The 125000-nt window shown below is 42.5% G+C and overlaps 5 protein-coding genes and 1 long non-coding RNA gene across 7 annotated transcripts; 3 read left to right on the top strand and 3 right to left on the bottom strand.

Annotated features, from left to right (window-relative positions):
* Window positions 1-22227: 22227 nt before the first annotated feature.
* Window positions 22228-36492, top strand: sh3bp2 (SH3-domain binding protein 2; the record flags this gene model as incomplete). The annotated part of the gene is made up of 13 exons (XM_080834832.1): window positions 22228-22406; window positions 30061-30200; window positions 30498-30600; window positions 31557-31674; window positions 31855-31922; window positions 32450-32535; window positions 32815-32883; window positions 33030-33672; window positions 34017-34140; window positions 34629-34684; window positions 35218-35293; window positions 35521-35580; window positions 35794-36492. The coding sequence occupies 13 exons, from the start codon at window positions 22228-22230 to the stop codon at window positions 35929-35931; spliced, it is 1860 nt and encodes a 619-aa protein (XP_080690958.1). The 3' UTR covers window positions 35932-36492.
* A 2440-nt stretch (window positions 36493-38932) lies between these two features.
* Window positions 38933-58150, top strand: vldlr (very low density lipoprotein receptor). Of its 2 annotated transcripts, XM_080834134.1 has the most exons (20): window positions 38933-39164; window positions 41839-41958; window positions 44580-44702; window positions 46256-46378; window positions 46833-47201; window positions 48136-48258; window positions 48874-48996; window positions 50089-50208; window positions 50604-50729; window positions 51374-51545; window positions 52040-52258; window positions 52661-52779; window positions 53063-53202; window positions 53500-53641; window positions 54319-54468; window positions 55756-55818; window positions 55992-56078; window positions 56542-56622; window positions 57031-57200; window positions 57348-58150. In XM_080834134.1, exons 1-20 carry the CDS (start codon window positions 39104-39106, stop codon window positions 57381-57383), a joined length of 2667 nt encoding a protein of 888 aa, XP_080690260.1. In that variant the 5' UTR covers window positions 38933-39103; the 3' UTR covers window positions 57384-58150. The 2 variants fall into 2 exon arrangements, with proteins under 2 accessions (XP_080690260.1, XP_080690259.1); XM_080834133.1 differs by lacking the exon at window positions 55992-56078.
* Window positions 58151-60183: 2033 nt separating this feature from the next.
* On the top strand, window positions 60184-63505 carry kcnv2a (potassium channel, subfamily V, member 2a; the record flags this gene model as incomplete). The annotated part of the gene is made up of 2 exons (XM_080835010.1): window positions 60184-61494; window positions 63167-63505. The coding sequence occupies 2 exons, from the start codon at window positions 60184-60186 to the stop codon at window positions 63503-63505; spliced, it is 1650 nt and encodes a 549-aa protein (XP_080691136.1).
* Window positions 63506-64820: 1315 nt separating this feature from the next.
* On the bottom strand, window positions 64821-77119 carry pum3 (pumilio RNA-binding family member 3). The gene is made up of 18 exons (XM_080835908.1): window positions 77089-77119; window positions 76547-76587; window positions 75997-76395; window positions 75753-75891; window positions 75422-75497; window positions 75077-75170; window positions 74582-74648; window positions 74224-74398; window positions 73301-73404; window positions 73118-73196; window positions 72018-72116; window positions 71627-71680; window positions 71425-71505; window positions 71048-71190; window positions 69540-69762; window positions 69148-69235; window positions 67056-67146; window positions 64821-65265 (listed from the first exon to the last, which is right to left on the bottom strand). The coding sequence occupies exons 1-18, from the start codon at window positions 77094-77096 to the stop codon at window positions 65139-65141; spliced, it is 2088 nt and encodes a 695-aa protein (XP_080692034.1). The 5' UTR covers window positions 77097-77119; the 3' UTR covers window positions 64821-65138.
* A 1551-nt stretch (window positions 77120-78670) lies between these two features.
* On the bottom strand, window positions 78671-87557 carry carm1l (coactivator-associated arginine methyltransferase 1, like; the record flags this gene model as incomplete). Its single annotated transcript, XM_080835916.1, has 12 exons — window positions 78671-78764; window positions 78852-78989; window positions 79502-79591; window positions 79741-79826; window positions 80075-80156; window positions 81539-81629; window positions 82719-82896; window positions 84007-84117; window positions 84386-84490; window positions 84780-84889; window positions 86127-86252; window positions 87395-87557. The coding sequence occupies 12 exons, from the start codon at window positions 87555-87557 to the stop codon at window positions 78671-78673; spliced, it is 1374 nt and encodes a 457-aa protein (XP_080692042.1).
* Window positions 87558-89297: 1740 nt separating this feature from the next.
* LOC308361950 lies at window positions 89298-90167 on the bottom strand. The gene is made up of 3 exons (XR_013968564.1): window positions 89997-90167; window positions 89644-89695; window positions 89298-89399 (listed from the first exon to the last, which is right to left on the bottom strand). It is a non-coding gene; the product is annotated as an uncharacterized lncRNA (long non-coding RNA).
* Between the last annotated feature and the right edge of the window lie 34833 nt (window positions 90168-125000).

Below are 125000 nucleotides of genomic sequence, written 5' to 3'. Positions count from 1 at the left end.
GTATGCTCCTGGATGCCAGTGAAGTGACTGTGGACTTTGATGCTGCCTTGGAGGATGCTGCTAGTTGGCTTATAAACCCTGCAGCCTCCAGTGTCAGCCAATGGTAGAGCAGCCCGTGATGTCATGAGGTTTACCACGGCTGTCCCACCTCCAATCTCCCACTCTTCCTGTGGTTTCTGCGGACAGCCAATGCAAACATACACCAATGGGCATGATATGTCGGGCACAACAAAAACTGTCATATCTTGTATTATTCTTGTGAATAATCTTTCCAAAGGCGAGAAACATAAGGAAGGTGGACCGGTTGCATGTCCATAGACAATTTTAACATTTTCACACAAAAAAAAAGGATGTGAGGATATCATATCTTTTATAACATTTGTCTCGAGCTGCCAGTGTCCAAAAATGAAAAAGGCACTGAAACATTCCAAAACAACTAAGCAAGAATGCAGTCTGAAAGCAGAATTTGTTGATAAGGACTTTAGAGCAGAACTAGACTGTTTTTTAGTCTAAATCGGGTTAAATTCTCTATATTTTCATAGTGTTTCCACTTAAAGTAAATATAGAAACAGATGCACTGCTTTATTTTTTAAATTTGCATTTACCTTGTGTTTTGTTGATTCATCCGTCATATGAATAGTATGTTAATGGATTAAGAAATAACAAAAACAAATATGGTGAAGGAAAAAAATAACATGGTTATTACTCATGGTGGTCTAGCACGTGGATTTCTCAAGTTTGTGTGAACGACTTTGATTGATTAGCCTTGTTCAAAAGTTTACAGAATGCAACTGTTTGAAGTGATTGAGAAGATGGCGGTTGGTCAACACTAGAGGTCCCTACCAAGAGGACAGAGTGAGTGAGTTTAAAGCTATGTCTGAGACTTACCTTTGTTGGCTGTAGCGGGACAGAAACAAGGCAACTAGTGACTTCATTCTGTAAGTCATCTGTGTTGAGGATATCTGATTTCAGTGCAAGATGAATAACTGCAAAAGACATTTGATGGAGATTATTTGCAAACACTGTTAATGACTTAAGAAAATAATAATCAAGTGCCTTGTATTAATATATTCCTTGTATGAATCATGTGCTTATGAAAGCAGGAACATGGCTTTTCTGTATGTGTGTGTCTCTTAGAATATTAGGTGCCACTTAGTCTGCATATGTACAAGAGCATGTTTAAACCAGAGGAGATAAGAAGGGACTTCTTCTGACCTTGTGCAAAACTGCCATCCTTGCAAGACAGGGTCAGTACAGTAACAGTAACACTGCATACTGTACGTTTTGAAGGGGACATGCTGATTATCTGCTACTCAGAATGTGCCTCTGTGGAGCAAATGGCAAACTCAAGGCAACAGAGACAGATGGAGCTCAATCACTTACATAAGGAAGTTATATAAAGGCTCAGCCTTTATTCAGCAAGATAAGTTGTGATCTACTTTAAGAAGAATGGCTTAGGAATACAGATTTGGCCCCGGTCTAGGGGAGGGTTGGGCCATCACTCTTCTTCATGGGTGTAAAGACTGTCTGCTTTGTGCTACCATTCCCTGACACATCCAGACTACTGTGCATTCCCTGAATTCTACAATATGATTATTTGCTATAAAGTTGGGCGCACATTATAGCAAACAATCCACCCTAAGTGGTAGTTAGAGACAAACTCTCTGATGATTTGCCTCTTTGTCACAGACTCCACCTCGGGCTTGCAATTAACTAGTCTGGATCTGGGGAACTCATTTGACAGGAGTCTGTCCTTTCCCATTTTACTCACTTGATCTCTACACCTCCATGTGCTCGGCCACCTCCACTCAGGAGTCGAGAACCTGTGTTTTTTTTAAAAAGTGATTTACACACCCGGGGGTGTGAAGCACTCCATTAAGGTTAAGAATGTGCCTGAATTCCAGACTTCTGTCTGACAAGCTTGGATTGAATGCGCCAGGACATGTCACATCCGACACAGACCGAGAGGTTTGAGGACAGCAAAAGCTGTATGTTTTTGCCTCAGAGTGTTCTATCTTGAGTGTTTCCGCAACTGTAAGTTTCCCCAACGTTCTTTGTCTGGACGTTTTCGAGAGCATCCAAACGAGCGTCCTGTTTTCCACCGTGCCAAGCAATCTGCGGTTCCCCGGCAAGATCGACACAAGAGACACCACCACCACGACTGCCACAGGATGATTTTCCCCACGCCATTCTGAAGTAATCATAGACTCCACCAAAGTCTGCGCTGCCTCTGGATCAAAGAGCCTCTTCGAATGTATCTGTCCCTTTATTTGCCCTTAATCACTTGAACAGATATTGATAGTCTGAAAATATCATTAAATGTAATGGAATTATATTTTACCATGAAGAGGCAGTATGTCATTACAATATTTAAAAACTGGCCTATAGATCATGTCAAATAAATAGTGTAGTCAGCAGTACAAAACAGCTGGAAAATGTCATGGTGAGTAGGAAGATGACGCTTGATAGGCTACTTTGACCTCAACTCAGATCTTAATTACGAGAGGGATATTGCATTTTCTTATTTAGATAAGATTATTAAGATCTATTTTGATGTATACATAATGCTTTACGTATGTTTTATGAGATATTAAAGAATTGAATAAACATGTACGGTATTGTCTCCAAATGCATACAATAGGTTATTAAATGGGTTTGGTGGCTACCTTATGGATGGAGTCTTTGTGTAAAACCAAATTGACACCAACTTAGGGGCAAGAGGTCCTAACTAATGCCTCGGCAATCTGAGGCACAATGTGATACTGAATGGCTCTCCATCTTCTCCACAGAGTGTGTTAAATATCTTAATCACAGCCGGGTCAGTTTGGTGCTGTGGTTTGGCTGTGTGTAAGACCTTAAAAAATACATGTGGCACCAATTGAGACGGATCCACAGCATAAGTTTACAATGCTGATGTCATTCCCTGAGACACTTAACCCATGTACAATACAACTCCATTGTGGTCAAGTTGATACCAGGCCATCATTGTGGTCCATTTTTGTTTGGAAACAACCCATAAATTCCATATTACAGTATGTGGATTTGCTATTAATATCCATATTTCCGTCTTGGAATGTGGATTTCAGCCATGAGCTTTTGTCCGGTAAAAGATGTATATGAACACTGGAACACACCGAGAATGATGTGGCCCTTTACTGGTTCAATTTATGTCGGCTGAATGACTTGTTTAAGACCCAGGGGTCATAAAGTGTGGTGTAGCACTAACTATTACACCATCCCAGCTAAAAACTGTCAAGGCACTGTGATGCACTGCCCTGTGTGCACTGTGAAGCCTATATAGTATGCCAGTGCTATAGTCAGGGATCTTGTAGCTAGGAGACCATTGTCAGTATTCTGCAAATAACTGGTTAGAGTGTTTTTTCCATTATTTGTATGTAGTATGTTTTGTGTCTTAAAGGTTTCAGCCATGTTAATGTGACCAAGGCTCACTGGAAAGGGAGGAGAGTCGTTTAATGTTAAAGAGGAATTAAGCGTCTGCTACTGAGTGATGTCTCTGTACAACCAGTTGTTAAAGCCTTTTGAAGGTTACAGTAAAAAAGAGATTATGCCAAACGTATACAGCACAGAGGCTAGGGAGCTGGTCCTTAAAGCAGCAGTAAGGAGTTTTGGTCAAAAACTAGAAATCTACTGAAAAGGCTTGCGATAACCTTATAAACACCAACAACAGCACAGCTGGCACTGGTGAAAGGCTAGGATGCTATGTCATGTTTATGGTTGGAGAGGTCGTGCTGTGTAAGCTTTTTTTTCTGGCCCCAACAACAGAACTGCATAGTGCATGGCCTAGTGGCAACTAGTGGCTAGTTGGAATGCTGGGGGTGTTTTTTCCATCACAGGACCATATACCAGGACGATTTAAAGAAGATAACAGAACTAGTTGCATTCAAAAAGTGGCAAATTGTTGCACGCTGTCTCTTTAAGACAAAACAAGGGTAGATTTCTATTGCTCTGCACAAGCCTATATATGCTTAGACAGTAGGCCGTTCAGTGTACTTTTCTTTTTGTGTTTTTATTCCTTTGTTTTGAAAAGACAGTTTGGCAGACTTGAGAGACAGAGAGAGAGGGAGAGAGAGAGGGAGACGGGGGGAGAGGGGGTGAGGGAGGGAAAGAGAGAGGGAGAGAGAAAGGGAGAAAGAAGGGGAGAGGGAGGGAGAGAGAGGGCGAGAGCAGTGGGGAAGGGTGTGGAAAGGGACCAAAGTGGGGAACCCCAGAGAAACATCTTAACCACTAAGTAGCCTACATGCATCGTAGACACCAACAGTAATACATATGTCGAAATGATAGGTGATTCACACAACAACTAGACAGATCTACTCATCCTACACCTTTCAGGTAATTAAGACATCAGACAGATAAACATTGCAGACTTGCAGACCCAGTTTGTTGGGAAATGTCAGCTGCCTCTCTCAAACACACATCCGGTCTTGCTAAATTGAATAGTCAGTGGTTGACATTTCCATCATACTTTAAATAAACAAACAAATAGATACACATTAAATTGGAGTCTACTTGATCATCACTGATCAAAGCTGCCCGAATCCATCATCCACTGAAACCATGTGTAACCTACATTGTGTTCACAAACACAGTCCCACACCTGAGGCATGGGAGGCGGGCGTGCTCAAGGAGGGTAAAACCCATGGGTGGGGGGTAGCGTCTGTCGCTAGCACGTTTCTTAGGTGTCGGGGTGTGAGGTTTACTCACTGTACACGCTGGCATCCATTACACTCACCTCCCTCATCCTCACTCCCTATTCAGGTCACGGCACCAATGTAACCTGCAGGGTGTAGACAAGCACAGTCCTGTGCCTGACTCAACCTGCAACCTCAGACATGGGAGGCAGGTGTGCTAAGAAGGAGGCTGAAACCCATGGGCACTAGAATCTGTCGCTAGCTCTCCCCTTTGGGGGAAACTTATTTGGCCACATTTTTGCTAGGGACGAAAACGATCTAAATCAGTCTAGTATTGAGGTAAACGCTATAACCAGCAACCTCAAAACAGCTATAGTCCTATGGGGAAAGCATCTGTGTCAAAGTAAACCTGTGTCTGTTTGCCTTAAAAGCTGTGACGAAAATCTCGAAAATACCTGTTTCTTCAGTTTCTGTAGTTTAAGTAAAAACAGTAATTTTACAGTTATTGAAGAAAATAGACACAGGTCTATCTCTGCAGGGATTCTTTCCATATAGTCAGACACGTATAATTCCATTATGAGCTTGTCAGTGGCAGAAAAAAACTAGTTGATGCGGGTGCATGCCCCATATGATTACATCTTATAGCCATTTTGTGGTTGCCAGTTATAGCGTTCTCACTCAATATTAGACTAGTTTGTCCATTTCTGTCCCTGGTAAAAAATTGGACCCGAAAAGATCGAAAAACGGGGCCCAAGTTCAAAAGGTTAAAAATCCTGAAGTTCCCTTTAAGGTGTCGGAGTGTGGTTTACTTGCTGCACAGCACTGTAGTCTCTGGCATGCTCAAGACACAAGCATGATCAAGGCTGGATCCATTCCAGGGTCTGCTTTTATCAGTCAGCACCAGAAGACAAGGTCTGATAGGAGTGTGCTTCCATGTCCCTGGCTCTGCCTGATTTACAGAGAATGGCTCTGATCAAACTGAGACTATTCATGTCTTAGAAAGGGTTTAATGTGACCTGAAATAACATCTGTGGAGATGAGAAATGTCTCTTGTGATGTATTTCCTATTTACCTATGCAATACAGAATACATGAATCAATGTTATGGCAGTCTGTGCCTTGAGCCTTTTCTGAACACGGCTATGTTAAGCAATGTAAGGCTATTGTGTGTCCGCATAAGTGGAAAAATATTTTTTGTTGGGTTTTATGACTTGTGTTCCTGCTTCAGATACAGAGAGGGGAAAGAACATATTTTTTTGTTCAAATACAAATAGTGACCCAATAACAATCATAAAACTAATCTTTTCGACACGTCTTAAAACAATGGGATTGGCCCACTGTTAAGAAACAACAGAGTTCAAGAGGACTGGAAACCATGGAATTCCTCTTTATTATTCGTTTTGTTAAACCACCATCTGCAACTAAATGCAGAAAAGAATATGAGAACTACATATAAAAGAGTGGCAGTGAATAAAATCAAACATTGTGGAATCCATTGATAGACTGTTCCAAGCCCATCCCTGTTGTTGTGCTAGAGCGATGTGCAGTATAGTACGTTACTCAGGCACAGTTTCAATAAGCCAGCCACTTCCAAGCCCAGATCAACAGCCATCAATACAATTTACAACTCAGAACTGCATCCCTGCTTGAAACAGTGGCTTCCACTGATTCTTACATTGTGTATTGACTTTCTTTTGTTGTATCATGTATCTTGATGGTCATAGTCATCACTAGCTGTAAATTGGCATGTCTACTGTATGTATTCTTGAGCTCATAGCAGGAGAGTGATTTATCACTTTAAGTTATATGTTTTCATAAGACATGATTTGGAAGAGTATGTGGGCTGTGCATCCTTTTACATTCAACCAGTGGTGGTCCGTCAGGGCCTTCAAGGCCTTCTCTTCTGGCCTAAACATCATCAGAAAATAAATGTAATAAAATCAATTTAATTTTAATATTTTCTTTTCATAAAAATGAATTAAATTATTCCCCATAGTCCATTGTCTTCATTTCATAGCTTCCAGCGTTGTTAATTTATGTTAGAGCTTTCATCCAATCATATTTCAGCTATCATGTGTTGCCACGCTCCAAGAGATCTTCCCCGAGAACAGAAATCTTCCCTGAGGCCTTCGGAATTCACATTGAAGGCCCGTGTACATCTGATTGGTTATCACAACTGGCTGTTTCAGTTCATTTAAGTTGAATGAACTGAAACAGACAGTTGTGACAACCAATCAGATTTCGAGTTGGCGACATTGGGCCTTCGAGAAGGCCCGGAAGATTTCTTTACCTCGCGTTGAACGTGACACGTAAACGTCCTTTGATTGGATACTGAGGCAGACCGGTGCAGCGCTTCAGTGCTCAGTTTAGCTGGCTAATGCGAAAACGACGTACATCGGTTTCAATGCTTATTATGCTAGTTGTTTCAATTGGTAAGACTAAATATAATTACATTAACCAGCTCAAATAAACTAGTTTACACCAACTTGATAATTCCAGTTTTTGATACAATTACAACGCCATTTTCAAGACGGAACTTTCAAGAAAAACTGGATATCGTGAGGATGGGAAGTTTATTGAAACTGCTTTGCAGGTGGGACAATGCAATGTTTAGTGGACAAACTTGTTAAAGCTCACATAGGCTACTTTCGGTGGACTTAATAAAACTTTGTAGACTAATCCCTGAAAATCGCCTTTTATTTTTAAGTTGTGACAGTAATGTCCAAGCGATCATATAACTGAGAGTTTACTACTCTTAATGTATTGTTAATACGGGTGTATTGATTTTAAATGCTCCGGAAATATTAATAAAGTCTGTTGTACTCGACTATGTTAAGGTGATGCAATGCTCACTTATACTGCCTTTCTGTATAAATATAATGGTTCGAGAGCCATGGCGTCGTAATGATGGTATTAGGAGGTGGATTCACTCAGTTTAACATCGTGTAGGACATCGCTGAAGGCCTAGTCGTGAAATGCACGGACCGCCACTGCATTCAACACATAATGAGGACCTGATATGATGGAAGTTCTTGTCATGTTCAGCGTGGAGAATGGAATTAGAGAGGGGTAAAAAAAAAAAAAGGGCAAATAAAACAAGATTTCACACCTAAGAAGAGAGAAAAGCTGTTTCAGGGCAGCTCACCAGTATCACCAATCACTAGATCAGGTTTCTCAAGCACAGAAAAGACTTCCTGAGCGGCCTAAACTTAACTTTCCATGAATTTGACGTGGTTTGTGATTTCAAGCGGTTTTACGTATTTCTTTTTCAATTTTTAACCTACCAGTCTTTTTAGCCCTGTCTTCCTCACTTCTCGACAATCCTTCAATGAGTTAAGGTCATTGAGACATTGCATTACAAAATGTCTACACCAGCTGTTTTCTCTGGTTTTGTGTATTATACTGTGTAATGTGGCGCGGGTGGGGGGGGGGGGGGGGGGGGGGGGTGTTGTAATGGTTTGTGGGGGGTGGGGGAGTGAGTGTTCATGTCTGTAAGTATTCTTGGTTTCCACCTCCACAGTTTCCACCATGACAAGGTCCACAGACTTCCTGTCCCTCAGACTAGTGTTCAGTTCCTCACTCTCAGGTCTCATCCTGGGCCAGGTCAGAAGGGGTTGTCAGGATCTAATGGCACTAACGTAATGAAGGTAATTAAGAAGTTAAAGGAACTGTAATTAGTTCTGTAAATAGAACTTATATAAAGAATGATAAGTCAGTGGATGAAATATGTAATACAGTGGTAAGCCAACGCATGCAGCGTGCCAGGAAATCAACGCATGCAGACAGACAGACAGCCACACACACATACACATACACACATACATCAAAACATTATAACACACACGGAAGGGGACAGATCCACCAACTAGACACTAATTACGGACATGCATGATTCAGTCTAAAACAGGATCCTGCCGTTTCCTGCCTCACCATCAGCAACGTACAAAGGACTTGATCCACGGGCCTCCTGTCCCTCAGACTAGTCCTCAGTTTCTCAGGTCTAAGGCTCAGGTCTCAGGCTCAGGCTCAGGCTCAGGCTCAGGTCTCAGGTTCAGGTCTCAGGTCTCAGGCTCAGGCTCAGGCTCAGGCTCAGGCTCAGGCTCAGGCTCAGGCTCAGTCTCAGGCTCAGGCTCAGGTTCAGGGCTCAGGTCTCAGGTCTCAGGGTCTCAGGCTCAGGTTCAGGGCTCAGGGCTCAGGCTCAGGTATCAGGGTCTCAGGCTCAGGTTCAGGGCTCAGGCTCAGGTATCAGGTCTCAGGTCTCACTGTCCTGGGCCAGGTCAGAGTGGGTCAGGCTCTACTGGCACATATCAGATACATCTGACCATGCACCCCCCCAACCCCCCCTTCCTGCTTACACATGCACATTCATCCGCCTTGTTTTAACCTGAAAAAACAAAACACAACCAAAGCCACATTCCCGCCTTGTCAACTGACCTCAACACAGACCACACACACAGTAATGCAGTTAACATTGAACGGCACCCAAAAGAGTACAGACTCAATGTTGCAAAGATATAAACGTGAAGCAGCCATCTTATCTCGCCAGAAGTGGCAGAGGTGGCCATGAGGCAAAGCTGGCCATGAGGCATAACCAAGGGGCGAACTTGAACATTAGCAGCATGAATATTTTCTTTGGGAGACAAGATAAAATCCGTTTTGATGCCTTTTGAAAATATAAGAATGGAGTAATGGAGTTAAAAATCATTTGAGAAGAGGTTCAGTATAGAAATGATACCTTTTTTTTCAAAAGAAACCCTGAGGAGGGGGGGGGGGGGGGGCGTACAAACGGGAAACAAGCAAAAGATCTTTTTCATTCAAATAATGTGCGTGTCACTAAACTTCTTCTTGTCACTTGGGTTGCAGTAGTTTACACCAAGAAAACTGTCAGTCTTCTCATCCCAAAAACAAACAAATGTGTGTTAAAAGCAACCTCTGTTTACTCAGGGCCTCTGACTGCTGCTTTTTCAAATGGTAGAGTCGTCATAGTAAATAAAAATACGACAAAGGATTACCCCTTTTCTGTACGTTGGACCTCCTGAAGCGAAATACCACAGAACAGCACATCCCAGCCATCTCTTACCCAGTGTGGCCAACCATGTGATTAGTGGTGTGCTGAGGGGAGGGGTGCTTAACCTCTCCACCAGGGCTCATGTGGATCTGTGTCATGTCCCTAACATGCTACTGGAAAGGTTAGTTGATATACAGCCGGTCTTTCCCACATCATAAAGCTTATTGACACTGGCAGAGAGTACAGTGGAGCGTAGATGAAAAGGTTTGGTAGTCAACTCCTTGTGACCCCATTTGACACCGGTAGATTTTTTTCACCACAACATTAATGCGCCATAGTCAAGTCTAGAGAAATATTCTGTTTTTTTTTTTTAAATGGTAAGAAATTGGTATTGCATTTACAGATGATTCCATTTCAAATGATGACAGTTACAAAGTGTTAACAAAAACCCTCTCCACAGGGTCCCATTAGTGTGTTCAAATTAGGGGCAGGCTCAAATCTGGCCAGTCTTCAAGTGTTGTGCCAATGCATGCGGGCAGAATGAATGCCAACATTAAGTCAACAACTATCATTAAAAACAAACTCATTAACTGTGCCACCACAAAAAAAATGAAGAATAACAAGTGTGAGGAGTGAAGGCACTCGAGCAAAATCGAGTCATCTGTCAGCACTTGACCGCACTGGATTTCGGTCAACTGATACACCAGAGACTCGGGATATTAAAAATGCATTGCTCACAAACAAAGGGCTCATCGTTCTATATGCAGTTTGTTGTATGTTCAATTTCACAATTAAGCTTCATTGAACTTTAACATGAGACCCTTTGGAAATATCCCATCAGTGCTCTCTTGTTTTCCATCCTAAAGAGGGAAACTCATTCTGTTGTGCACAGTGGAGTAAATGGGTGTGATATCCAAGGGTATTTCAATATTATTTTAACAAGCTCTCTGTTAAATGCGCCTATAAACTAACTTTGACCATTTTTAAGCAGGGAAGAGACTCAGTAAGTTTATGGTTGCACTAAAAAAAAATACTGGGTTTCTTATATAATGCTATTGTTGCATTGTTGTGTAGGCAGAAATGAATGTTCTGACCATCATATTAGGAGAGAAAAAAATATACACTGATAACATACACATATCAACCCACAGGTATGTGACTTCACACATCTCAGATCAAAGACCCTTTACTGTGATAAAACGAGCCGTTATACATGCTATTGTAAAGTCATTATCTAAAACAGTATAGTTTCAGAGTGTTTATTTCCATATGTATTATGGAAAAACAACGCACATTCACTCATAAAATAACGGATATCATTGCTCAGAAAGATTAACAGCTTATGAAATCAGAGGAGGCTGTGCAGACACAGAAATCACCGTGGCACATTTTAGATTTATGCTGGTACAAACCCACTTCGGTTTGTGGAGCAGAATTAAGACGATAGCCTGCTGAAAGTGATATAAATTGCTGCTCGGCTATGCTTTCTGCACATCGGGGCATAAACGCTGAGCATGTGATGTTTACTTTATGACGTCTAGACATCAGAGCTGCTGTATGTTTGTGTGCAGCTTCATTTACTCCTTTCCATCCAGACAATAAACTGTAAAATCTGTTATGATTACAAACAAGCCTCCCAAAACCAACGGCGTTTACCCATAAGACTGTCTGAGCAGCCAGACAGGCAAGGCTGTCAGACACACAGAGACGGACAGAGGGACTGTCAGACCAACCGACAGACTCAAGGAGGAGGCTGAGAGGCAGAGGAAAGGAGGTGAGGCAGAAGCGGAGAACAAGACGAGGCAAGTCTCTGCAGTCTGTTATGTCTGAGGCAGACATTTATATGGTGCAATAATGTACACTTCACCAGACACTTCCAGGTTGATACTGTTGAGGTTTGTATATCTAGGAAAAAAACAGAATAGACTGATAATCTCCATATAAATGTATAAACAATGCTAATAAGAAACTGTATGTGTTTGGTCATGGTCTTTGTTTTTTGCCATGGTCTGTGTTTGTGTGTATCTTTTCTACCAATAACCTGCCACCTACTGATGAAAAAATCAGCGGGACATTAGGGAAGGGCATGGATTTGGTTTGCAACAGACGGAAATTCCATTCTTGTGGCGTTATCACCTATTGACAAATTCTGGGAATGACAAGGAAAAGCAAAAGGAATGATGCCAAGAATGATGTCTGAGCGAACGCTGGCCGAGTTTTATGTCTTTTTGCCCTCTTTATGTAAACATGCACTGCTGCAGAATTGGAAGGATACATTTAAAAGATTACCACAGCAGGCCTATGCATTTCAACATGAAACTTTAAAAGAGGAAAATCCATGTTGTCATTTTAACACAGCAATTAAAATTTGTGTTCACAAAATAAAGATTACCACAGTATGTTTTATAAATATTTGAATTTGACACGGGTCCCCTATTAAAACGTGTGGACAAAAATTATGATGGATGTGGTTCATATCAGGGCTGAAAAAGGCATAACAATCTCAATTAGACGAATTGTAAAAAGTGAAACAGGATGATGGATGGAAACCCAGAATAATGTGGTGGCCACCCGATAGGAGCAGGGCAGGGAGCCCAACACAGAACTCCCCATTGCTGGACCAGGGCTACACATGACAGCATGCCAGTGAAAAAAATTAGATCTGCACTTAAGATATGACGCTGTAGCTTGGCGGGATGGATCCAATACAAATACGTATACTGTTAATGGAATCGAAATTATGATATTAACAAATCTATTAATGTAAAAGAATTTTAAAATATTGAAAAATGATCAGCTTTGACTTTGGTTGCAAAGTAACATTGTGGTAACGATAGTGAGTGGTGACGACTGTTTAGTGCCTTTCTCCCAAGCCACAGAGGGGGCAAACCCCTGACGCACGGGTCAGAAACATCAGTGTCCATGTAAGATGGAGAATGGACTTGGGTTATTAATGTAGGCAAAACATTTGTTCTTTGAAAGGAGCAGCAGATCACAAACGCGGAGGCAGCAGGACAACATGGGGACCCATTCACCTTAGTGACTTGCCGTTGCTGGGGACTACATCCCTGGAGGGAAATTTTGCTTTTTGTTGTTGTTGTCAATATGCCTTTAAAGCTCGTAAAAAGAACACCCCCAGAAACCTTTAATCTTCTACATATATGCCACTTGTGCATCAAAGTTTTGAGTTAGAGGAAATATCAAAAAACATTAAGGCATATCAGACTACTCAGAAAAGTCAAACAGGCCTCAGTCCTCAGACCATAATCTGAATTGAGCGTCGGGAAAACTGTGTGACATATGATGGTGAAATGTAGTAATGGAGTCTCAGAAACATAATGCCTCTGCCATTATTCTTTTTTGTCGGTATCTGAGGAAAAGGCTCTTGATGGATATGGAGCACACAACATATGAAGTCACTGCCATGGTAATACTACTCCCCTTAACACCAAACAGTTCACCTCATCAATAAACTATTCTTTCTTCTGGAGAGGATACTGCCTCCACTTATGAACAGAAAGTAACAGAAAACCTTACAGGCTTCTTTAAAAAGTCCCTGTGAGGTTAAAGGGGTCTATAAATCAGGCTTGTCCAAAGGTTTAATCATTTCATCAGTTTTACACTTCATGTTTCCCCCACTTCTTCTCCTCCGCCTACATTTCTCTGTGTGTCATTAACATGAGTTTCACTCTGCTATTAATAGCCTTCTGTAACTTCTTCATCCATGATAGAGTAGGCTGTTACCCAGACTCATCTCTTCATTGTATTTCAGATAATTAATTAATCAGAAACATTATCTTTCATCTATTAATCTAAATCATATGTTTGTGCTAAATATTGTGCTGTCATCCTGAGCTTTGCAAAAAAAGAAAAGAGAAAAAGTTTAATTTGACAGAGCTGATCTAAACTCAACTTTTACATAATTATATTTTTGTCATTGCACTTGTGCCTTCAAAGTGCCAGTGCACCAGTGGGGTGGTGTGCCATGGCTCCTTAAAGGTCACCCATGTGATGTCTGACCACTGAGCTCACTTATTCTTTCCATGTTAAACAATCAAACACTTTTAACAGGGAAACCGCAAGCGTTTCCTGTGCCCCTGCCCCCCTGCTGCATATGAAGAGCATCAGTCTATGCTTTCACTGCACGGTACATTTTCACATGTAGCGACATGCTTTGAGTGCTCTTCTCCGCTCTGCTTACTTTCTTTAGACATTTTCATCTTTTTACAGTAATATTTTCTGTTATTGGGACCCAGTCTGATGCGAAACACATGAGGGAATGTATAAAACTGACAGTTGTGTGACGATCATCTTTTTCAGGCATCCAGGAACAGATGTCAACAAGCTCTCCCACCGCATGTCTTTTATGGCCACGAACACAAGCTGTCCAAGTCCCAAAGTGAACCCCAAGCCTGTTATGTCCTGCACGGATGGCGTGCATGTCGCAGGTCATGACAGAGGAGGAGATAGAGATCCTTCCACTTGGCAAAAACACGCAAGGAACATGAGCCACGGGTATGAACCATGGGTCAGTGGAGTCGGCCATGTTAGCTTGCGAGTGTTCTAGGTGGACTTTAACAGGTGCCCCAGGTGCAGTTTAGTGAGTGCAAACTAAACTGCCACCTGTTATAGGTCAGAAGGCCTTCGCTGAGGATTAAAGAAATTGCATAACCTTCTTAGCAGGCTCCTATTTCACTCCTGATCCAATAAATACTTGGACATGGACCAAGAGGTAGGCTGCATGAGGTGGCATTCTTGCCCCAGCGAAATAAGCAACACAATAGCCATGGGAATGGCTCCTCATGAGGCCATTTTCTCCCAGGCCTTAGTGCCTTCCTGCCTATATGTCCACCATGGGTAGATGTTTTGTATTTTGAGTCTATTCTTACATCGCAGCAATAACACTAGGTGGTTAGGCCATCTTTTCGAAGAAATACCACTCTCGCCTCTGACAGTAACGTAGTGCGAGGCTTGGTGTGTGGGCCAAACATGTCATCAAATTGCCAGTGTGGTTAGGGAGCCTATGATCAAACCCAGGTGAGGGTGTGAGGGCTTGCTTTCCCGTATTACTAAATACTGGCAGACGGGTGATCAGCTCCAAAAACAAAGTTGAGCGCCGTCTGACCTCTGGTGTTTTCTAAAAGGAGGAGTTGTGTCCCACCCTTTACGGGTGTTTTTACTGTTGTGTGTCTGTGTGATGCTCAATAGAAAGCCCTCTATTTGTGTGTGTGTGTGTGTGTACGTGTGTGTGTGTGTATGTGTGTGCCTGAGGGTGAATGTGTGATGTATGTCTCCATAATGTGTTTGTACAGCTGTACACATGGTGTTGTGCGTCTGAGTTTATCCTTGCATGACTATGTGTCTCTCAGTGAATATTTCCAAAAATATGTGTGTGCGTGTGTGCAGTATGTGTTTGTAGTACAGACTTGTGCAAGCATGTGTGTGTGTGTGTGCTTGTGCTTCCCTCCACACAGACTATGTATACTACATACACAGTACATGTGTGCTCTTTTGTGTTAGTATTCATGTATAATTTGTAAGTGTGTGTACGTGTATCTGTGTTTCTCTGTGTGTGTGTGAGTGTGTGTTATTAGGATGTCTGTCGTCAAAAATAGTTTGCGGTCGAGGCCGTGGGCAGTTGTTAGGCCGTGTAGCCAGGGCTCAGTGTGTGGGAGGCGGGTGGCAGGGCAGGGGAAGTCTGTCGCGGGCTGCAGTAAAACATAACCACATCATGCTGCTGGAAGCCCACTCTGCACAGACATCACCACCAGCTCTTCACAGCCTAAGGCTCCAAGCATTTTTATGGCAAAGGAAAAACTGTGTGTGTGTGTGTGTGTGTGTGTGTGTACTTGTCTGTGTGTTCATATGGATGTGTGTATGACACAGACAGACACGGATAGCATGCTCAGTCTCGTGTATCTTTGTTTCTATGTGATTGAGTGTGTGTGAGAGAGGGTGTACATGTGGAAAGTATGTTTGTGTGTTTGCTCAAACACGCAAATTGTTTTTATTTCAGTGCATGTAAGAGAAATGGTGAGCGCAGACTAAGCCTTGACTTTCACATATTTGCATGTGAGTTGTTGTTTGTGACAGTGTACATGTGTGTTTGTGACTATGTGTGAGTGGAGAATGCATGCTGTGTATGTGTCTCTTTGCGTGGGTGTGTGCGTGTGTAAACTGCTGCAGTGAAACAGAGATTATACACATGGAGATTACAACTCTTCAAAAAGAATATTTGAGGTTCCGTCTGAAGTGTATATTTACTAAGCTACACATTTACCGTCAGGGTTATACGCTGAATGACAACCCACCGCTGCATGTTGAAGTTCCAAACCCTGACAGACTCGGCCTGTAATGCCCTCTGTGAGCAAAATGAACTGACAAAAACACTTCTGCCTATGTTGTGGAGGGAGTGGACCACATCAGGGCGCAGAGAGCGAGAGCATGACAAACATGTAATAACTAGTCTTTGTCAATTAAGTCCACACCCACGTCATGTCAAAATCGATCTGTTGTTAGTACAGAGACCAGGCTTCCTGCCTTCATTTACGCACCCTGTTTCCCAACACAGTCTGGACTGCTTCCGGTGTGAAAGTTGATGGCCACTGGTGAAAGTCAACAGAGACACTTCAGGTGCGGTCAGGGGATGTGACAAGTTTTAAAAATAAACATTGGTGAGCTGTGTGAAGACAAACCTGAGGCCCTGCACTCTGCTCTAGAATGTGTGAAATGATGACAGCCAGCCAGTATTGTCCAGGAGAGCGTGTCTTATGGGTTGCATGTAAAAATGATTTTGTGAAAAACAACACACATTTTGTGCCAGGAAACGCAGAGGCTTGCTCCCAATGCTCAGAGGTCTCCTACCCGATTGCTCTGTTCTTTTTGATGGGTCTTTTGCTTGTCCGTGTAGAGAAACCCTTGGAGGTACTTGGAGCCCTATGTTGTCCAAGACCACTGGGCATCTCTGTTTTGGTTTACAAAGAAGTTTGTTTTGGATCTCAAGTCGGATGAGGGTGTTGTAGGATGCTGGACATCCAATGCATAAACATGCACAGCGAGCAGGGAAACTCCTACCATTCTGAAATAAGATTTCTCTGAAAACAAACAGACAATGAAAAATCACTGTTTACTTTGAAACAAACCCTTAAACCTAAACATGCACCTATTTTAAACCCGTCTGATTGGGTAATCTGGCCTCTTCCACGGTCAGTAAGAGCCAGGCACCATCGAATGGCAAAGAAAATATGTGTGTACAGAAATTGGCCTTTAAAGCGGGGGGATGTGGAAATGTTGTTTAATTGTTATTTTCTTGTGTGCCAGATTTGTCCCTGGCATGTGTGTAAGTAGCTCAGCCCAGAAGGACCCACTTTCAGGAAGGGCTTCATCAAGACACCCGGTTAAGCAACACAGACTATTCATGCATCCATTTTTGAACAAAACATCTCCAGACTCAACCATGAAATAAGTGCATGGATGCATATCATCACTATGATATATGTGGCATGTTTGGAGCACCACTCTATTTTCAGGAATTCAGACCTTGCCCTTCTCTTTATCCCTATCACTGTGGCGCTAGAGTATCAGCAAGCTCTGTTGTGCAGACCATACGATTTGGCTGCTATGGCAACGGTATTCCCAGGGAGGCCCGGAAGGACGGAGCCTCCATTCACAAGCACTCACACTGTGACCTTAAAAGGTGGGTCACAAACTTCCTACAGTATGTTTAAGGACAAGAGGGTAAAAATGCCAACGAAAGTGCCAGGAAGCTCCATGTGGCATTGGTTTTGGTGCCGCCAACGCTCCATGACTGAGCCTCCTCTTGTGTAATTACAGGCTCCCCTTCTGGGTAGGACAAGCAGGACAGCCCTTATTTGGGCAAACGGTACACAAGCACATGTCCTGTGTTGGTGCTGACCTGTCCAAACCAGAGAATGTGATACAAACATGAAAAGCAAGTGTACCCTAAAAAACCCCACTCAACTCACAACAATACACTAACATAAAATGTTCTTCATTCTCTCCCTCATATGCATGTCTTGAACCTCTGCCACTCTGGAGTAATTATAGCCATATCTCCATGTCCCTCCCAACAGAATACAAAAAAGAGTGTGTGGAGAAATGCCATAAGAGCTGTCACTCATTTCAACACTAATGAGAAAAGGGACCCGTTTAGTACAAAATTGAATTCTGCTGTAAGTAATTGATGCTAATTCTCTCCTTCATGGATTTGAATGACTACAGATGGATGTAGGAACTAGGGCTGAGTGTGCAGAGATGCCTAGGCAGAATGAGCTGATGGTGTTGAGAATGGTCATCAAGGCCTGGCCTGGGGAAAATGTCTCCACCTGCTGGACAGACAATGTAAATGTACCCACCTGAGCAGTGAAACTGCGCACCACACTAGAAACTCAGCTTGGTCAGTCAGAGGGTTGTGGTGTATAAACCACATCATGCATTATGGTATTCCTGTAGCAGTAAGAGCACCACCACCTAAATATGACACATCGAGCTTCAAGCCTATAGAAACAGGAAACCCTCGCTGCTCTGCACTAATGGAGCTCTACAGGTGACCAAATGCATGCCGAAAGTGAAAAGTATTTGTGACCTGCGCTTCAGACATTCGTTTTCTCTTTAGTATGGTTGTCTTGCACCGTGGTAGATTGAAAAGAAAACGTTGTAATTGTTAGGTTATAATTGATTACATGGACCCATGATGTAATGCTGAGGGATTCACTATCTTTCTCTAATGGTAGATTTCAGATCATAAAGATTATAGAAAAATATGAACCATTTCCCAGTCCTCTCCAACCTCATGTCTAACAGTTAGTCAGGATTTCCAAGGTATTGTTGTTATGTTTGGGTAAACATTACACAGACTTTAGTCTAATGCTGATAACACGTTTAGCACAAATGAACATTTGCAAAAAATTTCCAAGTTTAGATACCATACATCTGTTTTTGTCTAGGCCTTGGGTACTACACAGTTCTTCCATGATATGGTTCACATTGTCCTCCCTACTGGATTTTGATATAACTGTATTTTTTATATGGTGCTATACTTGTCTTGTTAAGTACCTATTTTTGGGGACAGACTTCTGGTTGTACTTGTTCTCCATTTCCATGCAAAGTTGAGTCTCATAAACAGTTTCAGAGCATTTACAATTGCGAGAATGAGGAGAAAACAGTGCAATGCACAAAGCAGAGGCATCTTAGTTGGTTTATTTGTTTCACGCCATTTACGATTCTTTTTCCAATTACACTTAAGACGAGAGACATTTGTAAGGACCTTCATACCTAATTGACTTAATGAATATGTACTGAGTATGTGCCCCTTCAATTCTGAAGTCCAAATAAACCAGTGCCCTTTTCCTTAGTCTGTTTTCGATGTGAGCTGATTTAACGTCCCCCACATTCAAAACAGAGGAAAGGGGCTTCTGTCCAGACCGATTCCATTAAAAGTTAAACGAAATTCAGGAACTGGAAAGTGTCCTGTTCTAATTTTGCCATCTCCACAAGCTAACATAAAATGGAGTGACGATATAATGGAATTGTCTGACTTTACAGTGTAGTAAAGTTTCTCCATTGGTGTGATTTTATTCCTATCCCTTTTAAAACTAGTGGGAGACTAGGCAGTCTCACATAATTCTGGCTACACATCTTGGCAAACCTTGTTTCTGAAAAATATTCAATCAGCTCTATGACCAAGTACAAATGGCTACAAAATGCTGTCTTTGAGAAATGCATTTATTCAAAAGCGTTTTCAGTGAATGCTCGTGGAGTTTTGATCACCACTGGATAGCCTACCGCTAGAGAGCGCTGTTTGCTAATGTTCTCGCTAGACTCATTGAGGATGTCCACTCCGCTGTGCTTTAGCGTGGCAACCTGCAGGAGCCTCTGACAGTTGTGTGTCTGGACTGTCACAAGATTTTCTGAGCTGGCAGTGTAATAGACAGCCTAATTACTTCTTAATAATCTTCATGAAGACCATTTGGGCTTGTAGTCTCAACTGAGTTCTGACAGTTTTGTGACAAATCGACCATGCCTTTGATGTGGTGTTAGTAAGCAACTTCTCAGCTTTATTTATTGCACGCCCTCTAATGCGAGAAACTGCTCAGGCCTACATGGCAAAAAGGTGAAAAGGAAGGAACTTGAACCACGCTATTAAGGTTTCACGTCCCCCGCTGTTATTGCAAGAGTCATGTTCCAGAGAATGTAAGAGAAGAGAAACGGTTTGTTCCATGCGTGCTTTATGTGGTTATCTTGTCTTTGAGACAGTAACAGGAAGTGGAGGCTGCCCACAGTGTCAAAAATGGCCCTTGCAGTGCAAATATTGTGGGATGTCGATTTGTGAGAAAATCGTCAATATTTCCGCTCGAAGCGTGTTTAATGATAGCCTCTTCAGGATGAGTGGGAGTGAGCAGATGTTGTTTTGGGGATCTGTTGTAGTTTTTTTTCTCTCTCTCTCTTCAAGACCGCGTGTTTGTTCTGTAGACTTCCAGCAACAGAAATGAAATGTAATGTTCCATTCCGTGCAGTAGCCAAATGGGTGGTGAATATAGCCCATGAAGATGACGCATTTGAAATTGGCGTTCACGGGATTGTTTTGAATTATGTTTCTTTGTTGGGGTCGAGCTTGCCCAGAGGCATGGAGGCGGACTCCGAGATCACAGGCTAAAGGCAAGTCCCGTGCCCCATACCACACGTTACCTGGGCTGACAAAAAACACACAGAACCACAGCACAGTAGTTAGGCCTTAAACTGTGACTGATACGCTAACATAAGTGGGGGTAGACTAACGCATCAAACATCAATGAAACACTGACAAAATAGTAACAAAATAATCCCCCCATCACTCTCATCCCCAGCAAGTAGCTATGGCTTCCAACATATAATATTGTTTAACATATTTCTTAAATAAAGTTGGGTTAAGCTCACTCATATTTTGAGATCTAAAAATGAATGCTAACTTTACTCAGCCCACCTCCATGCCCTTCCTCCAACCACAGTGTAGAAGCATTTCAAAAAGGATCAAGAGAAATGTCAGGCACTTGAGTAATATGTAAACATTCAAGTGTCGTAGCAAAGGATCTGGATCTGGCGGCTATATTTTTGGATGTTTCTGTGGTCAACTGGGCAGACAGTTTTGCAGATAAATAAAACTAACAATTGTGTATCATGTAGGCTACTGACACGTCCATCAGTGTTTTAACCTTTAATATTGCTGAGATGCTAACACTACAGATAATCACCCTAAACCATACATCATTTTGAAATGAAATGGTAAACCCAGTGTTGATGGACTGTTAACTACTTTTCAGTATATAAGCCAAGAAAAAAGTTAGTATAGCCTTGTGAATACAATTTAACATAACTTTATTACCTGATGTACATTTTCTCTTTGTGTTCTGGTGGTGCGTCTGATAAAAGCCTTTAAAGGTGGAGTATAGAGGGTTTAGGACGATTTATTCACAGAAATGGAATATAGTATTCATACTGATGTTTTCATTAGTGAATTTCATTTTCACCTGTAACTACAATTCATTATGTTGTTGGTGGCATAGAATGAGCCTTTCGTATCTACATAGGGAGCAGGTCCTCTTCCACAAAGTAGGCCATGTTGTGCCCCCATGTTTCTACAGCGGACAAACCAAAAACATTGGCATTACAGAGGGCCTTTCACATTTTAATGGCACCTGACGGCCACCATAGCTTCTCCTACACGTTTGGAAAGGAAGAGGTATTAGTTGTTTGCAATCTGCAGCCTCACCACTAGATGCCACTATATCTCACATAATGCACCTTTAATATCCCTTGACTGTTGGTGCTGAAATAGCATGTTTTCTCCCATGAAACTGAAGCTAGCTGGTGGCCATAGAGAATGAGGAACCCACTTTTACACTGTGGTTGATCTTGCTTTCATGTGTGCCTTAAAACTAGAGGTAAAAGGAAGGAACTGCAGAACCAACATTATTGAGTTCTGGTGTACATCATGTAATCTAATCATGTAATTTCCACTGGGAACCATAGGTGGAAAGCACAGCTGTCCTTTATAAAACAGACATTAAGCATACCCAAGAATAATACAACTACAACATTTAGTTGGTGATTTATATTCAAATCAAGTCCTTTCCATGTTTCATTTTGTGTCTGACTGTGAGAGGTATATTTCATGGACTTGCTTTATGAATGTTCCTCCAACACTTGGTACACCCTGTGGTGACACTAAATGTAGATGCTTGATACCTTTTACAGATACGTAATATGCTGTAGTTTATCTAGTGCAACATCTATATCTTTTGTAAAAAAAAAAGTCTCTTCATTTATTTAGCAGTTAACTGCACCTAATTATATCCCCACAGATAACATTTCCTGAGTGTGCATTTAAACCTACATTAAAAGTCCCCTTTGAATAGGAAACTATGACATTCAGATGCATACGTTTGAGGTTACGTGTACTTTTAAGGGCATGCTCTCTACAACCTGCTGTTAAACTTTATTATGTGTTCCTCAAAATGGCCACTAAAGAATACCACAGTAGAGCATTTCCAAAGCAGAGGTTGGTCAGCGAGCAATGCAAGTGCGTGCCTGCGCTCAATCGCAGACCCAGTCTTGTAATTTGTGGCCTCTGCAGTCAGCAAGGTTTAGGCATCAGATGGGAGGGTCTGAGCTAGAGCCGTCACATAGAGAGGAAGCGGCCTTGTTCTCCACCGACATGAGACAAGAGCAGTCACAATCAACCCTTCTCAATGGGTGAGTTTGTTTTTTATGTTTCTAAATGGGTCACTTGGTGTTTCAAACAGGTTATGTAAATGTGTAAATGTTGTGTAACTGTTGAGTACCAGCTGCAATCCGTCTGATTTGAGTTGAGCGTGTGTTGTGTGTGACCATATCTAGGGCAGTCCGGAGTGCATCTAGGGCAGTCCGGAAGGGCATCTAGGGCATATCGGACGGCATCTAGGGCATTTGCAGCTGGACAGGAAACAGTTAGCGATCAGTAACCAAGGTGGTGTAGGTGGCACTTTTATCTAGTATGGCAAGATGCTTCAGATTAAAGCAAGTATTTTGAAAATATCTTTAAAGACAATCCAAATATAAGATCTAAATTCAATTTTAGTGTTCACTGCTATACATAGGAACATTTGTAACGTGAAAAGACTTTTTCTTTCACTCGACGGGAGGTACATATCACACCAGCAAGAAAATCTTGAACATAAATAATACAGTTAATTTAAATTTAAAATGGGCAGCTATTTAATGTAATTAAATACTTAAGTACTTACTTAAATATACGGAAGGGAATTCTATTTTACATTTTACATGATATAGCAATTCAAGTTTACTAGTTAAAAGACAACCATGCGTGCTGTAAAAACATGATTTTACCGTGTACTAGTTAAGCCTGTTAAGCTGACTGGTAAGAGTTTCATTAAATAATACAAATAAAGACAAAAAGGTCTCTTCAATGGTGGAAACACTGAATTCTAAGATAATATGGCTTGCCAGACTTCTGTATTAACAGTGATCGTCAGGTCATGCCATTGATCAGTGATAATACTGAGATGATGACTCTGAACAGAGCAGAAAACCATCCAAATCCAAAACCTGACGCGTATTAACAGGTGAATTTCAACAGTGGGTCTTAACCCCATTTTCCTTTGCTTCAGTCACTCAGTGTGGACATGTTTCAACTAGTGCGCTGGAAAGTCCCACACTTATGCCACCCAGCCCCCAAAACCTACAAGGAAGTGAACAGGAAACGGCAGCTGTGACACAATGGTACCTGTGCAGTATTGGTTAGCGTGAGAAGAGGGGGCTGGCCGGAAGTGACAAGCCTTACTGGGCCCCCAGACAGCCCACAGTAACCTCAGGCACCAGCCATCTGCATTTAGCGCCCAAACTGTCATTAGCGTCCGTCGGGCCACACCATTTTTGCTCGGCAGTAACATGATTCAGTGGATGTGTGAGATCCTATGGCTTTGTTGGTGAAAAAGAAAGGGTTCGCCAGCGCTCCAGCTCACTCCAGTGTGAAGATGTGTCTTGAGCGCTCTAAGTAAGTAGATATTTAGTTGGGTGTTTTTTTCTCATACCAATTTGCAGTTCAAAGTGTGTAGTCCAAGCTATCAGGGACAGGATGGGCGGAAGACTCTAACCCTGGCTGTACACGCTCACTCTTTGTGTCGTTTACTCCTCCAGTAACTCAACCCTGATTGATCAGTAGGCGAGAAGTAGAGAGTAAAGGGGTTCCTGTGCTGGGTTTATGGGAGGTGAATGTGTGTTTTTTCAAGTAATAGTATACAGCTTGGATTGTATCACAGTTGCGGTTTCTCTGAACAGTACTGTCAGTTTTTTGGTTTGATGATAAGATTAAATCAATGTTGGAGGTGCGGCTCGCTTGTGCTTCTTGGTTTTAAAAATGGCTTTGCATTCAACAGAGAAGCACCGAAATAGCGACATAAAAATATGCCTTCAGTTTTCTCCTGACTTCAGTTTTAGGCAAGGGTTTCGTTTTATTTTCTCAGAAAGGCTGTAATTATTGTTAAGTGAGGGCTTCCCTTTTTTAAGGGGAAAGCACATATATGGAGACAGGAAGTGATGCAGTGGAGCAGCAGAAAGACTACACACGGACCTGGTGAACCAAAGTCAAAGTGAAAACTGAAATTGAAATGCACAAGTTTGAGGAATAGGATGTACTCTAACCAGAGATTCCTCTTTGGGACGTGCTAGAGTGAATGCTTGTGCCCAACTGACCGCACATGTTTTTTATATGCCACTCAAATTGTAGAAACTAACCCTGCCATATACGCACAGTGCACAGAACAGTTATGGCTTAGTCCCCCACCGCAGAATGTGGTAAACATAGAGCTGTCAGACTGTCTAGTGGAAGATACTGGCCTTCCTTTCAGCCTCAGAAAAATGGGAACCTAAGTAACTTGCTGCCTATCAGAGAAGGGGGGGCCCCTCAGTTCAAGAGCCAGGAAGACTTTTGCACAACAGTGTAGGGTTGGCTGGCCTTCCCATGTTAACAATCTGAACACCTCTCAGACCCTGTAGTCTCAATGGACCGTATATGGGACGGTTGTATTGTTTTTACGCTATAGAAATTAAATTGAATTGAATTGAATTGAATTGAAATGAATGGAATTGAATTGAATTGAATTGAATTGAATTGAAATGAATTGAATTTAATTGAATTTAATTGAATTTAATTGATAATGCTCACGAAGAAGAAATGCCCAATTTGTTATTGCAGGTCAGCAACTCCAGTGAAAGACACATTTCCACTTCCTTTAGTATAGCCAGGGAGTCAGCAGATAACTTTATGTTTATGTTCCTGCTGCAGGCACTGGATCGGTAGGCTGGGTCACAGACAGTGGATCAGTGGGCTGGGTCACTGATGCTAGATCAGTGGGCTGGGTCACAGACAGTGGATCAGTAGGCTGGATCACTGATACAGTAGATCAGTAGGCTGGGTCGCTGATGCTAGATCAGTGGGCTGGGTCACAGACAGTGGATCAGTAGGCTGGGTCGCTGATGCTAGATCAGTGGGCTGGGTCACAGACAGTGGATCAGTAGGCTGGGTCAGTGACCGTGGATCAGTAGGCTGGGTCACTGATGGTGGATCAGTAGGCTGGGTCAGTGATGCTAGATCAGTAGGCTGGGTCACTAATGCCGGATCAGTAGGTCACTGACAGTGGATCAGTAGGTCACTGATGATAGATCAGAAGGCTGGGTCACTGACTGTGGATCAGTAGGCTGGGTCAGTGATGCTTGATCAGTAGGCTGGGTCAGTGACAGTGGATCAGTAGGTCACTGATCAGTAGGCTGGGTCACTCACACTTGATCAGAAGGCTGGGTCACTGATGATGGATCAGTAGGCTGGGTCACTGGCAGTGGATCACTTTGTCTTAATAACTGATGACGAAGGCATTCCTGTGGGAACAATATTCACATAGTTTGAAACGGCCTGGACATGACCCTGACTGAATGTTATGGTTACTAGTGTTATGCTGTATGAGTAAGGTTTTACTAACCATGTTTAATAGCTGCCATTACACCGTAAACCTGTCCTGTCAAATAAAATGTTACATTCACCTCCATAGTGTGTCCAGTGCAGGCAAGGGCATGGCTTTGGACATAGTAAAGGACAAATGCCCAAGCATTACACATTATGATCCATAGCATTGGTCCATAGTATCAGTTCATAGTCATATGTGTGTCGAAGAGTCACTGGAGTATTTGTTTGAGCTGTTTTTGTTGTTATGATACATCACAAATTAATTTGACATCAACAATATAGAGAACAGAGGTTGAAGTTTTAGAAAAGCAACTGTCAGCTGACTGACTATCCAGAGTATCCACACCCACGAGAAAGTGTTGTTGCCATGGTGAGATATATGAAAATAGAAAGTGGTTCAGAAAGTTCTGTCATACTTCTTTACTGCTGTTATACAGCAATAAATAGCATGGGTTTTGTTCAATCATATGCCACTTGAGCTTCTGGCAATGTGTGGCTTGTCATTTACTGCAATGGAAATTCCTAGAGAGGTCGTATCAGGTCTAGTCACAGCTACCCTCCTTAAGAGTCCCTCGCTCCAGTGGCCTGCTTACCACTGGACAGGCAGACCACAACTTATTTGAAGTGGAATAAACCATTACAGTCATCAGCTGACACTCACTATAAGGACGATAAAACCGTCAGTGCTGGGACGGGAGGGGTTCTGATAAACAAAGGAAGCTGGTTATCTGTAAATATATGTACAAAATTAGAATGACACAGGGGAACCCTTTAACTGACATGTGTCAAACTCAAGGCCCGGGGGCCTGATCAGCCCGCCAGCTCCTCAGAATGTTGCAAAAAGTTCCATTGATTTGAATGAGCAACGGTGAAATTGTATTTGGTTTGCCTAATTTTCCCTCAGGATTAATAAAGTATCCATCTATTTATCTATCAGAGCTGGTCTGCCGCGGCCGCTGGTATGTCGAACTCACCACAAATACTGCAAGTCCCACAATGCACTGTCCCCGCGTTGGTAGCATATGCCAATTTAGGGAGCGCTTGCCCCACTGTCCGGCCCTCGACTTACACCCATTTTTTTTATTTCGGCCCTCTGTGTATTTGAGTTTGACACCCCTGCTTTAACTGAACGTTACACAAACTCCAAAGAAATCTAGCAGTTTTATCATTACAGTGTGTAATAAACTTCCCCAAAAAAAACATACAATCGGTAAATCACATCAAACTCACACAGAGAAATTATACCAGAGAAATTGCACCTTTTCTCACATATATTTCTTCTCTTCACCCTTTTGCACTGTGACTGCTTCTTTGGTAAACACTTGCAAAAATGAATGAATAAGTGAAATGGCCAATCTCAAAATGGATACAACGTCATCTCGAATCATAGCTGCATTACTCATTGCAGTTTATTTTAAACTGCTTACCCACATGCATGTACACACTTTCTGAAAGTCACACCAAATTTGCAAAACTATAGACTAATTCCATTTCCATTCCTTTTTTGCAAAACATTACACACATTTAATAAGGCACTGCCCTTCAAAATGCAACACATCTATAACAGTGCCAAAGGCTGACATTGGTTGTGATGTTGATGGGTTGCTGTGACAAGACCCAGATAGGAGGCAGGGTGCTGTCATACAGTCTCTTTTTATACAATGTGTTTATACTTACATACTACCAAATATGGTGTGTTTCCTTGCTGAACGCTTTGAAATACTGTTTTGGTAATGCACTCCAAAAAAGTCTTACAGTAATGTTACGACTGTCAGCATCGTTAAGGGCCATGCATTTATATATTGACCAAATATATTTCATTGTGCTAAACATCTTTAGCAAACTATTTTCTATTTTCTACATTCTAGCACTGAAAGTGCAACAGGTGCGCAGTCTATCAGACACACTTGGTTCCACATTGTTTCAGAAAAATTAAGAAAAAGGACTGAAAGTATAGACTGTGTATATTTACTCTATTGTAACCAGTTTTGGTAGATTGCTCTATGAAGTGCACTGTAACACACGTCACTTTAAAAGTGTAAGCCTAACAAAGATAGGAGTGTTTTAGATTGATCACACTAGTGTGTTTTTAGTGATCAAAAAACAAACCATATGAATTGTCGTGTTTGCCATTTTACCCAAAAAATTAGACCAGGTTTCCGAAAATTTGTGTAAGCAGTTGTAAAACACTGATCGAGGCTACACATGATGTGTAATGTTATGAAATCTGTTTTTTAAAAATGAGCAGAGAGAGAAGATGAAGCTTGTTGGCAGTGTTAGAGTTTGTTTGAGAGCATTTATGTCTTATCCTAGCTTCAGCCTGTCATTATGAATTTAATGTCCTTTGTAAGTATCTTTGATGCAGTGTTACAGTGCAATGTACCTGAGAGTGTAAGTCAGTGTGTGTGTGTGTGAGAGAGATTGATAGAGAGTCTGTTTGTGTGAGTGTGTGTGAAACTGAGTCTGTGTGAGAGAGAGTGTATGTTTGTGTGTGTGTGTGTGTGTGTGTGTGTGTGTGTGTGTGTGTGTGTGTGTGTGTGTGTGTGTGTGTGTGTGTGTGTGTGTGTGTGTGTGTGTGTGTGAGTGAGCTATTCAGTGAAGGACAACCCTAGTTTCATCTATCGAGGGAAAAGAGATAGACATTTATTTTGGCCTTAATGTTTGTCTGGACAGTCCCACTGTTTAGGCTAGACTAAACTCATCTTACTATTTTAGTCTCACAGTCCCCTTCTAGACATCCACCGTCATCCCTTAAGATCAGACTGATTGAAGATAACAGAAAGTGCAAGCCCCTAAATGTTTCCTGTTAGCAGCTCTGTTACACTGTGGAATAGGCTGCATTCCTGCATTCTTCTGAGAAGTTGTGCCTTTGTTCTCCTTGATGGGTTAAATTACCCCTGCAATATGGGCCCATGTTCAGTCAGACAGCCCAACTGTGTTTGTCCCACAGCATTTAATCTCCCTGCTGACCCCACCCAGTATCTTCAGACTTATGTCAGGGAGAATCAGATACCTCTTGGGTTAGTCAGGGGGAATTTTTACGACCTCCGTCATCAGTTCGGTCTCAGGTCCGTTCGGAGCTACTCTCTCTCACGAGCAGACCACAGCCAAAGTCATCAAGGGGACAGGAAGCAGGAGACCTAGCGAACAATCAGCAACTCTAAGGGGGCACGCGCATTCCAGGGGAAACGTCCCGCTTCCTGAGCAAGCATCCGCTTTGGGCTCAGGTTTTTCGGGCTGAGGCTCGGGCAGTAGCAGCAGTAGCTTGTGCTGGCTTCAGGCACCACTCTCTGACACAGGAGGGCCCTTTTTTGTGGTAGACAAACTCGCTCTCTCGCTCAGTCCTCCGCCCTGCCTGAAGCGCAGTGGAGAGGCAGCATGATGTGTGAGAATTCCCCAGTTCCGTGTGTCAGGAGACAGAGGAGCAGGAGGTAAGAGCCACTGTGGACGGGAAGGGAACAGAGACAGTGTTATTCTTAGCCTCGGCGCTGGTGAGTCTGCATTATGACATGTCTGTTTGGCAGATATGGGCCTGTCTGTGTGGCTCAGAGCAGTGTTCTGTGGTCAGTAGTTGCGTGCAGCAAAACGAGACTGAAAGTAAAGTGGTGGAACGACGGCCATCTTTTTATCTAATTTTCTGTAAATAGCAAGTGAACTAAAGCGCTTCAGTCGTGTGTCCTGAGAAATAGGGTTGAAAAATGACTGTAAGTACGACTATGAATGCGTACAGCACAAATGAAGGCCGTTCCCACTGAAAAGTTGCCTTCTCTCTTGGCTTACAGCTCCTTCATGTCAACATTGCCTTCATTAACTTTATGTCTGTGTTAAGAGGAGTGAGGAAAACTTTAACATCACATGACACACATTTATTTGCCTTATTTTATTGATCTATTTTCAGTCAAAGGATTTGGTTTCTGTAGATTTCATCTTCATGGTTGGAGCTGAAACAGTTGTAAGCTGGTCTGGGAGGTGCCCTCTGTGAGCCTCTCCTGTGATAAACAAAAGATGGGCTTGTGGTGAAGCTACTAGCCGCCAGTGTCTACTGAAGCACCGAGGACAAACACGAGGCTTGATTTTCCACACAGAGTTAGTCCTGCTACAAAGACATCTTGTTTCCCACGTCGCCTTTTTCTGTGGTTGTGGTTGTTGTTGCTTGGATAAGATGGAAGTTGAGTGTAAGCATTGCATTCCAGGATGTCATTTCACTGTGTCTGTTCAACACACTTTTGTGAACTTGAATTTCAGAGGGAGGGCATCTTGTCAATCTCTTTGTCAGTGGTGCATATGATAGGATGTGACTTTTTGTTTGTAACTCACCATAAGAGTATCGTCGTATTGTGTACCAAGAGGGTTCAGTTCCTTATCGTGCGTTTGTCTCCCCTCAAACAGGAACATGTCAGCTACTCAGGTCTACTGGCCCGTGCCCATGAGGGCCATCGGAGCTCAGAACCTCCTGACCATGCCCGGGGGCGTCACCACAGCCGGATATCTACACAAGAAAGGCGGAAGCCAATTAAGTCTCATGAAATGTAAGCGTTTTTTTTTTTTTTTTTTAAAGATCTGTCAGTCGTGTCTTTAGAAGGTGAACTCACCCAATTGGAAATCTATATAAACCTCCGTCCTAAGTGTTGTAATGTTAGGATTGACAAATGGCTCTTAAATTAAAGTCACTCATATTTGTAATAAACATCAAAAGTGGTCTTTGCGTACTCCATGTTAAAGCACTTCAAGATTCCTGATGTCTGTTTTTCTAAAACAGTCATCATTAGAAGTCTGATTTTGTGTGTGAACACATCTGTTCTTTTTTTTTTTGCTCCTGGTCCCAGGGCCCTTACGGTATATCATCATTCACAAAGGGTGTGTGTACTACTTTAAAACCAGCACTTCTGCTACACCGCAAGGGGCTTTCTCACTCAATGGATACAACAGGTCAGTAGCAAAAAAAACTTTCCAAACACTGAAATGTGTCTCAAGTTGTGGGCTTTGTCACAAAGTCATGTATTTAGATTTGTACTAAATACCTCATTTACTCTGAGTATGCATACAGTGGGTTTGTGAAGCACAGTTCCATTTTCGTTGATTGAATGTGATCTTACTTTAGAAACACTAGACATAACTGTGTGTCTGCGGTGAGTAGGTCACGTGTTGTAATGCTTCTCTTAGAAAGGCTATAGCCAGTTTGTTGTAGTGTGAAAAGATGCAGTGATCTTGTGACACAAATTACAACACACACCAAAACAGATTCGCTGATGAAGATTTGCATGTAAATTCAAACATCAAATACTTTGTCTCAAAAGGAGTAGAGATTTAGGAGGATTCTATATTCTCTAAACACCCACATGCTTACTGTTTTATTTTAGGCCTCAAAAGTATTGAGCCAACAAATGATAGCATTAAAGGCCACTGACAAGGAAACAAGGAATAACTGCCGTTGCCTTCAGCAGGGTAGTTTCTGAGAAAACTTCTCCCCCGGTCCATAGTTCACTCTGTTTCCCCTTCAGCTCCTCCCTGTTTGCGGGCACAGTGTCAGAGGCCGCATGGCTAATTATTGACTGGAACTACTCTTACGCCCCCTGCAGCTGGGTATAAATAGCCATTAAACACGGTTGCGTCATGGAATGCTGGGTTTTGCCTGCCCAACGTGCCTCCATAGCTAGACTGTGTAGGCCTAAAGCAAGGCATATCACGGCGAAGAAAACTAAAAGTCATTGAAGACAGTGTAGCATTGAATTTGACAAAAATCACTGAAGGTATGCAAAGTAATGCTTTAGGACCACATTCCAGAGCGATGTTTTGCTGGGTGAAAATCAAGTCGGAGAAAAGCACACAGTCTTGTCATGGAATGAATCTGTTTTGATTGTTCAACTATTGTGATTGGATGGCAGGGTTATGAGGGCAGCGGAAGAAACAACCTCCAGCAATGTGTTCCCCTTCAAGGTGGTGCACTTCCGTAAGAGAAACAGAACCTGGTACTTCTCTGCCGCCAGCGAGGATGAGAGGAGGGTGAGAGTCTCAGTTCAAATCCTACAGAGGGGGTTACTATCTTCACAACTATATACAGTATATGGTGTTGGTGGGGACATTTGATTGTCTTGAAATATGTGTACATTTCAATGCATGATTGAGAAATAAATAATTAATTTGTATCTATTCCTATGTATCTATTTCTTGATTTGTTGACAGAAATGGATGAGTCATTTAAGGAGAGAAATCGACCACTATAATGACCGTAGAGACTACTGTGCTCCAAGGTAAAGAAAACCAACACATTAAACTCTCAGTCCCTCTCATTCTCATTTTGACATCTTATGTACAGAAGGTTCACCGAGAAAGTCCCAGCACATCCTCTATCTTCATTCAACTTTTCGCTTTTGCATCTGGAGATGAACTGGACAAACAAGTTGTTTATATTTCTTAGTGTTTTGACACTCCAGGGCATGTGTTTAGGCCCAGAATGCTGTTAGTGAAGCCACCGTCCTCTTACAAATGGAGAACTTGAGGAGCTTTTTTTAAAAGCTTGGTTGTGTAGTGGTGACGTAGAGATGCTTTGACTTTTTATACACAGTCCCAAAAGAGTGTTTGCCTATTGTGCACTTTAGCTTCTGCAGGGAAGGGAACTGTTCTTGATGAAATCTCTTGAGCTGTTACATACCTCTTCTCCATCGACACGTTTTGTTTTTGTGGGGGGGGGGGGGGGGGACGTGACTGGTTTGGTTGAGGGAGGCAGGGAGGGATGGGTGGAGAAATGGTTTGACATTACTAACTGTCTCCTCCACAGTGACTCAGACTCAGATGAAGAGAGCTTCTATGGGTCAATAGAGAGTCCAATGAATATCACCCACGTGGCTGAAAACCCTGAAGCTGGTAAGAGAAAGAAGTGTTTTGAATGTCACTGTGAGGTCATGATGGAATTTGACGGACTGTTAAGTCCACTGGTTTGCATTTTATATTGTATTAGGAGGGATTTGAGTTACTTCATTTTAGTACAAAATCAGATTATTAAGTATTTGTGCTTATGCATTTCTCTCTTAGATGGATGTTTACCTAAGGAATGAATGCATTCATTGTTTAGAAGTTTTTGTTTATTGTTCTGTTCTATTGTGTGGTAGCAAAGTTAAATTCAACTTTATGTTTTGCATTTAGATTATCTCTTGGAGGAGGACTCTGATGAAGAGGACTACCTGAAGCCTGATGGACCATCTCCAACAGCAGGTATAATCAATATAACTGTTATTGAACTAAATTAACATTGTGATGTGGATTGTAGTTTGCTTTGAAGGAAATGCAAACATTTGTTTGATGCAAATTGCTGAGGCTATAGGCTGACTTCGGTTTTATTTTTGTCTTCTGTTTTTCAGGTCGACCCATCGCACCCCCTCCCTCATACCCTCCCCCTCCCGTCCCCTTTCACCCCCACCTGAACTCACCACCTGCTCCTTCGAAGGGCCCGCCCCCGCCCCCTCCAGCCATCTCAAAAAAGCCGCCACCGTGTTTCCCTGTGCCCACCCCATGCAGCTCGTCCCCCAACTTTCCCCCACTGCACGCGCCCACAATCCCATTACCAAAACCAGGGTGCTTACGGGGCTCTCGAAGTCCAACGCCTCCCGTTCCGTCCATTGACAGCCTGAGGAAGCAGATCGGCTCTAGGGTTACCTCCACCATGCCCCCTAGCGAGGCCAGGGACCGGAGGGCCAGCCCCTCCGTGGTCATCTCGGAGCCAGCCACGCTTCCCATCTGCATTGGTCTGGTGAAGAAGGTAGCCCTGGATGGCCACCCAAAACCCCCTCCCTTCGCCCCACCCAACAGGCCTCCTCCTCCTGCTCTACCCAACCACTGCCGCATCAACAAGCCACCATTTCCGACAGTGCCCAGCCCAGGCAGCAAGCCCCAAAGCCAGGTGACGGCAACCTCCCCCAACCTCGCTCTGGCCAAACCCAAGCCTCCTCCTCCTAAACCTCCACTCCCAACAGCTAAGGCAACAGCAAAAGGCCCCTCACTGCAGTAAGCAATCCTTTTTAATGTCTGTACAATTACACAGCTACAGGAAACACATTGGACATACTAAATATATTTTATGGATGGTTAACAGCAATAATGAATTAATAAGCAGAGGAATTATTTTCACAAGGTCAGAGTTTTTTAAGGTATTTACATTAGATGGTAAGAATACAAAAATATGTATGGCCCTACATGAGGAAGTGTATCTCATACCATGACCAAAATAGTAGTTTTATTTCTATGTGGCTGTAAATGTTTAAAAAAAAAGAAAGAAGAAGAAGTCACACATTGGTCCACCAGAAATGGGACTGAGGTCATGATCACCACGTGTGTGCCTTTCTCTCCAGAAGATCGTCTCCAGACGGGCAGAGCTTTCGCTCCTCGGTGGAAGAGGTTCCCAGCGCAGTGAGGAAGAAGAAAAAGAAGAAGTGCAAGGAAGATGACGAGGACTCTGATGATGACTATGAAAATGTGAGTGCGGCTCTCACACGGCGGGGCTTCCTGTCCGCGACTGCAGCTCAGTTGCACATTCACACACTTGAAGCGGCATGAAAGAGGCTGCAGAAAAAGAGGTTGCCGAGAAAGCCATGGCTGGTGGTGACACTATATCAAAATAAAACCTGGCCTACATTGTGGGCTTTGACAGACACTTTGATGCAGAGAACATCAAGAAGTAAATGTTGCAGCAACTAGGAAACTGCTCATACATGAAACACAGTAGCACAGAGTACCACTGAGTTCCCTTGTGTCTAGATCAGCAGTGTTAAGGAACATTGTGTGGACTGATTCGCCACAATACTCCACCAAATAGGTGCAATCATAGATTTGTCATAGAAAGGATATATAACATTGTAGAAAGGAAACAGAAACTGACAGCTGTAGTACTTTGCACATTAATGAACAGTGTTGGCAGACTTTTTTCATTTGTACTCATTTGTTTGTCACATATATCTGTTTAGGTGCAACTGCCAGATTCTGTATTCGTCGACACAACAGAAACCAGCATGGTTGAAAAGTAAGACATACGGACCTTCTCCTCAACATGTGGCCCTATATTTTTTGTATCAGTATTGACACAGGACTTCATAACTCACAGTTTATGTCAGAAAACACCAAAATCAATAGTTAACTCATTAATTGCTTTTGCAAAAATTGTAAGTACGGATGTTAGTATATGTTAAATGACGAGTGCCATTTACGTCAGTGAGTATATTTGAAAACAAATGGAAATTCCACTGTTATTTCAATGCACAAACATCCTGATGTAGGCAGATGTGAAACCCCCATTTCCACTCTGCCGCCGCCTACTGCCACCCAGTGGTGAAGGACAGGAGTTACATAAACAAGCCCCTAGGGGGAGCATGAGCTTCTACCATTCACAAATGTTGGTTAGGGCTTAGCTTGCTTTGCAGTTTGTTTGGAAATGTTCATACCTCATAAATAATTCTAACCCTAGGACTCCCGTTATGTCAGCGTGTACACTGCCAAAGGTTATCAGACAGTGTCCTCTGGTGCTTTACATTAAGATCTATTTGCTGTCTCCTACAGAATGTTTAAGGAGTTGCCTAGCTACCCAGACGATGGAATTTACTGCTTCCGCAACTCAGGAACTAAAACATCCAAGGTTAATTTCCCTCAATAATATTGTGTGTTTGTGTGTGTGTGTGTGTGTGTGTGTGTGTGTGTGTGTGTGTGTGTGTGTGTGTTAGTGTGTGTGTGTGTGTGTGTGTGTGTGTGTGTGTGTGTGTGTGTGTGTGTGTGTGTGTGTGTGTGTGTGTGTGTGTGTTTGTGTGTGTAAGATAGAGCGAATGTGTGTGCATCTTTTCACCACTGTTCTTTCTATATACATAGGTGCTAGTCGTGTGGGATGCGAGCTTAAACAAAGCAAGGAACTACAGGCTGTTTGAAGAGGTGAGTTACAGAGGGAATCATATCCATCCTCACCCTAAACCCAGACATGGTGTCACATCAAAACAACAATGACATATGTGTCCTATAGCATGGTGTCTTTAACAATGCAAAACCATGACAGTGTACCATTGCATCCTTAGATATGCCAATATGATGGCCTCCTACTTCAGAGCCTAAAACAGATTAAATCAAACCTTTGTTCTCCCTTTTCAGGAGTCAGAGTTCTTCCTGGAGACAGACTACACCTTCAGCTCGCTGGCCGATCTGGTGGAGTTCTATCACGGCAACCCACTACCCAACCACGGCTCCCTCTTGTTGCAGAAGCCCTACGGCTACACCCCGCCCAGGTGATCTCACCTATCCGTCTGCAAGGGCTCATGGCACCCATCAGTGGCAGCCTGCGCACAACAGCATTAGACTCCAAGACCAGCAAGTGAAGTGCCCTCTGCTGGTTGAGACATGTCACTACACCTACAGATGGCCCCCATTGGTCATGTGGGAGGACACATGAAGTGTGTGTGCACTGCAGGGGCCGTGGGTGGGATCTACTGCTGCACGTTTGTTCGCTCTGGATACCCACATTCCCTGCAGTGGACTCAACAGTAGGGTCACCAAACTGCGAGGGCAATGAATCACTTCAAAACTGTCATGGAGTTGAAAAGGCCAACGGGTTCAAATGTCACAGCAAAACAAACTGTTGTTTCCCTGACTGAACTCTGTTACAAAGGTTAAGATGGAACAGCGGTTCAAGAAAGAGACAGCAAGAAGCATTAAAAGAGGACACCACAGTATTATGTTTTGAAAACTTTTTTAAAGGAAAGTACATGGATGTGCATTGTGTATTTGAAATGCAGCACATAACATCATAGGATGACTGACACCTATTTATTCATATCAGAAAGACTCAATCTATTCTAGGTCACAGGTCAATTGATGTTTTTTGCTGGAGCTCAGCAAGGGGAACAAAATGCCAAGGTCATGGAGTCTAGGCACAACAGATACTTAGAAAATGCCAACCTTCCTTGTACTGTTTGTAAATAAATGCGTGTAAGAATGCTAGCAAAACTGTATGTACATTATAACAGTATATTTTAATAACTATATGTCTAAATTAAAGGATTTGTATACTTAATCTGAGCACAGCACCACATTGTCTTCCATATTGCATGTAGGCCTCCGCCAGAAAGAGATTGTTATAATCTCTAATGGTGTGGGAGTGGCTTTCCTTTTGTTGACAGGTCATTTTTCTTGAAAGGGGTTGTCATGGTATTTTTGATTTGTTAGTATGATAAATCAGACATCGCAAAGCAGGAGCATGTGCTATCCATGTGAATGCGGAGGTAATCCGATTGTCTAAATGAGCTGCAATCCCTTTTTTCATTTTGTTAAAGTGTTACACATTGAATTGGATTTGTGTAGCAAAAATTCACCATCATTTGACTAGGTGCTCTTTTGAGAAAAATATCTTGAGTATTCCTTGGTGCGACTGTCTAATATTGCTGAGGCAATTTCAGGAGATATTTTTACATATCTGATAGATATATGAGATATAAAAGAGTACATATGCAGTTTACCTGTATAAGATGTTTAGAATTAGGTATACTTTTTGAAAAATATCACACAATGCATTTTGATGCTATGTTATTAAGACAAGAGTCCATGTTCATTCAAATTAACTGAAAAAATAGATAAGGATGAGAAGGTTCATTCTATCAAGGTATAAAACAAACCTATTATATAATGTAATAGAATGGCGAGGTTTGACGAATGACTGACTGACGACAGACAGGAATCCGTGACATGTTAAACGCAGACTGAAGTAAAGTCTTTCCTGCTGCAGCCAAACTCACACACAGTGGCATGCCTGTCAACATGCTGTGATGACCCATGCATATTAGCACTCTGGAAATCCTGTGTATAATTCCCTCTATCAGATCAACTACAAAGTACAGGCTCATGACGCATCCTTTGTTTATTTGTATACCTGGTAGGCCGGCCCCATGTGCAGAAGGAAGAAGGAAAGGCTCTGCAGTGGACCTGTGCCAGATCAGTGGCGAAACAGGCTCTGTTTAGTGTTTAGGCCCTAGGCTCCGTAAAGCGCCTTGAGACAATTGTATTGTGTTGGCGCTATATAAATAATACATTGGATTGAACTGAATCAATGGTGAAACCCCTCCAGACACAGCTGAGAGTACTGTGAGAGAAACGAGAGAGACATTGGGAGAGGGAGAGGAAGAGGAAAAGTCACAGTGTCATATGACACAGCATATCCAAAATAATAATTCTTTTGAAGGTTCTTACCGCCCACCCAAATGTACGGAGTTGTCAGTCAAACCCGATGAGCAGGGTTAATACACACGATACAGGGTAAAAGTCCTGCACCTGATGCCACAGGGAACTCTTTATGGTGTTGTTTTTGTATCTGTATGTTTATATTATTCTTCTGAAAGAGTTGTTTATCAAAATCAGAGTTAAACAGAACTAATTCTAACATGTCTTTATTCCCTGCGTGTGTGAACTATGATAAAGGTGGTAGGAATGTGTCCTGCTGTCTGCCTGCAAGGTCACGGTGAGACTGTTATTCTTATGCATTCTCTGTCACCGAACAGACTGCACTGATTAGGGCAGCTTATTGCTCCTCTGTCCTGGACTGGCCGCATATCATATCCATGCAGGCTGGGTACATTGATTAACACTCTCTCCTGTCAACCTATTCCAATAACTAAGGCATTTAAGCTCAGGCTTCTCTGATCTAGCCAGAGAGGCTGGTGAATCAACTTGTGAAGCCACACTCCATCTGCAGATGTAACACTCAAGCCTAGACTTGCCTTGCCACCTTTGCCTGCCATCACTTCTTATACAATTATTTTAGCCCACAAATATCTTATTGATTAGAATTGCAGACCCACAAACCACTACAATAAACCTATAATATTATGGACTAAATGCAGAGCATTGTGTACCCCTTAAAATGCTTGGCTAACTTCATGTTGTCACTAGCACTTTCAACCAAATATTATCCAAACCAGTGTTTGTAAATACACCGGAATAGCTACCAATATTTGCCCCGCATGTTTTAGTTCCGCTACTAACAGTTTGAAATCAGAACCTCTTCTAACACTTAAGTAGGCAAATCCCCAGGGATCTAATAAGTACAGTTTTCAGATTACGAATGTGGGTGCATATGGACTGCAGGCACTGAATGGGTGAATATAGTGTGAACGTTTAATATGCGGGTGAGGGAGACAAAGGGTTAAGTAAGAATACATGACACCGAGAGGAGGAAAGCCTGGACTCTGCCGGCGCGGTTATTTGCTGCAGGTTCTCGCTATCATTAAATTAGGACATGGACTGCAGTTGTATGGCCAACTTGATAGGAGGAAACGATTAAAGGGTCCGACTAAATGAGATAAAGGCGCGTGGTTAGCGGGCGTTTCTGTTTGTCGCCACACGGACTGATCGGTTGAGCCGTAATATCAGCGGAGGACGAGGCCACGGGCGCACTGCTCAGCAATACCACGAAATGGTCACGTCTATTCTGGGATTTCTTATTCTGCCAATATGTCTGTGTGGATATGTTCGAGGTGAGTAGCCTATGTGGAGATGAACACCACCCGCTGCCGTTACCGAGGACTTATTTTCTTACGCATGGGGAATGTGTTTCTTATTCTGTAGCCAGTTGAGCTCATACGAAGGAACGAAAGCGTCTCATTTCCTAGTGTTAAGCTGCCTTCGGCGTGGGAATATGGTTGAGGCATTAAAACAGTGTAACGAGTAAATGCAAATCTTAGGTTAACGTTATATCCGATATCTAGCGTTACACAGTGGCCTGCGTGTTTTGTTGCGGCGAAAACATAATCATTTGTGTCCGGCTTGATTTGGCCATTCTTTAATTTTATAAATGGATCACCGAATCTGGTTTAAATTGGACCAAACATAGGCCTCTGGTTACATTTTGTAAATTTATTCTTTAACACAATAGACACACAAAATGCAGAGTGCTGGCAGGGACGTTGTTCTTTCGTCCAACACTGAAATGCATTTAATTTTACTGAGGTTTGCGTGCGTCGGCTTTAATAAATTGATGTTCCCTAGTCTATTTCAGCTTAGTTCGCTCTGGGGGCAATAATTTATTTATTTATTCTCCAAGATGGGGCCGATTCTACATTGATTTGGTTAGCCTATTGAAATGCCCTTTCAGTGGGCTCACCCTATCTTGGGCTTCATTCATTGAGTTGAAGGTGGCAAGGTGAGTAGGGAGGGGGGGTGCCATCTCATTAATACGCAGGTGACTTCAATTAATGGATTGTTGTTTGCCCTGGTTAGGTATCCCAAGAGAATAACAGTGCCAGTGTTTGACTACGCTGCCCTCACATTTTTGTGTTCTAGCTGTGTTGCATTTGAAGGCTGCTACATATTCCATTGCATGATTTTGATTCAAACTTCCTTGCTTTTATAACCCCATGTGGGGTTGCTGGAGGGTTCCCTCCATGGAGGCCTGTTGCTTTATTTAGAGCAAACTGTTCTGTTGGCGTCCCTGAATAATGTTCACACGTCAGTTATCACACGAGTATTCTCGTTACACAACACTATTTTCCGAATCTTCCACATCGGGGGCGGGACCACGGCACTGGACTGCGGCAGGTTAGCCAGGTGTTTTAATTTTCCCAATAGGCTTCAGCCATATGTTCTGCACTGAAATCAGGTAAACGCAGAACCCTCTTGATTATAGGACTGAAAAACGCAAGGTGGGCATCAAAAGCAGGTTTTTCATGTTCGGTAACCAACAGCTGACATGTATCATTGCAGGCTAAGCGATACAGCCTACCAACCATAAACATTAAAGGGAGGTTGTCGCAACAAAACCCATATCGTGAATCAAGGTACACCTCCGTACTGCTGTTCAGGCAATGGAAGCTCTGAGCAGTGTGTACGGAATTAGAGCTATTCTGTCTTTAAAGTCAAGTCAGAGTAGTGAACATCTTCACGCCAATTTATGTTACGAAGATTTACATTAACAAAATAAAAGGCATTGCGAGGTTTGTTTGTTTTTCTTTATGCACCTGCTCGCAGCAACAGAATAACGGCCTTAACTCGGGAAACGCGTCTCCTTAGGGTTTCAGGCGGGTGAAATGTTGTCAAATAAATAACCTTTACGTTTTATGGTTAGCATTTCCATATGACTGGGCCAGTCGTGGGTCAAGGGCAGAATGTCACATGACATTACTTAGACTGCATGCATGGCTCTTGACCTTGGCCACACTAGTATTACCTCAATGTAGGTTTGTTCTGAAGGTAACAAAGCATCTGTCAGGGCTGTGAATGATTAAGGTAAATATTATAAGAGTAAAGAGTTATTCCATACTACGTAGGTCCTGGCAAATCATGTTATGCTTTGCATGGGGAGCAAAAAACGTTAGTCACTGTCATTTAAATCATGCAGTGATTCAAAGTAGCAAAACTGCACTCTGAGTAGTTTGCTGTGAATATTTAACGTTTGCCCCGATTAGATTCTAAATTGCAATTTCAGTTTTGATCTTATCTGCTCACAAGGTGCAGACACTTCACTGAACAAAGCTGAAAACAGATACAGATCAGAATTAGAGTTAATCTATTTTAATTTAGTGCACACTGGAATTACAAATTGCACCTGAAAGTCCATGCATAATCTTTCAAAAAAACTTCATTGAGTCTTTGTAAGGTACTCCTGATTTCCATTTGTTTTGGATGGCAGTAGTGCATCTCGTGCAGATATCTCCATGTAACTTACAATAGGAATGGCTGTGCCCTGAGCATGTGCCTGAATAGGGCATTCATAAAAATAAACATGGGAAACGTGCCCAACTGGCATATATTTCGTATGCATTACTATAATGCTTATTCATCAATTCATAATGAGCAACTTGATGATTTAAGTATTCCTTTAGAATCACCACCACTGGATTTATGCTAATGGCCAGATGGAACCCTGGGTTCAAATCCACAACATCCCGCACCTGTGGAACATTATGTATTCGTTCCACTATGAATAAAAGACATTGGAGATGGATGCTCCAATGTTGCTAATAATGCAGTCATTGTCTTCATCTTTCCAGTCATTGTTCATTGTTCAGCTGTGTCCTTGTGTAGTAGGGTAACTCTCTGCGATCACTGGAAATGTGGACGTAGTCAGCAGCAGTGGTGTGCGGCTCCTTCCTCTACGTCCCTCGCAGTTGAGTTACTGTACGCTTCCTTTCTCTACCTCTTCCTCTTCCTCAGGGACGCAGACACAGTGCGAGCCCTCGCAGTTCCAGTGTGGGAATGGCCGCTGCATCCCCTCCGTGTGGAAGTGTGATGGAGACGAGGACTGCTCAGACGGCAGCGACGAGAACACCTGTGGTGAGTCTTCTTTCTCACACCCGCGTGCATACCCAGTCTCACTGCACTCATCATCTTTTCTCTCTCCTTTTTACTCAAACCCTCAGAAGCAAACATGTTACAGGAACACGCACGCAGAAACACTCTTTGGGAATATAGCCGAGAAGATTTAGAAGCACTTGCACACAGCCCACCTCTATCACACACACACACACACACACACACACACACACACAGTAGGACACAAACGTTGCACCCCTCTCTAACTGTGACAGAAGGTCATTACAGGATTGGATGTGCACTGTAGCCCCCCCCAGCCCTCTGCAAGGTTTTCTGCTTGGCTGCTCGGCCGTGCTGCTCAGCACCTGTGTCGCTCACGAGTGAGCATCGTATTGACTGGGCAGCATGACGTCCATGCGCACTGCTAGCCTGGTTCGATACTCAGCTCTACCCCAGACCAAATCCCATGTTCTTCCTGGATGTCAAACAAGTGCTAAAAATGGCATCAGTGCAGAGGTTCACATCTGTATGAGCCACATCCTCTATCTCTGTGTTTTCTGGGTCATGAAATGAGTCTTGGGAGGGAAAAAGGGAGGGAAATTGGGCTGGGGGAGGGGGGGGGGGGGGTGAACGAATATGAAAGGAGGAGGGAGGGGCTGGCACAGAAATGAGAATGAAATGCAGCATGTGTTTGATGGAAGGCTTCCATTCGGGCGTTGAGCTCCTGTGAGGAACACCAAACTGCAGCTGGTTGCTTCTCCCTTGGATGTTGTCCACTGTGTTGAGTAAAGATCAGCTGACTGGGCCTCAGTTCAGGGAGTTTCACTCCCCTTCTACAAGTGAGCATGTGACCTTGCACTGGAGTGACAAAAATGTGGATCTTCCCAGAGCGGCAAAAACATGTCTACTGACTTTAGGTGGTTTGCCAGTCTGTGAAATTTTGCCCTTTGCGATCATTTTGCTCAAATATGAAGACTTGCATCCAGAATTCTTTGTTTAAAATTGACAGAAAATAGGCCTTGCCTTTCTACCAGAAAATTCTACCAGACGTTTACCTTGATGTATTTAACAGAAGCTTTTATCTCAAACGTGATGCACAGGGAGGCATGGTTACAGCACACGAGAAGAGGTGCTCTCTCTCTGCAGAAATGTTTCCATGCACCAGAACGATGCCCTCCTGGGACTTGCATGCGGTGTGTGAGAACTGCTGCTTGTGCCTGCTTTGATCATGCACTATGCAGATTCAAGGTGTCCGCTCAGCTGGTATGAAAATGTTATGGGTTGTCAACACCACTCTTTTCACAATACCGCAGATCCCCTTCTAAAAAATCTTTCAAATCTGATTCCAGATTTGGATAATTTGCATCAGGAATTGGGCATTTGCAGCTTGATGGTGGACAGTTATTCATCCTGTTGTTGTCTTTTGTGTAGTCTTTCTCCATTTTAAAATGTAGTAAAATATATTAGTAAATATATTGAAATGGTTAAAAAAAAATTCAGGAAGTAATGGCCATTGTTGTGTTTGCCCAGTTGGGTTGTAATTGGAAAAGCTGTTCAGTTTTCCCTTCTTCAGCATTCCTCTCTGAGTGTTCCTCCTGTGACATGAATACTGATCGATCACAGGGGAAGAACTCCTGACACTTATTACCATTCCAGCCACAGGCCAGCATGGCCTCTGAGTACGCACTCGGACACAAAGGCAGACGGGAAAAGCCTCCAATAAAATGTGGGGAGTCGTACAGAAGGCACATTTCCCTCCAAGTTGGCTGCCAGCATTAGCTTCAGTACCCTTGCCGGTTCCTCCGCTGCAATGAACAGGTGTAAATATCAGGTGCTGGCCGGCACCACCACTTACTTTGGCTCTGTGCCTTATGGCTGTTTGCCTTCTGCCATTCAGAAAAGTTGACCTCATTTTCCATTCAAACCAAGTAAGGAGACGTTGATACTGTTAGTGTTAGACATTGATACTGCTATTGAGTACATTGTGTAATCAGTTGGTGTTTACTTTGGTAAATTACCCTGAAATGAATTCCCCCCCTCTGTAAACAAGGCATGGCCTACAGAAGAAATAAGCAGGCAAATTAACATCCTCAGAAGAAAGATAATGTGTTAACAAACGCACTTTGTGTTTGTGACTGTGCCCACGGGTCTCAGGAAAGAGATTTGTGAGATTCAATGTGGGACTCAAACAGACGAGTCTGTCTTAATTTGGGCTGTAACTCTCACAATTCATCAAGGATGTTGGCATACAAGCAGATCTGGCACCAGTTGTTGCTTAAAGGTCCCGATGACTCAGATGTGAACACAAACTGTGAACATGTTTATCCTGATTTCAGATCAGGGGCTTTATGACATTCCGTGTCTGTCTTCCTTCATTATGATTCAGAAGACTGTTGGGGAGAGGGTGTTTTTTTGTGTGTGTACATATTGTTTCCCCCTGCATTATGTTTTTGAAGTGAGCTTGAAAACAGGAAGCATTTGTAAAAGGGGGTCGTATGTGTTCATTCAAATATTATTTTTGATTTACTCTATGCTGTATTCAGACTATATAAATACCTAAACGTGTGCTACTACTACAAGTCATGCTACTAATCATGTTGAAGATATTAATTGTGTGTGTACGCTTTTTCTCATTGGTGCAGTGAGGAAGACGTGTGCGGAGATGGACTTTGTTTGCCGGAATGGCCAGTGCATCCCCAAGCGGTGGCACTGCGATGGGGAGCCGGACTGTGAAGATGGTACCGACGAGAGCATCGACCTGTGCCGTAAGTGGCGCACTCTTCTGCTTGGCTTTGTTTGTTTGTTTGTTTGTTTGTGGGTTTGTTTTTCTGGCACCCTGCCTCCAATCGAGTAGGAATCACTTCGGGCAGCCTGCCAAGAGAGATTCCTAAGGAATAACTGCAATAATCACGTAGAAGTTATTCCAACAGTTAGTTTCTTGTGTTGCATAATCTTTTCAGGTAGCCTAATCACTTTAGCCTGTGTGTTAATCATGCATCAGTCTTGATCATGTCTTGGACAAGAGACTGCTGCATCTCTGGATACACATTATTGATTGCCAAGTTGGCCTCAGGGAGTACTGTGCTTTTTTTTTTTTTTGTCTACGTGAAGCAATAACTATTTAAATTAACCTTCCCTTGACAAGCGTGCATTATCACACGTACAAAAGGAGCCAGAGCACTGACCGCTCACGCGGTCAGCACTTGGCTGTGGAAAAGCAGCAGCTGTGCCAGCTTGTGGAAATGGCTGTAGATCAACACTGTAACAGATCAGGTTACACTGGTTCCTCTGGGAGATCTAACTTTACGGTCATCTGCTCATCTCACTTCATTTCACTCAGAAGCAGTATGTTTCGCCCTAATGTGTACTCCACCGCTACTGGCTGGGCACATAGCAACACATTTCACCCAGTCCATCTCATAACTTGTGCCATAGTGCATATGGAGGTGCACTCGGCAAGACCTCATATCGGATAGTGGCTAATCAGCTCTCTGTAGTGGTTTGTCAGCAACAAATGGAGTCAGGGGAGTAAGTGTGTGTGTCAGTGTGGGGGAGTGTAGCGTGTGGTGTGTGTGTGTGTGTGTGTGTGTGCTTGTGCTTGTGTGTGTGCTTGTGCTTGTGCTTTGTTGTCAGGAAGGCTACTCTTAGTTACTCTGATGTGTCCTCCTGTATGGGGTTGCTTCACATACAGCAGGAAATGATTCACTGATTCATTTCTTCTGATGCCTCTGCACTTGTACTGTTTGCTGGGGCAACTTGCGTGTCTGGACCTCCCATTTCCACAGAAGACGTTTGCTATGCATAATGACTAATGACTTCACGTATAAGTATTTTGAAAGGACACTGCACACTGCCTTACCTTGACTCATTATGTGTTCAAACACAGTATGTGGAACTCCTCCAGCTGATTGTGCAATGCTGCTCTCAGACCACACAAGCATGGCTGTATTTGCCCTCAGAAGGCTGGCATTATTAACGCAGGAGGTTTACACATTCCCTGTGCACTAATAGCTTGTGGCATGTGTTGAACGCAGTGGGAGGTGTGGGCCTACTGCACGTCCTCGGGTTGTAAGGTGGCGTGGGGGCCCCTCTTTAATCTGAATCCAATCCAGTCTTTAAAAAGCCCTTTAAAAGCCCATTGATGCTAATGACACTGAACATTAGCGTAACGTATACCTTGCAGACCTTTTTGTGCAACAGATCTTAACCGAAGAGATGAGTGTGGGCGTGGAAACCCTGACTACCTGAATAAATGAATAATGAGTGTATGAATGAGTGCATTAATTGATGTTTTAATTGATGCGTGTTCCTTGCGCAGACACAAGGACGTGTCGAGTGAATCAGTTCAGCTGCGGGACCGGCTCCACACAGTGCATTCCCGTCTCCTGGAAGTGTGACGGAGAGAAGGACTGTGACAACGGAGAGGATGAGGTGCTCTGTGGTAAGATTGCTGTCGGGAATCTATTTCTGCTTTGAGCTGGTGTATAAATGGCATGTATATTAATGCCTGATTGTATCTCTAACAAGACACCATCTATTCCGCTCACGTGCTTTTTGTGTGTAGGCAAATGTCATGGATATTATTTCATGCCAAGTCCTGTTTTAAAATCCTGTCACTTATTCATAGACCATTGATGTAGTGCAAGTCTGTCAAATGGAGTTTCACTGAAGCAGTCTTTTTGTGAAGTTGTACTTGTAACTGATAAAGCACAGCACTACCAATGCCAGGTGGATGATGGTTATGGTGTTGCGGAACTGATTTTGTGTCTGATATATATGCATATGATGGATAGATAGTTGATTTTGTGTGTGTATACAGATATATACATATTCCTAACATGTATATATTCTTTATATTATAAATATAATTTGACCCTTCTATGTTGTGTGTTCAGGTAACATCACCTGCGCTCCTCTGGAGTTCACCTGCGCCAGCGGCCGCTGCATCTCTGCCAACTTCGTGTGCAACGGCGAGGACGACTGCGGCGATGGGAGTGACGAGAAGGACTGCCCCCCATCGTCCTGCGGCCCCAGCGAGTTCCAATGCGGCAACGCCTACTGCATCCCCAACAACTGGTTGTGTGACGACGATGTGGACTGCTCGGACCAGTCGGACGAGGCGCCACAGCGTTGCGGGCGGCCCACCCCGCCTGCCAAGTGCTCGTCCAGCGAGGTTCAGTGTAGCTCGGGGGAGTGCATCCACAGGAAGTGGCGGTGCGACGGGGACCCCGACTGCAAGGACGGCAGCGACGAGAAGAACTGCCGTAAGTCTCTGGAAACCGCTGGGATATGGGGGTGTGGCCAGGTTTAAAGGTTACCTCCAGAAGATTTTCCCCACCCACTGAGTGGGTATAATCCCTATAATAATACACCTGATTCACATGGTTAAGCCACTGGCAGAGCACCAGCCTATGTGAGATTAGGGCTGTAACTGAATACTGAATGAGAACAGAATCTCCAGGAGGACCAGGCACCTCTGTGTGAAGGGTTGCTGAAGTAGGCACTCCTGTTGTTAGAAAAACACATTGCAAGCAGTGGCAGAGGTCATGAGGTTCACTTCCAGCTGACTGCCCAGAAGATGCCCAGTAGCTGCATTGATCTCCATGAACTGACTGGAATTGAAAGTGGATTCAGAAAGTATGCAGCCCCCTTCATTCTTTCACATTTTGTTATGTTGCAGCCTTCATTTTTTGCCTTTATTAATCTACACACTACCCCATAATGAGTAAAGTGAAAAATATGCAAATGTATTAAAAAGGGAAAGCTGAAATCACATTGACCCTTTGCTATGACGCTTTAAATTTAGCACAGGTGCCTCCCATTTCTCTTGATCATCTTTCATTGGAATCAACCTGTGGTAAATTCAATTAATTGGACATGAGTTGGAAAGCCCACACCTGTCTCACAAGTGACGATTCATATTAGAGCAGAAGCCAAGCCATGCGTTTAAAATATGAATTGAATCATTTTAGCAAGACTGCAACAGAGTGTAAAAAGGCGAAGGTGTCTAAATACTTTCTGAAAGCACTGCTTGTAAGGAATCATGTATGTAATGCCATGACCCCAATGACCGCAGTGGAACTAAAACGAATGACTCAACGAAAACATTAAGCCCTTTGGCATGTTTTGTAAGGTGTGAGGGGTCTTTATGGTGCAGGAGCATCAGCATGTGTTCCCTCCTCTGTTTGTCCTCTCCAGCTGTCCGCACCTGCAGGCCAGACCAGTTCAAGTGTGAGGATGGCATCTGTATCCACGGCAGCCGGCAGTGCAATGGCATGAGGGACTGTGCAGATGGCACTGATGAATTAAACTGTAAAAACGGTGAGTAATCATCATCTCCTCCTGTGCGTTCAGCTACAGTATTACGGATGTGACTAATCACACATCTCCGCTGTAGCGGCAAGGCTGAGTGGGAGTAATTTCTCTAATGTTTTTAAAGCTAGGATGCACTTAGATGACAGGGATGCCCCCTGTTTCACACAAAACCCAATTGAGGTTAAATGTGGTTTTGAAGAATTGAGGCTATGTGAATTGTTGCCGCCTGAAGTGGGTCAGGTCAGAAGCAGCATGTTGGCTTACAGCTAAAATGCCAGTTTTGCAGGTGAGGCATGAGATGAGTGCCCACTGTGCTTGCTATACATATTTAATTTTGTAACCTCTGTGAAAAACAGATGGCACATTTTGCTTAGACAAAGCACCCTTTACTATGTCTGTTTTCTGCTCTTTTAAACTGTGACCTGGAGAGCCCAAGCCCCTATTCAGTTTAATCAAAATAAAGTTAGTCTTTAAAGTATACAAATAATTTGTTATTGTTGTGGAAAACTGAATTGTTGATTGTGAATTAACCCCACTATACAGGACGTAAGGCACAGATGTACGCACATATTGGTTATAATAACTATACTAATGGTCCCTGTTGCCGCCCCTTCTGTGCAGTGACCCAGTGCAATGGCCCAGACAAGTTCAAGTGTCGGAGTGGAGAGTGCATCGAGATGAGCAAGGTGTGCAACAAGGCCCGCGACTGTCCAGACTGGAGCGACGAGCCCATCAAGGAGTGCAGTAAGTAGTCTGGAAGTCTTCTGTTTCAGTGCACTCTTGTGCTTTACCACTGAAGTGGAAGGCAGCCACACCTCAGTAGAATGTTAAGCCTTTAAAAATGAACAGCTCAGGGAACTGGAAGTCATCAATAGTTATGAGGGTTTTTAAGGAATGTGGAACCTACTCTTTCTTTTCTTCGTCAGCAACTTGCAGAGCAGAGGCTGGTTATGTTCAAGAGTATGCAGTGCAGGTAGCATGGGGGCGTTTAGAGCTCTTTAAATGAAGTCTGGGCTGGTGTTAAATTGGTCTCTGGCTACGTTGCACTCTCTGAGCCAAGAGGCAAACCTGTCTTTGGATCCTGGCCTACATACAGTAGGATTGATATTTGCCTTATAGGTGCATGTTTGTTTTAGTGGTTCAAGGACATACTATCTCTACCAGTTCTGTCTCCTCCCAGATATGTTGGCTTGCTGCTCATTTTCAAGGACACCTAACCCCAACATTATCACAATCTGTGTTGCTGAGTAACAAACAAATATTACTAAATGGGGTGTTCATGTAAATTATGTATTCATATAAACAACACAGCACTTAATTAATTGTTAAAAATGCATTTCTTTGAGAAACCCTTTTTGACAAACTAGACTGGCTGTGGATCACGGCTCCATTCCTGCAACCTTATACTAGAATGTCAGGATATTGTTGCCCATTCAGATCCCACATGCAATACATAAAGTGTAGGGTTTAGACTTGTGGGTTCACAGCACCCTCTGTTTCTATGACATTCAAAGCAGAAGTGCGCATAGGCTCAGAAAATTACTTGGTGATTTGGTTAAGTCTCCAAATTATGAAATGAGCTTGAAGCCCAACAAACATGGGGTAGAAGTGATATTTTATGGCAATTTGGCAACAAACGGGTCAACCTCAAATTTCTTGCAATATGAAAGAATGAATGGATGTCAGCCACTGGAAAGATCTTTGTCCATAATGAAATACATGCACTTTTAGTTTAGTGATGGTGTGTATCTGGTATGTGATACTATGTTAATACAACAAAAATCTCTAGCCAGGTGAAAAAAATATGTCCGTTTGTGTCTCCCCTCTTCAATCTAGATCTGAACGAGTGTCTGCTCAACAATGGTGGCTGTTCCCATATCTGCCGGGACATGGTGATTGGTTATGAGTGCGACTGTACTCCCGGCCTGCAGCTCATAGATCGCAAGACCTGTGGAGGTACGTGGGCATGGGACATTTTAATCACAAGTCTGATTAAATTCCGAGAAGTCCCAGATTCTAAATTTAAACCATCAGCGTCATTCCTGCCATAAAGCTTGTATGCCGCAAATTCATCTTCCTCAATAGTCCCAGTTTGAGACTTGTCTCAACATGAAGGGCTAACGGGACCAAAATGTGCTGACCATATCTCTAATCAAAACTTCTTGAGGCTCTCGGATGCACAGAGATAACACATTTGTCAATACGAAGAACAAATGTCAGACCTAACAAGGGCATCTTCACATTAACTGCAGTTACACACTGCACACAACACTGTTTGATTCACAAAAACTGTGTGTACATGAATTTTACACAATAGCCCAGATAAATGTCAACTTCCTCTCTCTTCATAGATATAAATGAATGTCAGAACCCTGGGATCTGTAGCCAGATCTGTATAAACCTGAAAGGAGGGTACAAGTGCGAGTGCCACAGTGGGTACCAGATGGACCCCACCACGGGAGTCTGCAAGGCTGTCGGTAAGTAACATGTGGCCTTCTGTACTTGCACCCGAGCCAGGCAGTTTGAGCAGTTCACCTGTGTCCGTCTGCTCCTCATACTCCAGTGGAGCAGACGTGCCTGATCACTGTCCAGATAGTGAATGTCCTCTCTGTTGCATTTAGTTGCCAATCACGGTTTGCCATAATTACCTTAACTGTCCAATTGGGAGCTGAAATCACCTGCCCCATGCAGCAATGGGGTAAAAAGCATGACTAACTGTCATCAAGGCTTCGCCAAGAAAAAAAAAAAATCTTCTCTTCCTGTGAATGGACCGCGGATGATGGACATCAGGCTTTACTGCGTGCCACCCTTGCAGCAGTTTCTAACGTGTCACTACTTTGTGATTTGAATTGGGTGTGTTGGAAAATATGGGTCATGTGTTTGGCATGGAAAACACGTACAATTTAAATGTATTACGGTCGGTTGCTTTGGCTAAATGTGTATACTACATAAACATACTAATAATGTGATCTAAAAGGCAATCTGACTCTTTGCTTGTTGGAAAGGTATTGATATGGTCTACATGCTGACTTTCTGGATTAATACCTGAACCTTTCCTCTCCTTAACCCTTTTCACACAGTAACCATATGCGTGTGTTTCATCTGGGACTTGTACCTGCAGGTAAAGAGCCCTGCCTAATCTTCACTAATCGGCGGGATATCCGTAAACTGGGGCTGGAGAGGAGGGAGTACACCCAGATCGTGGAGCAGCTGAGGAACACTGTGGCCTTAGATGCTGATTTCACCCAGCAGAAGATCTTCTGGGCGGACTTGGGGCAGAAAGCCATCTTCAGGTGAGGTGTTTTTTATTCTCCTTTTTCCCCCCCAATGGGTCGCTTTGTTGTTGTTGTAAGCCATTTTGGGAGATGTTGTACAAATTTGAGTCTAGAAATGATTTCCAATCCCCATTCAGACATTCCTCCAAACCCTCTACTTCATCCTATTATATGCTGGTGTTATATGGTGTACTTGCCAAAGGAATTGGCAGGTTAATAAATGAATCTGTGTAGGTGATGAGGTCTTCTGATTACAGAACCTAGGATGATCAAAGACGGAGTTGTGTCTGACAGTCTTATTTGTTAAATGTCAGCATGAAAATTGCTACAAGCGAAGATGTCACTGAGGCCTTGAGATGCAACATTGAGCACAATTATGAAGTGTTTCACCCCAAACCCATAACGACTGGCTTTTCATAAACAGGTCCGAATGTGGCCACATAATGTTTGAGTAGCGTCAACGAACAGTAAACCAGTGTCAACGTTAAATAATGAATCGTACTGTTTTTCAGCACATGGCTAGATAAACGAGAGGAGAGCCATGTCAAGGTTATAGAAGATGTTCAGATGCCCGTAGGGATTGCAGTGGACTGGATTTATAAGAACATCTACTGGTCGGATCTGGGCAGCAAGAGCATTGCAGTGGCAAACTTCAACGGCACCAAGAGGAAAGTTCTGTTTGGCAGTGGCCTGAAGGAGCCAGCCTCCATAGCTGTGGATCCCCTCTCAGGGTAAGTTAGGATGGCCTGATCCTACAGCAAATGTCAATAGGTGAGAAGGGGATTATACCATTCTTTCCCCATCGAACAACCTGTTATGTGACGACAGGACTGACCTGGATGCATTGACCTTGGGTTAAGTTGTTTTGCCTCTATTGTTCTCAATATTCAGAGGCTTTGAACTGTAATCAGGTATGCAGCATGCCTCCTATGCGAGGAGTGCAAGCAACGGGTTTCACTGGAAGTATTTCATTCATGATAGACATGCATAGCTGAACTGCCAGGAAAGTGCATAAAAACACCTGTGTCTATTCCTAGGATACACAAGTAATAAGCATTGCATAGTTTAATTTTGACAATGTAACTGTGCTGACTGATAATATGGGACCATAACTTGATGCGGATGTGTTCTAGGTTTCTGTACTGGTCTGACTGGGGAGAGCCAGCTAAGATTGAGAAGTCCGGGATGAATGGAGTTGACCGGCAGGTCCTGGTTGACACGGACATTCAGTGGCCCAATGGAATCACTCTGGGTGGGTGAACTGATGCTAGAATGCTGTCAGAACACATCAATATTTTTGTACTTTTTTTTTAACTTTACAATACTTTTGTTCAAAATCTATGGTATTACATTTTGAGCTCATAGGAACAGGCACCAAAATGTTAACATATTACTATTATTAACATTAACGCAACATATTTTTCTTTTTTTGCAATTGATGTTTTTGTATATACCTCTTTTTTAGCATCCTGATTCATTTGATTGTGTACGGCCATGTTGGTAAACTGATGAAACGTTTGTGTAAAATACATCAGATCTGATCAAGAGCCGCCTCTACTGGGTGGATTCTAAGCTGCACATGCTCTGCAGTGTCGACTTCAATGGCGACAACCGCCGGAAAGTACTTCAGTCATCAAACTACTTGGCTCACCCGTTTGCCCTCACTGTGTTTGAGGTAAGACGGGACAAGATGCACCTTAGTGTGATGTCATTTGTATATAAGTCTCAAAACAATGTTTTGATGGGGAAATTGATGTAGAGTACATTGTAGTGATTTAATGCAGAAAATCTATGAATTTCCTAACGGGACTGTTAGTGTAATCTACCTCATATTTGTATGATGTTGCTGAAAGAGAGCTGCGAAGGCTTGTATGATGATTCAGTGAGTGTGGGACCACTGTACAGTTCCATCTACCTATCTCTGTGCGTATGACTTGGATGATGTATTTTTGGCATCTTTTTTTGTTATAAGGACCGGGTGTTCTGGACAGACGGGGAGAATGAGGCTATTTATGGTGCTAACAAGTTCACAGGATCTGACGTGACCGTTTTGGCCAGCAATCTGAATGAACCTCAGGACATTATAGTTTATCATGAGCTAATTCAACTCTCAGGTGAGTCCAGGTTTGAAAAGTGTGACATGGTGCCCCACCACAGTATAGCCTATCTCTATTTGAGCTTCAATCATTCTGTCAGTTTCAGTTACTGTATTTGCCCAGAACATATTCTTCATTTCCTTCAACTTGAGTGCCTGCTCAGTCTTGGTGAACAGATTTTAATTACCTTAGTCGTCCTTGTCACACACTATTATACTGGCCATCTTATTCCCCACGCCTCTTATTTCTTGCCACTTACAGAATCCATGTAGCGTTTCAGAAAATTGTGTCCACACTGTTGCTGCTCAAACTACAGTGTAAATTGGTTGAGACAAGATTATCATGTCAACTGAGGGTATCCCCCTGCAGTGCATTGGATGAGGTGGTCTCTGCTGATTGGTTGCTGATGCCCCAGATGGCAGCTGACGCCAAGACTGATCTGGTCCTGATGCGGCCCTGATGTGGCCCAGTTCTGACTAGGGGCCAGATACATTCCGGAGTCAGCAGCCATCTGGGGCATCAGCAAACCATCAGCAGAGACCACCTCATGGTCAACATGTTGTCTGTCAAAGCAGTCAAGGAGAAATTCCTGCCAAGAAGGAAAATTGTTTTAAAAGGAACCCCACTGTTCAGACTTTGGTCTTTCAGCCCCACAACAACAAACCCTCCTTTTTGAATGTGATCTCGTCCTGCAGGAACTGACTGGTGCAACGAGAAGCTAGAGAATGGCGGCTGCTCTTACATGTGCCTGCCAGCGCCGCAGATCAACAAGCACTCTCCAAAGTACACGTGCGTCTGCCCCGATGGCTGGAAGCTGGGCTCCGACGGCCGGACGTGTAAACCAGGCAAGTAGCCAAGCAAGGAGCCATTGGTGTGGGGGGGTTAACTGCTCATGCAATAGTGGGGGCAACTCCCCCTTTTAAGGGGGGGGGGCACTCTTTTCAGCGCCTCTCTGTTCCTTTCTGCTGTGAGCTGCCCAGTGCAAGCTGTTGGTGTCGTCATCCCGTCTACCCCTTCTCAGATTGAGTGATGGCTCCACTTTCAGCTTGAATTTGTTTTTCATGTTTTTCTCCCCACTTCCCCTCTGCTCTTGTGGAGTCATGTAGCATTTAGTATTGTAGGGGTAGCACTTGGCATCTCGAGCTTGTTGGAAGTGGGTTCTGAACCAAAGGAAAGCCAGGGTAAAGGAGGATAAGGGGGGGTTGGGGAAAGGGGGGGGAGGACAGCAGCAGTCTGAGGGCCAAGTGATCTCTGCTGCCACATGAATGCTTATATGGTTTAAAATTCAGCGCTGTAAGTCTTTTATCCCGACACTCCTCGTCAATGGTATTGAGCTGTCAGCTGCAAAAAGGCTTGTTTTTTCCCTTGATGATAATGGGTAGAGAATGGCACGTTGTATTCGGTCATGGATTCCTTCAGTTTAGGAAGATAAAGGATTGAAAAGGCCCAGAGCTCCCCACACTAGAGGCAGGGCATTCAATAGGAGTGTCAAGCACGAGCTGTATGGATTGATGCAGGGATTCTTGTAGTCCTCTTTTCAGCTGCGGAAAGCTCTAAAAGCAGGAGTGTGCATCCAGGAGTTGTGTTTGATTCAGGCCAGGGCTAAGCCCAGCCAAAGCTTTGAGTCAGAGTGTGATCTGCAGTTCATACTGAACGCCTGATTAGACAGTGAGCATATTCAGAGATGGGTAATGTTGTTATTTCTGGACAGTAGCATTCATCCAGGTTACAGGCAATATGTAGTGGCATTGCTTTCTGTTTATGGCTACATTGTTGTTTTTGTATCAGGAAAAATGAACTTTAATTGAAGGTAATTCCCAAGATTCTGTTTAAGAGAGACATTGTCGTGCTGGTTAAAGGATGCCTTGTTTGTGCTGCATCCTTGGATGTGCTCTGGTGTTTATTGTGCTGCTTCCTGTTGCTGTTCTACTTCTTCGTCTTCCTCCTCTCAATCTTCGTCTTACTGCTGCTGACTTCACACGGATGAACAGATGCCTCATTGTTATTTGTATAAGGGGCCATATAGATTGGTGATGGTGAATAATAGTATTACAATAAGTTACAGTACCACAGTTGTCAGTCCCTGGCATTGCATGAGACTTTGCTCTCTGGCTCTCACCCCTCAAAAACAGCCAATGCCTCAGTTGCCCCAAAGGATGCTGGGAAGGCACAGTCACCCTCTGCTCCCCCTCAAGGTAAATGAGGTCATGGCATGACTCCTGTAGTCTGTAGGTATTCTCTCTGTTAATGACTTGACTCAATTAGTGGTGTGCTTCTGCTGAGGATTGGTGATTCTTTATTAGTAAGGTGTGATGGAATGCTGTCTCATGCTTTTAATTACAATTAATCCCATATTCCTGTGAAATAGAATGGCCCTTGCATACTCCAAACAAACAGAACGACAGTTGTAAATCTGCTGAATGTGGTGGTAGTCATTTTTTTCACACGATAAAAGGTAATCCCTAAAATGCTCTGCTACTCAGTCTAGATTGATACCCTATTATCTTGCCTTAACATGCTTAATCCAGAATGTCACAAATTACTCACAGTACCTAGAGCTTCACGCTCACATCCACATTGCTTGAATCCATTAAAGAGCATTAGAGTGTCCTTGAAAATAACAGTATCACATAGTTTAACTTACTCATATCCTCCAGTAGTGTTTGCTGAATATTTGCCCTTGTGGAAATGTTGGCTCCTTCTCTAGCATGGCAAGCCAAGCTTTGATCAAACTGATAGTCAAACTTGCTTCTGGCACAGAAATCTTTATACTTAATGCAGCCCTTTGTCTTTGCCCCACTAAATACCATAGATCCTTTTTTTCAAAATTAAACGTGACATCATGTTTCTGTTTTTTGTTGCTCTATGGGTTTTCCCATATTAACGCTGTCCTCTCCATCCCCCACCCCCAATCCCAGAAGGGAATGTTAGTGCATCCATGCACGAGGTCAGCTCTTCTGCTAAAGGATCTGCAGCTGCATGGGCCATTCTGCCTGTCTGTGAGTATTGGTCCTCCCTTCTGCTCTCCAGTTCTGTAGCTTATAGTGGACAACCTCTGGCCCAGATCGTGCTCTAGTTCTCGGTCCACTCATAATCTGTGCTAAATCATTTGATGCAGAGGTTCTGCTGACGGGTTTAAGAGTTGTGCAAATCCGGTCCGAATGCTTTGTTGCTAAAGCCTTCCATGTCGGAACATTACTACTTGATTGCCTCATCCAGCAATACATGGAGGTTGATGATGGATAAAATATTGATGTGCATTAGGCATGCATCGCTTCCACTGAAGTTGGTATATTAATGTGCAGATACAGTTTTAAAGTTGAGATGTGATTTAGGTTTTTGTAACATGTAGAACCTTCATTATTCTACTATTCATTATTAATGTCAATCCTGTGTGTTCTCTGCAGTGCTGCTGGCAATGGCTGTTGCTGGTGGTTATCTGATGTGGAGAAACTGGCAATCGAAGAATAAGAAAAGCATGAACTTTGACAATCCGGTGTACCTGAAGACCACAGAGGAAGACCTTAACATTGACATCACCAGACACACGGCTTCTGTCGGACACACGTACCCAGCGGTAAGGGCAATAGAGCTCGAGTAGACTTAAGTGTTTCATACTGAATTTATCTTCACAATCTCACTCCTTTTGAGAACTAGCATTCTCAACGTTTTAAATCTTTACCAAAACGAAATACTAATGCTGATCTTTCTCTTTCTTGCCCAGATATCCGTGGTAAGCACAGACGACGACCTCTCCTAACCCACCGCTCTTCAGTGTTCTTACCTGTTTACCAGTGACTGCTGCTCTAGCAGAGCTACAACCAGATGCCTTCTGGAGTGCATTATGTTGTATTTTTCTCTTCTGGGGGAGAAGAGATGAAGGAATATTTTTTGAGTATGTTGAATTGCTCCCCACCCCTCACAGTGCGAAAAGCATTTAGGAATCACGGTGTGTTGGATTTACCTACGTCAACTGTACCCTCTGCCCACTTCCAGTGCCCCACAACACTTCCTGTCTAAAGTTCAGCGTCTCAGAAACGTGGCTGAAGACCCCCCACACTTGTCTTTGCGCTTATCTGCGCATGTGAATATTTGAGAAAGGAAATGGATATTTTAGGCACCCGTGTCCAGTAAGGTGTTTTCTTTTTTCTCCTTTTTTTCATATGAACTTTACCTCCTAGCGTGTTCTTATAAGGCTTTTCATGTGTGTTTTTGTGACGAAGGCAAAAAGGAGCTTTATAAAGCGAGTGCGGTCACTCCATTTGTATAACGGTGTACATAAACGTCCCTCAGCGGAACCCACAAGGAGGGCTCTGAAGCACTTTGATCAAATGTTCCTCTGTAAATAAGATTGTATACATTTCACTGAATCGATTTTGCTATGATGGGGCAAACTACCAGGGGTAAGGAAATAATGTATTTAAAGAAGTAAAAAAAAAAAAGGAGTTTGTTAAAATATTTTGTATGTTTGTGTGCTGTACCTGTGACCTTTTATAGCATTGTACAGGGAAACAACATGCTCTGTATTGTGACGGGGATCATATTTGCAAATAGATTAAATAAAACCTGACAAGGTTATTCAAACTTGACCTCTTTTGTTGAATTGCGTCAACATGTGCCGCCTAACTTCAAAGAAATCATTATAGTAGATGGTAGACACTGATTACACCACTACAATACTGATTGAACTGGAGCTCTTTTAAAATGAGTGAATTAATTTTAGCGTATTATTAATATCAAACAACTTCAAAGCATCTTCACAGTATGGGGCCTAATTTATGCTAGTACAATATGAAGCTGTGAAGCCAGTAAAACACTGCCTACCTGTAACTACAGCATCTAGAGCAGGACCCTGGGAATGTATTCTAAAAATACATCTTTTATCAGATTTATATATATTATTCTTCTCTCCTCTGGTTCGTCATGAATTTATTCATGTGTGTTCATGCACTTTACCCTTTTCCCAGGCTTCTGTTTTGTCCGCATGGTTGTTGCGGGCAAACCCATGTGCTTAAAACAATAGTTCTATAGATTTACTGCACATTCAAAAACATTTGTTTTCTAGATTGTAGTCATAGTTGCAAGTGTCTAGTTTACCATAGCATACCAAGACGTTTTGGTGTATGGGAAACCCTGCTTATGACCGCACAGTTCTCTGTATTAGTGAATTCCTATGAATCTTAAGCCGTGAAAGTTCAGGCAGCTACTAAAAGTTCACGTCAATGTAATTACTCCATAACAGCCTGCGTCTAAAAGGTTAACTGCATAAACCATGGCCTGGTGTTGGCTGGGCTGATTATGTGTGCATACACAGGCTGCTGATACTCAACCCTTTTTGATCAGTATAAACCACTTTGTCACTTCAATCCACATTAATAAGAACACAGCCCAGTCTACTCTGGTGCAGAAGGTTAGGTCATTATGGTAGCTTATATTTATACAGACGAAATGATTCCGTTACGCAAAGTACAAATCCTAAATTGCATGTAACATAACATTTGGAGGCACATCACTGAACATCTAAACAAACGTCATGCTGTGATGTAGTATACTATGGGTAGATGATCTACATAGTTTGTTAATTATCCAGAAGAATGACAAAAAATACTTCCTGAACCTGGGTTTCTTTTATGTCTGGGTGCTTTACTCAAATTTACTCAAAAACAGATGGCACATGTGAATGTGAAATAGCATACTTTTAATGTTATTTTGTTTTCTTTTTGGATTGTTTGCAATAAGCAATCGAGTATGGTCCATGTGTTCACAGGCATTTTTAAAGCTGCATGAATAAGACCTTGAGGGCTTTCCCCATCTGACCTATGTATGACATCAATGACTCATAATCTGAGCCCTGTAATCTGCATGCCACAAGAAGCCTGGACATAATTCCCAAGGGCAGAAGATATGGATTTGTGATAAATCTCTTTCCATTGCTGATTGATTTGTGCTATCTAGTAACACATAATACTAGAACATTGACACATCATAGGTTTCAGTCATAAGAAGAGACTACATAGAGTAGTGAATGGCGTTAAGCATTCTTTCTTCAATATTTCTTTAATTTAAATATGAAGAATGGCAAGTGACCATACTTGAATAATGTATGATGTGCTATTTACTGTGCTTAAACCGCGCTTAGCAATAACACCACGGACTAGCTTCTTATATCAGTCTACTTGACTGGTCATTGTTTTATTGAAAGTATGCTATGCATTTCCATATGCTATAAACAACTGTGCATTCATTCCTAAGTGATCCTTTGTGGGTCAATATTTGACCTCATGTTTATCAATGGGTAATGCATAACAGTATGTTGTGTCGCATGAAAATCGGACCGCCAATAGTCATGGAAATGTGTACAGGATAGGTGAGTGAGAGACATCAGGGCGGAGACAGAGTGAGTTGATCAGGGGAAGAGGATAATGGTTTTTAAACCTTTAAGCACCCAGATCCTCTCAGTCGGCAACATTAGACACACTGAGCACTGGACATTGTTACACCAAAGGATGTGCCCAGGCATCCAGTAACTTTAAAGTCCTATCAGGCATAGTACCACCAGTATGACGAATCTCAAGGCTAGGAGGCAGAGTCTCTTTCCCAACTACAAAGTGGGATGTCCGGCCCCAGCAGCAAAAGACCCGGGGGATGACATCGACCTACCCTTCGCTCAACACAGCTCGTTGAAGCCATGGAACTCCTTGACGGAGCTAAACAGAGATATCTATGACATCTACGCTGAATACGAGGATGATGATGATGACAGGATTGGGACCTTAATGAGGCTTGCATCTCCGGTCAAGAACTACATGCTCAACATCAACGTCGGAGGTAAGGTGTACCAGATTTCCTACAGGTCTGCAGCGAAGTACCCTAAGACAAGGATAGGTCGGCTGGCAACGTTCACTGACCACAACAGGAAGTTGGACCTGTGTGATGACTACATAGTCCAAAACAATGAGTTCTTTTTTGACAGAGATCCAGACATCTTCCATAACATCTTCAATTTCTACCGGACGGGTGTGCTCTGGATCAAGGATGAGCTGTGCCCTCGCAACTTCCTGGAGGAGATCAATTACTGGGGTGTCCGGATCAAGAGCACCCATCGCTGTTGCCGCATCTCCTTTGAGGAACGCCAGGATGAGCTGAACGAGCAGCTGAAGATACAGAGAGAACTTGAGGCTGAAGTGGAGACGGAGGAAAACGAGGAGCTGTTTGAGGAGATGGCGTTCGGTAACACCCGGCGGAAGATCTGGAACCTCATGGAGATGCCCTTCTCCTCGATCACAGCCAAGCTCATGGCGTTGGCCTCAAGCTTCTTCGTGCTGGTTTCTCTGGTGGCCTTGACCCTCAGCACAGTCGAGGAGATGCAGTACACCACGCCGTCCCGCCAGCTGAGTGGACATTCATACGTAGAGTACGTGGAGACCTTCTGCATCGCCTTCTTCACCGTAGAGTACCTTCTGCGTCTCATTTCCACGCCCGACCTGAAGCGTTTCAGTCGCAGCGTGCTCAATGCAGTCGACCTCCTCGCCATCCTGCCACTGCACCTGCAGATGTTCCTCGAGTTCTTCGAGAAGGAGGACCGGGCCCACCACGGCGACATCGAGACAGTCGCCCGCGTGGGCAAACTTGGCCAAGTGCTGCGCATCATGAGGCTCATGCGCATCTTCCGGATCCTCAAACTGGCGCGCCACTCCACGGGCCTCCGGGCGTTTGGCTTTACACTGCGCCAGTGCTACCAGCAGGTGGGCTGCCTCTTCCTGTTCATCGCCATGGGCATCTTCACATTCTCTGCCATGGTGTACACAGTGGAGCACGATGTCTACAAGACCAACTTCACCAGCATGCCAGCTGCCTGGTGGTGGGCTGCTGTGAGTACCTTTATACAGACCTAACTATCTTCATACAGCAGTGTTTATATATACCTACCTATCTTCATATATCAGTGTTTATATAGACCTGCCCATCTTTATACTGTATCAGTGTTTATACAGACCTATCTATCTATATATATAACTGTTTATATAGACCTATCTATCTTCATATATCACTGTTTATATAGACCTATCTATCTTCATATATCACTGTTTATATAGACCTACTGTACCTATCATATCAGTGTTTATAAAGACCTAACTATCTTCATATATCAGTGTTTATATAGACCTGCCCATCTTTATACTGTATCAGTGTTTATATAGACCTACCTATCTTCATATATCACTGTTTATATAGACCTACCTATCTTCACATATCACTGTTTATATAGACCTACCTATCTTCACATATCAGTGTTTTTACAGACCTGCCTATCTTCATATATCACTGTTTATATAGACCTACCTTTCTTCATATATCAGTGTGGAGGAGAGTAGTTTTTTGCTGTTAAATATATAGACCAACAAATTTAAAAAGGTGTCAATCTCCCCATAAGCATAACCTTCATAACCTTCTTTGTTTCACTAAAGGTCACACACTAAAATAAGTATATTGCCTAAAATGTTTTATATATTTTTTAGATATTTGCAGTAATTGCATTTTACGTTGGTGGTTTCAAGTTAAGTGCAAAGGGAAATAGTTGCACAGCAATGCTGGATGTGCTTTTCTTATCACCTATTAATTTAATATTGAGGCAACACATTTTATTTGCTTTATAACACTTTGTTTCTCAGTATTCTTCTTACCATCCATTGAGTTATATGTTTTAGGTGTTATCAGTATAGCCTACAGTTCTACATGGAACAGTAGCTCATCATTTCTATAGCGCCCGCTGGAGCTTAGCAAGGGTCTTAAGATAATCTTTGTCTGACACAGATAACTTCAAACATCCTCGAATGCAGTATGTCCTGAATGTGAAAGGACACCTACTCAAATTATTCTGTGTGAGACCTTGAAGACAAATGTGCTATTTATATTACAAAAAAGCACAATTTGGTAATTTGACCAAACACTGAACAAAATGAAATGACCCTTTCAGTTTGTATATGTCTGCTCATATAAGAATTACAAAAAATATACAATTCCAAGGATTTCACTTATTCTTGGTGGTCAGGATACTGGAGAGTTAAACACCTGGCCAGGTGCCAGAATTGGATTGTGTCTCTGGGTTTCACTTTGTGAGGCTATTAAACACTTACTTTAAGGCTCCCATAAACAGCCACTGACAATCATGCGCGCGTCCCTTACAAAAAGTACTCCACATACTGAGTCTGTTCTGTTCCTGTTCAACAGGTCACACTGAAGTCGGTGCCTGTCCAGGATGTAAATAAGATATGACACCACCGAATGACAGAAATGTGGTGCAAATCCAAAGTGCTTCTCCTTTCGGTGACGGAGCGGGTCATAGCCTGTTAATCCAAGCAGACTAAATAAAAAATTAGCCTTTTCATTTAGCCTTTTAACTTAAAAAGTGTCAAATAAAAAAAAATAGGAAAAGCTGGTATGAAGTTTTAGTTTACATCTATTGTATTTTCTACCAAAACAATAGGAGACCACTTTTTTAATGGCAAGCGTCTAACATTTTGTAATGGTTTTCCCCTACAGGCAAGCATCTCTACCGTGGGCTACGGCGACATGTACCCAGAGACTCACCTGGGTCGGCTCTTCGCCTTCATCTGCATTTCCTTTGGGATCATTCTGAACGGCATGCCCATCTCCATCCTCTACAACAAGTTCTCAGACTATTACTCCAAACTGAAATCCCACGAGTTCACCTCAACTTTAAAGGGACGTGGCAAGCTCCGCATTGGTGGGAGAGTAGTTCAGAAGTTCGCAGACTGCTGCAAAGATGCCACGCGTGTGCGGGAACCTTTCCAAAGAAGTTACACTGCGTTCCACGACGAGTCGGGAGTTGAGAAATGCCATCTTGAACTTCCCGGTTGAATGAGGACGTTCAGTATTGCCCTTCTTTGGGGGGCAGTAGCTTAGTATCAGACAGATTTCTGTAGTTAGGACACAGAAAAACTGCTCAAGGCTCAATAATTAGTTTGCACCCCCTACATTCACACCTCAATTGAGTTATCAGCAATTCACTTCATTATTTATTCTGACAATTAGCATGGACACATTTCTAAACCACAGCCAGAGACCACTTTACCGCGGGGTGGTTTATTTGGGTGAGATCCTCTCTGATGTTGAATATTCTGAAATAGAACTGTAGTTAATTGTAGTTAGTAAAACTAACATTAATGCCAGGAGTTCGTTCTGTCAAATGATAGCAAAAATAAGAAAATCATCTCGGCCTATGCCTGCATACATACAAAATCTGAATAGGCCTATCTATTTTTGCTACTTCTACAGATAATACAAAGATTTTATAAATTATAATCCAGAGCCGGGCGCAGATGATCTGCTGGAGTTCCAGTAGTTCCCTGTTCTCGGTGGGAATCTGCAAGATTTGACCTGATCACATAAAGCCGCTTTATGTTTAGGCCACACCAGAGCCATAGAAAACATGTTTTTTTCTGGGCCACACCATTAATGATTGCATTGTTTTGATAAGCATGTTTTCCGATTGGGCAGCATGTTACGTCTGCTACTGCACGATTGGCCTACCTATCTTGATTCTTCTCCATCATACGTTATTGACATTCAATTATATCTCAACGCAGCATCCACGCAGATGTTGATAATTCTTTAAAAGTTGATCCGTAAAAAAAAATAGGGATGCCAGGGAATGGGTAAGAATTGCTGAGCATATAAACAGTCCCTCAGCTCCCAGTTGGCAGATGGAATGAGACTTCCGACAGAAAACGGGCTCTAGAATTTAATGACAAAGTAATGGTGGCATTTGCACCCCCACCCCATATCAACCAATGTGTGTGTGTATGTAAAACATTACAATTCTTGCTGCCAAACATCCAGTGACTGAGCCCAAACCTCACAAACTATGTCAGATGAGTACAGATTGCCAAGGCCGACGGTGTCCTAAAAATGATGTGTGTCAGGTTTGCAAGGGTAAGTGGTTCCTTTTGAAAACCAGCTCATATTCTGATGTGTGTACGTGAGTGATGTGCTTGACTAAAACATGTCTATACACAGCATTTCCTTTTATTTGGAAGGAGGTACGGTATTCCAACTTTTTGAGATCCCTGTTTAAATACTGAAGAACCTAATGGTGGTTGCAACATGGCCTTTTCCCAAACATTTTGAAAAAGCAAAGAGTGTGCCAATAGATTATTACTGATGTATTTTATATTTAAATACATAAAAGTCATTATTCCAAGGTAACATTTTTAACAAATTGACAAAAAATGGTTCAAAGAATTGTGCGCCTTGGTTAGCTGGATCATTGTATGTACGTCAACACTGAACACATAAAATGACAGCAGGGCCGGAACAAATGGGCAGGGAAGGTCCAAACAGAGACATCTTTCAGGCGGAGATCCTTGAAAATGCAAAGACTGCGTTGAACAGTGCCCAGGTTTCTCCAGATTCGTGAACCAAGGTATCCATTAACCGGAGCATCAATCTCTCTCACACACACACACACACACATTGTCTCTCATTGCCTCCCTCAGCCAAGCTTCTCCAACAGCGCCTCTACTCCTTTAGAGTTCTGGATCTCCTTGAGATCAGGGACGATCATCTTCAGGGCCTGTTTGACTTCTTCAGCCACTCCATCATCAGCACTCTGCAGTAGGCTGTACACACACACACACACACACACACACACACACACACACACACACACACACACACACACACACACACACACACACACACACACACACACACACACACACAGTTTATTACAGCTGCAATTATTTAAATTCATAAGAGAAAGATCATTCAGACAGAAGACTCGGGTGAAAGGAAAGAGCATAATAATTTGCCATGTATCTTCTGTTCAAATATTACTGACAGTCCTATGCTCAGCCTTGGGGTTTAAAACAGTTCCCTGCTGTACAGTACACATAGCGGGTGTTGGTAAATAGACAATAACCAACTTTTCAATCACATTTTGCTTTTGAAATAAAACACTGGTCTGTTTTGAATGGTCTGTTTATAAATAAATAACAAATGTTCAAGAAAAGTACCATGGGAACAAAGTCAGAACAAACAAACCACTGCTTACGGTTTTTGTTTAAGAGATTATCAAGAGGAGAGCCAGAGAGGGGAGGGGAGAGCCAGAGTGGAGAGAGGTAAAGAAAAGAGGGAGTGGATGAGAGCAGAGAAGAAAACAGAGGGAGTGGAGGAGAGGTAATCCCCAGCTCGGGCATGCGTCTGATTGGCATCCTGCGCCTGAGTAAGTGTGTTAGTCCTGGGGGGGTGGACTGGGCATGCTCAGACGCTTTGCCCCTCAGCACTGACTGCTGGGAATGAAACTCTTCAGGATAGAAACAAAGCCTGGATGAATAATCCAGCCCTACAAAGGCAGGGCAAGAAATCTGGCTTGATAGAGGGTTCTGAACTCGTGTCTAAGTTTATACAATTTTAACTCTGACCTTATATACAGAATGCTTAGTGCAGTGTTCTTCTTCTAATAACAGCAGTGTGGAATAGGTCAGGCTTTGATAATCAGAAAAGGATGGTTATAGATATATATCTATATTTTTTTCAGATGGAAATGAATAAGCATATTTTTTTACAACAAACCCTTACTTATCTAAACTGCAAGGGGCTTACCAGTTCAGTGTTATATAAGGAAGTACCACTAGATGTAACTGTATTAACCAGTCTATTTGAAGGCGTTTTCAAATCGTCAGGTCAGATTGTTCATCATCAACAGTTTCATTTCCTCAAGCAAATTTTTGGAAAAAGGAACTCTCCACCACATTACAAGCCGCTGCGATATCCCACTAATCAGTCAGATATGATTCCAAACGTTGCTTCTTCTGCCCTTCTCCAAAAACCCTCCAATACATTTTCCCGCCATAACATTAGCCTAGTTTACCCTAGTTTCTTCAGCTGCCATAACATTAGCCTAGTTTACCCCAGTTTAAACATCCACCATAACATTAGACCTAGTTTAAACATCCACCATAAAATTAGCCTGGTTTACCCTAGTTTAAACATCCACCACAAGTAGCCTACAAAAGTAGGGGTAGGAGGTGAGCAAGGTAATTTAGTGATAACTGTAGAAGGCCTTGATGTTATATCGCCTCCTTGTGGACACACAAAGCTACTATTCCAGACTATATTAAACAGAAGGCCAATTGAACGAACTAGAGCGCAGACATATTAGGCGTCTAATCTAAATGTCAGCTCATTTTAAAACATCGATGCCTGGAAAATGTGCCGAACAATGATCGATATATTGATCTTTTATGACATTCCTAGTGCTACATTTCACATTGAGTCTTATAGCAGATGCTTTTATCCAAAGCGACGTACAAAGGAAAGAACAACCAAGCTACACTGGTCTGCTAAGTAATGTTGTGTGTAATATCGAATGTGTGACATGTATATACATAATTTGACATTCACTCACCAGCCAAGCACGATGGCCCCACGGTTTACTGCAACCCAGGCCTTCATCTTCTCCAGGCCCACCTTCTCCAGTAACACCCGGGAGAAACGCTCTGTGGACCAACAGACTCAGTCAGTTTAACACTCATTCCTCCTCAGGGTCCCCTTCTGTACCCAGCAGCACAAAACGATGCATATCTATTAAACATTTGTCCTTCTCCCCGTTGGTTGGATTAACTGTATTGTCTGATGAGTTCAAGCAGGTTTGATAGTGCAGGGAGAACAGGCACAACATCCAGAAACCCTGTGCCTACCGCACACACTCTAAGCAAATCAACCTGAAAAACCTGAAGTATTTTTCAGCCTTATTCTAGAGTCAGATTTAAACAGTGATTCCAGTGCGTACATTTAAGGTCTGACTGACTTTTCTATGTGGAGTGATGAGTCCATCCCCACTAATTTAGATAGGCGCCTGATCTTGTTCACTCAATATAGCTGCCCAGATGCGTTGCCAAGGTGGCTGACAAGTGGCAAGACTTGCCTATAAGGACTTTGTTTATATTTGCTTGTCAAAACAACTTGCAGTTATGGTTCCTGTCATCTAAATTGGCAGTGAAGGACACATAGTCCAACAGTGTGTAAAGGCCCCCACATGGTTGTCCGATCGTGCTCTCCGATCCGACGAGGCACGCCCTAAAACGCCCTCCTTGAAGTGGGACCACACCTTTGAGCACCTCGGAGAGCCATCCGAGGGTCTCGGATGGCCTCTGGAGCACCGCTTGAATTTTCTCACTATCCGATCCGACTATCTGATCCGAGCTGTCCGACACCCCTGGCTAAAATCACGTTTCCTGTTTCGTTCCCTATATGACAGCAGCGCCGTTTTTAAAAAATCGCTGAGAGATCGCTGGGAACCTGGGGCTGGAGGTCCAGGAGTATATTAGGAGTTGGAGGAAGATCAGGGACAAGTTTGTAAAAATGAAAAAAACTATGAAGGGCACCAGCGGCGATGCAGGAGGAAAACCGACATCTCCCTTCTTCCTTGCTCTATCGTGGCTCTCGCCGCATATAAAGCATAGGGAGACGTCTCTAATTACAGCAATAATAAAAACATTTCTTGGTCTTTGTGTTTGAGTTAGCAGAGCATGCAGTGTTAATGATTACATTGTAAAATAACCTGAATTGTAGACGTAAAAAAGCAGAACTGTTTGTGTGGTATAATAATAGAAAATATTCGGCAATAACCGCGAGCTTGGTCATTGTCGTTAGTAATTAATTTCACAACAACAGCCTCTGATCATTAACTGAAAATACACGGGATAAAAACAAACGATTTCTTATTTTATAGTTTGTTGTTGATGATGTAATGGCCTTGTAACATCATAATAAACCGTTGTTAATCTCCACAGCCCCTCGTAGAACCATGCAGGTAGAGGTGAGTCGTACGATCATCAGATTAGAAAGGGCGTGTCTCTCGTGAAGTCGTACGAGGTGAATTTGATAACCATGCCGATGCCTTAAGAAATGAAACCTTAATATCTGTTTGATTGTACAGCATTTTCCACATTTTGTCTTCGACTATCATCCACATCCTCCCTTTAGTCTTGTGGTCTACAGTAAAACTTAATAAAGCCAGTGTTACTTGAAATGATGCTCCACTGAAGACAAAACCCAACTCACTGTCTGTTTTCTAGTATAACAGCTCCCTCCAGAGGCTCAATTTAGGGCACACATATCTACAATGCATCTGCAGTTAACAGAGAATTACTCTATCTGACAAATGACTATACTAGCTTGTAAAGTACCTGATCCTATGCCACAGAAATAGGCTGGAGTTCAAGCACAAACTGGCAAAGCAAACTCTACACTTGAGTAAATAGAAATAAAGTATGGCCTCAGACTATACAATTACTATGGTACTACACTTAACATTCAAAGTCTTTGTATATGTACCCTCTAATGAAACATATTATAACTAATCAAACCTAAAGCAAAGGGATCATCTTCTGCAACTGTGATGTGAAACTAATTAATTTGATATACACACATTTCCCTGGACAAACTGCCAATTGTTTTTGGGGTAGTTCAACCTGCAGTAGTCCATCAGCCCTCACCTTCTCTGCCTGATTCCTTCATCTTGGAGTCCTGTTCGATCAGCCACTTCAGCACCAGATGACCCGCAGGATGCTCAACCATGTGCAGCTGAAACACAGAGGACAACCGGGACTTTAATTCAATCGAAGAGTTTATTGTTAGCCTCAATGCCACCTTATTATGTGATAATTGTATATCCGCCACAACTGGCCACTAACTATGCAATTACACAAAAGACAATAGACACTAACAGGTACAAATGATCCCATTGTCATAGTGTCTGGGGCTGAGAGAGATTAATGCGGAGGAGAGTAAGCGCAACAAGATTAGAGACTAAGACAGAAAGAGAGACATAAACAGGAATACGTATGACAAAGCCAAAAGGGAGATATAAAAGTCTCACGGGTCTCACCTGTCCTTCTACTCCACCAGGTACAAACTCATCAGAAGCGATGTCGGCAACTGCCTCCATGGCAGGTCGAAGGTCGCCAACCGTTCCGCCCAGGATGTCACTCACGGCGTTGATGGAGGCCTTGTCCGTTACCATGGCACGTGCGTTTTCAGTCAGGTGCTGAAGCAGAGTTGGGGAGACGGCCTCTAGCAGCTCCTGCCGCCTCACAGCTGTGTCTTTCTTACTGCAGGGGCACAGAGCAGATGCGCAAATATATATTAATAATAACAATAATACCATTACTTGCTGAATGGAAAGACAGACCCACACAGCGAACTTCGAATGCCTCATTGGCTAATCCTTCAATCTATGATGTTCAGTCTAAACACATCTCCAAAGATCAGGTATGCCCACACTGCCTTGAATAAGACACATGAGCACCTTCTTGTCCTTGACCACGGAGGCTGGATGTTTCTTCTTAATAGGGGGTGCACGATTCAGAAAATGTCACGATTCGATACCGATTTTTAGGCTCACGATTCGATTCCAAATCGATTTTCGATTCAAAAACGATTCTCGATTCAAAAACGATTCTCGATTCAAAAAAATTGATTCACAGTATGTAAATGTTAGTGCTGTCAAACGATTAAAATATTTAATCACGATAATCGCATTTTTGTCATAGTTAACTCAAAATGAATCGCGATTAATTGCAAATTAATTCATCGCAAATTTTATTTTTATGCTCTTATCATGGAAAAGTGGATTGGCTTGCTTTATCCAATGTTTTATTTTATTGAAAAATAACATTGCCAAACAGGGAGGTACAAAATAAAATTATAAAGTGCACATTTCAGACTCAGCCTATAGTGCAGTTAAACCATGGCTTAATATTTTCTTTTTTCAAGTTTGCTGTGAACATAGAAGTCAGGCCTCTTATTTAAAAAAACAATGAACCGTAACAGTAAGGTTACCAATAAAAGGTAAGCCTACTACTTCTGTGCTTTCAGCCAGCTGCCTGTTGACATTTTCAGACAACAGTGAAGCTTGCTTCTTTTGCACAACACAACTTTTAAAGGTAAACTTTCTATTCAGAAGCTTTTAATCAACCATTTTGCCGTATCGCACTCACCATCACTCAAACCGTAACGTTAGCCTACTACACAGTTTGCGAAGCCAAAAAGAACGTTAATCTTAAAAAAATAATAAAAAGATAAATAAATAAAAATGTATAAATATGAATCGTTTTTTGGAATTCTATGAATCGATTCTGAATCGGGAGCACTTGAATTCACGATTGTGAATCGATTTTTTTGCACACCCCTACTTCTTAATCTTAATAAACTATATTGACAGCTGCAGGTATTGGAAATTACCGTAATTCATAAATATTTTGAGTAATGTTTGAATAATAACCCACACACCCCACTTTTAAAAGGCAATGTGTGGGAACCACAAACTAGATGTTCTTTCACCAACATTTAACTGTTATTCAGAAACAGACAGAGTTGCAAACTCGGGCTCCAGACCTGTATGCATTCCCGTCTCCTTTCTCCAGCAGCTGGATGATCTCGGGCAGCAGGTTGGCTGGGTCTCTCGGGCAGAGCAGATACAGCAGCACCTTTCTGCCGTGTTTGTTGCTGATGATTTCAGAGAGGGAGGCGATGATCTCCTGCAGATCAGTGTGTAAAGCACGGTTATAATTGCCGTTCTTATACCGTCATGTTATCCATGGACCTAACTGACAATCAGACATGGTTTTCAGTGCTCAGTGAATAGCACTGAGGTGACACTTAAAAAACAACTAGTTTGCCATTTTTGATGTAGTCTGAGCTACATACATGCAATTATTACAGTGTACAAGGTACAGTTGTCATGCATTTAGTCGCATTAGGGAATGACTCACTGATATGATAAGTTGCTTGACTAGTTTGGTGTCATCGATGCAGTCGAAGGCAGCCAGGAGCGCTAGGTGAGCGTATTCCCCCTGGACAGAGAAAACAGAAAACACACATGGATGTATCTCAATATCAGATCGCACTATAAAATGTCTCTACTTTCTATGTGCTAAGACTTAAGACAATATATCTACAGACTATATTACTTACCACGGAAAATTTGTCTATGTAGGTCTTCAGGGTTTTGACAATTACTTTCCTATCCTGAAACAAGAACAGCAGAGTGGATGTTCAAACAAAAACCATAAAACAAATATATACACATACAAAAGCCCTTAAAAAGAGGCTGAATCGTTCTTTTTTAGTCAAAAATGTCCAAGTGATGTGTATGAGGGGCAGAAAGTGGTTTCGTGAGCTAACCACATGTAGCATAGCTATGTCAGTTATCGGACAATTGCGTTAAACATCAGCCAATCTATTGAGCAGTCGATATGCACAAGTATACATCAATTAATAATGGATTAACATGACAACGCGAACGTTTGCCGACTACGCACGCATGCCGTTAATTAACACCGTTACGATAAACATTCAGCCTCACCTTCGGGGTCCCGTGCCACAGGCAGTGCATGGCAACCCTCGCCCCGTCATGGGTGTGGGCCATGTACACAACCGACTCCCTGATGGACTCGATCATCTCCTACGGAGGGGGACACAGATATTAGCAGACACACAGTAATCTACAGCAGTGGTTCTCAACTGTTCTGGTCTTGGGACCCACAATTTCCATGGTCATTAAGCTGTGACCAAACTTTTCTAGAATTCAAACCATAAAGTATACATATAATATATAAACAGAACATATAACAATACCAACCCAATATTTATGTTGTTTTTGTATTTTTGCGATTAATTTGACATATTTAACATAATACTAACACTGCTGCCTGGGTTTTGTTATTATTTCTGTTCATATGTAATGGTTAAAATGTCTGATGGGATCCGACGGACACCTCACATGGAGTTTCACAAGATTTCAAATTTACTGAGCACTTAAACTTTCTACTAACCCAATGGGCTGCAAACCATTTTCTAACTACTGACTGAAAGGCTGACCTAATCACTAGCTCATTCCAAAGTATCTCCCTCCAAAAACGTCTGTCTCTCATCTTCTCTGATATTCATCTCAATCCCGGTTTCAAAATAAAGGTCCCTTCACACTTTATGTGCTACACACATAACAAATATGCTTTTCAAGCTGACAGAAGCTAACTTTTCTAACAAAATTATGAATTCTAACACAAATATTCAACGTGTCCACCAGCAGCATCCCTGTAGACAGCTGGTAGCTCTCTGCTCACGTGACAGCACTACTCCAGCCGTCACGTCACACTCTCATACAGCAGGCTATGCATCTGCCGCTCACGCAGGACTTTCTCTGTCTCTTTCCGGGAGCTCCCTTTTCCCTTTGTGATTGAGCCATTTCCCATTTTTAAAATGAAAGCCACTGTTCATATATTTTCTACAAACATCATTTAAGTTGTGAAGGAAAACACCGCGCGACTCTCTGCAACCCTTTCGGAATGAATATAAGTCCCACTAGCTGAGGAACACTGACCTACACAGCACAACCAAAACACACCGCAGCAAAAAGCAGAAGGAATTATTCATTATTATTATTAAGCAGAGTATAATGCTTACTGTTCTTTGTTTGGCTGGGGCATGGAGGAAGAAATCCAGGAACACTTTATGTACCAGGGAATGTTTGACAACAGCTTCTCTGTTTTAACAGAAACATATTTGTGTTCAGAAAGAAACTGTAGGTGTATTTTTTTACAACAATATATTTGTTTAAAAATCTAAAAATTGTAATGCTGTACTCACTTTTGTGACATGGGTGTGAGAATCTGTTTCATCTCCTCCATGATTCCCTCTATCTTGTCTGGGTTCATTTCAACAACCTTGTCTAGCGTGGGACAAACTGTTGACTGCAATAGAAAGTATAACACCTTTTACTTACTCCATTTATCAGTAACCAAAAGAAATATAATGTTTGCACACATCCCCATCATTTTCTATGCATTTCCAATTTTCCACAGTTAAAAGCAATCTTGTATAGCCATTCAATTGAGGATGGAAGTTAATTGAAGTGATCATGTCAAAAATTAAGATAATAAAAGGAGCCTTTTCAGACTTGCTGATATGAGGTGGAATTTATTCTGCTGCAACAATTGCTGCATTCAAAGAAATACTACCGATATATACCAAGCACTGATGCAAAACCAAAAATTAAATAAATATGACATAATAACAAAAGAACTTCTATGTGAAAGACATAAATAATGGCAAATAGAGGCAACCAAAACAAGTGTGGAGGTGGACATCTCATCATGTGTGCATTCTGACCACAACAGTCAGGACGTACACATGCAGGTAATCCCTACCCTTAGAATGTGCAGCTTATCATAGCACCCATTATGTACGCAAGACATGGGGGCAGTTAAGGTCAACTGCCTACCCTCGCATGAGTACAAATGTATCTTTATCTACACAGGTCTGTGTATTTCCATTAGCGTTAGCACGCGATTCTACTGTATTTGACTGATGTAGGGCATGTGGGAAATATGCAAGGCACGAATTAAATCCCAAGACAAATTTCTCTACTGTTAACAATCAAGATCCTTCAAAGCAACCTCTATACAGAGAACTCAATAGGTTTGGGTTTTCACACTGCTAAACCAGTAACAATAACAAAATAACTGAATTATTTATCACATTTTATGAATAACTGTAGCAGGGGTCCATACCTTGAGTACTTGGAATGTGTTTCCGTAGAGCTCCTCAGTGAGCATGAGGCGCTGTGGGAGGATGGCCTTGTCGTTGTAGGCATATTCCACCACCGACGAGGCCTCTGCGTGCCGCAGCATCGTCCTCACGTGTCCCTTAAAGGCCAGCATCACCTCAGCCACCTGCTGCTTGCTCCTGGAGGAGAAAACACAGCACACATTTAAGCCGGACTGTTGGAGGACATCCTCTTACTGAATCCTCTACAAACTAAATGTGCACTTCTGACAAAAAAGGGAATCTGTAAGTAGGTGTGGACATGAAGTGTACGAGAATTTTCTCATAAATGAAAAGTAGCAAGTAAAAAAAAGAGAGACTTACCCATACATTAAGAATTTCTTAACAATATTTCTGGCATATTTTGATTTGCTCAACTCAACAAAGGAATCTGAAAAATAAAACAGAAGGCATCACATGACTGTGTCTGGGCAGGACTTTGAAGATTTGGACAGCTATGCTGCTCTAGCACTTAGGAGTCTTGGACTCTCTTAGGTAGTCTGACATGCCTTGATGTTTTTGTATATTTCCCCTAACTAAAAACATTGAGGCTAAAGTGGCAAGTATGATTATTTTCTAGAAGACTTCAGCAATAATAACATGAGAGTAAAAGATCAAATCTAATCATATCTAATCATACCCTTACAAAAAAACTCAATATTCCCCACGGGGAATAAGAGACTTCTGAAGGCTAGACATATTCCTTTTTCCCTTTTGATGGCTATTCCTAATACAAAATCCACAATCCTGACTCCCAATATGAAAGACTTCAACAATGGATCAATTAATCTATGTGACAGTTTAGGGCAGAGCACTCACCTTTGAGTTCATCAAACACTTCTTGTCTCTGCTTTTCATTTCCAAACTGGATGAAACACTGAAGGACGCGTGTTGAGTCATGTGCAAAGGCAATCTAGAGAACAGACCATTTGGTTAACTCTCACAAGCTCTCAAAGACACATCAAGGTTGACCAAACTGTTATCTAAAGCAAGACTTCATGCAAAAACATAAGACTTTGACTACATTATGATTAAACTGCCAAGAACAAGTAGGCTAACACAATACTTATTGATCAGTACTCATTGAACTTTGATCAACCGGTCAACATTTTTGCAAAAGTTGTAAAGTCTAAGCATATAAAGAAAAAAGAGCAACACACTCACAGCTTTTATCTTCCCTTGTACAAGGTCATGAAGCTCGATCATCAGTTTGGCCTTCTTGTCTTTATCACAGTCTTTCCTAGAATAATTATGAAGCACCATTTTAGAATAAATTCAGGAACCAATAATTAAAAAAAAAAAAAAACACCCAGGCAAGTTGCATGGTGAGGTTAATCTGTTTAGGGCTATGATGTACAGCACTGACAATCAGACATCAAACATGGATAAAACCTGAAAAGCGCTCAATTAGGATGCAAAATAAATAAATAAGACCAAATCATGGTGTCTACCACATCATACAATTAGCCAACAAACATACATCATATGTACTAACCTCCTAACTGCTTCCCACACCTGCTTTGCTCTACTAATGACGTGAAAGGTGTCTTTCCTGCTTTCCTGCTGGCGATTCTGCTTCAATTCCTTCTTCTCCTTCTTAAACTCGTCCCATTTAGGCTTCTTTGCCTCTGAACCTGAAATTTGAGTAAAATATGGATAATATGGTGAATTTCACTGCAAGCTAAACACGATGATGTGACTGTCCCCATGCACTTGATTAAACGTTGGAAAATCCTCACCATTTTCACCCTCCTTCCCCGGTTGAAACTTTCTCTTCTGGGGGAATTTTCCATCATTTGGGGTCTTCTTAATGAACTTCTTTGCAGGTCCATCAAACTTCTTTCGGGGTCCATCAAACTTCTTTTTAGGTCCATCAAATTTCTTTGCAGGTCCATCAAACTTCTTTCTGGGTCCATCAAATTTCTTTCCGGGTCCATCGAACTTCTTTCTGGGACCATCAAATTTCTTTGCAGGTCCATCAAACTTCTTTTTAGGTCCATCAAATTTCTTTTTAGGTCCATCGAACTTCTTTCTGGGACCATCAAACTTCTTTCCTGGTCCATCAAACTTCTTGCCTTTACCGGCGTCATATGGCTTGAAAGGACGCTTTCCTGGTTTGCCTAAAGCTTTAGGTTTACCTGTATCGAGTGGAAAAAATGACATAACTCTTCATTAGAAATTATGGAAACTGTGCACACATGCCCTGTCAAAATAATAAAAATGGTAAAGAATAAAATCATGCTGTTGAACTAAAAAAAAAGGAAAACATAAATACACATCACTCCTTACCTGACATAGCACCACCTTTTGGCTTTGCGTCCATGGTGACTCTGTCGCAATTAAACAAAAAAGTATGAATGTTAGCTACCTAGCCAAAGCTGACGACAGTATTTCTTTACAGCGGAAAGCTTAAAACTTGACTGTGATGTCGCTTGCTTGCTGGCTAATTAGCGAGCACGCTACCTAGCTAACAAACAAATCGAGGATTTACTATTTCACACCTGACCTAAATGGCATTGATCACACAAGTACAAATTACTATAGTGTGTCGATAACAATATTTTTTTTTCTGACAAAGCCCCGTACTGGTGGATAAGTAAGCTATTGGGGTATGGTTAGGGGCTGACGAGCTAGCTTCCCTAGATAGCATAGCTTGGCGACTAATTCTTCGCACTAGGTTTACATCAGTCTCCACACAATGTTTGAATACAGAATCAGATCTCAGACATCCACATGACACCGAGACACGGCCAAGCGTTTTTCCGAACTTGTCACAATATACACTGTAATAACTATGTTAATACCTAAGTAAAATGCACTCCCTTCCTTACCTTACCATGTGAGTCGCACTGTGCACACGCTTTAAAGCAATTTACGGCAAAGACCGAATAGTCAGGAGAGCTGTCGTAAAACAACGTGGACTCTGGTGGAATCAACAGTGCGAATGTGACACGTTTTCATTTTCTTATTTGTGTCTACCTAATTGTGAGTTTGGGGCCGCCAAGGTACGAGCTAGTCTATAATGTGAATGGAAGATGAGTTTTAATTATTTTGCAGTGTGTAGCCTACCATTTAGTAGCCTGTATCAATGACTGCCTAGGCCTAATTGCAATAAATGAAAATTGGCATAAAACGGATGAAAGAAATCCTGTCCGTACCCACAGATTTGTGCTTTTCAGTGTAATTATTTTGTTTTGTATGTTGGATGAGTTTATTTTCTCAATTATACCCTTTAAAGTTATACAGTCTTTTTGATGCCATTACGAATAATACAACAACCAAGATTACATCGTTATGTTGAACAACCAAAACTGACCGCAGCCTATATTTAGTGCATGCATTGTAATAGGCTCTTTACATTAACTGTTATATCACAGATATCATTAAAATAATAGAAAATGTTGATCTAAAACACTCAACATTTTTATAATTCAACTTTATTTTCAAACATTAAGAATTCAGCCGTTATAAAACATTCCACTGCACACATTTAGCCTACTATGAAATTATTAGAAAAACACTCATGACTCATAACAAATAGCTAACACATGTGTCTGTATTTTCAAAACAGGGCCTTATCAACACTCTTCTTGGAATACAAGATCCAGTTTTCTTAAGGTCCAAATTTCAAAAAGTTAATCAGATTTTAGTGTAGCCTAATCAGCATATCAGAAAACGTCGGTGGAAATGGAAGTGTGACAGGATGACGTCTGAGGCCAGGAGTAGCTGTTCCTAGGCGTACCTGTGGGAGGCACAGAGGACCAGATGCATGATTTTAACCATTATGATTAATCACTACAAGCAGATTTATTATTATTGTGGAACTGGGACATAAATGCATTTAGAGTGAAAAAGATAATTCAACATTTTGTAAGATATGAGGAAAAATTAAGAACACTGAGTTTACTGCTAAGAAACAAAAACTACCCGGATAGGAAAGTCTTATTCTAACCTGGCTGTACTGTAGTCACATATGATTGATACGTTTAAAAGTTTCACAGACACTGTCCCCACCCATTTTATTTCTCTGCTTCTATAGTGTACATTACCCAGCCTAGTCCCAGGGCACAGTTCCAGCCTGAGTGGCACTGATCTAACCTGTCCAATCATGCCCTGCTGGTGTCGACACACTCTATGCTCCCGCTGTGGGCACTTTATGCCTGAAGCCAAGTGGGCACCCTAGACAAGCAGACAGACATGCATTTTACAAAAAGGGCACTACATTTTAAAAAAACTTGTGATTGCTGCTCTAAATAGTCAACTATTATGAAGTGGTTGATACTGTAATACTGGATACCTTCTCTGCAAACAATTCACTTCCCCATCACTTTTGTGTCAACACCAAAATAGGTGCAATTTCTTACTGTCAAGTAAGGTATGACAGAACTTTGCAGTAGCATCACAAACAATCCCTTACCTGAAGAAAGGATTTTTGAGGTCCAGTGTATTGCCAGACTTAAATCCTGACTGGTCAATTACTGCCATGATGTGAATATCATAACTTTGCCTACACAAGAGAGATTGATTTGTTTTTATTTCTTTGAAAGGATTGTGTAGAAAATATCTCTGAGTAATTCCTGTAGTACTTTTGTACCTCTTATTGGCTATGAGTTGAACTTTTCCTGATAACGTTTGCCCTGTTTTGGCAAACAGCGGTGTCTGAAGGAGGCAGCGGACCTGGTACCAATGAGTCAGAGGCTGGTTTGGGGCTGTTGAGAGCCATACAGTCATTCTGTGGGAAATAATCATTAGCAGATCATTCTAAATGTAGGGAATCAAAGCTGCTTTCCTTCATCATAGCCATATCAAACAGTTATATATAAAATGCATACATTATTATTACTAGGCTCAGGATTGAACTGACAACAAAATTATGAAATTAAACAAAAAAAATGCAATTCATATTAGGGAAAGATGTGCAACAAGACACAAAAATGAAAAATACTTTAATTATGTGATTGAAACAAGGATGACAAAGATTCAACAGATGATGGGAAAAAATGCAATCAAATTCAAAGAAAGTGCAGGACCTCACATTGATATTGTTGATGGACAGGGATGCTATAGACAAGATTGAAACTAACACCATTATGGATGCTTCCATAATCTCTGGCCTCCACTGCCTTATACAACGCAGTTTTATGAGGTTGCTGTAATCTTGTAAAGAACACAAGATAACCTCTTAATGTGCTTTTGTTGCATTATGCTATTGATTGGAATTTGACGCCATTTAATGACATGTACCTGGATCCAACAAAGGCAACATCAAACCAGAAGGCAATTCCATGGATCAGTCCTGTTTGTGACAACTTGAAAACAAAGGGAATGTCCAGCCTATATTTTGAAAACAAGCACAAGTTATTTAATGAATCACGGCTTTTGACTGAAAATGTTAAAGTTCAGACGTATACAAGTTACATTGTTACAGCACTTTTTACATAAAATGACCTTGACCAAGAAACTTGACAAGTTGAATACAAAACCTGTGTAAGTCCTCCTCCTTTGCCTCAAGAAAATTAATAGTGTATTTTGTGGACCGAGCCATTAAAATCTGCCACTCAAATGTGTCCTAGATGAAGACATGAATGGCATGAATCAAATCAGGTGAACATATCCAGTTAGAGTATATGGAAAACATGTTTAGTCAGGCATAAGACAAATTAATAAGTTAGGAATGTGTATCCTCTCATATTTGTACAGGAGCCTATTCATATTCCTCCATTTGTATATATTTCCTCAATAACTTGATGATTGAGCAGTGAGAAAAATAAGAAGGTATATGCGGTTATGTATTTGTGCAACATTTGTGTAACGTACCACAATTGGCTGTTTGAAGAACTCATCCACAGCCGCGCTGTGAAGCCCACTCAGATTGACGCCATGGAAACAGGTCTGTTGCCTGCCAGGGAAGACAGCATGCATTTCAAATCAAGTTTTTAAATTACATTGACACTGTTACTGTAAATGCACGAATATTAGGCAACTCCGTGCAAGACCATTCTGTTAAATTAACAGTCTGTAACAGATTACAACACACTCAGCAGATTTGAAAGACAACTGGATACATTTTGTTTTAATAGAACAGTTGTGCTTTGCAGTTTTGTCCTTAAGACCTTCATGAGTCATGGGGATAGTTCGCCATGTTTTGGAGACTGAAAACCTCCAGAGCTGAGAGCTGGCCAGACTGCTTAATGCTAGCCCCCCCAGTGCTGCAGTGAAATTTACAATGTCATGGCTGTTTTGCTTCCAAAACAGAAACTTCCATAAAACTGATATTCCTGTCTCCTGTCTAAAGTGAACCAAATAAGTCAAGGAGATGAGACAGCTCGAGCTACAGGCTGTGGGTCCTAGTTGATCCTTCCACTGTAAGGACTCTGGTTCGGAATCTCCGAAGTTCTGTTTTTGGCTTTAAGCTGTCAGATTTGGGCCAGGAATCAGGGTTAGGGCAGAACTGAAGCATTTAACAGCATCCTGGAAACCCACACAAAAGGGGTCATGGCACAGTGACCTCAAGGACAAACACGGTGGGTGGGAGGACTGCTAACTACATAAGCCCATCCAGTAAGTGAGCGTGCATGTATGTACACATGGGTGTTTGCATATGTTCATGTGTGTGTTAGAGTGGATATGAATGAGAGTCTGTCTCACTGCGTGTATGTATCTGTGTGTTTGTGCATGAATTGTATGCTTGAGTACAAAAGTGTGCTTGCTTATATTTGCAATGAAGGGGAATTACCAGAGGCAATAGACATGCATGATGTGTGTGTGTGTGTGTGTGTTTGTGTGTGTGTTTGTGTATGAGACGGTCTGAGACGCTGTGTTGGTGACTGCGGGGGAGCGAGGCGGCTTCATGTATGGGCTGTTAAAACACTGCTATGTATTGTTCCACCAAGTACTGTGGGGGAGGGAGAAAAAGTGAGCTCATCTGCTAAAAAGTGTTTCCACAGTAGAACTGTGCAAGCTACCAGTAGGCAGCTGCAAAACTGCTCCAACACCACAGCTGTCCTCTTTTGGGGATCTGTTTACAAAACACCAAAATGCTATGGGCACTTGTGGTGATATGACAAATACCAGTACAACTACATCACCTAGTTCTACAGATGGTAGTGCTACTCATTATACAACTGCTATGATTAGGGCGGTTACGATGATTACCATGGTAACAGAGAGTTATTCGAGTGGAGAGCGGTCAGAGTTTCAGAATGCACTAGTCACATCAGTGCTGTAAGTTTAAAGTAAGCCTAGGATTTAGTTACAAAAATCTCTGTTTACTTATCTCACCAAAAGCTGGAGCGTGCATTGTGTTCCATGTAGAGTTGTTCATCGGTGAATGGTGCCAGGTGTATATCACTAAAGGTGGGGAACATCATACCTAACGAGAACAAAACAGAGGTAGAGAAATGCTAAAGAAGAAAGCAAGAGATCTCATTCAGTGCGTGCACATGATGGCAGTACTCCGATCCGATCCGATTCTCTCCATGGGGTCTCCATGGGGGGTTAAAGGCACCCAGTGCAACTTTCGAGGCTTAAAAATAAACATTCAATTTCTAGTCTTTTTTACACGTAGTAAGTTTCAATGTGTCCAATTTCCGATTTAAATCGTGTGTCCACACTGATTGACCTTCAACCTCTGGATCTATATGCATGTTTGCACCTTTGAAAGACTTAAAACAGTCAGATTTACATTAGATTTGATTAACACAGAAATGCAGATATCTACACTATTGTAGGATACATTTCCACTTACATCATTAACAACACATATTAAATCACTGTTCAGCTATACTTTAGACTTTGTTTTTGGACTTTGTCCATTTTATTTTCTTATATGGCTACAAAGGTAATACCTCTCCCAGGTGCCTATTAAGGCCCAATCTCAATACTTCCCCTTACCCCTTATCTTCCCCCTTACCCTTGAAATTGCGCGTTCATGTGAGAGCTAGTGGTGTCTCAATACCCAATTTGATCAAGATTAAGGGATAAGATTGAGTGCTATGTACCCCTTATTTTTAAGATGATTTGAGAGCTCACTTGAGAGCTCACTTACCTCCAAGGGCTATCCCAGAGCACATAGCGAAACCAGTTCGGGAATTTTCAGAAAAACATGGCTGCTTGAAGCAAGGAATATTTTACATGAATAAAGCTATCTACACAACTTTTCATATGTTTATAATGACTCGGTTTGATCTGAAATGTACTACACGAACGATGCATAGTATTGTAGGTCTTAACTGAAGCTTTCAAACGGTAGTTTTAGGATACAATTAGCACGTATACCACCACTCCATTGGCTTATATGGTAGCTTGCCAGCTAGATGCTACATACACTACATGTAAGTATTTTTGGCTTATAATTAATTTAAAAATGACACAATAAACATTACCAGTGTAAAGCTTTGTTGGGACTGTTCATGCTACTCTTCAAAATTATATTAATGTAATTGTTACAGTTTCAGCTCACCTTTGGGCTTAAGCCATTTCTTGGCATGCAGGTACGCCTCCAGCATCCTCTCATTCAGCAGCATGTAGCCGATGGGCTCGGAGATAATAACGTCCACCTGCTCAGGTAGCGTGACCTCGTCCACCTTTCCTTCCAGAACTACGATTTTATCTGACAGACCATTGCTCTTCACAAGAACCTGAAAAGTAAAAGGCTGGTTTGTTTATACAAACAAGTTTCAAACAAAGAGCTTGGGCCCATGATCTGTGTTCTGACAAGAGTAACACAACACTTTCCTGTGTAGTACAATGATCTAGAAATCTTTGGCAGAGTTATTGTTGCCAGCTGTATTACACACAAGTGCAGTTAGACAGAGCCTACCTGCACATAAAACATTAACAAGCATACAGTGGGTTTCTGTGGATTGGTTGTCTGTGTGGTCTAATACACTAGCCTATGGTGATTTTTAAAGTTTTCTCTAAATTAGCACAAACATAGACAGATAAGAGGCAATGTGGAGGAGCCACTGGGAGAAACATCTGGTTGCTCTCTTAAAAATGAACCCCTTTGTGTTTTTTTCCAGTGCGAGTGGAGAGTGGAACAGAGACGCGTATGCTTGACGGTGCTTGACTGTTTGGCGAGCATCCACCCACCCATGAAAATATGTTTTCTTTTGCCCCATTGCAGGTTTTTTTTGCGCGCCAAAAAGGACCCGTGCACCATTTAGCACTCTGAATTTGGCGCTTTAGGGTCATTCTGAGGGGAGTTTGGAAAACTCTAGATGTGTCTCTTTGATTTTGTTACATTTTCTAACTACTCATTTTTGTTTTCAGTCCAGGACTGTTATTTTCAGTAAACATTTCCTGGATATTTCGTGCTTAGAGTTTTGCAATTACCCAAGAGAAAAAGTTGGCAACATGAGGACGAATTACATTATTGACATTACAGCAGATATTCCATTTTATTTGCACAGAATTATGACATTAAAGATATTTATGCTAACTGGGGTGTAACGGATCATTGGCAAAATGGCTTTGAGGCAGGCTACATTGATGAGGCCAGATGGCCTATTACTTAGTGTCAAATAACTGCATTTAGACCTGGGAAAAGCCAGAAAATGTCATGCTCGTATATAGACCGCAATGAGCAAAACGTTTGAAATGAATACGTACTCAAGGCCAGTTGCACATCAATTTCTAAACGATGGAATTGTTATAAGTTTTAAGGTTAATTGTGGATAATAGTGTATGTAAATAAGTAACTCACATAAGGAGTTTGAGCAAACACTGAATCAGTGGCACACCCTCACCTCTGCATGTTTGGCCACAGCACTCGCCTCCACAGCATACACTTTTTTGGCACCTGCTTGCAACGCGAAAAATGACAAAATCCCCGTTCCACAGCCCACATCCAGCACTATCTAACAACAGAGTGAGAAGAGCAGAACATAGGGTTTTGATGATCAATATGTGGGCTCTGTCATGGATGAAAAAGAACCAGTGTGTATTGGACTGGCTTAAAATAAAAAATCCTGTTTATTTCTCTGACTGGTCTAAGTGTCGATGGCCTTATAATGGTCTGACAACGACACTGAGTTGAAAGATTTGTACATGGATTCACATTGACTGCACAAATAAAAATCAGAAAGTGATACAGATACATCATCCATTACTAGTCATTTTTCTTACCTTATCTTTGAAGTCCACCTCATTCAGGAGAATGGCCTTCTGGTAAGTAGCAGTCCTCAGGTAGTCCTGAAGCATGTTCTGCTGTTGTAATAAACAGCCAGAAGACTACAATGAGAGTGAGGAATTATGTAAAAAGAATTCTTATCCCTTCTGTTTGTAGTTTCTGAGAACACATAATTGCAATACTTTTAGTTGTGGTCCACCACTGCAAACACATTAAAAATCCATGGCTATCACACTTCAGATCCAGGTTCAGATGAAGTTTAAAAGACGATTGGTGAGATAGGATAGTGGAAAGTTAGATTATACACAAACATAGTATTATTACTACAAACAGCTTTATTCTATTATTCTCTGATAAGCCCAGTAAAGGTGAAACGGTGAAGGCTTCCACCTGGAAGTGCTGAAGTGCTGTGGAGCCTTCGACTCGCTGGTCAAACACACAGTGTTCCTCCACCCGAGGCTCCGTCCTGTGGCTCAGGAGTCTTTGGAAGGCTTGGTACTCTGTGAAACAACACAATTTGTACGTTTTATACCGCCGGTGCATCATAGAGTCAGAGATCCACCCTGTTTATCTATTGTGGCTTTTAAATCCAGCCATCTGTGTGCTATGAACTCCTTAAGATACTGACCTGATTAATGTCATCCTCACTTCTATTCTTTGACTAGCTTTTGCAAAGCTCTCCAACCACTGATTTATATTTCTTGTTATTCATCATCACTGGCATCGCATGAACTCATACTCATTATGGAGAAGTATGACAGCACACCCTGCCTAAACGCAAAGCTCATATGCCACCCTGTCTGAGCACACAGAGCAGGCGGGGTGCATTAGGTGTATGAGAGCTACATTCGCACGAGCACTCGCACAAGCGTTAACTCTCGTGTTCGGACATGTGGCGGAGCCGGAACAACTCCAGAGCACCACCACGTTTGCTCACCCCTTTCTCCACCTCATCCCGAGCCAGAACACCTCACACTCAAACGGGCTCTCTGAAAATAGGGGCCCGGGTGCCGCGCTGACATTCCATCCCACATGCTGAAGCGGACCATGTCAAGAAGGGCCATTACACCCTGCTATGGACGGGCTGGTGAAATAATACAGCTCCAGCCGAGCTTGCAGTCTCCCGCCCCCCCCACCCCCCACCCCCCCCTCCACGTAACGCTTGTCTGATCCTGGCCCTGGTCGCCGCATGTGTTCCTGACTGCTCGAGACAGAGGCTTGTTTGAAGAGCGCACACAAACACACACTGCATGCAGATGTATCGCACATGTGTAGCGGAGTCCACTTCAGAGAGTCGGGGGTGACCTCATTGCTGTTTCAAGGATGCCTGATGTTGGTTATTATTACACATGCAATATGACACACGTATAATATCAGTGATGTCATTTAATACAATGACTACAGTTGAGAACTGACACAGGCATAACTCTTTAAGTCATTCATTAAAAGCAGATCTTATGTGTTTTGTTAAAGTGAGTCCTGAGAAACAGTACCATATCAAATGTCATATGAGTTATTTGCTTTTTTTAAGGTCCAACGGGGCTGAGTGGGTTTGGGCTGGGACTGCTGTGAGATGAGTGATTGATGCATGCTAGTGCTTGTGTAAGTATGTGTATAGTGTGTGTAGCTCTGAGCTTACATGAGCAATGCATGCGTGATTATCGATATTTGTAATATTTGTGAGTGTGCGTGTGTGTCTTTGTGTGTGTTGGGTGCATAGTTGAGGGAAGGTCTGACCTGAGCATGTCCTGAAGCACAACACAGAACTCATGTTGCCCCTGGAGACCAGGAAGGACTGGGCTCCGAAACGGCAACAGTCTGTCTCTGAGGTGATGGTGATCTTGAGGACACAGGTCCTTTCATCTGTAAGGGTGAGAGTGACATCCTCTATACATCCAGAGAAACGCAAGCATACTCCTCTAGAGTAGAAATCTCAAATTGAAATATACTCATCCCCTAGAGTAGACATCTCAAATTCAAACATACTCATTCTCCTCGAAGTTTTGACTGTTGTAAAAACATTGACAGCATTCAAATTACAACCATAATTTAAGTCGTGATGATATTTTTTAACGTTTGAGCAGTGGCTAACACAAGCAGAAAAACTCTTTGATCCAAAACACCAGCAGACAGGAATCTCCCTGGCAGTCAGACGCACGATTCCATGGTGGTGGAAAACAGTTGCAAGCATTGGCAAAGTCACTGTCCTTTTGTGGCAGGGATCTGGTCCCACCACCTCCAGAGCTCCGAGATGATGAGTAGACCCCCCCATCCAGCCCCCAAACCCGGGCTCACAGCAAGACCCTACCCTCAGCAGCCCTAGCATTGCATCTTATTTAGCAGTAAATCTCATCCAACTTTTAGCAGCCAGGAGGCAGAACAAAAATGGAACCAGACAGGGAGAGATAGATATACAGCCCACCTGAGTATAGAAGGAACAGGGGAGAAATACAGGAGAGAAAGAACAGTGGAGAAAGACAGGAGAGAAAGACAGGGGACAACAAACAGGGGAGAAAGACAGGAGAGAAAGACAGGGGAGAGTGCAGAATCTCATTTTACTGCCTCCCCTTCTCAAGCCAAATTTACCTAACCTGTAGTAGATGCATTTGCTTTTTATGTTATACTCTCCTGGACCATTACTCCTTCTTGCAGAAGCACGTACTGACACTGATAGCAGGCTTTTGCAAGGACTCCAATCTCAGAATGACTTAAAGGTGTATAGGTACTTGCATACACAGCTCTCAGGGTAATGGGTCTCATGACCCAAGAAAACATCTGCCCAGTTTCCACCGGCTCTGCATAATGGGCAAAGTCATACGAACTGCCTTGGAAGGTCTTAAATAACGTGTTCTCGCCATCTCTCTATGCATAAATGCTTAGAACATTCAGGCATTAGAACTTTCAGCGTCTAGACTGAATGAGTTTCTAAAATATAACTACTAATGCTTCAGTTACCGTTTCTCCAGACTTCAGATCTAGATGTGCACAACACACGAGTCACTTACCATCCATCAAGACCAAGCTGACCCCTTTCCCCTCTGGGCTGACTTGCAACAACAGATCCCGGTGCTGCCCATCTTTAGGGACTTGAATGCCCCCCTGCAGCTGGTCTTCGCTCAGACAGAACACACGGACACAGAAACGGGTCTCTTCCTCTGAGGCGTCCATGGCCCCATGTGCTGCTCGTTCCCTCCTCCCCCAGGGAAGCGTCGGCAGCTCTCCTGTAGTTCAGCTTACTTGACGTGAGGCTTCTCACAAGCTCTGTCATATACTCACCGTACACGGAGAGGAGGGGCCGAAAAGTGTGAAGGCAGTGTCTGACACTGGTGTAGTTGCAACTGGGGTGGGGTTTGACTCATTGAGGGCAACTAAAGGGCTTTTAGCATGTGGCATCTTACTGCCCCCTTATGGTGACTGTGTGTAGTTTTGTGTGTGCAGACTGCAGACTTGCATAGACTTGCAGTCACCATCATTTCAGCAGATGTTTTTACAACTGGAATGACACACTTTCTAGACATTAAGAATATGAATTCTTAGTTTACCACCTTCCCGTTATCACAGAACAAGTATCAGATGCATCAATCAGGAGGTGGGTGTCTGAGCCAAGCCTGTTTGGGCCTACATGGACTGCAGATGACTTCACCTATGTATATACACACACACTTGTCTATTATAAAGCCATCATGCATGTGGGTAGTATACTACTACATTTACTGTGGCCTGGAGCTGCTCCACTTGATTCCAAATTGGATAGGAGGGAGTTGGTTACTTATGGTCCACAAGACTTCTTATTTAACAGATCCAAACAGTGTAGTTTTTTTCCCTAAATACCCCAACTCATGACGACATTTAGATGAAAGCGCATCCACTTCAACTCAAGCCTCTTGGCGGCTAGCTTTCAAAACAGCACCATTCCAGGGGGGTATTCCTAGTATGTGGTAAAGTGACTAACCCTGATAACTTAACTCTAAACCTGGTAAACCTCCTTATAGAAGAGCCCTATGGCTTAATTCTATCAAATCAAAGCCATAGGGATCCTTTTAAGCAGGTTTACTACTTATGGCCTACTGGTTAGGGTTTTGGGCTCAAAACCATAGGGTGGCCGGTTCGATCCCCGACCAGTAGGAAAAATGTGGGCGGGGGAAGTGGTAGACCACTGCTCTCCCATGCCCACATCCACGGCTGAAGTGCCCTTGACGTGGCACCTAACCCCAATCACTGCTCCCCGGGCGATGCCAAAGGCAGCTCATTGCTCCGGGTGAGTGTGCATCACTACCCTGGATGGGTAAAATCAGAGTGCGTGTGTGTCACTACCTCTGCCATAAACAGTAACTAGGGCTCAGTATGAGTTAACTTATCTGGGTAACTCACCAAACCACATATTGGAATACCCCCCAGGTCTACCTTCAGGCCAGCCAGTATTGCAGGTTGACTGCACAAAATTAGAAGAACCTCTTTTGAATCTAAAGCAGTTTTAACACTTAGATACCTGTACTCACTGGAGACAAACCCCATGGCTTCAGTTTGTGTAATTTTGTTAACCTTCTGCCATTACAGCTTAGGTAAATACATTTTCCCTACTTTATGAAGTTTTGAAAGATGAACATGCGTTTATTTTGACAGATAGAAAGGAGCCAGCAGTTCAGTATAGCTAAGAAAAATGCTTCATTAAACAGTCTAGATTAATTTTTTTTTTTTTTTTTTCAGATATTCAAAACCCAAATCTTTACAAAAGGATAATGGTCAGAAGGAAAGGTTTTTATCTTCAACATTTGTCAGCTCCACAACTTTTATTCAATACAAAAACCACACACGGTAGACAACTCTGAAATGAAATATTTTTTATTTAAAATAAAACCACATTTAGATTTGGGTTAAAACCGAAAAATAAATAAAAAGGTGTGCATGTCACAAAACTAAAATAGGTAAGGTCAACATTAAATGCTTTGCATTACAATCAGTAGCATACTTACAGTGAGCCTCCGTTCTTCTGCATAGTAGATATTGGACCTGGCAATACAGTGACAAACACAACCGTTACATTATCTCAAAACGTACCTACTCACACAGGGATTTTTTTCTTGGAAAGATATGAGTTCGGGGACTGCTCCCTCATTAAAACGTTCCTAAATTTCTTTCACAAAAGGGTCAACTGGGTAGTGAGGATAAATCATTGGGACAGTCTATTAAGTGTTAGCTGATCATGGGAACACGTGGACGCAAAAGAAAAAAAATGCGATGGTTCGCAACATACCTGAGCAAGGATGTAGAGACGTCTTGAGCCCATAGAAATATCCACCAGAAACCTGATTAACAAGTAAAATGCGTATTATTTTTAACTGCTAGGCCTAAAAATAATTTCATTCGACCATTGACAAACCTCACAACGTGCGTACGGCCACGTATCGGATAGCGTTAGAGTTAGCTAAAATTAAATTAGCTCGCTAGATTATTTGCGACACGTCCTCATAAATAGATAAAAGTCTAATCACAAGAAGTCATTATGTGAACAGCAAAAATGTTTAATCATCGGACGGACAGCTCTTGGACTATGTATTAACAAACAGAAATGACAAGACAGTCAAAATCCATTAACTGTGTACTTACAAGACAAATCCGTGCGTCTTCGTGTCTGGAGAGAAAGTGCACTTTCTAACCAAAAGATAAACTAACCAGGACCACCACTGAAACGTCACTGCTATTCGTTAAGTCATGAAAACTAGCCTCCACGTACATTTCTATTTTGTAACTTAACGAGCACTGACTTTCTTAAGCAATCGTGCCTCGTGGCCGTCTGAAAGGGAACTAAGAAGAGCAGCATGCAGCTAGTATTTAACAACGAACATTTCAGTATGACCGCCTTTCGTACGACCTGCCTGAGTTATGGCTTGAAGGGAATCATGCCTCGTGGTCGACTTCTTCTTCTTCTTCTTTCGATTAATGGCGGGTTACACCAACAGGTGCATACCGCCACCTACAGGTCACTATTTAGACAGTGCAGGTTTTGGCGTCTCAGCAACACAAAATAAAGGAAAAGAAAATAATAATAAAATAAAAGGGATATTCATATTCGCTCGTAGAGCCCTGCTCTTTTCAGGAACTTGATCAATTCCCCTGGCCTTATTCCATCCCCCAAAACCGCAGCTAGATTAAAATCAGAACATCCAGCTCTTTGCAGTTCTTCTATCCATTGCTCCCTGTGACTCTGGTATGTTGGACAGACAAGCAACACATGTTCCACTGTCTCATCCTGGCCTGGACACCACATACAATCTCCTGTCTCTGTCCTACCTACCATGCACTGGGTGCTGTTCAACAGCGTATGGCCAATCCTGAGCCTGGCGACTACAACCTCATCCCTCCTGCAACCTCCAACTCTGGCTTCTCTCCCAACCTCTCTGTTTATTGCATACATATGTCTGCCTTTAGGACTTGCATCCCACTGTGTCTGCCACTGCTTTCTCAAAGCCCTCTTTATAAAACCTTTTACCTCCCCCCTCCCAAGCTTAATGTTAACCTATGGCTCTGGATTTTCAAGTGCCTTTTTGGCTAGGCCATCCGCTTTCTCATTGCCCCATATGCCCACATGGGCTGGGACCCACAGGAAAGACACAGAGGCCCCTCTCTGCTCCAGCCTATATAGGCACAGGTACACTTCATTTAGTAAATCCATTCTACAGGATCGAAATGACTGTATGCTGCCCAACACTGCTGCAGAGTCAGAGCAAATAAGCCCCTCCTCTTGCCCAGTCTCCTCAACCCACTCTAGTGCTTTAATGATGGCAATTAGCTCTGTGGTGTACACAGACACCTCATCTGTCAACCTCCAGGAGGCACAGACACCCATCCCTTTTACAACCATGGCAGCTGCAGTTTTTCCAGATTCTGGGTCTTTTGATCCATCTGTATATATCTGGACAGGTCTTGCATATGTACACCCAATATGGTCCAGTGCGTACCCAGCCACGTACTGCTTCTCCTGTTCTTCCTGGGCATACTTCAAAACACTCATGTCCACTATAGGCAGGGGGAACAACCATGGTGGCACTGGTGACATGGCCACTGTCGGGCTAACCATTCCCTCTTTCAACCCCACTTCCTGTACCCATTCTCTCACCCTCCACCCAAACCCCTTGCCTTTTTTGGCCTCGTACTCCCAGCATGGCTCTATCACCCTTTTCGCAGGATTCCCTTGATTGTGGCCTTCCAGGTTTGACCAGTAGGCTAGGGACAGCTTTTTCCTTCTTATAGCTAAAGGCGTTTCCCCCAGCTCCACATGTAAACTGTCTATTGGGGAGGATTGTAGTGCTCCACAACAAAGCCTCAGTGCTCGCGACTGTATTCTTTCCAGCCTCATGATTTGAGAATCAGACGCAGATCCATAAACAAAGCTGCCATAGTCTATTGCTGAACGCAGGAGGGCATAATATAATGTCATTAATGAGGATCGGCTTGCCCCCCATTCCATCCCTGTCAGACATCTCATAACATTTTCGTGGTCGACTTGCCAGAAAGGGAACTTACGTACGTTTCAGTATGACCGCCGTTCGTATTTTTTTTTTAAATAAAAGTCTCATATTAATGATACAAGAACCAGAAATTAAGAAATGGTCATCAAACTGCAAGTTCTCCCAAAGCTACATCGTCCTAGAATCCGGCAAATAAAAACTCAAATGTAAATTTATAATTTTTTAAATACAAAACGCCAACTAGTGTAAAAGTATTTCGTTTCTAAAAAAAAATGTGTATTTGTGAATTTGTTTCAAAACTAATTCTGGGAAATGACAAACGCTGCTTAGAAGAAAGGTGTTTGAACATCAAGATGAGTCAGTCCACCTGCCTGAGACTGAGAGTTAAAAGGTAGGTGATAAAATGCATAGAATTGGCCAACAATACCTGCCTACGGTTGAACTTCATATTGTGTGGCTGAGAAAATAACAAATTGTGAATTCTTGATATGGGGGTGAAATTAAATCCTTATAGCAAGTAAGTACAACTTTGTTCTGTCTGTTCATTAAACACAGTCTACAGTCTCAATTTATTCACTTTGACTCACAAGCTGTAAAGAATACAACGTTTCTTTATCAGCTATGTGGTCCTGAAATGCAATAAACAGTGCATTTATATAGAGTAGTTGACAGCACAACAGGCATTTGAAGTGCAAAACATTGAAACATTTGTCAGACCGGATTGGCAAACTCAACTTTGGAGCGAACTTTTATTTTGACGCTTATCGCGACGTACTGACGTACAACGGAACTCTTGATTCCTCTTTATTTAGGCTACATTGGAAACCAACAGATTACCAACATTATCGCCACCGAGTGGATGGGAGTGTGGACCATGACATGGAACGGTCATTGCACACGACCGGACATAACATTTGTATGCCCTTTACAACGCAGGTGGTATTGGTGATGGAAAGAATAAGGAATACTGATGAGAAAGAAACGCTAAGTAATTGATGACAGCCCCAGTCCTGTATTAGTCTAGATTATTCCATACTGAATACAGAACATCACAGAAACTCTCTTCACATCTGTATGTTTTTGTCACACACAAACTTAGAATGTAAAATGTTTCAGCATCTGCTCCTCACTGAATCAGTCCTGCTCCAATAAAAGCATCAAACCATCTGTGTTGATTTTGTATTTCTGTTCTGCCTGGTCCCCAAATAGATACTTGCAGCAGCTATGTTTTATGTTTGCAATGGCTTCATAAGAGGTGCCTATTTTTTATGGCATTTCCTGTGTTGTGATGTGTTTGTTCTTCTGTAGAGCTTCTCGCATCTGGATGGGTGGTTCAACCTTTCTGCTTGCCATGCCTTTATTTGTTGTATGTTCAATAGATACATTATGAATGTTATATTCAATAACACATTGGTTCTTGATGTTTTTTACTCTAAGAATCACATCTCGATATTTAGAAATATGTGTTTATAGCTATTAATGCATCTTTGGAAAAGATGATAACTATCTGAGACAAATCATGTTCTTACAATGGAAAAATGTATTCTATTTGTCTGATAAAAATAGTTTATTTTGTCGAGGAAGTGAAAATGCAGTCAGATCTTTTGTCTCATAGTGTTGTTATATTTGTGTAAACACTTCCGATTCCATTGCCCAGTAATGTGACAAGCAACCTGTCTCTTCACTGTTAAGAAATAGTGGATCTGTCCGCTGCTGCTGAGTGCCTTGGCACAGAACCTTGCAAACAGAACGATGGTATAAGCCAAAAAAAGAAGGGCAAGTTCTGTCTTCAAATTAAAGGATATCCCCTTCAGGAAGATAAGCCATCTTGGTCCCTTCTCTGGCAGCTTCTCGGCCAACTTCTCAGCAACTTTTTCCTTCTCGGTCTTCCTGACCTCATCCAAAACTCTCCGCCACTCCAAGTCTCTCTGACTGGGTTTTTTCTTGTCTATTGTAGCCCACACCTTGCAAGATGTCTGATCACGGAAGGTAACGACTCTATTAACATTATCTGCTCTCATGGGCAGAGAGCTCCACACCACATTGGCCTCCGTAGCCTTTCGGCTCCTCTCAATGTGACGAGCGTTGACAAGTCTCATTCTGTCCTTCTCCTGTCTTAGTAACAAAGCCTCTTCATAAGCCTCTGCCTTTCTCAAGCCCTCTTCTTTCTGTCTCAGACTCTTTTCCTCTGTCATGCTCATCAGTTTATCATCTTTGGTTGGAGCAGCACTTTCCCCCAGTAACCGATCATACCAGCCCAGAGCCTTTCCCTTCTTCTCCTGCTTCTTCCTCTCTTTCTCTCTCAGTTTCTCTTTCTTCTGTTTTTCCTTTTTGTCTTTGGTCCTATCTCTGGTCTCTGGTAGATCATTGTCCTTACCCTGGTGCACAGCAGTGCACAGGAAACAACTTAAAAAAAGGACTCTCCATCCATGTGCTGCCCCCTTTCCCTTCTTCTTAGGACCCTGCGCATGCTGGCCATCACCAGCTGCTCCTCCTGTCATTCCTGGCTTTACAGCCATGTCTTTAATATCTGTCATGTAGTTACACTTATCTGGAGAGAAGAATGGAGTTGAAGAAATAGTTAGATGATAGAAGTATGAAATAGCAACGTACGTTATGAAAATTGTTTAATTCTGTGCACATTCTGATTTCAATATTTGGTATTAAGTGTTCTTAAATGACCAATGAATAAATAACTTTTACCAAACTAAAGAAATATAAAATATTTGTTATCAACAATACATTTGTAGTCATGCTATTATCGTTTCTTCAGAAAAAAAGTTAAATGAAATGTAATTAAATATCAAAAATAAAAATAATATATTCTTACCGCAATGTAAAGTACAGCCACCTTTCTCAAAAAAGTTTTGCACAATGTTAGAAGTTTGTCTGTTTGGCAACGTTACCATGGAATTATGGAACTTTGCAATTTCATCAAATATTCAGCAGTGATGTCATAATCTCCAGTCAAAAATCTTGTTAAATCTGGTCCATATTCTTTGGCTATTCTTATTCCACTGTTATTATTATAAATGATAATTTGGTATTTTGTATATTGTTTTCACCTCGTACACGCTGCAGAGCATAATCAATGCCGCTAAAACTATATCTCCCCAACGGAAAATCTCAACTCAGCTCAAGACTGTAACAAACACAAAATGTGTAATTCTTTGCAATGGACAGCACATAATAGTTCCGATCTGAACCTATCATGATCTGAATTTGTATACTGTATCTTGTATGAAGTCAGAGAACCTCTCGGTAAATCAAAGTTTTCGCAGTTATCATATCAACCTAACCGTTGGCTGATGTAGGGGAGACTAGGGACAGTTGCAACAAGGGGACAGTTGTAACATGCTTAATTTCTCAGCTCTAACGTAATATAATGGAAACGCACAGACAAGTCTGACGGCATCAGCATATTACGTTCAAAATTTCAGCCTATATCCAAAAAGAAATGCGCTTAATACATTTGAAATTTAGTCAGCACACAACACAGCTCTTTTCAATAAAAGTTTACCTGACATCTGTGAAACGTCTTAGCAACAACATTACATTGTTTGACTTGAATAACAAATGTCACAACACGACATTGCAATATCTCAGAGTATGTTTACGAAATATGAATGTTAAAGAACATTAATTCTGGAAAAAGCATATTTTTCCAGAAGAGAAAAAGGAATCCACTTTTAAAAAAATGCCCTTACTTGAAAGTGAGGGCAAAAGAATAGCTGGCGAGGTCTAAAACAATTTTGGATTACCTCAAAGGTGTATTTCATCTCTTTGGGATACTCAATGATCCAGGAATATTAAAGGCCAATAAGAGGGGGGGGAAAGCACTTGGTTGGTCCCTGAAGCTGAAAACACTGCCCTCAAGCACAATGGCAAAGTCGACCATCTACTGTTTGACTGGAGGAAGATGTATTTATCTAGCACATTTCGTACAAGAGTTGCAATTCAAAGTGCTTTACCTAAAATGGTGAAAGACCCTGTTGGAACAGTTAAAATATGGGTCACAAGTTTGACTCTCAGGGAGCCCATGCAGTTCCCATATACCCATCATGCACTGCATGTTGTCTACGAGGAAACAAATTGACTGAATGTATGTGGGCTGTTATATGTGCCTTATTCATTGTATAAAATGCACAATAATACTGTCATAACAAGATTTGAATGGTAAGCTACAATTGACTAGTCTAGAAAAAAAGGTTTATATCATATAATCGAATTGAATTGACTGAAATATAATAATATATAATAATATAATATATTCATATTTACTGCTGACTCATAAAGCATCCCTCTTTCTTTAGTAGGCAACCAAAAAAGACATCTCAGATTAGACACAGAATCAAAGTCAGCAACAAGGAAACAGAAGTATTGTATGACATCACAGTATAATTTATAGAGGTGTATGCCTGTGTCACTAGAGGGCGCTTTGGCGTCTGATGGGAACGGGACGTGAGTTTTCGAATGTGGTCTGGACTCTGTGCAGGTGGGTCATTGTCAGAGATGCTGTAAAAGGCCAGAGTTCTTGCCCTGTGATCCACATACACTCCTATTCTGGAGTTGGCCACTAGAGGGCGTTCACTCTGTTTATTAATGTGCCAGAAAAAGGCGCTTAGACTGCTGCGGAGGTCCAGTCTCCAGGGCCCTGTTCGGCATAGAACTGAAGCTAAGATAATCAGTCTAGCTCCCTAAATGAGATAATCTAGCTCGCTAAATGAGAACAGGCTATACCGGTCTGCCGACCGGTGCTAAGATACTTAATCGTCAAGTTAATGTGTCCCAGGCTAAACTCGTCAGATAAATTGCGCGTGCACGTCCTGCTTCAAAATGCAGGAAAGGTCGATCACCAAAACCATGATTTTTTTAACGGGTACAATAGTCTAAACTCAAAGAAAAAGATTAATTTTTTTCTCCGCTAAGGCAGGATATGACTAGCCTGGTGACACCAGCCTACGTATTTCCGCCTGAATTGATTTCAAGCTCATACTCAGTCTGGCCCAGCCCCATTGACAATCGTTTCCAGAACTCAAAATTTTGCCGGACCAATCAGCGAACAGTTCAGAGCTGTGACGCAAAACTCGCCTTGCCGAGTTGCATGTAGTCCAGCCGAGTTTGTAGTTTAACAGTATAGCAAAAATTGCTACGGAGGAAGAGACACGAAAAGCTATCGAAGAAGTTGTCTCAACTCTCGAGAACATCAGAAAATTAAAAGGAGAACAAGAGTATTTTCTTGTAAGTTTTATGATTGGAAAGGACGTCGTAGCTCTTCTCCCAACTCGCTTTGGGAAGAGTTTAATCTACCGAATGCTTACTAAACGTTGCTGATTGGTTTAGGGAACTCCAATGATTTTAAACCTCAAGATAAGCACCCGCCCATCTCAGAAACCAAAATGCATTGGGTTGGCCCAGACTGACTGACGGAATGAAATGGAGTCACAGTCTGGTAACGGCCAGGCTAGGATATGACCATGAATGCGTTGAATTCAGAATTGAATGAATGAAGAATTCAAGACCATAATCATGTCAGAATCCAACACTGCCTCTGCTGCGACAGCAATATAAGAAACTGTCTATAGGCTGTCTAAGACGTGATATCTTTTCCTATGTCAGATATGTGAATTTGGTGCAGCGGGTAGAGCACATGGTTTGCATGCAATGGATCGCTGGTTTGACCCCCCTGACCTCCGTACTAATTGTAGTTTTACATCTCCTTGTAAATCGCTTTGAATTAAACCGTCTGCTAAATGACTAAATGTAAATTTATTAATAAGAAATTCAATAAATTGAAGCAATGAAAATATATTGTGTGTATTTCTCTCTTCTTATCATGCATCCACCTTAATAATTTTCTGTGATCAAAGACGTTTTGCATCCATTTGAAAAACGCAAGACATCCAATGTTCGTCTGTGGTGTTTGCATGACTCGAGAAGGTCTTGTAGTGCTAAGAGATATGTTATTATGGTATTTTATCAGAAGTTGCTTCGCCGAACCCGATAAAGGGGCGTTCTATTTTTTTTAGCCTGGAATCTAGCTTGCTAAACCACTTAGCGAGCTACGCCGAACAGTACCCAGGACTGATCATTACAGCCAAACCCACACTCATCACCCCCTCCTCTCCTGCTAATACCTTTATATGTCTGTTTGCTGGGGGTAGGGGGGAAGGGATTGTTGTTGTTGTTATTTTATATGAATCTTTGTATGTTCAGGATGAGATTTATTTCTGTGTTTTTTTCTGTGAGGGAATGTTTGAGTTTATAAGTGAAACTTGTTTATGTGTGTGTGGTTCTGTACATGTTTGTGCAGGTGTACATGTGTGAGTGTCTGTATTCAAAAGTTCAAAAGTGAGCATAGTTGTGTGTTAGTGAAAGACGTGTGTGTATGAGACCTTTGAATGAATGATTGATGTTGAGTTGTGTAAGTATTTGGGTTTCATTTGAAGTCCTTCTAAATAGGAGTGTGAACGTGTTCCAGTGTCTTTGTATGTGAAGGTCCGTAGGTGTGATTGGTTGCATGGGTGTGTGTGAGAGACAGATAAATAGAGAGGGAGAGAGAGAAAACAGAGAAATACAATTGTCTCTTTCTTCCTCTCCTAGTCTAGACTATCTTCGCTGTGGGATGCTGCTGTAGTCTCTCCACACTCAGCCTAAACCAACTACACCAACCACACTGTCATACATTTGTGTTGTCGTGTGAGATTCTGTCCATGTTTGCATGTTTGTCTACATTTGTTTGTGTGTATGTGTGTGTGTGTGTGTGTGTGTGTGTGTGTGTGTATGTGTGTGTGTGTATGTATGTGTGTGTGTGTGTGTGTGTTTGTGTGTGTGTGCGTATGTATGTATATGTGTGTATGTATCTGTGTTTGTGTGACCTTTTGAGTGCCTTTATTTTTCACTGGGCCAAAATCAGGAATATCTCCTCTGCCGAACATAATGGTCCCCACTCGAACATCATCTGTTTTTCCCTCTCTGTGTCTCTCTTGCTTTGCATGATTCCAAGGCTTACACAGCATATTTGGCTGAAACAAAGAAAGCTGAGACACAAAAGTAAAATAACATCCCTGTTTGGCTTAAGCCTCATTTTGTTCACAAACAGGGAGCTGCACCAATGCGTGTCCCGGGACTCTTTTAGTTGGGTATACATACAAAGCGTGTTGTTCCCAATTAACATAAATTGAGGCCAGACCAACGATATCGCTTAACACCTTCACAGTTTATCAGACGACGCAGCTGGTCTTACTTAAATACTTAAAAATGTAATTGAGTTAACTGCTGAACATGTAAAATTAGACGCCAGCCCAATGACAACTCGTTCACATCACCCATTCAATCAGTTTCACTGGATAATCTCAGGCGTTTACCGAGGCATCTGTCACCAAATGACTTCACAGGAACGGCCATAGTTGTAGTCATTTTCCCATTAAGGACGAAGTGTGTGCTGATCTAAATGATCCAGAATCCTAAATTAATTCCGTAGAGAGGATATGTATCTTTTTGTATTCTCATTATCACAACTTATTATCTTGAGATCACCAAATGGTGGCTGCCCTACTAATTTAATCTGTCTTTCTGTCTGATGTATGTAGTTGACCATTTTGGTAGACCTACCGAGCATATCAGAAATCTTCCTAGAAATTATGTTAGCACCACGTGTGAAGAGGATGTAGTCCAAAGGTCAGGTTGATACCAGAACGAAGGGCATTGTAACTAGCAACGGTTTGATCAGGGGAATTCTGCACCGTTGCATAAAATGACGGCAACGTTTGATTGAAAGTCTCTGTATTTTTGAACTTGTAGGCTACCCTTCTCAAGTAACCAGTCCTTGAAAACTCCATAGCCCATGAAGTGATCCGTTTGGGGTTTATTTATATGTGTTCTCCTCTATTTTGTAGACATCTTCCTCATTTGTCCCTCAAGTCTTTATGTCTTTTCATCTTTGCTAGTTTCCCGTTTTCGTTTCTTTTCTGAAAACTGGGCCTGCCACCAGCGCTCAAATGTACAGTGGTGGCCAAAAGTTTTGAGAATGACACAAATATACATTTTCACAAAGTTTGCTGATTCAGTGTCTTTAGATATTTTTGTCAGATGTTACTATGGAAGACTGAAGTATAATTACAAGTATTTAATAGTGTCAAATGCTTTTATTGACAATTACGTGAAGTGGATGCAAGAAGTCAATATTTGCAGTGTTTACCCTTCTTTTTCAAGACCTCTGCAATCCGCCCTGGCATGCTGTCATTTAACTTCTGGGCCACATCCTGACTGACAGCAGCCAATTCTTGCATAATCAATGCTTGGAGTTTGTCAGAATTTGTGTGTTTTTGTTTGTCCACCCACCTCTTGAGGATTGACCACAAGTTCTCAATGGAATTAAAGGTGCAATATGCAACAATTATGCTTCAGGATTAGGGTTAGGATAAGCAGTTTAACCTTAAAATAACAGCTTACAAAAAATTGGGGCGCTACAATGACTTTTAATATGGAGAATTGCGTCCGTGCCAATGGCATAGCAGGGTCGATAGGCATATAACTGCGTTCTGTAGTTTTGCCGGCCGCAGCCCACAGACCTGACTTTGATTACCTTCTGCCAATCTAGTAAGTAGCTTATTTGCCGTCTTGCTTAGTCTTGTGTTGCACATGATTGATGTTTGACTAAGGACAGTCGTTGAGTAACTAGTTTGTCATAATGTCAGTCAGCACATTTCAAGAGATTTCGTTAGTTTTAGCTGCTAGCATACCTTAGCGAATAGCTATTAATCCTTAATGCACCTGGGGAGTTTCCAGGCCATGGAACCCAAATATCAATGTTTTGTTCCCCAGGCCACTTAGTTATCACTTTTGCCTTATGGCAAGGTGCTCCATCATGATGGAAAAGGCATTGTTCATCACCAAACTGTTCCTGGAGAGAAGTTGCATGCACATTTGCATGTTGTGGGGCATATATAAATATCACTGTTAACAAAATGTGGGGTATTTGTTACACATGTTAGTTTGTGACACTATAATTGAAAAAAACAAAAAAAAACAAGTTAAAACCATTGCCCCCGTTGTATGCTTGTTTGGTTGACAAAGGTAAAAATGTAGAGTTTGTTAACACTCAAGTAAATACACCACATTAATTTCAAGCCTCCAGCTTTGGATACATCTGGTACAAAAAGAAACTGACAAGACAATGACCAGCTGCTTAAACAATTGTATTTATTTCCACAAAGTTGCATATTGAGGAATACTTCCTTATCCTGGTGACCACATTGTTCCTGGTATAAAAGGGGAAAAGGCACATATTCTGACAACTGAAGTCTCCTCAATTACTCTTGTTCTGGAGACATTTATTAAAAGGAACGTAGCCAGCATGTCATGTGGGAATAACGGGAGTGTTCTCCACTGGACTAATGAGTGTTCATAAACGGGTAATTCTGAGAGAACACCTGGGTCCAAGATTTGGTCTTGGTCTTTGGTTGATCAGGATCAGAGGGATCAATAAACTTGACAGAAAAAGGTTGGAAGGCTTGATAGTAGGGAACCTGTGCTGTGGTGGATTTTTTACGAGGGCAGCTGGTTGGTTTTGATCCTGGATGCATGAAGTAATGTTGCATCAACTGTTGCTGGTTTTGTTGAGGATGCTTGGAGGCAGTGGATGTAGTTGCTTCTGTAGTAGTTGGAGCTGCAGTAGTTTGGGAGGGAGCCTTCACTGGCATGGAAGGGTATCCTGTGTGCATGAAGTAAGACTGCATCAACTGTTGCTGCTGCTGCTGCTGCTGCTGGTTTGGCTGAGGATGCTTGGAGGCAGTGGGTGAAGTTGCTTCTGTAGTAGTTGGAGCTGCAGTAGTTTGGGAGGGAGCCTTCACTGGCATGGAAGGGTGAGAGTATCCTGGGTACATGAAGTAGGGGTTAATCAACTGTTGCTGCTGCATCAACTGGTGCTGCTGTTGCTGAGTCTGTGGAGGAAGCGTGGAGGCAGTGGATGTAGTAGTTGGAGCATCAGTAGTTTGGGAGGGAGCCTTCACTGGCATGGAAGGGTATCCTGTGTGCATGAAGTAAGACTGCATCAACTGTTGCTGCTGATTTTGTTGAGGATGCTTGGAGGCAGTGGATGTAGTTGCTTCTGTAGTTGTAGGAGCTTCAGTAGTTTTGGAGGGTTCCTTCACTGGCATAAGAGGGTGATAGTATCCTGTGTACATGAAGTAAGGGTTAATCATCTGATGCTGCATCAACTGTTGCTGCTGCTGGTTTTGTTGAGGATGCTTGGAGGCAGTGGATGTAGTTGCTTGTGTAGTTGTTGGCGCTTCAGTAGTTTGGGAGGGTTCCTTCACTGGCATAAGAGGGTGAGAGTATCCTGGGTACCAGAAGTAAGGGTTAATCATCTGTTGCTGCATCAACTGTTGCTGCTGTTGGTTTTGTTGAGGATGCTTGGAGGCAGTGGATGTAGTTGCTTCTGTAGTAGTTGGAGCTGCAGTAGTTTGGGAGGGAGCCTTCACTGGCATGGAAGGGTGAGAGTATCCTGGGTACATGAAGTAGGGGTTAATCAGCTGTTGCTGCTGCATCAACTGGTGCTGCTGTTGCTGAGTCTGTGGAGGAAGCATGGAGGCAGTGGATGTAGTAGTTGGAGCTTCAGTAGTTTGGGAGGGAGCCTTCACTGGCATGGAAGGGTATCCTGGGTGCATGAAGTAATATTGCATCAACTGCTGCTGCATCAACTGTTGCTGCTGTTGGTTTTGTTGAGGATGCTTGGAGGCAGTGGATGTAGTCGCTTCTGTAGTTGTTGGAGCTTCAGTAGTTTGGGAGGGATCCTTCACTGGCATGGAAGGGTATCCTGTGTGCATGAAGTAAGACTGCATCAACTGTTGCTGCTGCATCAACTGTTGCTGCTGCTGGTTTTGTTGAGGATGCTTGGAGGCAGTGGATGTAGTTGCTTCTGTAGTAGTTGGAGCTGCAGTAGTTTGGGAGGGAGCCTTCACTGGCATGGAAGGGTGAGAGTATCCTGGGTACATGAAGTAGGGGTTAATCAACTGTTGCTGCTGCATCAACTGTTGCTGCTGTTGCTGAGTTTGTGGAGGAAGCTTGGAGGCAGTGGATGTAGTAGTTGGAGCTTCAGTAGTTTGGGAGGGAGCCTTCACTGGCATGGAAGGGTATCCTGGGTGCATGAAGTAATATTGCATCAACTGCTGCTGCATCAACTGTTGCTGCTGCTGGTTTTGTTGAGGATGCTTGGAGGCAGTGGATGTAGTTGCTTCTGTAGTTGTTGGAGCTTCAGTAGGTCGGGAGGGATCCTTCACTGGCATGGAAGGGTATCCTGTGTGCATGAAGTAAGACTGCATCAACTGTTGCTGCTGCATCAACTGTTGCTGCTGCTGGTTTTGTTGAGGATGCTTGGAGGCAGTGGATGTAGTTGCTTCTGTAGTTGTTGGAGCTTCAGTAGTTTGGGAGGGATCCTTCACTGGCATGGAAGGGTATCCTGTGTGCATGAAGTAAGACTGCATCAACTGTTGCTGCTGCTGATTTTGTGGAGGAAGCTTGGAGGCAGTGGATGTAGTTGGAGCTGCAGTAGTTTGGGAGGGAGCCTTCACTGGCATGGAAGGGTATCCTGTGTGCATGAAGTAAGACTGCATCCACTGTTGCTGCTGATTTTGTGGAGGAAGCTTGGAGGCAGTGGATGAAGCAGCTTCTGTTGGAGCAGGAGTAGGCTGAATTGGTGGATCCACAGGAGATTTGGAGGCTTGGGTTGACATAGGGCAAGCAAGGGTTACTGGATTGCCTTGCCATAACATCTGGAGCAAATGGTTTCCACCCTGGAGGGAAAATAACACCCATGAGAAAATGCCCAGATTTTAAACTACACACTGTCCTACATGGCATGAAATGCTAAAGATTTACTTCAGGGTCTTTTGGCACCATCTCCAGGACCAATTCTGGTTTGGAAACCATATACACCCAGTAGGCATGAACACACACTACAGGCTCTGTGTAAGGTACCAAATGGGGGGGGGGGGGGGGGGGGGGGGGGGGGAGTATTTTCTATATGAGCACGAGATAGCCGCCACTGAAACAATCACTACATTGACCATTAAACCCAATATAATGACACACACAATACTGTAGTACAGTGCCACAGAGGACAACCTAAACCAGACTACTAAGTTTACACCATGCACACAACAGTAAACACATCTTAGTTTAGGTAGATCCTAAGGGCAATCTACCTACAACTTGTATTTTTTTGCTGTCCCAAACCAAATGTTTTAAAAGACCCCCCCCCCCCCCCCAATTTTGTTTACTGGTACATTCTCAAGTTAATGAACATTCTTTACTTCACTTATGGTCAAAGAATGTAAAGAGAAATCAACAGAAGTCCAGTGTCTAAAAGTGATGCATTTTAGAGTAGCCAAATCAAAATCACCTTCAATTGACTAATGAGAACTCCTATATAGCCTGTAAGACAATGTTTAGGACTTTTGTTTCCATTTTAAGTGGCTTGCATGTTGTTGGGGTTTGGTAATTTATTTAAGAGCTACATTTAGCCTGTTCATATTATATTTCATTATTTGATATTAAGGTCACCAGCATGGTCAGCAGCAGATCCAACAACTAGCCTATGAAAATTCCATAGCTGATAAAAATGGAAATGCCTTCTGGGTGCCATGAGTGCATTTACTCCTACACTATTTGTACTTAAGTCACTTTCCAGTTTATAGATGACAAAGCCTACCTGATTTATAACATCACAACCATCATAGGGGATGAGCAACAGAAGGCCCAGCACGGTCCTGGACACAGTGTAACCACAGTCCTGCGGCAGCTGGTTTAGCGAGAGGGGTTTTCCTCCTGCTGGAAAAGAAAGGACACCAAGTCTTGAGGTTCATTCCAAGAGTTTGCAATGACCCAACCCCACAAACAAGAAAGGAGCAGAAAAGGTAAGAGTCTGCTGAATCTGGCAGGCCTTTGTATTAGTGTAGCCAATGAGAAGCCAATAACAGCAAAGCCCTGGTGAGTTGCTGACAATATTTGTCCCCAAAAAGAGAAATAGGCTAAAGCCCAAGATTTAAGAACTACCCAATATAAGCAATTTACCTCGGTCTAGCTGAAGTGAAGAGGATCCTGGGCCCTGTGCCGAAAACTTCATGAGGTCCTTAGTACATGACACAGTTGGTCGCATACCATCCCAGGTTGCCTTAGAAGAACTGAAGGAATCAATGACAGCTTGTCCACCCATCAACCCACCAGCGTCGGCTTGAATGTTAAAGCCATCCTCTGCAGTGCCCTCGCTAAAGTGTCGATTTCCTTCACTTTTCACTGGGCCAAAATCAGGAAGATCTCCTCTGCCGAACATAATGGTCCCCATTCGAACATCATCTGTTTTTTCCTCTCTGTGTTTCTCCTGTCTTCGCATGATTTCGAGGCTTACACAGCATATTTGCCTGAAACAAAGAAAGCCAAGACACAAAAGCAAAACAACATCCCTGTTTGGTTTAACCTTCATTTTGGAAATTTCGTTCATAAACAGGGAGCTGCACCAACGCGTGTCTAGCGACTCTTTCAGTTGGGTATATATAGGCTACATATATTGTTCCCAATTAACATAAATTGATGCCAGACCAACGGTATTGCCCAGTTGATCAGACGACGCAGCTGGTCTTACTTAAATACTCACACGTTTCATTGAGTTAACAGCTGAACATAGTTGTAGTAATTTTCCCATAAAGGACGAACTGTGTGTCGATCTAAATTGTCCGAAAGTCTTGTAGAAAGTCTTTTTTTTTTTTTTTACTCTAATTATCAAGACGTATTATCTCGAGATGGTGGCTGCCTTACTCATTTAATCTATCTGTTTGATGTAGCCTAGTTGATCATTTTTGGTAGCATATCAGAAATCTGCCTATACATTCTGTTAACTGCAGGTGCGGAGAGGATGAAGTCCAATAAGGGATAATGCATTGCGGTCATTATCGATACATGTATTTAAAGTTTTAACCCATTACTTGCTGATTTCAAAAACTGCCTTTCCGTTACGTAGGCTAATGACCAGACTACTTGCGGAACGATATGAAATATGTGAATTATAAGAACAAACCCCGTTGCCAAAGACAGCGGTCATTCATTTTTCGCACAGTGTATAAAGAAAGAAACCTGCGAACTTTGTGGTGGACCATTCAAGTCAACGGAACTTTTATGAACATTCTGAAGTGCTGTATAATATGACTACATAAAACTAACCATATGCAATTCATAAAGGTAATGTCTTTAGTCTAGTTAGTATAAAAACACAATTAGATAGGTATGACATGACAAAAGGTTTGACTCATCAATGCCGATCACTTAAATAGAAAGTTGCAACTACTAAATTGCACCCTCAACAAATAGTCTATTCATTGTTGGCTGAATTAAAACACTTTCAAAATACTCGAAAACTAGCGATAGCTTACTAGTAGTAACGTTACTGGCATTGATCTGTTTGATTTTGATCTGACTGTGTGTTTTTCTTTTCTAGGCCACGGCGTACAGTTCTCGCGGTTTTCGAAATATTTGAGGCGAGTTGCTAGGCAGATTTCGTGGGCTACATCTGAAAGTGCCCCATCTACAATGTAAACTGTAGACTGCAGCCTTCATATCGTCACTATGACAGGAGCCATCAAAAATAAACCACAGGGAGCGAGGCGCACCACCATCCTTCATGTTATTATTAGGCTATATAGTTTAAAGCCTATATTGATGTAATGGTGTAATAGTGTGAAAAGTAGAGTGTGGATTATTAGTACTGATTAAAATGTATTGTACATGTATTTATTTGTTTGTAGCCCTTGGTGCACTGGACTTAATGTCCTACGCTCAGCGCGTGACCTGCGTGTACATTGCAACGGCCCTATACTCTTCACAGAGTATGCTGGGCCTGATGGAATATACTTTCATATTTATTTTCAATTCATATCACCCTTTAATACAGCATTTATTTACACCAGCATCTTGAAGTTTGTTCTTCCAGAAAAAAATAAAAACAGGAGTTGCTCTTGGGTCCAGTCTGTCCTCTAATTTAGGGAGCCTGGTATCCACAGGGAAAAACAGTGGTTCAAAACAGCAAAAATCTAATATTTGAAGGATTTTTTCATTATTTATCTCTGTTCTCTCATATTTATATCTTTTCCTCTGTCTTTCAGCCAAATTCTATCAGACCAAGCGATGACGAGATTACATGATGTCATGGTGCTTTATAATTTAACCTTGTTTTTGTATATTCCAGTTGCAGTCTAGATGGCAGAGTTCACTGTTGATGTCCTCATATAAACTTCTGAACAGAACAGAATTGCTCTTTCATTAAATTGAGATCAATAATGTTGTGTGTTGGTGAGCCACATTCTGCTGACATCTTGTGGCTTCTTAGGGAAACCCTTTTGAGAACCTAAGCTACTTGGATTGTATGAAAAGCTGTCCTGAGGTGACAAACTGGCACAACTGAAAATGATTGCCCTCTGATGCAAAGACTTGCAGGGACTTTTTGCAAGTTTATTCAAAAACCACCAGACAGGCCTCAAACACCAGACAGAAAGTATGTCTGCTTAAATTTAGCTGCTGCACTTTTGACAAATCTGTTGTTTGGTTCTGAAAATCTCTCTGTTAAATTTGGTACAATTATTAAGCATTACACAATGTCTACGTAGTGTCTTTCTTAGTTCTAAGTTTGGTCGGTTTTCATACCCTAAGAGATATTCAGTTTGAGGTTTAACAAAGATTAAAGACACAAAAACCACAACAAGAACTGAACAGAAGCTCGAGAAAAAAGATCATCCTTGCTGCTACAGGTACGGTGTGTAGGATTTGGGGGGATCTATTTGACCAAATGGAAATTTAAAATTTGTAATAATACACTAATTATATAAAATACTATATAATAATAATATATTTAAAAAACAATTATGTTTTCATTTGCGTAAAATCACCTGTAATTACGAATTTTTGTGTTTCTGTTAGCTTAGAATGAGCCCTTCATATCTACATAGGGAGCTATTCCTCTTCCACAGGTTTTGCGGTGTCTCAATATAACAAAAACATCAAAACTAAACACGTATAAAATTCCTAATATCACTTAAATTGGGCTACAGAGACAGCACATGTTGTACTGAAGGACTGCTCTTGCAGGTCCTGGGCACAGCTGTCGCCTACCTTGCTATCCTCGTATTACTAAAATTATCATGCACCATATAAACATAACTAATCAAAACTAAACATACATTTCCATACACCCATTATGCTACATAACCCTGATACTGAAAAAGTGGCAAAATGACCTACTGTTAAATGTTTACCTAAATGTATCTCTTTATCTGTTTATCAAATTGATGTTTATCACCTGTAATTATGAATTGTTGTGTTTTTGTTAGCTTAGAATGAGCCCTTCATATCTACATAGGGAGCTATTCCTCTTCCCCAGGTTTTGCGGTGATGCGCCACCATGTTTCTACAGCAGCCTGGAATGGGCAAACCATAGAGAGGGCCTTTTGCGTTTTGATGGCACTTTATGCCCATCGTAAGAGTTTCTGCACGCTTGGATAGGGAAAGTTGAGGCATATTTAGTTGGTTGCAGTCTGCAACCTCGCCGCTAGATACCACTTGATCCTACACAATACACCTTAAAAGACAAACCATTTATACTGGGTCTCTAGGCCCTTCTTTAATAAGCTGAATAAGTGTGTTCATTACAAGCAAAAAGCACATTTATCTGGTCATGAAAGAACAGCTGCTCAGAGACCTCATGCATCTCTCATGCGTCTTATAACAGAAAACACACGCTAACAAGTAAATGTTTAAGATACAGAAGAGAGGATACATTTTACTATGCTGCAGGTCTTATACTAACTACACCCTGTATTCAATTGCCAGGTGAAATAGATTGTATCTGAGGTGCACTCATACACAAATGCGGGAGAGGGATTATTTTGTCGAATCAATGTAAATGTCACTATGTCCTTGAGATATAATCTTGAGAGTTTGGTTGTCTGACTGACTTGTGAGGAGAAAACTTGCTTTCAGAGGGCAATCCATGTCTATAAATTGTCTAAAAATTGAAAACAATATTTATAGTGAGTTGCTGTAGTAACTTGAAAATAACTGCATTGATTTTGTTGTGCATAATTCATCTTATTTTATTTAGTCTGACGAAAGACCACGAGTCAGGAAATTAACTCAACATCCTCTAGCCCGTAATGGACTGAGATATCATTTTGCTGAGTGTATAAAATGTAAAGCATACATACAGAATATTATAATTAATCCTGTGTAGTGTAATGTTGAAAATTTTATTCTCCTTAAAACAGATTATATATATATAATCTATAGTTTATAGTATTAAGGGTTGCACTCTTGTTTGTGAAGTTGGTGTTCAAATATCTTCCATTGTTTCTTTTTTGAACCTTCATCTCTTCATATGTGGTTCCATCTGTCTCAGGCCTGGCCCGCTATCTCCAGAGAGCGTGAAGACTCTGAGGAATGCGACAGACAGGGCGGTGAGAGAAGCCCTCCACTGCTGGGACAACCTATAGCACCCAGCCACCAGACTTTAACGCACCAACACCTGTTCCAGTCAACCCCTCCAAACCCAAGCAGATGGGACAGAGCTGTGTAGCATTATTGTATCTGTGCTTCTCTTTATGTTCTCCTTATACTCCGAACAGAGACCCCTTTATTATGATTAAAAAATTCGGTGTCAGTTTATTATTCCTGAAGATTCTACTGTATATAGAGAACCATTTTTCAGCATAAAATGCTTTGGTTTCACAGCGTCTTGGTTCCTCAATGGTTATTAGGATATGCTACAAGAGCTCCCCGATTGTCTCTACAACAATAATTTTGTCTTATATAAACTTATGTGGACATGCTGATAGGCCTAGGTTGTTTGACTTCATTTGGTGTCGTCACCATTCTGATACTGTCAAACCTCAGTACCAATAATGGTAGGCTAAGAATGTAGCATTCAGTGTTTCACAATTGTAACCAGAGAAATCAGGGGAAATTCAGCCTTGGGAAAAACAGCTACTTGTATTCTGATCAGGGCCTTCCCATAAACACCTGCAAACAGACTCTTGTCAGCTGATGATTGCTGTGCACAGGGCTGCTTAGCGAGTATTTCCATTGCCTTGGGGGAGCGTTGTTCAATTCCAACCTAGCTGATGGGGTTTCTGTCAAACCGTCCATCTTCTCTGTCTGTCGTCAGTAAAAGGCTTTTATCCGTCAACAACTAAATAGCACCAGTGGAGAGAGAGAGAGAGAGAGAGAGAGAGAGTGCAGGGGGAGATCCATATCCTGTTCTATTGAGTGCTCTCCTACCGGTACATCTCAGGATGTTTTCTCGTTATGGGCAGAATTCAGTAGCGTCTACCACAGTCAATTCTCTTTGCTTCTATGTCACGGTTGACTTCTCTTTACAAGCCTATCGGCCGTGTTGGGAGGACACCTGCTTTGATGCATAAGAGGTGGTGCTATAACGTGCCGAGCTTGTTTACTGTGCCATTAATCTCCTCGGAAGCATTGGTGAGGCTGGCGTCATATCATCACATCATTCAGCGAATGGGCAAATGTTGAAAGATGAAATGCCTTTCAGTTCACAGAAACAGACAACAGCCATCCAAAAAAACTTGTGAAATTAATGAGGGAGACACTGAATGGAAATGAACAAACAATTGCATGTTCTGCAGAAATGTTGTGTGGGCCTGCATTTCCCGTGACTGATGACATGTCAGAAAACACACCTATCTATTCATGTCCTTCCTTTCTTAAGCATAATAGACTCCTACTTGGACACTTTCCTTTCCTCTACATACCTTTAACCGATTGTTTATGTGGTTCCATCAATTTTAACGCCAGATCTCACATACAGCAGAACACTTGGCACAGGTTTTAAAATCGTTGTCCTTTCCATCCAATATCAGACTAATTCGTGCTCTCTCTCTCTCTCTCTCTCTTTCTTTCTCTCTCTCTCTCTCCCTCTCTCTCTTTCTCTCTCGCTCTCCCTCTCTCAAATGAAAACGTGGGTATGGAAAACCACATGTGCGGACAGCTGCTGCAGATTAGTGACATCCCATCAATTTCAGCCCGCTGTCACACTCCTCTCCCACCTGGCTGTGCAAATGGAACACGTCAGGCCTGGGCCTTTATCGGCGCTAAATGACGTCCCACTCACGCACCCTTGACCCCGTGACCTCCCAGATGAGCACGCCCGGCTTCAGAGAGCCGCGCAGGAAGCAAGTGGGAGTTTAGATTTACATCATTCAATCTGCCTCGATGATGTGTGGTTAGTATACTGTACGAGCAGGCTTCTCCTCGAAAAGTAAGTAGACACTGGGGGGGGGGGAGGCTGTCTTAAGAGAAAGAGTAGGTAGCATGAACATGCAGTCGCATGACACAGACTCACACTTACAAACACAGACTCACACAAAACAAATGTACAAACATCTGAAAACACATACATGTGCGCTATCACATGATGAGGTCGATATTCTGTCACATAAATACAGGCACATATTATTATGTTAAAACAGACAAACATCCAGTTGCATACATACCCACAATATAAAGATGCATGTCAAGTGAGATGCATGTGTTTGCACTTGTGTGCGTGTGTGTCTCTGCATGTGTGTGTGTGTGTGTGTGTGTGTGTGTGTGTGTGTGTGTGTGTGTGTTCTTGTTGTGCCAAACTCTTGGGGGGTCTGCAAGCCACCGTGGCAGTGAAGGATGGGGGAGATTTGTGGTGAATTCCAGAGCATGACCCACCATTAATACCTCACAGAGACATCTGGGCTCGAGGCTACCACCCCAGCTGCCTTCAGAGGTCTGAGACCAAGAGAGAGAAGGAAATGGTTGGAGGAGAAGGAGGGGGCACTGCTACTAGGGTGTTACCAGGGCACCTGTTACCAGGACAAGACAGCACTGGCTGTGCACAAGGGTAGCCCATGACCTGGGTCACGTTTGGGTTCAAATGGCTGAAAATGGCTCACAAGGTTCAGCCTGACAAACTCCTGGCATAGCAGCCATGTGCTGTATTGCAGGGCTGTGCCGTGCCCGTGTTTTTCACAAATGTTCAATACACTTAAAAAAAATATATATTTATCATGCTGTGGTGAGCTTACTGTCGTGTATATTTTGATTAATCCACACCTCAGCCACTTTAGTATATATCTACTGTATATATATACAGTATACATAAACTGTATATATACAATCAACTGTATTCATGTTGTAGCTTTGCATTAAGACATTAAACAATGAACTCACAAACACAGCACATGTTTTTCATAGGAGGTCTAGACCATCAGACATTCTCCCGGGTGCAGAAGATCACCACTGTCTGTACCGACACACTCTTTAAACCGCTTAAATCGTCAGTGCCTTGTGTACTCTGTCACGGCCACATTAAACGCATTGAGAAAACACCTGGTGGGAGCTGTATGACTCAAACAGAACACACGCTGTTGGCATCTCAGACATGTTCTGGCAAACCCCGGCGATCCGGAGCAGCAGCAGCAGCACATCGTGTTTCGACCGACCAGGTGTCAGGTTGTTGGCACAGACTAAGGTGCAGATATTTTAAGGGGATGTAATTGCTGCAGAGGTTTCGTGGCAGTGCTGTTTGTGTGATGTTTTGGCGTGTTGTCTAAAAGCAGGCTGTTGTCAAGCTGTGTCTGTGGTGCCATCCAGCTGTTAAACTGCTGCTGCTTTGATTATGGCTGCGTCCCACACATGCCAAGCCATATTGCACATTAGCTTTTTGTTGTTTTTAGCAGAGTCTTTTCTATTTACTTTCATTTACAGAAGAAATGTCTATGGAGTTAGGTCTGTGACAAAAAATGTAATATGTTTTTAAAAGAAAATATAGCAGCTTTTCCTTTGGAGTGTTTGCAGGCGAAGGTTCTTAGTTTTAGTTATATCTCAGCACAACCATAGACCATATAGCTGCTAAAGTCTTTGAATATCTCTCACTGACAGAAGCCTCTTATGAAAAGCCTATCAAGTTCTTTTTTAAACAAACCCATGTCAAATATCTGTTTGGGCATTTTGGTGACCAAAAATAAATAGGAGAACTGCATAAAAAGAACAGCCATTGTAATTAAGTGATTCAATCTTATGTTAACTACCTCGGAAACTTCAACTTTCTCACCACCCGCGTTGGCAACACCACACCAACAAAAGTCCACTTCAGTCCCAGTAATGACTAATTACTGTCGCACTAATTGCCAAGCCAGTTTGCTTATTTGTTATCCATCCCTCTCAGTGCTGGAGAGTCTCTCTATCTAGCGTTCCTGCTCCCCAGGTCCAGGCTTATGGTCAGCTATAAACAACTTCACACCTGGCTGCCAGCGAGTGGCCAGCATCTATTCAGGGGGCAGCACTACCTCGCTACCATCTGTGCCCCTGTCTGCACAACAGACTGGCAGCCTAATGAGTAGCCAGGGCACCAGGGATGGGATAGCAACACTTCCTCCGTCTGGCCCGGTCCCCGGACTGCATCTGCCACCTCTACAATCAGAGCAAACAAAATGGCCGCCTGACGGGGGCTGGAGGGTGAGAGAGGATAGCCTGATGATGGGAGAACAATGAAAGGAGGGAAATAAATACATGGGCCATCTTGCCTCAGCTAAAACAAAAACACATGCATAATTGCACAAATACTAATAATGTTTGTGAATAAAAGCAAATGTTTTGTTTAAAAGAATGTAGTGGGAAAATTCAAAAAGCTTCTTTTAAGTCCTCACCTTATGCATTTATTAATATGCATTTTTGTCTGTGCTACTCAAGGCCTTGGTAATGTAAGAAAACTGGAAACAAAGAAGAAATAAGGTAATGCCATGTGCACATCCCCTTACGCTGGGGGTTTTGTTTTAAAATATCATTATGTACTACAGTGTATATGTTTGAAGTGTCACAGTTGTATTGCATTACTTTTTTAAATCAAGGGCCAGTGTCAACAGTTTGCCTACCCTCATTTCTATGATGTCACAACATTTTCAAGACAAGTCTTGTTTTCTCTGAATGAATTCCTTGCATGGGTTTTTCCAAAAATATCAGTTTCAGATGAGAAAGCACACTGTCTTTTCACCAGCAGGGGGCAGTCTCTATTTGGGAATGTAATGATCTGTCTGAGTTCAGTTGTCCGCTCTATTTGTTGGTTCACCACAAGGGGTCTCTTGTGTCCACCCAAAACCGTCTGCATGTCAATCCCACCAAGTGTCTATTTCACACAACATTCAGTCACTGAGGTATGGTGAATAGCAATGACTTTACAATATTATCTATAAGCAAAGCAGCTTCGTATAGAAAACCATCATATACAAGCAAGACTGTCAATAGCAGTAAGTTACACCACAAACAATCCAAACATCTGATCTCTTCATTTAGTGTCCTCCCTTTCTCTAGTCAAAGACAAATACGTTTTTTTTTATGTTTCACTCTATACACTTATTATCATTAACTTGCTCAAAATTAGATCTCTTAACACCTGTGCTTTTCACAAAGTAATTTCACATTTAATATAACATTTAATAATATAACTAGATTTAAGACATAGCCCTAATAGGGCTTGAGTTAATGCATAGAATATGTAGGAAAAAAACTGGTGAGACAAAACATTTCACCTTCTAATAATTGTTCAGCCATCTGAACTGTTTTTGTCTTTGTTGTCACTTGAGAGGCAGCATCTGAAACGCTAGAGTGGATCCGGAAAATTTACAGCGCTCTGTCTTCATCACATGCTACTGATCTCTGCAAATGCCTTTATCACTGTTGCCATCGAAAGGGGATAATTTCAGCTCAGTTCACACTCTACATGATCTCCACGCAAAGCAAAAAAATGTACTAAGAAAATAACATATTTAAACAATGTGGTACAATAAGACAAAATAAACATGAATAAAACCCCCTATTTTTTCATCCACTTTTGTTCCGTCATCAGAACGATCTCCATCAATTTGCTACCATCATCGCTATCATTAGCACTCTCATCACGACCAGCAGAATCACTGGCATCACCATCATCAGTCCTGTAAAAGTGATTACCCAGGCCAGGCTGTCCATCTCTCTCCGGCAGCCTGGCCTAAGCTATTAGCTTCTTCCTCTATGCTGAGTCTGTCTGTTCGGACCAGCGAGGTTAAGCTGGTCTCCAGGTGGAACCGTCCACGTGACAAACGCTCTCTTGGCTTGATGCGTCTGTATTACAGCAGACAGACATTCTATTAAAATAGAGGAGCCCATAATGGACTATGAATCACGGCAGGTAATAGAGTTGCCAGTTTGAATGACTGAGGAGCCGCGTTTGAATTTGATTAGGGGCTTTCTGTTTTTCATGCTGCTCCCTCTCTCTCTCTCCCCTCTCCTGCTTCTATCCCTCGTTTTTTATTTTCAACTGCCTTTAGTCAGGTAATTATCACACCTTAATATCCACTCCAGTTTACTCTCCTAATTTCTCTCATCCCCTCCCTCGTGATGAGTTTACAGACCAGTGCTGCAGAGTCAGTTTCCCATGTAGTGGGTGTGGCGTTATTAGTTCAGGCAAATCTGCAAATCAACAGCACAATGTTATTTACAACTTTCTTATTTTCTTATCTTATATTGGCATTGGTATTATTTATGACAATAACTTGATGTATAGCCTAATGAAATCTCTTTACGATATTTAATGTATCATTTTTTTCATGCTGTTTTGGACACGGCCTATTCAAAAGCATTTCTGACACACACAACAAACAAAGCAGAGGAGAGAGACATAATGCACAATCCAGGGAACAGAGCTACCTCAGCATCCGCCATCTTCTGCGAGATCACGTGATGATAATTATGTGATGCACCTAGCCATGACAGAGGCCTTGTCGGGTGCCTTCCCGGTTCCCTTGGTAGGGGAATGAGGTGTCTGCCTCTCTAGGTAATAATCACGACAGTACCAAAGAAAAAAAAGAGGCCGAGAGCACACAACACTGTCATACTCACTGACTCCCACACACAATGGAGTTCATTTGCCCCTCCACTACGGATTGTCTCATTCTATCCATCAGCTCGTACAGTGTGCTAAAGTATCTGCCAGCAATGTAGAATGTGGATGGAAAAGGGTGGGTGGGAGATCATGAATGTGGAGAAGGGGAATGGGTTTCACTGGTGGACACGCTTTCTTTGTTTGCTTTAGATGGAGGAAAGCAAGCATGAGCTGTGTTGTGTTTTTTTTGTCTGGCTAATGCTAGAGAACATATACTAAGATAATTTGTGAGGTTGTGCTTGCTGCATTTTTTTTTACAATACCGTATGGCGGTATGTGTGGATGTACCTCTCTGTCTTACACACACACACATACTCTCTTTCACACACACGTACACACACACGTACAGTCACACACACACACACACACACACACACACACACACACACACACACACACACACACACACACACTTGCTCCTCCAGCAGCCAGACAAGCCCGAATTCTGTATTACACAATCATCCCATTCAGCCTCCCCCGTTGTTCTTCCTCCCTCCTTTTTATAGTGCCTCTCATAAACCAATGCCAGCTGCGAGGGGAGGCCATTTTCTCCCGATACCAGCAGAGCCCGAGCCAGGGCCATTCCGCAGGCAGCCCTGACAGGTGTAAGATTAACTTTGTTAGGTGTCGACTCATTCGTGCAAGCCAAATTAAATTAATGGAACAAATTTCCCCCGTAATTAAGATAAAAATTCGTGTCAGCTGTAACCTTGCCGAGCACTAATTATGTACAAATGATTTATCATCTGTTTCGCCCGGAATATTAATCTTCACCCCATTGATAACTGGAGCCAGTGTTAAGAGATGAGACTTGATTAACACTGACAGCTCGAGCTAGCCGAGAGCCGCACGCGGCGCCAGCCAATGGGAACCGCTCTCTCCTGCACCCAGCGCTTCCTCCTCCTCCTCTCGTTCAATTAAGGGCCATTAAAAAGTGCAGGCGGGTAGAACTCCTCCACAGAGAAATACATTGTCTTTGTAGTGACTAAGCAGCGTCGTTTGCGGGGCACAGACCGGAGCCTGCCAGCTCGGTAGTGTTGTAAAATTGGGAGACAAGAGTCGCCAGCGCATGGAGAAGCGATATTCCATATGGTTGCATTACAAAACGTACCGGCTACTCTGCCGTCTCTCCCGTTAGTGCGTCGGATCGTGGCGATTTTTAACATTCCATTTGGGTTTGGGGATATTGCTTTGCTTGGATGCTGCGCCCACATTTCGTATTGAACTTGAACCTCAGCTATCCAGACCCAGATGTCTATTCACTGAGCTTCAATTTAGGCGACATGGCCTCTTCATTTCCAATAAATAGTTTTTGAAATAAGCCCAAAAATATGGTTTCTGCTGTTTCCAATAATGAATTCTTCCTTGGCCCATATAAATACATGAATTCACTTTACACACACATTTCTTTGGTAAAGGCAATTTGTTTTTGTAAGCAAATATTATGTTTTTCTGTTGATGACTAAACACAAATATGTGCCAGAACTGCTTTTGCTGAGTATATTTAAAAAAAAAAAAAATCATGTTTGCAGGTGGAAAAACAATGCAGAATAGCTGGCCCACACTGCAGTACTGTTTCCCCATAAAGGGATTTTCTGTTATGGCTTCTTACAGAGGTGAATGAGAACATTATGGTCTTTTTGTTGCTTCAAAGGAGAGGCACTAGATGGTGCAATGTGGCTAGGGCTCCTGAGCCGCGTGTGTCTCTCTGTGTGTGTGTGTCTCTGTGTGTATACAGAGGAGATGGTGAGTGTGTGTGTGTTGGTAAACCAGCAGCACAGTGATACACAGGGATTTCAACATCTAAAATAAACAGAATCATTTTTATGTATTTACAGCTTGAGTGGTTTATTTACAGCTTAGCGGCAGCTCGCTAAAGAGATGCCTCTTTGGAGTCCAGCAGAGACAATGCTGCCGAATCAAAGCCATTACCTCCCTCTAATGACTGTGGATTGCTGTTTCTGGGCGAGCCTCGCAGCACAGCAGAATGACTCACAAAGGATGATGCATGCTACCCTGTCCCATTATTCGGTGCATTGTACAAACCTGTATTGTCTCTGAGCTGGGGGTGGGGTGGGGTGGGGTGGGGGCTGAAGTAGAGCCAAGTTTATTCATTCGACGCATCCTAATGACTGTGTTTTGTCACTTGAGCCGAACGGCCTGCCTTAAAGGACGTCTGCGTGTGTCTAGCTGAGCTGATTTTGTGTTGTTTTTGTTGTGGCGTGCTTTAAAGTTTGGTTTTGGTGCTTATACAATGCATCACCGTTTAAAGGACATGCCAGTGATGAGCACAGAAACACACACACACACACACACACACACACACACACACACACACACACACACACACACACACACACACACACACACACACACACACACACACACACAAGCAAACACACATGTGCAGACAGACTTGTATACACACACTTACACACATACATACACTACACTCACACATATATACATGGCAGTGTTTAGCTCCTATTGCTTAATCAGTCTGGCAAATACCTCCTGTTCTGATAAACACCAGGTACAGCCGCTTCTGCCCCCCCCCCCCCCCTCCCCCCGCCTCTTAACAAGCAGTTTTCCAGCCAGTCACCAGACGGCCATGGCCTGCCATCTCCAAAGGGGCCCCCCCAAATCCCATCTCCCCCGCGGTCGGCAGAAAGAGGATGGCCATGAAGATGCGGTAGCGCAGCAGATTCATGCATACATTTAGCTTTCCCCCCAGAGAGGCGCTTGGAGATGGGCCTATTACTCATATTTCTCTATTAATTTAGGCCTGTCTTTTCCCCTCCGCTGCCTCCGCTGCCTCCTCTGCCGGTTGCCGTGCTACCCCTGCAGATGCTTAGCGCGCCTCCACAACTTGTCACAGGCACTTAGAGGGATTTCTTGATCTGTCCTTGCACCACAAGATTGGGGGCAAGGTCCAGCCTCCCTGCCCTGTTCTGCTCTCCTCCTCTTTTTGAATGCAACAGAAGGAGAGGAACAACATTTAGCAGTGCATGCTGGTTTTTTAATGGGTCCCAAAAAGACAAGACAAAAACAAAAAAAGGTTACCTGTGCAAAATTATTTTACTGTCATATGACCGTGAAGCTACACTTATGTGTTAAATCCTTATACTGCTGATGCCCATCTGCTTTCTTGTATGTAACACAGTGTAACCCTGAGGTAGGAAATAAGATCTACGCGTGATGATGTATATGTCTGTTTGAGTCTGTTTAATCTATTTCAGATATAATCATATAATATTCAAAATTGTCTATGCACAATACTTTTGTTAGATGTACTCTCCCTTATCACACCCATGTTATGAATTTAAAGGCTTCTTTTCTTTTCTAACAAAAAAGAAAACCAATAGGCCATCAATTATGTCTCTTTAAAACCCAATAATTCAGTTCACACTCCTTTTCTAACCAGTATTGCTAAATGGTGTCCCCATCTCTGAATGTTTGCACAACAATTTGTCACTGTCCATCCCAATTTGTCAAGCGGGTCTGTGACGCTGGTGGTGCCTTGGGCATGGCTTTTATTGCCAGCAGGGAATTGGGCTTACATGCAGGGGTTGAAGGGTTAATTAGAAACAAGTGAAAGGTCGGCAGGGTTGAGCCAGTGATCATATGGGAGCCACTGTGTGGTAATGGCTGGGGGAGGTGCCTTTAACGAGGACCCTCGGCGAGAGATTTATTCCAGGGTTGTGACACCGGGACAAATAGTGCTGATAACAGGGGGACCCTTGATATTGGCCCTCACTGGGAGGATGATGAATCGAGTGCCTGTGCGGATTCACTTACAGTCCAGGGGCCCTCCTGCGAGACTTGATGACACTTAGAAGAGTTCCTCTCCTCTTCTCTGTGCACCCCCCCCCCCCCCAAAAAACCCAAGCCCAAGCCCAAGCCCAAGATCTTATCAGAACCTCCACCCCCACTCCAGCCCCTTAACACACACACACACACCATACACATTCTCTCTCTCTCTCTCTCTCTCGCTCTCTCTCTCTCTCTCTTCCTCCCACCCATTCTATTTATCTAGCCTTTTTCTTTAAGTCACCCATTCCCTGATAGAAAATGCTTACCCCAACATTCACATTAACTGATAAGGGCAGGCAAGGTGGCTGCCAGCCCCTAAATTAATTTACAAGCAGCGATGTCATTATGAAGAGATAAAATGCTCATAGGCAAAGACAACAATCTATCCTTCCACCATAAGTGATGTGATTAGATTTTCATAAGCAGGGAAGAAATTACACTTAATTATAATTTTGAAGGGCTTTCCATGGTTGCACAGGCTAAGCTAAATTAAGTTCCATACAGATATTAATGATATTTAAATGTCAAATTTTCGTTTGAGTCAAGATTCCCAATTTTTAATGGTTATTTAGCCACCAAATGCTTTTGAATTGTAATTAAATTCACCAGACCCATTAGTCTTGCCCTGGGTGCAGTTATTTTGTGGTAAACCAGCCATTTGTAATTTAATTACAGTTACACCGATGTTTTATACGGCATTCAGTCTTACTATAATTATTAGGGATATACCTGGGTTACACTGTAATTTATATTGTTCTTTTGTAAGAGTATTTATATGTCCTTCTCATGAATACTCTAAAGTGTAGAGAGTGTTCAGGCCCTCAAAATGACAACCCATTTCCCCCGTGTAGGACTGATTGTTTTCACTACCATGCAAACCACCATTTACAAAATTGTCAGTTGTAAAAATCAGTTTGCTGTCAGTGGACTGGAACATTGAAAACTCCTCTTATTTTCAGCCTTGTGGGTCATCTTAAAGGGAACGGCTCAGAATGATTAGGCTTCACTGTCAGCATGTCCCAGCTTACCTCACTTCCCATGCCATAGCCTACAGTGCGTCTCAGACAGAGGGATCCGAGCTAGCCTGAAATCCACATGTCAGTCACTATTGTGGTTTCTTTCAAGTGCCTCATGACTGCTCACTCAACACATTGATTTGCTGCAGAGCGGGCCCCTAATAGGCTTAAGTTATGGAACTAAATGGAATCAAAGTGGATTATGGAAATCTCTGTTCTGGTTTGCACTTTTTTTCCCCACCTCCTTCGTCTTTTGAAAAAAGGCGGTGAGAGTTTGTTATGTCCTTGTGCACTGTGTGCTGTTGCTTATGCAGGATTACAAATGTTGCATTAGAGAAGACACCCTTGTCAAAGACATATTGCTGGTTTTGACTGAGGCACGGAGACCATCTCAACGGATTTCACAGATGGATTGGACTGTCCTTTACTGCCAACGCAAATCTGGCAAAAACATCCGCACATTTAACTCTCCTTTCCTAATATCAGCATTGACCTATTCCAGCATGGCATATCAAATATGACTTTCAAGTGTAAAACCATTTTAATATGTGTACAGTGAAGCATTAATACAATTCTTTGGGCCAATTACATTTCCTGATGCCCTCCATATAAAGAATATCTTCCTGATTGTGTGCTACTGTGCTGTGGTTTTTACAGGCGTTGCGTGCCTTGTAAAGGTCGAATTTGCTGCAGATTGCGTCGGTCCGATTTTGTATTTCGAGACAAGGCAGAGCAGACTTAATCCATGTATTTTTGCAGGAAGAAATACTTTATGGGGTGTGAAATGGACGATTTCTCAAAGGCGGCGCAGGAAGGCAGCTGACACTGCGCTGGAGTCACGGCGCGATGATGGAAGCGTTTCGGCCCGATTGGGTCTGTGTGTCATCAATTGCACAGAAAACACGAGGCCTGGCGCGTTAAAGCACGTTCTGGGAAGAGTGGAGGAAGCAGCTGAGACTGTATTTGCTCTGTTGTGCTCGGTGCCACAATAAGCCACTAATATGGAGCTGCACTTGCAGGAATAGGGTGTGGGGCCCTCACTAAACCACTCCATCTTCCTGATAGGACACAGTTTGTCCTGTGTTATGGAGGTTTTCTATTTCTTTTCTACCACGAAAAAGACTCGTAATGAGCCACTGATGCTTGTAGTTCATCCTCTTCCCTTATTTCTGGTCTGGCCATATCCCCACTGCAAAGAAATTAAAACGTGGAGAGTTGACTTAGGTCTCAGGCCAATGTTTTTAGTGTTCATTCTGCACACAATGGCCTCAAACTTTCTGACTTTGTCAACTTTAGCACTGTAGCTATAGTGTGGTGCAGTTACTAAAGAAAACAAATGTATCAAACACTGTATGAGCAATGGCCTCAATACTGGCTTTATTTAAAAACTGGAGCCATGTTTGTGGGAAACCAAGACATGAGAGTGGAGTGTTGAAAGCTCCTCTGGATGTCACTTCCATGTTTTAATGTGCAGCCAGTTCTGCATATCACAGTTGTGCCTCCATATTTTGTATTCCCTTTCTATCTGTGGCAACAACAACGAGGGCTCTGTTTGGACACTTTGGCCGTCAAGTGAGTTGTGTGCTTATATGTGTATGTGTGTGTGGGGTGTGTGCTGTGTGTGTGTGTATGTGTGTGTGTATGTGAGTGTGTGTGTGTGTGTGTGTGTGTTTGGGGCTTGTTTTGAGGCCTCGGGGAGGGGTGCGGAGCGGGACCAACTGCTCTGATCCACTGTGAAAAGGCTTCCCAAACGTGCACCTGTCAACCCCAAGACAGCTGGAAACCATCTCTTCACCATCCAGACAAACGAAAAACCACCCACCCACCAACAATCAACCCTCCTACCCTTTCACCCCTTCAACACATACACCCACCCATCCGTCCATGCTGAAGCCTAGAGCAGTGCAGCATCTTCAGGCATCCACCTTCCTGCCATCTCCCTCTCTTCTGCTTCGGTCTTTCACCAGCTTGTCCTATTAAACGTAAAGATATTGTTACACTGGGTAACATGGCAAGAGCACAATTGGACAAGAGTGTCTGAATTTTCAAGCTGCCATGTTGTAACCGTGCGCACGTTGCCAACAACTGTCCACATCAGTCCATTGAGGGAGGGACTGTAGCTAATCTTTATGAGATGTCTGACAGGGTTAGCATGTCTGGTGGTCTGATTCTGATCTGCAGAAGACATGTTCATATAGTGGTGAGGTAAAAGAGCTATTGGACAATCTGTCTGAGGGCTGATCCTGGTCTGTTTTTAGGAAACACCTTTGTTAGCCCTGATGCAGTCGTAATGAGAGAGGCAGTGGACAGGTTTCACTGTCTTACCCCACTGCATGCTTTCATTAAGTAAACTCAAGTCACCCAGTACATTGCAGTAAATGAACACATGTCTTGAAACACATTTGGACATAGAAATAACTTTTAGTTATATATTTCTCAAAAGGTTATATACAGTCAGCTTTTGTATGTCTTTTTTTGTTTCTTTATGCCTGGAGATAATGAAATGAGTACATTATTCCTGATGGCCTCATGGGAAAACATCCGGTTTTCAAAATTTCCATCACCAATCTTCAAACAAAATCTTCCCATATAATTTTCAATTGCATGGCTTTAAATCATATTGAATCACTCATGACGAAGTCTGATTATGAGGTTCTTACACTTGATTTGAAAATACTGCCAACATTCTGCATCTGAAAAAAAGACGTTGAAGTGGAATATAAAAATAAGGAAATAATCCTTACATTCTTCAGTTCTTCACTGGATTCTTTATTTGCCAATCTGTAGCACGGCCAACAAACCATCATAAAAACCTTGCACCAATGCACACCAACGTGGTTTAAATCTCAAGCCCAATCAATCGTGCAGATGTGTGAGCGAGAGACCCTGCGCCGCGCTCTGCTCTGCTGTGACCTGAGTGCAGAGACGGATGAGGAACTCTTCCTGTCTGGGCTAATCCGTCCTGCAGCAGGACCCTTGCAGATGCCAAACACTTGCGTGAGGAATGTGACTGGAGCTCTGGGAGCTCCCAGACCTCCCACAGTCACAGTCACAGCCGCCTCAGCAGGGGCCTCGCTCCGGGGGTGGGGATCAGGGAGAGAGGGGCGGACTGCAGGCCAATAGAGCCCCATTTAAGGTTGGTGCCCTCCACCCGACAGTGGTGCCTACTGTATGCCTCTGGGTGTTATTGGTTCACCATTCCTTATCCCCACATTGGAGCCTCATTTGAAGTATTTGTAAAATTACAATCGGTAGTACCGTAGCAATAATACAGCATTTGTTAGTAGTATTAATGCAAGTGGCAACGCTGCTGTAGTTGTTTTCAGGCCTCTGCTACAGCCCCGGTCTTTAACTCTCTCAATTTCCCTCTCTCTCTCTCTTTAATTTTTCCCTCTCTCTATCTATGACATTTCACCTTGCTGCATTTTGTTAAGCGCCAGGCTAGCTGGCCCGTGTGACAGAAACTGTACTCTTTGACATTGGATTATGCAAATCTCTGCTTTAACAGGAAAGCAGATGAAATGTCAGTTAAGTGGATTAGTTTTAATTACGTTAATATTTACACTTATCGCCCCATCCCACCCAAAGTGGTACGCTTTGCTACCTCTGCTGCTAGCGGTCCAGCCGGTATCACATGAGCTGCCAGCAATGACTACACTGCCCTCTGTTTCTCCCTCGTATTCAGTACACATGCAGGCCTCAGGCCAAGGTGGTTTAGATCACAAACCCGTGATGTGGGAAGTTAATTCTATGGAAATGTGTTTATAAATCTATAACTGCAAGCTACTGTACTGTAACTGTGTGCTTTTTTTTCCTCCTAACATTCAACACATCTCTTTTGACTACTCATTGGAAATGTTCTACTTTAAATAAGTTCAGTTGACAGAACTAAACTTGATATTTCCTCTCATTCAACGTGCCATAACCAACGTTTTTCAGAGCAGATCAGTTGTAAAGACACTGATCTGCACAGGCACACTAACTAACATGGTTAATTATATTCATCATTGAGCATTGATGGGATTTTTTAAAGGACTCAAGCACAACTCTGCGACAACAACGCAAAGCCTTCCCTGTCGGCATGACTCAGCAGAACCAGCAGCGGAGACGAGTGTCGGCTGTGCTAATGTTGATTAATACGGCCCGCGGTGCCACGGCTCGCATCTCTGCGGTGCGTAATCAAGATTAATAATCGTCCCGACTCCCCCTTTTGTGTCTGGTGTGCCACGTGCCTCCTTTTTTTCCCCCGGCTGCGTGAAATGTCAGAGGGTTCGAGGGATGCATCTATTTGTTCCACTGTCTG

The sequence above is a fragment of the Sprattus sprattus genome, assembly GCF_963457725.1.
Source record: "Sprattus sprattus genome assembly, chromosome: 3".
NCBI classification, from domain to species: domain Eukaryota; kingdom Metazoa; phylum Chordata; class Actinopteri; order Clupeiformes; family Clupeidae; genus Sprattus; species Sprattus sprattus.
This window is presented reverse-complemented; position numbering and strand designations above follow the sequence as displayed.

Bases quoted from the DNA above. Each gene is read 5' to 3' on its own strand.
- pum3 (XM_080835908.1), bottom strand. The intron at 72,117-73,117 runs GTAAGCATTATA...CCCCCTCCGTAG, and splicing joins CCCCAGCCAAACAAAGAACA to GAGATGATCGAGTCCATCAG. The intron at 71,506-71,626 runs GTAAGTAATATA...TTCTCTGTCCAG, and splicing joins ACATAGACAAATTTTCCGTG to GGGGAATACGCTCACCTAGC.
- vldlr (XM_080834134.1), top strand. From the start codon at position 39,104: ATGGTCACGTCTATTCTGGGATTTCTTATTCTGCCAATATGTCTGTGT. The intron at 51,546-52,039 runs GTGAGGTGTTTT...ACTGTTTTTCAG, and splicing joins GGGCAGAAAGCCATCTTCAG to CACATGGCTAGATAAACGAG. The intron at 53,642-54,318 runs GTGAGTCCAGGT...CTCGTCCTGCAG, and splicing joins TGAGCTAATTCAACTCTCAG to GAACTGACTGGTGCAACGAG.